The 137,472-nt window shown below is 36.4% G+C and overlaps 18 protein-coding genes, 4 non-coding genes and 2 pseudogenes across 35 annotated transcripts; 10 read left to right on the forward strand and 14 right to left on the reverse strand.

The window, feature by feature from the left end:
* Positions 1–9,481: 9,481 nt before the first annotated feature.
* Positions 9,482–11,618, reverse strand: LOC137713196 (NAC domain-containing protein 100-like). The gene is made up of 3 exons (XM_068452468.2): positions 10,961–11,618; positions 10,556–10,833; positions 9,482–10,301 (listed from the first exon to the last, which is right to left on the reverse strand). The coding sequence occupies exons 1-3, from the start codon at positions 11,148–11,150 to the stop codon at positions 9,684–9,686; spliced, it is 1,086 nt and encodes a 361-aa protein (XP_068308569.2). The 5' UTR covers positions 11,151–11,618; the 3' UTR covers positions 9,482–9,683.
* A 12,823-nt stretch (positions 11,619–24,441) lies between these two features.
* On the reverse strand, positions 24,442–26,390 carry LOC137712827 (2-hydroxy-palmitic acid dioxygenase MPO1-like). The gene is made up of 5 exons (XM_068451998.2): positions 26,259–26,390; positions 25,767–26,145; positions 24,962–25,024; positions 24,765–24,836; positions 24,442–24,680 (listed from the first exon to the last, which is right to left on the reverse strand). Exons 2-5 carry the CDS (start codon positions 26,091–26,093, stop codon positions 24,564–24,566), a joined length of 579 nt encoding a protein of 192 aa, XP_068308099.2. The 5' UTR covers positions 26,094–26,145; positions 26,259–26,390; the 3' UTR covers positions 24,442–24,563.
* A 91-nt stretch (positions 26,391–26,481) lies between these two features.
* On the forward strand, positions 26,482–28,306 carry LOC137711949 (photosynthetic NDH subunit of subcomplex B 4, chloroplastic-like). Its single transcript, XM_088684110.1, has 6 exons — positions 26,482–26,612; positions 26,805–26,849; positions 26,946–27,108; positions 27,217–27,272; positions 27,382–27,453; positions 28,084–28,306. Exons 1-6 carry the CDS (start codon positions 26,511–26,513, stop codon positions 28,210–28,212), a joined length of 567 nt encoding a protein of 188 aa, XP_088540236.1. The 5' UTR covers positions 26,482–26,510; the 3' UTR covers positions 28,213–28,306.
* A 6,058-nt stretch (positions 28,307–34,364) lies between these two features.
* On the reverse strand, positions 34,365–36,111 carry LOC137712825 (2-hydroxy-palmitic acid dioxygenase MPO1). The gene is made up of 4 exons (XM_068451997.2): positions 35,682–36,111; positions 34,891–34,953; positions 34,688–34,759; positions 34,365–34,603 (listed from the first exon to the last, which is right to left on the reverse strand). The coding sequence occupies exons 1-4, from the start codon at positions 36,006–36,008 to the stop codon at positions 34,487–34,489; spliced, it is 579 nt and encodes a 192-aa protein (XP_068308098.2). The 5' UTR covers positions 36,009–36,111; the 3' UTR covers positions 34,365–34,486.
* Positions 36,112–36,155: 44 nt separating this feature from the next.
* TRNAI-AAU (transfer RNA isoleucine (anticodon AAU)) lies at positions 36,156–36,229 on the reverse strand. Its single transcript has one exon. It is a non-coding gene; the product is annotated as a tRNA-Ile (tRNA).
* Positions 36,230–36,324: 95 nt separating this feature from the next.
* LOC137711935 (photosynthetic NDH subunit of subcomplex B 4, chloroplastic-like) lies at positions 36,325–39,785 on the forward strand (annotated as a pseudogene). Its single transcript, XR_015955697.1, has 6 exons — positions 36,325–36,520; positions 36,716–36,760; positions 36,854–37,014; positions 37,289–37,344; positions 37,454–37,525; positions 38,081–39,785. The product of XR_015955697.1 is annotated as a photosynthetic NDH subunit of subcomplex B 4, chloroplastic-like (transcript).
* Positions 39,786–40,776: 991 nt separating this feature from the next.
* On the forward strand, positions 40,777–42,714 carry LOC137713161 (thioredoxin-like 1-2, chloroplastic). Its single transcript, XM_068452427.2, has 4 exons — positions 40,777–41,484; positions 41,598–41,780; positions 41,962–42,126; positions 42,232–42,714. The coding sequence occupies exons 1-4, from the start codon at positions 41,233–41,235 to the stop codon at positions 42,484–42,486; spliced, it is 855 nt and encodes a 284-aa protein (XP_068308528.2). The 5' UTR covers positions 40,777–41,232; the 3' UTR covers positions 42,487–42,714.
* A 3,886-nt stretch (positions 42,715–46,600) lies between these two features.
* On the reverse strand, positions 46,601–46,686 carry LOC137714045 (small nucleolar RNA R44/J54/Z268 family). Its single transcript, XR_011065386.1, has one exon. It is a non-coding gene; the product is annotated as a small nucleolar RNA R44/J54/Z268 family (small nucleolar RNA).
* A 154-nt stretch (positions 46,687–46,840) lies between these two features.
* LOC137714044 (small nucleolar RNA R44/J54/Z268 family) lies at positions 46,841–46,927 on the reverse strand. The gene has a single exon (XR_011065385.1). It is a non-coding gene; the product is annotated as a small nucleolar RNA R44/J54/Z268 family (small nucleolar RNA).
* Positions 46,928–47,104: 177 nt separating this feature from the next.
* LOC137714043 (small nucleolar RNA Z267) lies at positions 47,105–47,177 on the reverse strand. The gene has a single exon (XR_011065384.1). It is a non-coding gene; the product is annotated as a small nucleolar RNA Z267 (small nucleolar RNA).
* Positions 47,178–57,626: 10,449 nt separating this feature from the next.
* On the forward strand, positions 57,627–59,836 carry LOC137712583 (expansin-A1). The gene is made up of 3 exons (XM_068451679.2): positions 57,627–57,866; positions 58,040–58,352; positions 59,108–59,836. Exons 1-3 carry the CDS (start codon positions 57,731–57,733, stop codon positions 59,409–59,411), a joined length of 753 nt encoding a protein of 250 aa, XP_068307780.1. The 5' UTR covers positions 57,627–57,730; the 3' UTR covers positions 59,412–59,836.
* A 2,162-nt stretch (positions 59,837–61,998) lies between these two features.
* LOC137713638 (chlorophyll a-b binding protein P4, chloroplastic) lies at positions 61,999–63,472 on the forward strand. The gene is made up of 3 exons (XM_068452964.2): positions 61,999–62,402; positions 62,601–63,016; positions 63,127–63,472. Exons 1-3 carry the CDS (start codon positions 62,194–62,196, stop codon positions 63,261–63,263), a joined length of 762 nt encoding a protein of 253 aa, XP_068309065.1. The 5' UTR covers positions 61,999–62,193; the 3' UTR covers positions 63,264–63,472.
* A 140-nt stretch (positions 63,473–63,612) lies between these two features.
* Positions 63,613–67,402, reverse strand: LOC137713637 (agamous-like MADS-box protein AGL65). 4 transcript variants are annotated; one of them, XM_088684296.1, is made up of 13 exons: positions 67,158–67,295; positions 66,692–66,792; positions 66,407–66,592; positions 66,196–66,255; positions 66,076–66,094; positions 65,879–65,943; positions 65,756–65,771; positions 65,598–65,659; positions 65,153–65,249; positions 64,815–64,862; positions 64,560–64,690; positions 64,031–64,454; positions 63,613–63,913 (listed from the first exon to the last, which is right to left on the reverse strand). In XM_088684296.1, the coding sequence occupies exons 3-13, from the start codon at positions 66,589–66,591 to the stop codon at positions 63,893–63,895; spliced, it is 1,128 nt and encodes a 375-aa protein (XP_088540422.1). In that variant the 5' UTR covers position 66,592; positions 66,692–66,792; positions 67,158–67,295; the 3' UTR covers positions 63,613–63,892. The 4 variants fall into 4 exon arrangements, with proteins under 4 accessions (XP_088540422.1, XP_068309064.1, XP_088540421.1 ...); XM_068452963.2 differs by lacking the exon at positions 66,692–66,792 and having other exon boundaries at positions 67,158–67,402; XM_088684295.1 differs by having other exon boundaries at positions 66,407–66,828; positions 67,158–67,396.
* Positions 67,403–68,303: 901 nt separating this feature from the next.
* Positions 68,304–70,711, reverse strand: LOC137713336 (uncharacterized). 4 transcript variants are annotated; one of them, XM_068452624.2, is made up of 5 exons: positions 70,363–70,710; positions 69,740–69,928; positions 69,241–69,479; positions 68,834–68,982; positions 68,304–68,691 (listed from the first exon to the last, which is right to left on the reverse strand). In XM_068452624.2, exons 2-5 carry the CDS (start codon positions 69,925–69,927, stop codon positions 68,443–68,445), a joined length of 825 nt encoding a protein of 274 aa, XP_068308725.2. In that variant the 5' UTR covers position 69,928; positions 70,363–70,710; the 3' UTR covers positions 68,304–68,442. The 4 variants fall into 4 exon arrangements, with proteins under 4 accessions (XP_068308725.2, XP_068308727.2, XP_068308726.2 ...); XM_068452626.2 differs by having other exon boundaries at positions 69,241–69,501; positions 69,740–70,711; XM_068452625.2 differs by having other exon boundaries at positions 69,241–69,510; positions 69,740–70,711.
* A 1,853-nt stretch (positions 70,712–72,564) lies between these two features.
* On the reverse strand, positions 72,565–73,538 carry LOC137711934 (putative calcium-binding protein CML47). Its single transcript, XM_068451089.2, has one exon. It carries the CDS (start codon positions 73,414–73,416, stop codon positions 72,778–72,780), a length of 639 nt encoding a protein of 212 aa, XP_068307190.1. The 5' UTR covers positions 73,417–73,538; the 3' UTR covers positions 72,565–72,777.
* Positions 73,539–79,549: 6,011 nt separating this feature from the next.
* LOC137711906 (uncharacterized) lies at positions 79,550–85,551 on the reverse strand. 7 transcript variants are annotated; one of them, XR_015955535.1, is made up of 10 exons: positions 85,275–85,551; positions 84,850–84,926; positions 84,365–84,418; positions 83,972–84,033; positions 83,637–83,689; positions 83,166–83,219; positions 82,629–82,771; positions 82,272–82,357; positions 81,317–81,374; positions 79,550–80,755 (listed from the first exon to the last, which is right to left on the reverse strand). XR_015955535.1 is itself a non-coding variant. In XM_088683801.1 (10 exons), the coding sequence occupies exons 1-3, from the start codon at positions 85,540–85,542 to the stop codon at positions 84,403–84,405; spliced, it is 345 nt and encodes a 114-aa protein (XP_088539927.1). In that variant the 5' UTR covers positions 85,543–85,551; the 3' UTR covers positions 79,550–80,758; positions 81,317–81,374; positions 82,272–82,357; positions 82,629–82,771; positions 83,166–83,219; positions 83,637–83,689; positions 83,972–84,033; positions 84,365–84,402. The 7 variants fall into 7 exon arrangements, 1 of the variants encoding a protein (XP_088539927.1); XR_015955530.1 differs by having other exon boundaries at positions 79,550–80,758; XR_015955531.1 differs by having other exon boundaries at positions 79,550–80,758; positions 82,566–82,771.
* Positions 85,552–85,728: 177 nt separating this feature from the next.
* On the forward strand, positions 85,729–88,438 carry LOC137713880 (uncharacterized). Its single transcript, XM_068453230.2, has 4 exons — positions 85,729–86,195; positions 87,361–87,399; positions 87,994–88,078; positions 88,176–88,438. The coding sequence occupies exons 1-4, from the start codon at positions 85,803–85,805 to the stop codon at positions 88,256–88,258; spliced, it is 600 nt and encodes a 199-aa protein (XP_068309331.1). The 5' UTR covers positions 85,729–85,802; the 3' UTR covers positions 88,259–88,438.
* A 5,453-nt stretch (positions 88,439–93,891) lies between these two features.
* On the reverse strand, positions 93,892–96,700 carry LOC137713025 (cyclic dof factor 1-like). The gene is made up of 2 exons (XM_068452253.2): positions 96,426–96,700; positions 93,892–95,418 (listed from the first exon to the last, which is right to left on the reverse strand). The coding sequence occupies exons 1-2, from the start codon at positions 96,585–96,587 to the stop codon at positions 94,180–94,182; spliced, it is 1,401 nt and encodes a 466-aa protein (XP_068308354.1). The 5' UTR covers positions 96,588–96,700; the 3' UTR covers positions 93,892–94,179.
* Positions 96,701–101,613: 4,913 nt separating this feature from the next.
* On the forward strand, positions 101,614–102,506 carry LOC148691086 (uncharacterized). Its single transcript, XM_088683641.1, has 3 exons — positions 101,614–101,820; positions 101,907–101,965; positions 102,150–102,506. The coding sequence occupies exons 1-3, from the start codon at positions 101,739–101,741 to the stop codon at positions 102,282–102,284; spliced, it is 276 nt and encodes a 91-aa protein (XP_088539767.1). The 5' UTR covers positions 101,614–101,738; the 3' UTR covers positions 102,285–102,506.
* A 410-nt stretch (positions 102,507–102,916) lies between these two features.
* Positions 102,917–104,245, forward strand: LOC137712389 (uncharacterized). Its single transcript, XM_068451477.2, has 6 exons — positions 102,917–102,947; positions 103,106–103,191; positions 103,292–103,339; positions 103,442–103,564; positions 103,694–103,814; positions 103,906–104,245. The coding sequence occupies exons 1-6, from the start codon at positions 102,917–102,919 to the stop codon at positions 104,097–104,099; spliced, it is 603 nt and encodes a 200-aa protein (XP_068307578.2). The 3' UTR covers positions 104,100–104,245.
* A 55-nt stretch (positions 104,246–104,300) lies between these two features.
* LOC137711873 (GDSL esterase/lipase At1g74460) lies at positions 104,301–106,080 on the reverse strand. Its single transcript, XM_068451030.2, has 5 exons — positions 105,706–106,080; positions 105,431–105,561; positions 105,101–105,340; positions 104,767–105,016; positions 104,301–104,680 (listed from the first exon to the last, which is right to left on the reverse strand). Exons 1-5 carry the CDS (start codon positions 105,944–105,946, stop codon positions 104,436–104,438), a joined length of 1,107 nt encoding a protein of 368 aa, XP_068307131.1. The 5' UTR covers positions 105,947–106,080; the 3' UTR covers positions 104,301–104,435.
* An 11,504-nt stretch (positions 106,081–117,584) lies between these two features.
* Positions 117,585–119,907, forward strand: LOC137712552 (geranylgeranyl diphosphate reductase, chloroplastic). The gene is made up of 2 exons (XM_068451633.2): positions 117,585–118,471; positions 119,037–119,907. The coding sequence occupies exons 1-2, from the start codon at positions 117,773–117,775 to the stop codon at positions 119,736–119,738; spliced, it is 1,401 nt and encodes a 466-aa protein (XP_068307734.1). The 5' UTR covers positions 117,585–117,772; the 3' UTR covers positions 119,739–119,907.
* Positions 119,908–121,309: 1,402 nt separating this feature from the next.
* On the forward strand, positions 121,310–123,437 carry LOC137712724 (malate dehydrogenase, chloroplastic). The gene is made up of 2 exons (XM_068451869.2): positions 121,310–121,502; positions 121,834–123,437. Exon 2 carries the CDS (start codon positions 121,844–121,846, stop codon positions 123,074–123,076), a length of 1,233 nt encoding a protein of 410 aa, XP_068307970.1. The 5' UTR covers positions 121,310–121,502; positions 121,834–121,843; the 3' UTR covers positions 123,077–123,437.
* Positions 123,438–123,554: 117 nt separating this feature from the next.
* On the reverse strand, positions 123,555–127,894 carry LOC137712387 (pentatricopeptide repeat-containing protein At3g47530-like; annotated as a pseudogene).
* Between the last annotated feature and the right edge of the window lie 9,578 nt (positions 127,895–137,472).

Below are 137,472 nucleotides of genomic sequence, written 5' to 3' on the forward strand. Positions count from 1 at the left end.
CCCAAGGGTGTTATGAAACTCAATTGTGATAAATTAAAATGGTGTTATTGAGATTGCTCATAATCTAGTGATCTAGTGCAACATGATCGTACAAAACATGTGAGATTGATCGACCTACCTATTGCCAATGAAAAACTAGATGCTGAAATTATTGCTTTTCTGTTTGTGGGATCTAAAGATCAACTCACTGACATGTTTACTAGGGTTGTGTCTATTAATGTGTTTCTCAACTCGCTTGACAAGTTGGACGTGCACGACATCTTTGCTCCAATTGAGGTAGAGTGTTTTAAGTTATATGTGTAAATATTAGTTAAGTGTAAATAGTAGTCTTTTGTCTAACATCGATGAAATGCACACGTAATACATATTGTAACCCCTATTTATACTCCACTTTGGAGATTAATGAATACACAAGAAATTAAAAATGCATGCATGCCGTTGTGGAACGAGGCCATCGATAGTGAAACAAATGGTGAGCGACTTGAGCCTGCAAGTTTGTATTAGTCTATTATAATATATGGTTTGGGCATTTTGACCATCTTTTACCCTTGGGTTAAAATCTAAAATTTTAACTCTAAATTTAAGTTTTAACCCATAAATAAATTTTCTTCTCCAACCCTTTTGGGTTCAATTTTATTCTCCAGGTCATCCAATCAAAATGAATCCGTTGCGATCACACATAAATGTCGGACAACACCATCAAGTTGGGCCCCATTTTTGCACAACAGTGTCCCATTTGTTTTGCTTTTGGCGCGTTGCTTTTTATTTGCTACCCTTTTTTCTGGCGCGTTCACGCGCAATGGGCCATGCCATTTACCTTGGCAGGTTCTTCGGCTTAAAATTTCCCTAAAAATCAATTCTAATCCAAAATTGATTTTAGTCTAAGGGTTGGAACAAGTTGGGGGAGATTTAGAACCTAAATTTTAGGTTTTAGCCCAAGAGTTTGAGTGGTCTTAAGAGAGGGCATAAAATTTGATGCTTAATTTGAAAGCTCCCTTTTCGTGGATTGCATCACATTTGCCTGCAGAGGGGATAACAAATTTTACAATCCTACGTACATTAAGAATACCTTTAGGTTCATGGACCATATGCATTACGGACCACCGTTTATACCGATGATTCACTTTGTTTCCTGTATTAATATGTTCACCAACTACCACCAAGTGGTCAGTACTCTACAGGCATATTTGATTGCGTAAGTTTTCAGGTTGTTGATTAAAATTTAAGATAATGAAAGAAAGACTCAATTTGCAAACTAAATAATGTGTCATCAATAAACCAATCATCAACTTTCACGTTTTTTAGTTTTTAAAATTTTATCTACAAATTTACTCTCCTTATATTACTCTAAAATTTATGATCAAGAAGCTGCCCTTGTCCTTTCTTTTTCATGAAACCCTTGTCCTTTCTTTTTTATGAAACCTTTGTCCTTACTCATTGCTGAAAAAAATCAAATAAAATCATGTTTATCCTTGTTATTTTTCAATGAATTATTTTAAATTTTTTATTTGAATTTGTATTGCCAGTCCAAGATATGCAATGGACATGCATGGACCAATAACTGGACCGGCCTTGCTAGTTACATGTCGTATAGTTTGGTCTTTTCTCTAGCTTTAGTGAATAGACGAAAACATCAAGCTTTGTTTTGTTTTTCAACGCTAATGTTTTACACTAAATTAATAAATTATGAAAAAAAAAATTTTAACTTGTTGCGCTAAAATAATACGATATTTTAACTAATTTGGCTAAATCTAAGTTTAGATAACAATGTCAATTTAAAAACTCGAGTTAGTATCTCATCTATCCCTCGTAAACGTAAATAGCATATCATATATCCAACAAAGATTGGATCAATCAATATTGTGTCCCTTTACAAAGATGTCAACGAATGAAATATTTTTATTAATCTTAGTTGAATAAGAGAATTGTTTCAATTGACCTCTATATGCTCATTGACCTAAACTAAATTTTCTAACTTTGTATTGTGAAAAAATTTGAAAAGAAACTCAACCTTTGTTCTTGAGGGGATTAGTGGTCAGTGATTAGGCTTAACTACTAATTAATGCCCGATCCATGTTGATGAAGTATATATGTAATATGTATATGGCTACCTGCCCATGCAATCCCAGTTGAAGAATTCATTAACGCAATATTTTGAGGTCGTTTGCTGCATTCTTTAATCGTGACATGCACGTAACATTCCCTTAACGGTTGATTTATCTTAATCCTCTAGAGGAATATGAAACAGAAAATGAAACGGGGTAGTTCCTTTAAATGGCCTTCTGTCAATACTAAAATATTGTGCTGAAATTCGATACGAATTTGCCTAGAATATGTATTTGTATTTAAAATAATTACTATATAAAAGATCAGGTGGTGATTGTAATATATATATATTTTAACAAATGATATTATCTACACTAAGGGGTGGGGGAGTGGACTAAGCATCACAATGAGCTAGCAATAATGTCATTGTGGTTAAAATTCGTCTTTAGCGAGAAACGAACCTAAGACCTCTTACTTACAAGTGAACAGAAATATCACTATACCGTATTCTTAAATGAAAATAAATACATATATTTAAATGATCTCATCTATACTTATTTAAATGATCACGAAAATAAGAATTATGAAACAAAATAAATCAAATAATGGGGTTGCGTTATGTTGTAATTATTTTTTGTTTTTTGGTTGATGTTTTGGTCTACGAAGATTGTTACTTATTTTGTGGAATTTCGCCATAAAATAAAATAATATTGAACCAAACGCCTCCAAAATTATGTTGACTTTTTAATCAATATAAAGCAACACTATCAAACATGCCAAACCCAACAAATATGTTGCACGTCTCTATTAGGGTTTTGGGTTGGCTCATGCAATTAAATTACCAAAATGTGGGCTATAATTTTGTAAGTAAATGCAAGAAAAACTATTGCAAACAATATGATGTGTTACTAATAAGAAATAAGCACGTTAATCACACTTAAGAAATAATCCAATCATCAACAACCACGTCATACAATTTACAAAATTTAATCTCCCTCTAACATTACCCTAATTTTGTATTTCAACTTAGGCCTTCTATTGTGAGCGTAAGAACAATTGTCAATCGCAATTTTAACTAAAACTGCAAATATTAAGGAAGTGAATTTCAAACAAAATAGAAAAGAATAATACTCTAAACCCATTCTTAAAAAGGAAACCAAATCATAAATAGTACTAAATTCTCCATCTTATCTCTATTTCTTGATCTAGCTTTGGAGCAAAACAATGGACTTTACATAAGAGGTTGATAAGGATAAGAATGACTCACATGATACCTTATCCGTACCAACCTAAAATCGTCTCCAAATTCATTTCCCCATTAACCACATCACAAACCGGTCGAGTTACTATTTTGAGAACTCAATAGGGCATAGTCTATGGGGTGCCCAATCTTTGTCCAACTAACAAAGCAATTGGTTACACGAGAATTTGACAATGTAACTGTGTGTGGACTAATTCAACTGTTTTTATTTATTTATTTATTTTTATTGAACAAGCGATAATATTTACAATAAGGAGCCGGGTAGTGAACTAAGTCTCACAATGGGTTAGCAATAATATGATTCAAATTCGCCTTTGTGAACAATCAAACCTAAGACCTTTCACTTACAAGTGAATAAGAATATCACTAAACCGTAATACTAAGTGGCAATTCAACTGTGATTATATCAAGAAAAATGCTAAGGAGACTCTCTCAAAAGTAAACTTTCTGTCACCTCATATTTTTGGTACAATATTTTTATAACGTTGACACGAGAATTGATATTAATCCTTGAGGTGACGGAGAGTTTATAGAGAATCTCATTTTGAGAGAGTCTCCTTAGCATTTCTTTTACATCAATGCACTACATAATTAATAGTAGAATTGTTATTGACATTGTAAAATTTTTATTTTTCATTCAAAATTTTTTATATTAAGAAAGAAAAATACATTTGTGAGAAGTGCAAAATGAAAATTTTGAAATGTTAATAACAATTCTCATTAATAATTTGATCAATACTAATTAATTAATTTAAGTCAAGTTTACATATTCGTGAATCAACTGTTTGATTCGAAGAACCCCTGATGTCATTAGAGATGTCCTTCCTCATGACTCTTAGCGAGTTTGTTATCAATAAAGCTATTGTTTTCATTCAAAATAAAATTTACAATATTATACAATTTCGTTTTGGGTGTGTGATAACATACTTTGCTTTTCTTTATCCATCTTTCTTTTAAACAAACTTTCGAACAAAGAAAAAATCCGCGTGAGAAATTAGTCAAGGAATGATGGGGGCTTGTCGCGAATTCACGATAGCACAGTTAGGCGGGCGCACAGCAACTGTGCCACGTGACGCGCTTCTGTTGCTGGAAACCGTTGTATTGGTGGGCCACCTGGTGACGGCAGCAAAACTGGAAGCATGTGTCGGATTAGCGCGGGGCACGTGTCGACCATTAAAAAGGCCTAAAACTGAATCTGGACCTCGCAACATTAACTCCGTCACGTAGCTTTTCTTAGGTTTTGTATTGACACAAATACCCCTCGTGTTCTTCAAGCGTTTATGAAGAGAAAACCACCATACCATACATGATGCACAAAATTGGAAAATAGTATCCAGGTGGCATGACACAATGCCTTTTTAAATTATTATAATAGTTGAAAACTTACTATGTTCTTTAATAATAATAACCTAAAAATATATGTATATATAAGAAGCTTTTAAGAAAAGGAATTTTTATTTTTTTTATAAAAATGCGATTAGTTGTGGAGCCCATTACACATCGAATGTAACGATTCAAACCGTATTCAAGTTGCACCTTATAGATCATCTTTGCAAAATATTATTCAAATCGAAAATATTTGAGACAGCTAGTTGAGTTCAAAAAAATTGACGAACCCTTTGTTCTCTAGAAAACATTGAAATTTCATCGTGACAATTAAATAGGCAAATGATTTTGTATTGAATTAATTTTTGCAATGATGATCTTTGTATCGAGATTGACAAAATAGACAGTTCGTATCATTGAAGTTCGATGTGGAGTGAGTCTCATAACTAATCCTTGTTTTTTTTTTTTAATGAAAATGGGATTCCTTCCCTTTAAGGATACACACACGTATTTGATCTAAAAAAATGAATTAACTATCATAAATATTTGACAAAAGAAAACATGAAAATATAGAAAATTTTCCCTTGATACACACTAACGAAAAGAAGAGATGCTAAGGTTCCATTTTTTCATTTAATATCATTCGAATTGGGTATAAGACTATTCTCTCTATATGCTTCTAGCAACTCAATTGTACAAAAATTTAAAAGATAATTATAATAATTAGGGGTTGGCTGCTTGAATAAGCTACATCTGACTCTATATTTAAAAGAGAAAGGCAAAGGAGAATCTCACAAAAGTGGGACTCTCTGTCACCTCATATTTTTTGTATAATGTTTTATAATGTTAACCCGGGAATTAACGTTAAATAATGAGGTGACAGAGAGTCTATGGAAAGTCCCACCTTGAGATAGACTCCTTAGCATTTTTCTATTATCTCCCATAGATTATTAATCCTTAGCTACGCTTAATACACCTCAATTTTTGACGCTAGATGCATGTCTTTAAAGAATTATATTTCTTTTTCTTTAATAATTGTAATTTAATTTTTCTTATTCTTTAATGAATTATATTTCTTACAGCTCAAATTCTTATGATCTGTATATATAAAATGGTTAGCCATATGAATGAAAATAATCCAATCCAATATTCCTACATTTGGATAATGAGTAATATATAAATTATATATGTTATGATACTTAACTCGGAAGTATAAGTTAATATAACATTTTGATGATGAAGGGGTAGCCTGAGAACATATTGTTGAGTACATGGGACCCTTGATTCTATTGGGTGAATTTTGGGGTCACGTTTGATTCTTTTAGAATAGAAATATTTATGTGCACCGTCCTTAAATGATAGTGATATCTATCATCCTATTTATTATCATTAGATTAGTTTAAATTTTAAAAATTTAAACTCATCCAACAGTAATAAATAGAGTGGTATGTGGGCAAAAATACACCCCTTTGAAATTGAAGGTTTATGAATTTGTTGTCAAGAAAAATTATTCTGCAGAAAACAAAAATGGCAATGGCTTTCATATATAAAATCTAATATTACTGATGCGAATTAAACATGTCGTGAAGGACTCAATTACATTCGTGGTTGGAGATTGATCATGCATGTGTCAAAAAATAAAACCCCACATGTTATAAAAATATTACTTAATAAATGAATCAGGTAAATATTCTTACATCAATTCATCAGGCTTTACAGCTTGAAAACGGATTGATTGCATCATAATTCATATGGAAAAGGGTCAGAAGACACAGTTGGATTTACAAATTGATCCAATACCAACGAATCTCCTTAGTTGAAAGACTCTATGAGAAAGACAGTGAATATATAAATATATATATATATATATATATTATATTAGACCTCGTTTTCCTGCAAATTAGGATAATAAGATTTTGTTACCAGAGAATATATTTGTGACAAGACTTTTCTGGATTTTTAAGAAGTCTTATCCTTTAGATGTGAACATGATGAATTTAGACGGTTGTTTTATTTTCCTACGGGCTACAGTTAATAGTTTTTCGAATGTCCATTTTCCACTAGACTTCCATGATTCTGAGATTCTCCACAGCGAATAAACTGTTCATCACCTTTAATGTGGGAGTGAGCTATCATTACATTACCTGCATTCGATGAATTATTATTTCAAGGCGTGGTAAATTGAATCTGATTCATCCAAGGATACATGTATAGGGTTAGTTTGAAGGCGCTTTTAAAATAAATGATTGCGCTTTTAGAGAAATATTTGTGGGTTTTAAAAACACTTGAATAACTGTCTACAAGAAACTCCGTTCATATGCTTCTTGCGAGAAGCGTTTTAAGTGCTCTTCCAAGATTCACTAGCATTGTGTTGAAAACTGAAATAGAAAGGAACGAAATTACCTGAAAAATGTAAAAGCCTTGAGTGGTGAATGATTCTTGGGATGAGTCGCGGACTAAGTCCCTTTCTTTAAGACGTTTCATGGCTCTGCCCAAAGTGTGCAAGCAGTTCACAAACACCACGTCGTCCCTAGGATAAAATAGCCCATAACCTTCTTCTGATAAGATTCTTCCTTGCACAGTGAAACAACCTTCAAACTCACACCCTTTCTATATGTTGCTTTATAACTCAATTTTAAGAAAAACACATACGCTATTGTTTTTTTCTTTCTCTATTATTTCTTCGAAAAGAATATAAAATATATGTTGCAAGTTTGACAAATTGAAGGGCTTGAAATCTTAAAGAATCAAAACTGAAGAAAACCAAAACGATCAAATCAAAACCGTAAATATTCAAACGGAACAAAAATATGTATAAGGACATAAGCTGACCTAATTTTCTTCTCTATTCAGAGAAGGGATCCCATCAATTAATGTGAGAAAGCTTTCTCGCGTTTCAAAAGTAGTGGAGGAGATTACTCCTCATCAAAAAGGAAGATTAAAGACAATTTAGGTTATATATATATATATATATATATTTAATGATTGTAATAAACCCAAATATAAAAACCACAACGGACAAAAACATAGCAATTAAAATATTTAAATAAAAGCATATTTACTCCAACACATTGTTAACTAAGAATTGATTTCAAAGATATTTTCACTAAAAACGCGTTTAGTCATTTTAAAAATACTTCCAAATAAGCTCAAAGTTGGTGACTTGGTGGTAACCCGCAACACTCACCATCAATTAGGGGCAGTGAGCAAGTTTGTTCTCTTGCAATATATGTCAACTCAATATTTCCATATTTCCTGCGGTTTGGTTCAAGCTCTTGAGCAAGGAAGTAAGAAATTTCCTTAGTCAAATAGTAATGGAAATAATAATTCTGCTAAACCATAGTTGTTTATCAACAATCATTTGGTTGAGCGAGTAATTATTTTTTTTGCTTGTTGTGGAAATCTTAAGTTTGGTTTACATAAACGCTTTGAAGATACTTCCGATGAATTAGACTCTCAGTTATTACTTTTTGAGGCTATCAACTATTTAGCAAAAACCGACTAATTAAGAGGACAATAGTTTCTCTATCAAACAATTTGACATAACTACCTAATCTTAAGGGGTACCTTTAAATTGATCCCAACCTAAATTAGGTTTACTTAAGTACGGAAAACTACTTAATCTTAAGGGGTATTTTTAAAGTGGCCCAACTTTTAAAAATATTTCAAACTACTTAACGTTTTGAAAATTAAACTTCCATTAGGTCACCAACATTAAGTGATGGCCTATACAAGTATTAAAGCGATTTTCATTCTCACGTAATCTATAGAGCTCTAAATTTCTAAAACGATTCCTTTTAACTAGACAAATTTGGTGCTTTTCTTCACTAAGAGGGGTCTATTTGGGGATTCAAAACTCCAAAAATGATGAGTTAGTGAAAATCAACTTCAATATTTTTCCAAGTCATCACTTAACATTAAGGACATAATCAATTACCGTTGGTGGCCTATTGAGTGTCCAATTTTCTAAACGTTAGGTAGTTATTTGTTTTAAAAAAGTTGAAACCAATTTGGAATCACCTCTAAAAATTGGGTAGTTATTCATACAGTTCTTAACCCTTCATCCTTTGATGTCACATTATCAACCTAAATTACTGATTAGAGGATTTTTTGTTTAAAATGTGTGTTTCAAATTACCAATTCAAGAATAATATATGTATAAACATCCTGCTCCAGTCAATAGTTAGGTGGAAAGTTAAAAAAATCTCAGGTTCTTCTAGACATGATAAGTTAGGATCTAAAATCAAGACGAAAAACGTAGTCAATAGACAAGAGGTAAATATTCCTATACTACCCTTTGTTGATCCCGAAAATTGGAGGATTAGGATTTTTTTTGGCATTGTCAGTTTCACAAATATATGAATACAAATTTCATAGCATGCAAGTCAAAGTTAATTAATGAAAAATGGTTAAAATTTATAAAATGACTAACTACATTTTCATTTTACCAATGCCACGGTTGTGTTTGAGTGTGACATGCACGTGTGTGTGATAGAGGGAAGGAGATAGGTTGAAAGAAAGTGAGAAAGTCAACAGCATACTGACCTGAGTTCCCACCATTAAACTGATAAAGTAACATAGAATAATAAAACTTATTAGGAATAACTCGACCTAGCAAAGTTAATTAGAAGAGGACGCTTATTTATCTGTATTCAAGTTCAAAACTTTCTTTCAAAGTTTAAATTAGATTTATAAAACCACTTGCTCGTTTGAGTGATGCAAGCATTCGTTAAAATCCAGAAAACTCCAAGAGAGAGTACAAACTTTTGATGAGTAAAATATGCAAATAAAATCATTATCACCAACTGATTCTCGTTCTCATATGTCGCCAATATTGTAAGAAATAAATAGAAAAACACCAATACATCATATAATTTCTTACATTACATTAATATATGCTTCACTTTCATTCAATTTTCAATTGAGGTTCAGAATATCTATAAATTATCTACTCACACAGGAATACTAGCTGAAGCTGTTTTTTTTACTTTTTTTTTTGTTTTAATATAATAAAACTATATATTAATCTTATTTTGCTGCTTTGAAATTATTAATAATTCCAAAAATTATCCAGGCCTGCTGCTTCAGCTGGAGGATCTTGATCACCATATGGCCTTGTTGCCATTTCAAGATTGGATATGACTGAAGAGATTTCAGCGTTCATATCGCTTGTGAGGCCGGTTTCTTGGGACACACTCACCATTTCCCTCTCTGTTTTGTAGCTCTGCTGCCTCATGTTTGCAGCATTGTTTTCTAACAAGGCCTTCAGAATGGACTGATCTTGCAGTATATCCGAACCGGGGAACTTGAAACTTGTCGAAATCGGAGCATTATGACCAGAGTAGAATGAATTGGGAAGTGGGATTCTTGGGAAAAAGTTGGAAGAGTTTGAAGAAACACCAAAGAGAGGATTGTTGTTCATGTAATCAACAATATTCCCTTGGTTTCTTTGAACATCAGTGGGATCAGGGTTGGAGAAGCAGGGCACGTAATGGGACTCAGAAGCAGGTCTGGCCTTGGCAGGGCTGTAGGGCGAAGAATCCATCAATGGTGGTAGGCCAGAAGGACCAATTTCATTTCCGAGAGAAGCCAAAGTCATAAATCCAGAAATATGGGTTTTCTTGCCACCAGAATTCTTTTCAAAAACTCTGCAAATCACCCATTCATTCTGCAAAGTGCAACACAAAAAAGGCACAAATAAAACTAGCATCAAAATAAATGAACAAATAAACATAGTAAAAACACGAGAAACTTACCTGCAACAGAGATGCTACTGCGGAGGTATCTCAATCCAATCACGAACCGCCACATGCTTCAATTTATTGTATAGCAGTGTATGTTCAGCCTGGGATACCGCCACAGTAACATCCCGTTGCAAGAAATTCCATATCCAAAAACATGAAAACAGGGGAAGAGCCATACCTTTGCAGTTTTGGGGAGGTTGTGAACAGAGAATTTACCATCCAATCTATATTCATGCATAACCCAGTTACTTTTTTCTCCTTTCGGGGCTCTTCCTTTGTAGAAAACCAAGGTTTTCTTCATCCCAACCAGAGATTTTGCTCTGTAGATCTCCTTATCTTTCCCTGTGGCCTTCCAGTATCCGGCTCCGGTCGCCCTGTTAGTCCTCAGACCAGTTGGGTACTTTCTGTCTCTCACACAGAAAAAGTACCACTCCTTTTCTCCCATTTTCGCTTTCACTTTTGCGAAAAACCGAAAACAACAAAGTAAATCAAATCGAAACAGACAAAACCCAAAACAATTTGATCAAAACAGATTGTGTTATAGAAAGAAAACAATTGGGAAATTTTGTTTTAGGAAGCTTACAAGGCAATTGCCAAGGCTCTGACTTGTTCAGGTCCACCTCCCCCATAGCTTTACAAGAGAAGCTGGTATCAATGACCTTCTTGTGCAAGTAGTGGGAAATAAGCTCTTCATCGGTTGGATGGAAGCGAAACCCCGGTGGCAAATCGATCTGATCATCCTCCTCAACAATCCCAGCTGGAACGTTTTCCATTTCTTCCTTGTATGATACTCCCAATGATTCTTGTCTAAAACCCTTGATTCGAAATCTTGGTTCCGATCGGAAAGTAGAGTATTTTCGCAATCCACCCTCAGTAGACTCCTCACAAACTCTCAAACGTCAATGGGTTCTCCTAACCAACAGCTTCAACTCCCCAAATCTTAAAACACCTTATAAAGAAAGCAGAACCAGAAAAGACTGATGCAAAAAGTGCTTTTCCAAGGAACAAAATAGAAATAAAGCTTAAGGAAAAGGAACAGGCAATTGGAAAAAGAGGAACGAAAGAAAAGAGGCCATAGAACAAATTGTATAAGCTGAAAGATGGATTCAGATTTTAAGAGAAAGAAAAGCACTCCGGGAAACAGAAGCATCTAAATACTGGTGTTTTTAGAGAGGAAGAAACGTGGAATGGAAGGCAACTTAGGTTGGTCGTTTTAGCTTTTCTTCAACTTTTTCTGTAATAATTCTACCCCATCTTAAAAATTTGACCATTTAGACAAAAAACCCATCCAAGTACTGTGCATGTAGCTTTGATTTATCAAGGTCATTAATATGCGCCTTATCCTCTTTTTGATCGGGTTAAAATTTTAAACAAAGTATTTATCAAGGTCATTAATATGCTTCCTATTCTCTTTTTTGTACTTATTCATTTTCATATCAATGAATATCGTACTGTTTTTATAAAATAAAAAAAATGTTTTTCAATACCATATGTTATGAAAATACGACCATACATGCTATGGTATATAACATGCACCGTATAATAAAAGGTCAAGATTTTCTTTATTTATTTTGTCAAAAGTTCAAAAATCTAACAGTTTAAAATTCTTGTGCATACCATATTCCGTTCACCAATTTAGTATGTTTCAATTTTGTGAATACATTATTTTGATTCTATTATAAAAGTTCAATTGATAAATCAAAAAGTTGATGACATTTTTTTTTATTTTACTACATCGATATTTTTATATTAAGGGGAGGGAGAGCTCAGCTAAGCCACATAATGAGCAGTCTAATTTAGTATCGAATTCATCATTTACGAGATTCGAACTTTAAACCTCTTACTTTTCAAGTGGAAGAACTTCAAATTCGGTGAGGAGGGCCACAAAGGTGCTTGATTTCCACTGTGACATAAGCCCTCGTCAAATTGGATATATTTTAAGTTCAGCCAATCATATTCATTGTGAGAGATCAGTGGATAGGACTCTGATGTTACTGGATATTTGTTTGTATTTGCATTCCTGAATCATCAGCACGCGTGACAAAGAGAGTGACAAAAAATAAAGAAAAATAGTTTGAAGCATTTAGAAGAAGATTGGAATATAATCTGTTTTTGATGAAAATAAAACTAGGGCATTCACGAAAATAAATATATATTTTATGCAAATATAGTGATACCAGCTGTGGAAGATTACAGAAGTTTTGCTGTGTCCAGCTCTCAAAATTAGTTAAAGCGCGCTTTATTCACTCGAAAATGACCTTTATGACCCTCTTATTTCTGAAGCATATACCAAAAAAACAGATGAAAATGGGGTTGAAGCAGACACTGCATGGACTTTCATGCAACTCTCACTGAAAAGTGACAACAATTAGGTCGAATCAAAAATATCAAAATTAAAATTTGCGCCACGTAGTCCGCGAATGATTTTTATCTGTCAGTTTCTTGAGAGAAATTGCATTATTTGTGCTCGAAATCCTAATTTGTTTACCAACTGACTCTTTGTCTCGCGGTAGTCGTGTTCTTAGAGTCGGACGACATTCTAAATTCATTTCGCCATTATTTACGAGATTGTGTAAAGGGTGGTGCTATTCACACACTTATTTTTACTTCTTACACATTTTTTTTTCAATTTTCAGCTGTTAGGTATAATGAATTGAAGAAAATTAATGGACAAAATTAATAAAGGTGTATAAAAGGTAAAAGTGAGTGTGTCAATAACACTATCCTTGCGTAAAATATGATCAATGTTAATTCACAAACTTCGTAATGAGCTAAAATTATGTTCTCTCTAAGCACCCTTAAATATTGACCACAATAATTAATCAAAGTTTAAACTTGTTGCAATTAAGGGTGATGCATGTAAAAGATGAAGTGATTAAAGCCATTAGTGGTTAGTGGTTAGGTGAAAGAAAGTTATGAATGAATTTGTTAATATATCTAAGCTAATTTGTCCTCTCTTTTAAGAAGACTAGTGCAATTTCAACTCTATGAACCTATATAACGTTTGTTGTTTTTTCCTTTATGGTTAAATCAAATGCAAGTTTCAAATGCTGCTTTTGGAATTCTGATTTGACTTTATTTCATAAAAATCTTGAATAATGCTTAATTTCTACAAGTGATATGCAATGTATGTTAATTTAATACGATCACATATTTCATAGTAATCACTGAATACTTGCAAAAAGTCTACAATTTCGAACAAATTTAGCTCCATTTTGACACAATTTAGAGGCTATTCAGTATTTCGCATTGACTTATTCGTTTCTTAACTATTAATCACCATATTTTAAGTTATGACTAAGTCAAATATTTTGGTCATTCTAAGGGTGAAATCAAATCAGCTAAAATCTCATGATATATATTTTTTCTTGTTGTCTACCCAAAACGAATTGGTTATTAATGGAGTTTGACTCTGGTGCGCACGTGTATAGTTCTTTGATCACTCATGTTGGGCGACTCTAAATTAACTCGCATTCTTTGTCAATTTAAAACTAAATCAACTTAAAAGGCTTAACTTGTTGCAGTTAAAATATAAGACAGGTATAATTGTGTAAATCCTAGTAGATTGAGTTTAGGAGTTTTATATAATCTAAAAGATCTTAAGCTTTTTTACTTGTTAGACAAGTAAGCCCATTATGTTTACTGTAAATAAAGGCATAAAGTAAGAAGAAATAAAACACAAAAAACTTTCTCACACACTCTCTCTCTCTCTCTCTCTCTCTCTCTCTCTCTCTCTCTCTCATTCAGATAATGGAGCTTGACTCTGGTGCGCACCTTGATCTCTGTAATTCTTTGATCATTCATGTTGGGGACTAAGTTAACTCGCATTCTTTGTCAATTCAAAAGTTAATCAACTTAAGTCACTTAGTACTGCGGTCTAGTAGTATTCCTCTTCACTTGTAAGTGAGAGGTCTTAGTCTCGATTCTTGTCAAAGGCGAATTTGAACCACATTATTGCTAGCCCATTGTTAGCCTTAGCCACTCTCCGACTCCCCTAGTGTAGAGAATATCGTTTTTTTGAAGAAAAAAAAATTAATCAACTCAAAAGGCATAAAGTGTTCTTTAGTTAGAATTATAACACATATGTGATTGTGTAAATCATAGTAGATAATTCTTATGTAATCTAGAAGATCTAGGCTTTCTTACTTGTAGGACAAGTAAGCTCGTTATATTTACTATAAATAAGGGCACAAGGTATGAGAAATATGACACAACCTCTCTTTTCTCTCTCCGCACCCTTCTCTTTCCTTCAGTTAAATTTAGGCCTACAACATAAATATTTTTGTTTTACTTTCTAAAGCTGGCTAATGAGACAGATCCAACATACTTAAGATTATTTAATTTAAAAATTATATGTTATTAAAACTTCAAAATAGTTATCTTGCGATTTTCTCTAGCGAACAAAATAAGTGAGAAATGATGGAAATATCACTATATTGAGGTTCAAGAACATTTCCCATTATTGGATCATTATTTTTTCAGTTAGTCTCTAAAGTATTAGTTTCCCCATAGGTTTTACTATTAATATTTTCTCTTCACAAAAAAGAAAAAAAGAAAAATCTCCATCTGCGTATGGAATGCGGATGCACGCCCTGAGTTTGCCCTCTCGCACAACTATAGCGAGACTGACCTCTCCTTTTAAGGAAACAATTCCAAACTTCCAACCACGACTGGACATATATGCCCTTAGCTTGTCTGAGTAGTTTCAATCATGTAGGTCACCTCAAAAAATGGACCAATCAACGGTGTCCACATCATGCCACGTATGTGCCAAGAATGAAATAGACAGACACTGCCGCACCTGATCACAAAGCCAACCACGAATTAGGTATATTCCCAAATGTCAAACCCTCTCTTTCGAAATTATTGCCCTAATTATGATCATGAAGAACAGCAATAATGAAACTGGTTCGTCTAAATCAATTAGCTGGGGTTTTGACTGTTTAAGTGGGTCCTGTTTCCTTTGTTGCAACATGTGGTAGTCATGGAAACATACATCTGGCAAGGACTGGTTGGTCAACAAGCCACGACAACCATGAGAAATAATGAGTTAGGCAAATGTCAAAAGAAGATGAAAATGAAGGTCTCCGTTAATATTACAAGAATTTTAACGAAAAATTTGTGGTATTGTTTATTTTAATGAAAAATTATATTTTTACACTAAAAAGTCAATCCTGGTACTATTCACTTTATTCTTTATTTTGTCTTTATCATTAAAATTCAAAGTTTTCAAATATTTTTCGTTAGTTTTCCTTAATATTAGTAGCCGTTTTATTTTGAAGCTGTGGATGATCTACATTTCATGGTTCGATCTGCCTAACTTGGGATGTGATTGCAGTGATCGACATGTATGTATGTATGTATGTATGTATGTGTGTGTGTGTGTGTGTATGCTTTTTTTTTTTTTTTCTGAATAAATTATGTAGATAAGGATTATGCGATATCAGCTCTTTGTCAACTATCGTGCGCGAGGCACCGATCCTCCCTCGAAAGAGAAAAGACCGTTTCTAGAAACCTTCCGCCCGTCTACTAGGTTTTATTAATAATATGAAAAGAAAGGAAAAGTAAAACAAGCAGAGGACTAGGCCAACGCCTGCCGAAAATAATTAACAAAAGTGATATGTTCTAGTTCATGAATACTCCAGCTTTATTCACTTGAAATTGTTTACATAATTTAGCTGTTCATATATATATATATGTGTGTGTGTGTGTGTGTGTGTGTGTGGGTGTGTGTGTAATTATATTCGTAAATGTATTGTACGTCGCTCCTTTGCAATCGTAATATACGTATTTTATTGTGGTTCAAAACATCCCATTTTGTTATCACTGGATTCTTCTAATTTTAAAAGCAATAATGGATTCAGATTCAGTAAGCAATCTTTGTTGGCTTACAATACAGCAGAAATTAAAGGAGTTATGGGTTGGTGGATAGAAATTTTGTTTTACATATAATGCACCTAAACGACGTGTTTGTTGTGAAGATGTGGAGATTTTTTTTTTTTTTTTTTTTTTTTTAAATTTCGGAAAGTTAAAAGATGTTGTAGGAGCTTATAATTTTTTGGGTGAAGTGCTGATTTAGTCTTAGAGCTATCACTTCAGTGTAAAATTAGGTCCTGAACTATTTTTTCGGTAAAATAAGTCCTTAAATTCATTAAAAATTGATAATCCATCCCTACTATTATATTCGAAGTTATTTTATCCAATTTTTCGTCAACTTAAGTCACTTGACACACTTTAGAGTGTAGTACCGTTCTTGTCTCGCCTACAAGCCCATAACATTTCATATAGATTGCGAATCTAATGTCTAATTTACCCTCCAAAGTAACTCCATACACTATTTCTTTGTGTAAAATTACCAATCTACCCTCCAATATGTATCACATGCAAGTAACGTGACTTAAATTGATGGAAAACTAAATATAGTAACTTCAAGTATAATATTAGGGATGTAATTGGTAGATTTTTATAATTCAATGATTGATTTTTATGGAAAAAAAATAGTTTAGGGACCTAATTGTCACTTAGTGATCATTTAGGGACTAAATTGACAGTTCATCCAAAATTTTTTAGTGTCAAGTTATCTTGAGTGCGATCGACCTCATGTATTTTTTATAGTATACTAGCATATGGGCACACACAAAGTGTGTGAGAAAATTTTTTATTTTTGTTTTTGAAATAGAATGAGAGAGGAAGAGAGTGATAGAGAATGCGCGAGTGGGAAGTTTTTTTTTTTTTTTTTTAATTTTTTTAATTTTTTTTTAATTAGAGATATGTTATTACATGTAGGTAAGGCTTTGAAAAAAAAAATAGTAAAATTTGGTTGTGTGAAATTACATTTCTGCCCCATATTTCTTATTCATGTTCTGTTTGAATTTGAGAGTTAAATTGGTAATTTCATAGGATTTTGGGTTGACAATGAGTGTTTTATTAATTAGTAGAGATGGATGTGCATGTTTGACCATGAGCTCAACGGCCATACATACTCCACGTCATTTTATATCAAGGCATTGCTCCCTACAACCACCGAAGCTTCCTTTACCCATGCTCGCCGACAAGCTAATGGAGTTGCTCATAGACTTGCTCGTTTTGGTCTTCAGCTTAATCATGACTGTACTTGGGATAATTCCCCCCGGGTTTAATCATGGACGCCCTCGTAGAGGATGTTCCTGGCCATGATTAGCCTTGTAATGGTTTTGGTTATGAATACATCATCTATCGTTTCATTAAAAAAAAAGTACAGTACGATATTTCGCCTTCATATAGATAATCCCATTGTCATTCCCTCGGTGAGATAAAAAAAGGTTGCAAAGAAACAAAAAATTGTAATATTTTGGAAATCATGACTCAGTGTAATGTAGATTTCTAAGATGATTTGGCGTAATCCATTTGGCCTAATCCTAACTCCTTTTATTAGGAGGAGATTATGATGATTGACAATTTTCTTTGACTCTCCACTCATTAATTGTAATGAACAAATCTACTTGAAGAAAATTAATTAAGCAGGAATTTAAACAGCCAGTTAGTTTAAGCCATCCTTAAATTAAGGGGTTTTGAAAGTTTAATTTACTGAAAGTCAAATAGAAGCAAAGCTAATAAAGTAATCAAGATAAGATCATTAAGTAAAACAATGTGTTGTTTTCACATTATATTCATCAGATTTTGATGACCAGAAAGCGAGACCCACAAGGATCTGATATGAAGTAAGCTATTGCAGACGTGTCTGTAGGCAAAAGTTGAACCAAATAAAGAAGAAGAATAAACATTCCACAAACTAAGATATTTTGTATGAAAGCCACAAATTAAATGGTATAATTAGGTTGCTAAACAGATGTTGTCTTAAAATATTATCATGTTGTAGTACTGGCAGCTCTTATTTAATTATGTTAAACATATTTAAGTAGCTAGGGGCTGGGAAAGTGGTTGAGAAAAAGAGGGAAAAAGACACATAGAAAAAGAAATAATTAAGGATCTAAAAAACCTGTGCATTTAACAAATGCTAATTGAAAAAAAATTTATATGAACAACTAATTTAAAAAAGAAAAAAGAAAAAAAAAGAAGAAGATCAGTTAGCAAATACCAACTACGTTTAACAGGATTCCGTCAACTTAAACGATTCATTCGTAATAATTCAAGCTTAATATTTTGACCATTTGGTTCAACTAATCGAGCGAATACATGATGATGAAGACCATGTATATTTCGATTAATCTGGTTAGGGTTTTAAGTAATTATTGTGTGAATAAAATATCTCAAATTGGTACAACCAATTCATGTATTATAGTACATAGATGGACGACGAGTTTACAGTTATAGTATAATATCAATATAGATTAATGTTAGGTAGATCAATTTTTTAGACGAAATATGCAAACCATGTGATGTGTGACCAGTAGAAAATAAACATGTTAATCAACATTTAAGTGATAATTCAATCATCAATAACCATGCACGTCATATAGTTTACAAAATATAATTTAAATAGATAGTTTGTCTAGCATTACCCATTAATATATATCCACAAATATTATAACTCGTATACTAATCGTGAAGATGTTCCATTATCCATCAATATTTAAAAATCTAAGTACCATAATAATTGCCTCAATTACATTCAAGAGATTGACAACAATCCCTAATAATTGCAATGGATGGGGTAGCATATAAATATATATTTCAAGGGTATACGGAGGCATGGTTGGACAAGGGTGACCAAAGAAATTGCGAATTGTGACAAATAAAGTAATGAAACAAAGCATATGAAGCCAACAATCACAGAATAATAAATTAGCTAACCTTGATGTCATGAAAGGTTTGATTGCCTAGGGTTTCAAGTCTATATTATTCCATGAGACAGGTTTGCATTTTAGAGACTAAGAAAATATACAATGGAGCAGTACATATATAATTTTAGCCAACAATCACACAATGGAGCAGTACATATATAATTTTAGTTTGATTAGAGAATAGAAAATTTAAACTTGGGATGTTTTCCAATAAAGCAAAGATACAGCTAGCTGGTTTTTGTTTATTTTTTCATCATCTCTTTAATTTTCATTTTCAATGCGTTAACAAATAAGTCTTAAATTATCATGATATAGACTTTATCAACCAACTAAACCTAGCTTTTTAATCCCAAAGATTAGACAGGTTGAGCTACGTCGAATTAGACTAAACTAAATGATTTTTTTAATTCCCAGTGTGTCTAAATGTGGCTTGGCTTCGAATGCATTTCATGCTTGAAGTAAAAGCTATTGCTTTTAGGCTCTAATTATGATTGATGAAGACATAAAGTGATCAATAATTCATCAAAGCCAAATCAATTATAGACGAATATCAGCTTCAATGAGCTCGAATTGTCTTGTACAGAATGCCATAAACGGAGGCCAATTTAGTCAAGTTAGCTAATATGTAGATACTAAAGTACTATTCTATAGATCTAGACGTAGCCAAATTAGATAGAGTAATGCGCTTCTCCTTTGTATATATCAAAGTTTGAATCTCTCTCCTGTAATTTAGTTTAGATCGCTCAAATGAAAAAACAGTTTGTTTTCTCTTCTTTTGCCCACTTAGCCACTAAGAAATTACACTCAACTCTAAGCAAGATAATTTCAATTAGTTGGTTTGGTTTTCAAGCATAAGGCCCATGTGCAAAACGGCCTAACACTACCATAACAAGGAATGAGTAATTAGAAAAGCACTTGTGAGCTTCTTCTACACACACCAACAGAGCTAAAAAGCTCTTTTGGGCATGTGAGTCGTAAAGCATTTTCCTTTTGCAATGTAACAACTGAAGCTCATAAATTTTAAGAAAGCCAAAGTAGAAATGTCCATTTGATTTGAGTTGTGGCTTCACTGGGTACACTTCTTTCTTCAAAAGTGCTTCTTGGTTTGCACCAGTCAACGTGTTTTTCCAGAGAAGCTATCGATTTTGTTTTTCCATGGCCTTATGGATGGCTCTCAAAGTCCCTAATAGTCTGTGTTTTTAAAAGTGCTTCTTGGATGAAAGTATTTATCTTTCCAAGCAGAGTCCCATGTGAACAAATAAATTCAGGACAGGAAAGATAGTTCAGAAATCGCAAAACCACTCATTGTTTTCATCTATGAAGGCAAACCACATAACAGGTTGAACTTTATTACATGCAAAATTAAACTTTTAAAGTCCAACCCAAAAGCATCCATCCAAACAAGGAAAAAGTAAATCCAAAGTATTCGTCTGAAAAAGGAAAAGGTAAACCACATTAGAGAATTGCACAGAAATCACAGACACATAACTGATGACACTAAGAGGTGTTGTGTATTAGTAAGCTATAATCTCTTTACAGTATGATAGTTGGGTGTAACTGAGGATATTCGCTATTAGTATATCTCTCTTCGCATGAAACGAGGTGGTGTTATGTGTTGATTAGAAACTGTGATCTCTTTATGAGGAGATTCTTTGAATGATCTCCTCTTTTTCGTAGACAACATTATTCTATTCGAGGGGGAAGATTAAGATAAGTCACAAAATGAGTTTGTTATAGTTAGGTATTGGACTCACCATGGACTCGAATAAGAGGATTCACATTTACCAATGAAGAGAAATATTGTTAGAATGTAGTGTTAGTAGCTTGTGTGTAATCTCTTCACCTGACATGAGGTGTTGTGTGTTATTTTTTGTTCGTTTCATCCTAAAATAATTTACTTAGAGATCCAAAACGGAGAAAAAGAACAAGGCCCATCAAAAGTTGAAGGCCTAATAACAGAAAGGCCTCAACCAAACTTCTGTTACCATTTCAAGTTTTCTGCAAATCTTGCTATTTGATGCAACGTTTGGTTGGATTTGTAACCTTGTTCTCACACGATGGCTTATCCAAGAAATACTCGTTGTTCGTTTATATATGACCGTTGTTTGGATTAATATTTGAACATTGGGTTTAAATAAAGAAAAGCCTAAGGATGCCAATTAAAAAAGACTTACCCGAAGCCCAGCATCGAGCCCAGAAGCAAATTGAAGCCTTCTCAGCCAAGATACAAGCCACGTGCTTACAATGAAAATGACAGGTGATGGAGACTAACCTACTACCAGTCAAAGAACATTTTCCAATGGCATTGCTAGTAAAAATTTGATGACTTACTACCCTTCAAGTACTTTCGGGCAAGAGCAAAAGCTATAGCAGTCGGGCCAAACTACCTATAAAAGTAAGAAGATGCCCTAGAGACAAGGACACTCAACCAATCAAACAAACAAACATACAAACTCTGCTCTCAAGCTGAATTGCATCCAAAAGCTGAAATCAACCCATATTCAGTCATTTTTAGTGATAGTTCTCTGCAAAGCTATCTCTTGTCTAGTATAAAAGCTATGCTATCTCCCTTAGTGTTGTAGTATCAATTCTCTCGAGTAAACTTGTTTACCATCCATCCTTTTTTAGCATATAAACCCTGTAAATTCAAAGAGAAGTGACTGCAAGTAGTTCAACCTTGCCAGACAAGGTGAAATCTTGCCCGAAGCTTTTTGTTTGTTTTCTAAATTAGTAGATCTATTACTTAATGCACTTTTCAGCATGTATTCAAATTATTCCCACCTGTTTCTCTATTTTAAAAGTCCCATTTGCGCATCTGGATTTGATTAGCTTAATGGATATGTTTTCGTTAAGAACAGTTTGGAATCAACAAATGACTTAAGGGGCTCTGGACTCCCTTCATTCAAACATACAGGACTATGAACTAAAAGTTCTTGTTTATATGGCAAGAAAAAGAACTTAATGTAGACTTAACTCATCCATGACAATCCTTTGATATCAAGAAGTTTAAGTAACTTGAGGCGCAAGTAATCAACTTAAAACACACTTATTCTACATCTACTATGCCGAGATAGCAGTGGCACGCCTAGCACTTAGTTAGTTTTGATTGCAAGCCTCAAGGCCTATACCTAAGGCCCCACAAACACACATTTCATAACTAACTTTGTTCTCTTCTTGTAGCACATTAACATGTAAGAGCCTGATTACATATCCAACATGCCAATCCCTTAGGGAGCTGTATTGAGGTCCGAGGAGCCTTCTTCAGAGAAATCTTTACCCGAACAACCGTTAACCACCTTTGGCACCTAAATTCAAAACCTTCATCGCCAAAGCTAAAGAAAGACATGTAAGAATAATCTGACCTTTAAAGACAATGAAGAAGATGAAGTCATAGCCGACTTCAATAGTAAACTTCTTCTCTCTTGCAAAAATAATATGCTTGACTTACAATAGGTCTAAGTCCAATAATCAGGCAGTTTTCTGTGAGAGCAGTGACCACTATTTATATATAGAAACAATCCATATGATTCTCCTATTAGAATCCTTATAGGAAACTAACATGGTCTCCCAGTTGTAATAAGCGAGTAATTTAGGATCAATTCCCAATTTCAATCGTATATAAACTAGGACATCCAAACCTCCTTCAATAAGACTTTTCTTAACCAATTTGCACTAAACTATCTAGCCAAAATACTCCTACACTAATGCTTATATTTTAACGTTCTCCCACTTAAGCATAAAGTAAAAGTGTTGCACAAATTTTTAAAATCATTTTAGAAGTGATCACTAAGTTTTAAACCAAAATAGTTTATCATCACACAAAAATTACCAATGCGTTTCAAAATATAGAATCAAAGAATCACTGCTACAAGTATAATGCATAATGGATTCCAAGATTACAGATATCCACTTTGCATGAATATTGTGTTCAACTGCAAAAGCAAACTCAATATCATTATTCCCACTTTAACAGCAATAATGTTAAGCTTTAGTTAACAACAAATGAATATATAAAGTAATAATTCAACTGATTGATGAATCAAACCACAATTTGATTCATAAGCATCAAAATGAATTATAACTTTATAAGAGACATGAACTAACTAGCAAAACAAAACCAAAATTGTTTTCTCCCACTTATCCATGCATGCCAAACTCAATATTAATAAATAATACTTTGTTCCAATAATCTCATTACTCAAGCGCAATGAATAACCTGATCACCATTCAATTAATTGCTTAAACAAAAATCTTAAAAAGATCTATAAGCAACACCATGAATGATTATACTACAATTCCACCAACTGCCTTATCAAATCAGAAACGATTTTAAAGCATCAAATAATTGGATAAGCACATCAGGCAAAGGTTCTCCAAAACGAGATTCTATGAAGCACATTTAAACTTTTTCTGATAAACATGATCAAGAATGTTTTTGGTTGTTAGAAAAGAGAGAGGATCCTCGCCGAATTCTTTTTGCGAGGGTTCTGGAAATCTTTCAATCATTTCTGTTCATCATATACCGTGTGATCAGTTTTTATTAGGTACTTTTTATTTTAAATTTTAAATAATAAAAAAATTTCCAATGAAGTTTTTTAAAAGTAGTTCCATACTGACCCATAAGTCAGTCAGTTTTCTAGGACCAATTAATGATAGTGTAACAGAATATCTGATTTTTGGCACAAGCGTTTGTGGCTGGCAAAAGCATGTTTAAAGCAGCTTTCCCGGGAAGTCTGTTCCGAGAACCGGTCTTGGACTCTTATTGTGGGAATGTAACGGGTAAAAAAGTACATACAGATGAAAAGAGAAATTTTACAAGGGTTTATAAGAAATTTTACTACTCATATTACTTACAATGGAATTTCAACTATATTTATGGTATCATAACAGGCTAACCACTTGTGAAGCCCAGGAGCTACACGTAATTCTCTTCACCCAATTTGTGATGTCCATATATTTAGTTTGAAAATTTACCACACATGAGGAGGCAAGTAAGGATGTGAAGATAAAAAGTCTCCTATCGATGAAAGAAGAATAAAAAATTCGTTAATTGTAAGCGAGTGGACCAAGATGCACTCTTCCCTTGCGATGCACACAAACATTATCCTTCAGTTTCTTACAACTATCAGCCACCATTGGCGCCTAAAATGAAAATTTTTCAGTAGCCAAAGACAAAGAAAGACAGGACTACGTTCTTCTAGCTAACATAGTAACATGTATGCAAGTTCGGGCCGGCAGAACAAAGTTATGAGAGCAAGAAAATCAATGAAGGACAGGGGAGTTGAAAAACCAGAGACTGGTTAAGTACGGATAGAGATTGCAGATTAATACATTAATCCCATTCTTTACAAACGGTTAAACAGTACTAGTTTAGTGATTACAGTCTGATATAGCCCATCTAAGCTAGGTGATTTTCTTTTGTTTCTTGTCCCTCCACTCCTTGATCCGAGCTTCTATCTTTTCTTCCACACTTGCATTGAACCCTTGATATGGTTCATAGCCGAATACCGATTGAAGACACTGCACGATGCAAGAACAAAATTGACTCACTCATCACTAACAAGAGAAACCATTTCCGGTTCGGAAAGGATTTAGATTCGTTACCTCAAGCAGCACAAAGAAAGGAGTCATTAGAAATGCTTGAACACGGTTGTCCAAAAAAGCTGGTGCTCGTTTCTGAAAAGAAATGTTATCGTGAGGTATATACATATTTTGCTGCTTTCGGTCAACAAAATGATTATCGTGAGATGCATACTGCATTAGGAACATGGAAGCAGTGCAAATTACAAAATCTCAGTTACCTCGAACACCCCGTGGCCTATGAACTGTCCAGTCCAACAGAACAACTGAGCAGCCAACACAACCTGGATAAGTGATTCCTCAAAGAATTAGGACTCGAGTTTTCGATACGTAACTCTTAGATTACATTGTTAATTTATCCACATGCTTAAGAAGGAAAGATTAATAATTTTCGTATTTTGGCCGACTTGAGATTTCATTCAAATACACTGCAAAACGTTGGAAACAGAAAAACAAGGCAAAGGAGACCAAACGGGAAATCAGGTAAGCTAAAGTCCAAGCAAACCTAAACAAATATGAATGTCCCCAAAATTAATAAGAGACGGCTACAATCGAAAGTTGATGAGTACAAAGAGCTTCTCTCTAATTAAAACCATGAATACAACTCTCACGCTTCTACTGTACATAAAGAAGATTAGATTTCCATCTTTTCTTCGCAAACAACTCAAATGAACTTGAACTTGAATGATGAATTATGTTTGAAATCATATATTTTTATTTGTAGTATCCATGGCATGTCGTATCTTAATTTTTAGAGATTGTTCGTAAGTGGGACAATTGGGTCCTATGATATCAATGCAAAAAACCCAGAGCAAAGCCAAGAGATTGCCAAGTTGAACTGGTCAACAAAACTATCAAAACTCCTAACCCATAAGTGCTTAACCCTAACCTAATTTCAGTAAAAAGACAGCAAATTTAATCAGATTAAAATGTTAGAAAACCATCATATCAAACCCAAAAACCAAATCCTTAGAACCATAAAATCATCACCGAAAAAAATCAAAAAAAGGAGAGAGGTTACTTCACCTTCCATGACAGAGAAAACCCAAGACGGCTAGCGAGCAGGGTGGATTGAACCCAGCAGAGAACACAGAGCAGAGCAGCAACAGACCCAGCTTTCTTATCCAAGCACACATAAAACCCAGCATAGATCACAGTGAAAGCAAACCCTAAATTCAAACAGAAACCATTCGGGAAATTGTAGAGAGAAGGTGTGAAGTAGAAGAGAACCAGAAAGGTGAAGAAAATCGGCCACACAAACAGTGTGTGGATCAAAATGTTAACTCGGTTGCTGTGGTAAGCGCCATGGAAGGCGAAGTGACTTTCCAGATCGAACAATCCAGTCCTCCCCATGAATTTTTCAGGGAAAATCGAATTGGGTTTCCGGGAAAATAGACGGATTTTCCTAGAAAATCGATTGGGAAGGAGAATGAAAATGTAATGAAGTAATAAAACAAGATAATAAACAAAATAATAAAGTAAAACAAGATAAATAAACAAAATAATAAGGTCCCGAACCTGCGACCTTCGCGTCGTTAGCTACCAGCTGAGGTAATAGGCCAGTTGACAATTTCTGTTAAAATATTTATTTAGTCTAATTTCTCAACTTTTCATATGCCTTAAGCTTCAATTTTTCAATTTTTCATATGCCTTAACCAGCTGAGCAAATGGTTCTCTTATCCACTTTCCCTCCAAACCAAAGAAAAACAAAAATTGTTACCTAAACTCCTACAATTGAATTTGGCAGTGCTGCTCAACTCATTGGAGACAATGGCAAAAGCTATCATGGCATTCACCATTACCACTCCACACATTCACAGCTCTTCTCTCCAAACAACAAAGTTGGACATCAGCAGCTCATCTACCATATTGGTAAACATCCAACCTTTTTCCTTATTTTAAATTTTCTTGCTATGTTTGAAACGGGACATGGGTGGATGTGGATTAGGCCAGTTGGCCAAAATAGTTTGCTCGTCCTTCAATGCGTAGATTAGAGTAGTTGAGTGTCTTGTCTAGTAAAAAATATGGTACATGGAAATGCTTTTGAGTACTTTTCTTTTGCAGCTTAGGCAGTCTTCTAGCTCTGAACTATTCAGCGGCTGCAAGCAGGTAATTAACCATATTGATAATTTCTTAGTCCTCAAAAAAATGAAATTTTTATGAATATGTCAAAACCATTTTCTGCATTAAATTTTGGTTTTATAGATTGAATCAGGGAAAAAGAGCAAAAGAGCCTCTTTCTGCAGAACAAATGCTTTCCCAGATTGGCCTTTGATGGCAGTTCTAGTTGAGCACATAGAAGGCCAGAGAGACCTCATAACCCACAAATCCATTGTGCATCTCAGTGATGAAAACATAAAGAATGTCTGTAAGTATTATATTTTCCTAATTACCTTTTTTTATATGTTTTTGTGTAGTTTGTGGTGGATTTCAATTGGGAATCCATGAAATTTGTGACAATTTTTTGTTTTTGTAGATACTTTTTACATCATGTTCACTTGTTGGGGATGCTTGTTCTTTGGTTCCATGAAGGTATTTAATTAGCTACTCTCACTTCACTCCTTTTTCTTTGGAAATTTAATTACGTTATATTATTTCATTATCTTAGGGATTATTTTGAAAGGTGGGTGAATGTTTTCAGGATCCGTACTACGATTCAAAGACGTATAGAGGAGATGGAGGTGATGGCACTGGGTTCTGGATTTATGAGAAGGTACTTAATTATCATTTAAATTACTTTATTTCCCATTTATGTATCTTATCTCCAAAAAATATTTCCACACTTTTGAATAATGTTGAGTTAGATCATAGATTAAGCAAAAGACCAATTGCTTCTCATAGTTTTATCAGGAAAAAAAAAGGCTTCTTCCCATTGAAAAGGAGAATAAGAAGGGCTTGCTATATTTTAAGGGCTCTTGCAAATAAGCTCCTCAAAACTCCATTTCTTATTAAGAAAACAAAAAACACTTGAATGACCGTTTGAAGAAGAAACTCCCCTAAACCCAACTGTTATTGCACCCGGTATAAGTGGTTGACAAGGGTTTTGTTTTTTGAGTGAATAATGACATTCATTGAATGAATGCAATGTACAAAGGAACAAGTGTAAAGAGTGATCCGGCTAAAACCTTGTCGAGACTTTCAACCAAATAACATTTTTTGTTTGTTTACTATGGTTTAGTGACCACTTTGTAAACTGATTTTTGGCTTGTTTTGGCAACCCTGTCCATGTGTGCTAGCCTCCTATATAAAGTGATATGAGCATCATAATTAATTGAAGATTCAATTATATATTTTGCTTGCCCTACAACTAAAAATTGTGCTATAACTGGTGATATTATTGCAGCAAGAAGACATAGAAGAATCAGCAAGAGCAGAATTGTGGAGGGAGGAGCTGATTGAGGAGATAGAACAGAAGGTTGGAAGTCTAAGAGAGTTGGAAGAGGCTGGAAAGAAGGAGGAGCTTGTCAAGTGAATCATCATGCATTGTTTAATATTCTTCCACAGTTTCACTTACACCAGTTCAAAGATCCAGACGTTATTTTATATATACAAAGCTTTGAATGTTTTATCTAAGAGATAATAAAACATAATATTATTCAACTAAAACCATGTTGAAGATAGTTAAGGTCTCATGAAAAGAAACACCAACTTTTGGAGAGTATGATGAAGTTGTTACAATTTCACTACCATGAACACAGCAGTCAGTCTGAGTGCCATGACCTTTGTCAAATGTCATTCCTTTGCATTGGAATCCGATGATTTTTTTTTAGATTGTGAGTATCCAATCTAATACTAATTGAGAATAAGGTAAAAGGCTTAAAATCTTTCAAGCTCTAAGCTATATAAATCTTCAACCTTCGATGTAGGATATGAATTTCAACGATCAGAAAATGACAATATTCTCATATCATGTGCTGTCAGGTATTTTACCTTGTCTATATAACATTTAATAATTGATCATGAGATACCGACACCTTCACGTCTCAATTGCATGCAAGTTCTTCTCATCCGATGAAACTAAACTCTGTCAATCCAAACAAAAATGAAAATAAGCATACCATAACTAAAAGAACAATAAATCAATTTGCCACTTGGCCTTGGACTGCTCAAGAAATATAAATAAATAAAACAGTAAAGTGGATTGATGGATAATTGGATTATTAGGGTTGTGGAGAACAAAACTGCACATTGATATGCCTCTTGTTTCTTTGCTTGGTGTAGACTCGTGTGGCACGGGGAAAAACAGTTCCAAAACTCGATGGACTTGTTCTAGAAGAACCTTTTCCCTTGGTTTTCTTGCGAACCAGTGTTCCAAATTCAAAACATATGGGCCACCCTAACTCTCAGCACACAAAAAATGCTCAAAATCTGTGGGCAAAGAGGTTCATGAACTGAAATAAACAGATCGCATGCACATGCAGATGTAGTGGAACTTTATCATCATCATCTCATCATCTAGAACTAAGATATATCTCAGGTGCTCTCATTGTCACGCAATTTTATCCAGAGGGAAAAATATCCGAGCCAACTCTCTTGCATGACACTCCCATAATCTATGTCGGTTTTTGGTCCTACTCCATTTTTGTATTTGCCTGCACCTGCAGTTATTGCTGCCTGCAGCCATTTGCCATTTAAAATGGAATTATTTTGGGGGATCCTCAGTTAGTTTGTAAACTCGGAGGAAGTACAATGAATACATATAATATATATGCGTGTATGTACAGAAATTCTATGTGCATGGCCATGTAAGAAGATGTCACATTTACGCAATTTCTTTAGTTTTGATCTTATTTATTGACATGATTAATGGCTTAGGATATGAAATAGAGTTTCAACTTCAAAGTTAAGTCCAAAATTAGATACTTAAATAAGCGATTAACCAATCAAAAAATAGAAAACTAAAGTCTAAGAGATGAGTCTGCGTCGTAAAACATTAATCACGTCAACAAAAAGATTGAAAGTGAATAAATTAAGTAACGATAAAGTCTTCGCAATGTCGCTCTTTTTTAATATTAAAATATTAAAATATTTATTCTTAATTAAGAGCTAGAAGATGAACCTAATTCAATTATGAATCACCTCCACGTTACATGACGTGATCATGTACTTAATTTAACCAAGTTATCTTTCAACTAATATAAAATCAATTATCTCTTAATCCAACAACTGACTTAATTATTTGAACAAAAAAAAAAACAAAAAACAAATAATAACTGACTTGCGTTCTAAAGAGACTTCGGTTGAGTAAAGTGCAGAGCTTCAAACTTCTTGGAAATATCAAAATTTAATTTAAATACAACTTGATTTTCTTTCTTTTTCCATTGATTAGGGATCGGATTAGCCTCTTGTACCATGACTCAGCACACATAATTATTAATGGGAAACAATCATCTGCATCTCAAACCCTAGTGTGTCTATCGTGTGTTTGCAGTAGATATTTTGTATTAATTTAGGGAATTGTTATTAGCACTCCAAAAATCTCATTCTACATTCCAAACTTTCTATATTTGGAAAGAAAAATACACTTGTGAGGAGTGTAGAATGAGATTTTTGGAGTGCTAATAACATTTCCCTTAATTTATTTATTTTTTTTTAAAGAAGATTAGTTGGTAATTTTGTTACGACATTCCATCATTTTTTGGTAAAAAAAACTCACAGTTGTATTTCAACCTCCACATGACCACTATCGTGGATTCACAGTAATTGAACCCAAATCATACCATGTAAAATACGCGTCTGAAATTTGTTCCTAACTACTAAATTATTTCGTGATGGTTGTATTAATTTATTGTTTAAGTCATAGTTTATGACCAAGATTTGCCATTATTGATTAAGCACTAAGCAGAAGACTGACCACAAAGTATCTCATTGTCATTTGTTTATTAAGTAAGATTAATAGGAAATTATAACAAGACAGAAAACATTAGCCCCGGTCATGAAGTTTATCCACCCTACACATATGAATAAATGTTAAAATTATTAAGGTTTGATGGTAATTAAACAAAACCCTTGTAATTCTAAAAATCTAAAATTACCTCTAATGAATTTTAAAATTATCTTCGCACGAATTTTCCGAATTTAGTCATTCATGAAAGCTAATTCAAGAGCTTTTTTTTTTTTTTTTTTGCTGACGAAAGAGGTGAAAGTTTGAACTTGGAATCTTTTTAAAGATACTATTAAACTAACAACTGGTGGTTAAGGGACACTGATTACAAAACATTTTGTGTGTTAAAATATTTGTTGACTACTAGCTACAATGGTTATAACGTGTGATAAATGCTAAGCAGACCGCGTTTTTGTAATAGGTGGAAAATTAAATTATGAGGAATTATATAAAAATATAATATGAAAGAATGATAATTTATCTATAAAAAGAAGATTTTGATGATATGCATCTCTTGACTTTTTTTAATAGAAAATAGTAAGAATTTCACAAAGAAATGGATTTTTACTAACCATAATAGCAACGTACACTATATTGTATGTACATCCACACACGATGATTATCGAAATTTGATACAAAACATTTCACGTGTTAAAATATTTGTTGACCACTTGGTACACCTGTTACGATAACGTGTGATAACGGCTAAGCAAACCGCGTCCTGCAATATTTAGAAAGAATTTTATGAGGAATTAAATAAAATCATTCAAGAAAGATAATTTATCTATAAAAAGAAGATTGATGACTCACTACCCTCGAAGTACTTTTGGGCAAGAGCAAAAGCTATAGCAGTCGGACCAAACTATCTATAAAAGGAAGAAGAGGTCCTAGAGATAAGGACACTCAACTAAACAAACAAATATACAAACTCTACTCTCAAGCCAGATTTGCATCCAAAAGCTGAAATCAACCCATATTCAGTCATTTTTAGTGATAGTTCTTTGAAAAAGCTATCTCTTGTCTAGTATAAAAGCTATGCTACCTCCCTTAGTGTTGTAGTATCGATTCTCTCGAGTAAACTTGTTTACCATCCATCCTTTTTTAGCATATAAACCCTGTAAATTCAAAGAGAAGTGACTGCAAGAAGTTCAACCTTGCCAGACAAGGTGAAATCTTGCCCGAAGCTCTTTGTTTGTTTTCTAAATTAGTAGATCTATTACTTAATGCACTTTTCAGCATGTATTCAAATTATTCCCACCTGTTTCTCTATTTTAAAAATCTCATTTGCATCTGGATCTAATTAGCTTAATGGATATGTTTTCGTTAAGAACAATTTGGAATCAACAAATGACTTAAGGGGCTCTGGACTCCCTTCATTCAAACATACAGGACAATGAACTAAAAGTCCTTATTTATAAGGCAAGAAAAAGAACTTAATGCAGACTTAACTCATCCATGACAATCTTTGATAGCAAAAAGTTTAAGTAACTTGGGGCGCAAGTAATCAACTTAAAACACACTTATTCTACATCTGCTATGCCGAAATAGCAGTGGCACGCCTAGCACTTAGTTAGTTTTGATTGCAAGCCTCAAGGCCTATACCTAAGGCCTCACAAACACACATTTCAGAACTAACTTTGTTCTCTTCTTGTAGCACATTAACAAGTAAGAACCTGATTACATATCCAACGTGCCAATCCCTTGGGGAGCTCTGCTGAGGTCCGAGGAGCCTTCTTCAGAAAAATCTTTACTCGAACAACCGTTAACCACCTTTGGCACCTAAATTCAAAACCTTCGTCGCCAAAGCTAAAGAAAGACATGTAAGAATAATCTGACCTTTAAAAACAATGAAGAAGATGAAGTCATAGCCGACTTCAATAGTAAACTTCTTCTCTCTTGCAAAAATAATATGCTTGACTTACAATATGTCTAAGTCCAATACTAAGGCATTTTTCTGTGAGAGCAGTGACCACTATTTATATATAGAAACAATCCATATGATTCTCCTATTAGAATCCTTATAGGAAACTAACATGGTCTCCCAGTTGTAATAAGCGAGTAATTTAGGATCAATTCCCAATTTCAATCGTATATAAACTATAGGACATCCAAACCTCCTTCAATAAGACTTTTCTAAACCAATTTGCCCTAAACTATCTAGCCAAAATACTCCTACACTTATGCTTATATTTTAACATTCTCCCACTTGAGCATAAAGTAAAAGTGTTGCACAGATTTTTAAAATCATTTTAGAAGTGATCACTAAGTTTTAAACCAAAATAGTTTATCATCACACAAAAATTACCAATGCATTTCAAAATATAGAATCAAAGAATCATTGCTACAATTATAATGCATAACGGATTCCAAGATTACAGATATCCAATTTGCATGAATATTGTTTTCAACTGTACAAGCAAACTCAATATCATTATTCCCACTTTAACGGCAATAATGTTAAGCTTTAGTTAACAACAAATGAGTATATAAAGTAATAATTCAATCGATTGATGAATCAAACCACAATTTGATTCATAAGCATCAAAATGAATTATAACTTTATAAGAGACATGAACTAACTAGCAAAATAAAACCAAAATCGTTTTCTCCCACTTATCCATGCATGCCAAACTCAATATTAATAAATAATACTTCGTTCCAATAATCTCATTACTCAAGCGTAATGAATAACATGATCATCATTCAACTAATTGCTTAAACAAAAATCTTAAAAAGATCTATAAGCAACACCATGAATGATTATATTACAATTCCAACAACTGCCTTATCAAATCAGAAACGATTTTAAAGCATCAAGTAATTGGATAAGCACATCTAGCATGAGGTTCTCCAAAACGAGTTTCTATGAAGCACATTTAAACTTTTCTGATAAACGTGATCAAGAATGTTTTTGGTTGTTAGAAAGGAGAGAGGATCCTCGCCGAATCCTTTTTACGAGGTTCCGGAAATCTTTCAATCATTTTCATTCATCGTATACCGTGCGATTAGTTTTTATCAGCTACTTTTTATTTTTATTTTTAAATAATAAAAAATTTCCAATGAAGTTTTTTAAAGGTAGTTCCATACTGACCCATAAGTTAGTCAGTTTTCTAGGACCAATTAATGATAGTGTAACAGAATATCTGATTTTTGGCACAAGCCTTTGTGGCTGGCAAGAGCATGTTTAAAGCAGCTTTCCCGGGAAGTCTGTTCCTAGAACCGGTCTTGGACTCTTGTCGTGGTAAAACAGTCACACATAGATAAAAAAAGAAATTTTTCAAGGGTTTATAAGAGATTATATTACTCCTCATATTACTTACAATGAAATCTCAACTTTCTTCATGGTATCAGAACAAGCTGACCACTTGTGAAGTCCAGCGGCTACACGTAATTCTCTTCATCCAATTCGTGTTGTCCATATATTTGGTTTGAAAATTTACCACACGTGAGGAAACAAGTAAGGATGTGGAGATAAAAAATCTCCTATCGATGAAGGAAGAATAAAAAATTCATTAATTGTAAGCGAGTGGACCAAGATGCACTCTTCTCTTGCGATGCACACAAACATTATCCTTCAGTTTGTTACAACTATCAGCCACCATTGGCGCCTAAAATGAAAAAAATTTCAGTAGCCGAAGACAAAGAAAGACAGGACTACGTTCTTCTAGCTAACATGCATGCAAGTTCGGGCCGGCAGAACAAAGTTATGAGAGTAAGAAAATCACCGAAGGAGAGGGGAGTTGAAAAACCAGAGACTGGTTAAGTACGGATAGAGATTACAGATTAATACATTAATCTCATTCTTTACAGACGGTTAAACAGTACTAGTTTAGTGATTACAGTCTGATATAGCCTATCTAAGCTAAGTGATTTTCTTTTGTTTCTTGTCCCTCCACTCCTTGATCTGAGCTTCTATCTTTTCTTCCACACTTGCATGAAACCCTTGATATGGTTCATAGCCGAATACCGATTGAAGACACTGCACGATGCAAGAACAAAATTGACTCACTCATCACCAACAAGAGAAACCATTTCTGGTTCGGAAAGGATTTAGATTCGTTACCTCAAGCAGCACAAAGAAGGGAGCCATTAGAAATGCTTGAACAAGGTTGTCCAAAAGAGCTGGTGCTCGTTTCTGAAAAGAAATACATATTCTCGTGAGATGTATATACATATTTTGCTGCTTTCGGTCAAGAAAATGATTATCGTGAGATGTATACTGCATTAGGAACATGGGAGCAGTGCAAATTACAAAATCTCAGTTACCTCGAACACCCCGTGGCCTATGAACTGTCCAGTCCAACAGAACAACTGAGCAGCCAACACAACCTGGATAAGTGATTCCTCAAAGAATTAGGACTCGAGTTTTCGATACGTAACTCTTAGATTACATTGTTAATTTATCTATATGCTTAAGAAGGAAAGATTAATAATTTTCGTATTTTGGCCGACTTGAGATTTCATTCAAATACACTGCAAAACGTTGGAAACAGAAAAACAAGGCAAAGGAGACCAAACGGGAAATCAGGTAAGCTAAAGTCCAAGCAAACCTAAACAAACATGAATGTCCCCAAAATTAACAAGAGACAGCTACAATCGAAAGTTGATGAGTACAAAGAGCTTCTCTCTAATTAAAATCATGAATACAACTCTCACGCTTCTACTGTACATAAAGAAGATTAGATTTCCATCTTTTCTTCACAAACAACTCATTGAATGATGAATTATGTTTTAAATTGTATAATTTTATTTGTAGTATCCATGGCGTATCGTATCTTAATTTTTAGAGATTGTTCGTAACTGGGACAATTGGGTACTACGATATCAATGCAAAAATCCCAGAGCAAAGCCAAGAGCTTGCCAAGTTGAACTGGTCAACAAAACTATCAAAACTCCTAACCGATAAGTGCTTAACCCTAACCTAAATTCAGGAAAAAGACAGCAAATTTAATCAGATTAAAATGTTAGAAAACCATCATATCAAACCCAAAAACCAAATCCTTAGAACCATAAAATCATCACCCAAAAAATCACAATAAGGAGAAAGCTTGCTTTACCTTCCATGACAGAGAAAACCCAAGACGGCTAGCAAGCAGGGTGGACTGAACCCAGCAGAGAACACAGAGCATAGCAGCAACAGACCCAGCTTTCTTATCCAAGCACACATAAAACCCAGCATAGATCACAGTGAAAGCAAACCCTAAATTCAAACAGAAACCACTCGGGAAATTGTAGAGAGAAGGTGTGAAGTAGAAGAGAACCAGAGAGGTGAAGAAAATCGGCCACACAAACAGTGTGTGGATCAAAATATTTACTCGGTTGCTGTGGTAAGCGCCATAGAAGGCGAAGTGACTTTCCAGATCGAACAATCCAGTCCTCCCCATGAATTTTTCCGGGAAAATCGAATTGGGTTTCCGGGAAAATAGACGGATTTTCCTAGAAAATCGATTGGGAAGGAGAATGAAAATGTAATGAAGTAATAAAACAAGATAAATAAACAAAATAATAAAGTAAAACAGGAAAAAATTGGATGGCCCATGCAGGTCTCGAACCTGCGACCTTCGCGTTATTAGCACGACGCTCTAACCAGCTGAGCTAATAGGCCAGTTGATAATTTCTGTTAAAATACTTTATTTATTCTAATTTCTCAATTTTTATATGGCTTAAATTTTTGTAGAAGGGTGGTTGCAAATGGTTCTCTTATCCACTTTCCCTCCAAACCAATGAAAAACAAAAATTGCAACCTAAACTCCTACAATTCAATTTGGCAGAGCTGCTCAACTCATTGGAGACAATGGCAAAAGCTATCATGGGATTCACCATTACCACTCCACACATTCACAGCTCTTCTCTCCAAACAACAAAGTTGGACATCAGCAGCTCATCTACGAGATTGGTAAACATTTAGCCTGTTTCCTTATCTCAAATTTTCTTGTTATGTTTGAAACAATACATGGGTGGACGTGGATTAGGCCAGTTGGCCAAAACAATTTGAATGTCTTTCAAACGTGTAGATTAGAGTAGTTTAGTGTATTGTCTCTTGTAAACAATATGGTACATGGAAATGCTTTTGAGTACTTTTCTTTTGCAGCTTGGGCAGTCTTCAAACTCTGAACTATTCAGCGGCTGCAAGCAGGTAATTAACCATATTGATAATTTCTTAGTCCCCAAAAAATGAAATTTTTATGAATATGTCAAAACCATTTTCTGCATTAATTTGGTTTTATAGATTGAATTAGGGAAAAAGAGCAAAAGAGCCTCTTTCTGCAGAATAAATGCTTTCCCAGATTGGCCTTTGATGGCAGTTCTAATCGAGCACATAGAAGGCCAGAGAGACCTCATAACCCACAAATCCATTGTGCATCAGTGATGAAATCATAAAGAATGTCTGTAAGTATTATATTTCCTAATTATCTTTTTTTTACGGGAGTTTTAACAAAACACTTCTAGTAATATTCACTTTTAATGAAAAACCACATTTTTACCTTTCACTGATACTATTCATTATACCTTTATTTGTCATTTTTCATTAAAACTAAAGTTTTTTTTTTACTTTTCATTAGTTTGTTTGTTTGTTTGTTTTTTTTTTTAATTTGTTTTTGTGTAGTTTGCGGTGGATTTCAATTGGGAATGCATGAAAATTGTGACAACTTTTGTTTTGTAGATACTTTTTACATCATGTTCACTTGTTGGGGATGCTTGTTCTTTGGTCCCATGAAGGTAGTTAATTAGCTGCTCTCACTTCACTCTTTTTTCTTGGGAAATTTAATTACGTTATATTATTTCATTAGCTTAGAGATTTTTTTGAAGGGTGGGTGAATGTTTTCAGGATCCGTGCTACGATTCAGAGACGTATAGAGGAGATGGAGGTGATGGCACTGGGTTCTGGATTTATGAGAAGGTACTTAATTATCATTTAAATTACTTTAATTTCCCATTTATGTATCTTATCTCCAAAAAATATTTCCACACTTTTGAATAATGTTGAGTTAGATCATAGATTAAGCAAAAGACCAATTGCTTCTCATAGTTTTATCAGGAAAAAAAAAAGGCTTCTTCCCATTGAAAAGGAGAATAAAAAGGGCTTGCTATATTTTAAGGGCTCTTGCAAATAAGCTCCTCAAATGACAATATTCTCATATCATGCACTGTCATGTATTTTACCTTGTCTGTATAACATTTAATAATTGATTATGAGATACCGATACCTCCACGTCTCAATTGCATGCAAGTTCTTCTCATTCAATGGAACTAAACTCTATCAATCCAGACAAAAAAGAAAAAAAAGCATACCATAGCTAAAAGAACAAGAAACCAATTTGCCACTTGGCCTTGGACTGCTCAAGAAATATAAATAAATAAAACAGTAAAGTGGATTGATGGATAATTGGATTATAAGGGTTGTGGAGAACAAAACTGTACATTGATATGCCTCTTGTTGCTTTGCTTGGTGTAGACTCTTGTGGCACGATAAGATACAGTTCCAAAACTCGATGGACTTATTCTAGAAGAACCTTTTCCCTTGGTTTTCTTGCCAACCAATGTTCCAAATTCAAAACTTATGGGCCACCCTAACTTTCAGCACACAAAAAATGCTCAAAATCTGTGGGCAAAGAGATTCATGAACTGAAATAAACAGATCGCATGCACATGGAGATGTAGTGGAACTTTATCATCATCATCATCTCATCATCCAGAACTAATATATATCTCAGGTGCTCTCATTGTCACGCAATTTTATAAAAATATCCGAGCCAACTCTCTTGCATGACACTCCCATAATCTATGTGGGTTTTTGGTCCTACTCCATTTTTGTATTTGCCTGAACCTGCAGTTATTGCTGCCTGCAGCCGTTTGCCATTTAAAATGGAATTATTTTGGGGGATCCTCAGTTAGTTTGTAAACTTGGAGGAAGTAAAATGAATATAATATATATATATATATGCGTGTATGTACAGAAATTCTATGTGCATGGCCATGTAAGAAGATGTCACATTTACGCAATTTCTTTAGTTTTGATCTTATTTATTAACATGATTAATAGCTTAGGATATGAAATAGAGTTTCAACTTCATAGTTAAGTCCAAAATTGTATCAAAAAATAGAAAACTAAAGTCTAAGAGATGAGTATGCGTCGTAAAACATTAATCACATCAACGGAAAAATTGAAAGTGAAGAAATTAAGTAGGAATAAAATCTTCACAACGTCGCTTTTTTTTTAATATTAAAATATTAAAATATTTAATCTTAAGATATCACCTCCACGTTACGCGATGTGATCATGTACTTAATTTAATCGTGTTATCTTTGAACTAATATAAAATCAATTATCTCTTAATCCAACAACTAACTTAATTATTTGAACAAAAAACAAATAATAACTGACTTGCGTTCTAAAGAGACTTCGGTTGAGTAAAGTGCAGAGCTTCAAACTTCTTGGAAATATCAAAATTTAGTTTAAATACAACTTGATTTTCTTTCTTTTTCCCTTGATTAGGGATCGGATTAGGCCTCTTGTACCATGACTCAGCACACATAATTATTAATGGGAAACTATCATCTGCATCTCAAACCCTAGTATGTCTATCGTGTGTTTGCAGTAGATATTTTGTATTAATTTATTGTTTTTTTTTAAAGAATATTAGCTGGTGATTTCGTTACGACATTTCATCATTTTTTGGTAAAAAAAAACTTACAGTTGTATTTCAGCCTCCACATGGTCACTATCGTAGATTTACAATAATCGAACCCAAATCATACTGTGTAAAATACGTGTCTAAAATTCGTTCCTAACTACTAAGTTATTCCGTAGTGGTTGTATTAATTTATTGTTTAAGTCATAGTTTATGACCAAGATTTGCCATTATTGATTAGGCACTCAGCAGAAGACTGACCACAAAGTATCTCATTGTCATTTGTTTATTAAGTAAGATTAATAGGAAATTATAAGAAGACAGAAAACATTAGCCCTGGTCACGTGTTATGCCTTGTGAGGATCCCTTGTTTTCATATGATCAAGTGATTGGTTATGAAGTTAATCCACCCTACACATATGAATAAATGTTAAAACTATTAAGGTTTGACGGTAATTAAACAAAACCCTTGTAATTCTAAAAATCTAAAATTACCTCTAATGAATTTTAAAATTATCTTCGCACGAATTTAGTCATTCATGAAAGCTAATTCAAGAGCTTTTTTTTTTTTGCCGACGAAAAAGGTGAAAGTTTGAACTTGGAATCTTTTTTAAGATACTATTAAACTAACAACTGGTGGTTAAGGGACACCGATTACAAAACATTTCGCGTGTTAAAATATTTGTTGACTACTAGCTACAATGGTTATAACGTGTGATAAATGCTAAGCAAACCGCATTTTTGTAATAGATGGAAAATTAAATTATGAGGAATTACATAAAAATATGAAAGAAGGATAATTTATCTATAAAAAGAAGAATTTGATGATATGCATCTTTTGACTTTTTTTTTTTATCAAAAAATAGTAAGAATTTCACAAAGAAATGGATTTTTACTAACCATAATAGCAGCCTATACTGTATTTCACACACAATGATTATCGAAACTTGATACAAAACATTTCACGTGTTAAAATATTTGTTGACCACTTGGTACACCTGTTACGATAACGTGTGATAACGACTAAGCAAATCGCGTTCCTGCAATATTTAGAAAGAATTTTATGAGGAATTAAATAAAATCATTTAAGAAAGATAATTTATCTATATAAAGAAGAATTTGACGATACGAATCTCTTGATAAAAAAATGAACTTTTTTTATCAGAAAATTGTACGAATTTCACAAAGGTAAAGATTTTACTACCCAAAATAGCATTTACCATAAAGAAAAAGTCAAAAACCAAGAAACAATTTTACTAGCAAGTAAAAAGAGAGATAAAAAGATAATCATCTTTCTAAATTTTGATGACGCAGACACAATCCGGCTATCAGCTGCCAAATTTATCCGCTTTCATAATTTATTGGATAAATATCCTAATTAATATTTACACAAAACTAGAAGTTTTGACTGCCAAACATTTTCCTGAAATATAGCAAATTGTTTAAAAACTTGCCAACTCAAATCCGAAAACAATTCCCAAAAATACAACATATATAAATAATCAAGACACAGCTATAATTCTGTGTCATTTATCCAAAAAATAATAAAAATAGAAATAAAATTTTTGGATAAGAATCCCAGATTTTGACCTAAAAAATAGTTTTTGGATAAGAGTAAAAATCCGTATCAGAAAGACCCCACCTAACCTTTTTCGTTTTTTTTTTCCCTAAATACCCACTTCTTCCTCCTCGTCCTCCTCCCTCCCTCCCTATCTCTCTCTCACACGGCCAAGGTTTTAAAGAACCGGCACAACTCTTGTCAATTAGATTTTTAGTTTAAAAGGAGGCAGCTTTTTTTGCAAAGCTTTGAACTTTTTGTTTAAAGAACGAGTTTTGTTGGACTTTTGATTGCAAGGGTTTAATTTTGATCCATTTTTCGCCGTTTCGATTCGAAAAAGTGGTTTTTTAGGCAGAGGATCAGGTGGGTTTTCTTGTTTTCGTTGTGAAATCTCGGAAAAAGGGCGTTTGATTCGACATGGCCAAGGCATTTGCATCCCAGAGTGGTTTCTGCATTTCTTCTGGGTTGGATGAAATTGCAGTTGGCTCCAAATCCCCCAAAGGGGAATTCAGGGTTTCTCCCTCCTTCAGTACCTCACAATTTAAGGATGCAAATTCAAGAGCTTTTCCTTCATTGAGTGTTGATTTCTTGGGAAAACCCATGACTCTCTCCGATCACAAGGGTTTTAAGAATTGGAGGGTCAGAAAACCTAGCAATTTTTCTGTGCATGTATGTAAAGCTCTCTCCTTTCTCCCTTTTGACTTTTGGCTTTTGTAGATTGCTGTGTTTTCCCATTGCATTTTTTGTTATCTTTTTTTAGTTGGGAATTTATGGTTTTTCAGGCTCAAGCATCTGTCTGTGTAAGCAGAGCTATGAGGTGGTGGGAAAAGACCCTTCACCCCAACATGGTGGAGATCCATTCCGCTCAAGAACTTGTTGATTCCCTGAAAAATGCTGGGGACAGATTGGTTGTAGTTGACTTTTACTCACCTGGCTGTGGAGGCTGCAGAGCTCTCCATCCCAAGGTATATATATATATATATATATATGATTTTTAGTTTATGTTCTAGCAACCTTTCAGAGAGACGGACCAACGGCGCACTAATCCGCCTCGGAATCATGGCTGCTTGATTGATTTATTTGTTAGAGCTTTAATCTGAAACTTTATGTGACATTTGTTGACCGAGAGTTAGTCCATTTTATCAGATCTGTCAGCTGGCTGAATCGAACCCGAATGCGATTTTCCTCAAAGTTAACTATGAACAGCACAAGACTATGTGTCATGCTCTCAACATTCATGTGCTGCCGTTCTTTAGATTCTTTAGAGGCGCAGATGGTCGCGTGTGCAGCTTTAGCTGCACCAATGCAACTGTGAGTATTTCCCGCAATCATTATCTTGTTCATCGAGTTTTAATTGCAATGAATTAGTGGATTGTTTGTGGATCAAGAAACTGAGTCAGAATTCTTATTTAACAGATTAAGAAATTCAAAGATGCATTGGCGAAACACGGGTCCGATCGTTGTAATCTTGGGCCGGCGAAAGGGTTGGATGAATCTGAGATACTAAAGTTAGCTTCAATAGGTGAAATATCAACAACAACATCATCACCTTCCACGAAGGAAGAAAGATTGGAGGATCTGCTCACGAAAAGCGTAGATTTTTCGGGTGTTTGGAGCAATGCAGGCCATAGCATAGAACTCGAGGAAGAAAATTCCATGGTGCAAGTTTAAAAGCAGCTTCTCTAGGGCAGTTTCCTACATGGTGTGGTTGTACATAGCTTTTAGCTTTTGGGTTTCCCATAAGCAGGGGGCTCTGGCTTTTTTTACATTGAGCCCTGCCTAGTTTGGTTAAATCTGTTATTTAGATTGGATGTTATGATTTGATTAATGATTTTTAATCAGATCTAAAGCTTGTTGGCTTCAAATTTGCCTCTTCTATTAGAATATGGTGTTTCTGGATTTGGTACCTAGAACTGCTTTTCTTGGAAGTGCTTTTTGTCAAACTTCTTGAATTCTTTCGAATGCGTATGGCAATCTTAACTGGGTCCTAGCGATGTCTCTCTTGTAGGCCCCAAACTTATTTTGTCAATGATTCCAGCCGGTAAATTTAAACAATTCCCTCTTTAATTTTTTAAAACTTGTTCATTTGCATCTGACTGTCAAATTTTCCGTCAAAATTAGGAGTTTATTTCCTTCCGCTCGCGTTTGCAAAACTATCATAAGTGTGCATTTTAAGATTTACGGAGACTCGTAACCAAATTAAAAGTTAAGAGGGTAAATCGGAATTCTACAAGATTAAGTAGATTTTTTTTCTGTTAGTGTTTGTATTATTTGGAGAGTAAGTTCTATCTCCCTTGCTAATATAAATAAAATCACAAGGTATGAGGAATATTACACACGTAGAACTTATTTGGAAGTTCTTTAAGATAACTAAAAGCACTTTTTTGGGAAAAAAAAAATGTGTTTAGGTTTCAAAGCACTTGAAGTGCTTCTTGTAAGAAGCAACAGTCACCTAAAACACTTTTAATCATTTTAAAAACACTTCCAAACAAGATCGTAATTCTTCATGCCTCTCTCTCTCTCTGTCAATTTTCCTTTCTCCCCTCTCTAAATTTATGCCACAGGTGTAACTTCATGTGGATTTTTTTTATCAATTTGTGGCCACCCTTGAATATTGACAATGGAAATATGAAGCAATGGTGTTGGAAACCGGCCAAACTTTGTCGGCTTTGCATCTTGGATTTGGATTATGATTTGGCTTTTGTTAGAGAAGAAAGGAATCATGGGATATATTTGAACTTTTGGGATTTTGTCTGTCGTTTTGGAATCATTGTGGCAGTTGGAGAGCCAAAGTTTGTATTGTTTTCAACATCCACTTCCCCTCAAAGTTATGTGAGTTCAATAAAACGTTTCACGTGAAACACATCATCCACTTTTTTAATGGCCTGTCAATTTGGTGGCATGTGGTGAGCCAAATGTGGTGTGTAAAATAAGTTAGGTCATATTAATTAATCGGAGAGATTTTTTTAATGTGACGTGAATACAATCTGAAATATCAAGTGTTATAATATAAAATGTTAGAAGTTATTTTTCAAGTATCCAACTACTTGTATTACAACATTTAATGTATCGAGTTGGGTTTCCAACACATTAAAAAATTTCTCTACTAATATGATCCGAGAAGAACTTACATGCACTCATAACACCATAATCACAATGTTCTAAGTCAATTAAGCGATGAAACTTTACATGCACTCATAACACCATAATCAGTGTTCTAAGTCAATTAAGTGATGAAACTCAACAGTGATAGGCTATAAAGTATGGTGATGCTATCAAAACACCCATTTTTGTCTTTCGTGATCAAATGAATTTATGAGGATTAAAGAACAAAATTCACAAAAAGTTTGTAAGAAGTAAAAATGTATGTGTGGATAGCACTGCCCTTAAAATATCACTACTTTGGCATCTATGACATGAATTTCTCCTAAACCAAATACATTAAGTCCGTTCTGATATGAACATTGCCAAAAATAGATGAAACTCATTAGTCGATGAGTTTTAAAACAAATTCATATTTACATATCTCAAAAACGTAAAGTGAGATGTAAATGTAATTTATGCATCTTAAATTTGTGTCCTTTTATTGAAGATGCTCTAATGACCGGAAAAAAACAATGAGTTAATTTGATTACGAGTAGTTTAAAAAAAATGTTCATTGCACACTTCTTCAAAGTTAACCTAAGCAATGAACACATAAGTGCCCTACACATTCTGGAAAATGATTTTAAACAAAAAAAATAAATAAGCAAAAAGGAGGCCAACTAGTTTTGATTGGTCAACTAACGTGGAACTGACGCGGATGAGCCCAGAATCCTACTCAGCGTGGGTCCCAGGGAGGAAAATAATGGAAAAAAAGTATGGGCAAGTGGGGATGAACCAGAGAGTTGGATTCTCTTCGGACAATGCCTTGGGATCCTACTGATCGGACAACATAGACCGTTTGATCAAAATTCAACGGTTATAATTATTATAATTTTAGAAAGACCTTATGTTTATAATCGTTTGATTAAAATCTAACAGTCCATGTTGTCTGGTCAATGAGATCCCAAGGCGTTGCCTCGGAGAGGATCCAATTCCATGAACCAGCATTCCTTTGCTGGCTGTATATTTGATAAAAAAAAAACGTGCAGAATCCATGCAAATCCAGAACAATCTGCAGTTTTTATTTTCCACTTCCATGTTAGTGGATAAAATTTTTTATTTTTATTTTTATTTTCTTGAAGATTTGGATAAATTATTGGATAAGGTGTGAGTTGTGAACATTTTGATAATTTAGTAACGGAAAATTTTATTTGAACCCAATAAATTTATTTCTACATTCGTTAGATTTTGTTCAATTATATATTTCAATTATGTCCTAAAAAAGGGGTGTAGAGAGATATTATCAACTGGCGAATGGTTGGTCAAAATGGCTGTGAGAGCCACAATTGGCATGTGGGTGGGTTGCCGGAAATCGAAAAAAGGGATTGGCGGAGGTAGAGAAGAACGGTAAAAAGATAGTGGAGGGGGGTTGTGGTCTTTGACGACATTGGGAGAACGTGTCACCTAAGCTAGGTTGGGTTCGTTGGAGAAATATAGGGGTTGTGATGGTGAGATCGACTACTCTCTCTCTCAATTTTTGGTGTCTCATCAATACCGTCTTCACTCAGTCTCAAATGACTAAAAGCCTTGTCATCCTTCATCCTTAATTCCAAGAATTGTAAGATCCTGAATTAAATTCCTAACGCTAATGAATTATATGATGGTAATCGTGGCAGGCTAAAACGCTTCTATAATTTTGAGCTACAATTTGCTGATTTTTTTTTTCAAATTAGTTCATGAAGGTTTAAGAAAATAGTAGTCATACAAAAATCCAGCCCCATGCGATTTTGGGAACGAAAAATTGAACATCGACGAGAAAGAGCAGGTCGGCGACGACAATTTTGGGAATGACGACCGGAACCGAGTCCGATTGCTGTCACGGTAGGTGGTTTATGTGTTTGTGTTCTTGTTTTTGTCAAGTTTGTAAATTTTGCATTTGAGGGTAACATGGTAGATTTGTAGAACAAAGTTTTTAAGTTGGTTTCTTTTCTTTTTAGATAAACTAATGAAAAGAATTTGAAAACTTTAAGTTTTAACAATAAAATAAAAAAACAAAATGTAAAGTGAATAGTACCAGAATTAATTTTTTTAGTGTAAAAATATGATTTTTCATTAAAATGTATAGTACTGAAAACTTTTCGTTAAAGTTCTCAATTTTCTTTTCAACGATTTTAAGTTGGTTTCGGAAAGAGTATTATTGGGTTTGGATAAAATTTTCCTTTGTTACTAAATAAAATTTGGGAATGTCGGCCTCGGCCCAAAGACTTGGTAGTTGGTACATTGTGGGCTTTGTAAAAGGAAAGACAAAAACTTTGGATTAGGAGAAGTAAATTAAAAGTCGGATGCCAATGACATACAGAAATCACAAGAAACTTATTGCCGAGCAAAGGAGGGAAACGAGATGTAAAATTTGTGAGAAGGCCTTCATATACTATCCAGCGTGAACGATTATTTCATAAGGTGCTTTTGGAGCCCGACACAATGTCGAGCTTCCACAAAAGCAACCCTTCAAATCTCCGTTCTTTTGTTCAATCATCAGGCTTTCGCAAACAAATTCATACACGAAAAGCTAATGGCATTCAAACTTTGTAAACATACATTCAAATCATCTTCCCCGTAAAAGGTAGAAGAACAGAGAGACGCTATTTGAGAAAATAAAAATACGCGCATTTGAAATGCATCATTGGCAAAACATTAAGTAAGGGCATCAGAGAGATTCCCATCGACAATTCACCATCCTCCGGAAGGAGTTCTGATGTCCCTGTCTGTTTTATCGTCATTTGCACAACACTCCATCATAAAACACATCAAATGCAATTACACAGTAATTCAGAAACTCCGCGGCGGCTCGTGTTCTCGGCACACATAAAAAATACATTCATGCTTATAACTCAAAAGAAAACTAATGAAAAGAATTTGAAAACTTCGAATTTTAATTAAAAATGCATCAGAGAGATTCCCATTTAGACTAGTCATCAATCTCCAATGGAGTGCAGATGTCCCTGTCTGTTTTATCATCACTTGCAACTCCAAATACCACAATTTTTCCTTCTAATTACCTTAAAAACTAAACTTTCTTGGAAATTAAGAAACATTAAGTGAGAATTAAGCATAATTTCAAAACTTTCAATCGTAACCAAGTAGAACCTCATGCCTCGGATGTAAAAAAAAATAAAGCAGTAAAATTGATAAAGAATTGTAGAACCTCATGCCTCAGATGTAAATTTGTTTCATGGAATTTACTCTCAAAGTATATTTAACGCCATCATAGGCATGGGCATACCCGAAAAAAAAGAAAAGAAAAAACAGTGAAGAATAACATAAGTAAAAGGAAACAGTTCAAAGACCAAAGTAAATCCTGGGATTTGACTATGAATTTCAGATTCAAAAACCCAGTTGAGATAGGGCGGAGACGAAGAGGGAGGCCTTAGAGGAAGAGGCTAGAGAGGGTTAGAACCTAGGGTTCTGCGGAAACTAGGGTTTGACTGAGTGTGTGAATATATAGAGGGTTTTGCAGGCAGAAAGGACTCACTTTGATCAGGACCGTTGATTTGGGACATAGAGATGTGTCAACGTATTGGGCTAAAAAGCCCAAACGTAGCCTAGTACAAATGGACCTTTCAAGCCTGGTAACCCAAAATATTACAATAGGCCCCAATAATCCAATGGGGCCTCCAAAGTTATTATCCAAGGTCCAGAGTCGGCCCATACTTTGGTTGGGTAGTAGATGGGTGTTTTTTTAATTTTTTTAATTTTTAGGGTTTAGGGTTTTGGAGTTGAGAGTTCTATTCAGAATGAAGGATAAGGATTGTCTATCCTCCCGTGCCCTCTTATTTTGTATGGTCACGGTTAAGTTACGTCAATATTTTATATTGTTTTTCTTTTTTACAGAGACAATAAGACAAAAATGAATACTAATATAAAATGTTGACGTGGCTTAACCGTGACCACACAAACAGGAGGGCATGGGAGGACACCGGAAGTGGGAGCGCAAAAACTCCTTGTCCCAAAATCAAACAAGTAGTAGTCTAACCTCTTCTGATAAAGGAGAGGCTATGCTTACTAGATGTTAGGCTTTAACTCTCTTAAGTTTCGATCATCAAACCGAATGAATTAAGAAAAACAAATGACAAGAGATTAATATGCTATATGTAGAATGTAAAAAGGAGCGTATGAATAAAAACACAGTTTAGAGTATTCAAAAAACTTAAATTTGAATCTTGTATTGTCGTTATGAATTTGGAATCAATGAACCTGGTCTACATCACCTCTGTGCCTTGTGGGTTCTTCTCAGTTTAATCTGCATAATTAGCGGCCTTATCAATTTGGAGTCAAAGTTAATGTACAATTAAGAAGGAAAAAAAAGTGAAAAAAAATCAGTGAATGAAGTCTAGTTTTAGCTTCACGCGACCATTTCCTCTAGCGGCATCTAGTTTTATCTTGTTGGAGAAGATTCTAAATTCAAATCTCATGAACGACAATCCTTATGCAAATCCTGTTGCGTCATAAGTCGTAATAGTTTACTGGTTACACTTTTGCGTAAGTGAGTAGTAAACATTGATTTTGACATTGTGATAAGGTTAGATACATAACAGATATGAAACAACAACTGAATCAAACAAACGAGCAAGATTGGAAGCTTGAGCATTCATAGAAGTTAACTAAGAATATCAAAATTGTGAAAGAAAATGCAAAAATAAGTAGATAAAGATTTAGTCTGGTTCTCAAAAATAGCACATCAATGATCTATATGATTCATGAAATGTTGCAATCTCTTTATACAGTGTCCAGACACTGATGAATCCGGACAGGAGCTAGTGAATGCAATTGGCCCACTACTATTGCTACACATGAAGAAATTTATGTTTATTTGATATTCTCCTTGAGCATGACTACAAGTCTACAATGGGTGCAAAATTTTTAACAAAATACCTTGAAAAAATATATGAGGAAAAGTGGATAGCCAAAGTAGTGTACTACCTTCATCTTGATTTTTTTTTTATATTAGGTGTTTTAAAAGTTCCCGCCTAACGCTACCTAGACCCTTTATTCACTAGATGGCTAATTACGGCTACAATTAATTCCTAGGCGTTTAAAAACCAATAAAGGGCACTTAGACCTGCTTATGCGCCCGCCTATACCGCCTAGACCCTCCACCTAGACTGGTTGGGTCGCGATCTCACTTAGACAGAAAATAGATAACTTCCATTTTGCATTTTGTTTTTTCAAAAAATTGTAAGAGATTTGTTAGATAATTGGATGAATACTCATTATATGTTTGTTCTTCATGTTTTAAATATGTTTTAGTACTTTATAATTTATTTGTCATTTTATTTTGCAGTTTATGTACCCTAATATAATTATATATTTTTTTAAATACAAGTAAACATTTATTTATATATTATATAATAATTAAAATTAAAAAATCGACTAGACCCTGTCTAGACGCCTAGGCGCTAGATCCTTCTCTACCGTCCGACTAGCACCTAGCGCTTTTTAAAACTTTTTATATTGTATTGTGAAGGAAGAAAGCATGTTTTTACAACTGAAATGAGTTGTACTTATCTAAATTTAAGAATATATTCCGTGCGATTTTGTAATACAAGTCCCAAAACATGCACCGTGATGCTTACCTATCTGGCTAATTGGTATCTCTTCCCACCAAAGCTGCTTTATCATTAGCAAAGGAGCCGAAAAGATTAAAAAGATGTCTCCACATTGAAGTTGTTGATTCTCTTTAATCGTGGGTTCATGATTTTGACAAACTTAATCTACTTTTCCATATGTATTTTTTCAAGGAAGAACATTCTTTCACGCCTCTTGCCCGTTTTCTCCATGAATTCCGGCCGTTTGTTTAAGCTTTGGATGTTTATAACAAATAGTTACTGATGTAGGCATAAAGCATAGGATAATACTTGAATCTCTTCTTTGTGTATTATGTATGAGCTCATTCTCTCACTTGCAAATGACATATTTTCATTGTTAGAATTTCATAATTGAACTGTTCAATCTATTAATCTTCATTTAAAATCATTCGAATCGGAGATCGTTAAGTCATCCGAATGAATCAAAATAAATCAATGGTGTAAGTACCAAGTAGCATATCCATAATGAACCGTTATTTGGATGACTAAATGATTTCCAATTCGAATAATTTTTTGTAAGGATAATCTCCAAATGAAGATAAAAGATTGAATAGTTCCGAGAGTAAAATTTTTACGATGAAGATGAGTTATTTGCTAGCGTGGAATGAGCTCATCTCCCCAAAAGAAGCAATGCAAGCATTATCTGAAAGTATGACGTTACAAACACTTATCAATTTCCAATAATATAAAAAGAAATCAAACTGAATCACACCATTAACCAACCATAATTAGATATGAAACTCGTTACCTAAGTAAGTTGAATATGAAACATTCCCCCAAGTCACAAGAACATCACTAAATTATAACGAAATGAGTACAATTTTAACATTGAAACATCGTATCATTCTTCAGATCGCAACTTACAACGTGAGATTCTCAAACTGTATTCACCAACAAGGTATCAAGTTTTTGGACATTAATTTGTTTTCGTATAGTAAAGGTCATGAACTTAAAAGCAAAGGAGACAAACACTCGATTTAATTACCACGTCGATCATGGTACTGTCCTCTTGTAATCGTAATCACAAAATAAGCATCGTGCTCCAAACTTCGAAGTTCAAATCAATGTTCAACCATGCATGCCTCTGAAAAGTAATGTCTCCATGGGTTATATTATCTTAATTACTTAGTTAGGTCAACATAGATAATCGTCGACAACTTATTGTCATAAAATCTTCATGTAATCTTGACATCTTGCCTGCGGTATAGGACAGTCCGCATTTTTGTTGTTGTCTTCTTTATTAAAAAGAGCAAATATTGTATGATCAAATACATTGGATTTGGATGGTTAGCGTCTTTTTCCTTACTTCTTACTTCTTTTATCTAAAGTTCATTCCTATATTTTATAAAATATTAATTTCGTATGATTTATTTATTTGCACCAAATACATTGGAATTGGCAGATAACACTTTATTGCAATAGCTGAAAACAATCAAACATATGCACTCTAATGCAGATCCCTTCATTGTAACAACTAATAATTTATCATTTGTAAAATAAATAAATAAATAAATAAATAAAATAAAGAAACAAACAAACCTTGGATTTGAATCTTCTTTCTTTATTTTTATTTATTTATATTAGAATGGTTTACTCTAAACTACGAGAAGAGTAATTCAAACTTGAGTGCCGAAAATAAAGCACATTACTCTAGCCAGCTTCACGTCCAAGTTTGCTGAAATTGCTTTTATATATGCAGATTAATAACTATCTTTTTTTTTTTTTGGTCTAAATAACGTTCTTGTTACTGGTTACTAAAAAAATTCCAAGTGAGTCGATAGCATTCATAACATATTGAGAGCGAAGCAGGATTTATTTAATAGAGGGCTATAATTTATTAGAAAATTTGACAAGCTATAAAATATCTTGCAACTTGCAAACAATAATCTTGTTATCATGTTAATTCCGTTTCGCCACATATAAATTCAGTTACTTATTTACGATTTTTCTGACATTTCTGGGCAATATTATTTTGTTATATATTTCCTTCTCCATCTCTGCTGTGCCATTTATATTGACTTATTGATCTCGTACTCGGTTTTTCTCCTCTACAATCTGAACGTACGGCAGGATTTCAGATTCTGTTCATTAATTCTAACTTATCCAGGGACTGCACTTCGGCACATCCCTTGAAAAATAGTAGCCGTGTGTGACTAAAATATATGTTTTGCTGTTTTATGCATAACAACTCCCGCCAGAATCTGAAATTAAACTACAGGTTAAGATGTGAAACGAATATCCAGTTAAAAATCCAGATTATTAATCTTATATTTGATCACAAACTTGAAGGAAAATCAAACAAAAATCAGACGGTGCGGTTGTAATTTACTCAAAAATATCAAGGGAGGTAGAGAAAGACGCTTGAAAAGTGGCTTTGCATGATTCATTCACACGTATGCATGGGTCAATTTGCATGATAGATTTGTAAAGTAGTGTTGGTGGCTTCTTGGTTGTTTTCCAGATTTAGGACTCGACTAGACGGTCAGTAGATTTCGGTTCTAAAGAAAGAATCCATGAGGGATAAGGAAATTACAGAAGAGAAAAAAGACAAAGCCTAATTATAAAGCTACGTGTGCAGCTAAAAAAATGACGACTGTATGACCTAAAAATGGAGCCAAACTAGTGCGGTACGTATGTGTTCGATCCCTTATTATAACCCTTCACGTTGTTTTCCCCGAGAGCTAAGCTAGCTGGCTAATCTAACATGTGGCACAATTCCACAACAACATCTCACTTTCAACTCTCTTTCTCTTGTTTTGTTGAAGAATGTAATTCCACATCGGAAATTTCATATAATTTATTACTATTTATAAAAATAAATGGTACCATTATTAATAACATTGAGACATTTTATGATAAAATTCAATAGTTGCTAAGCTGTGTATGCTGGTGAGTTGATTCCACTTTCGCTAGCTTGTTTTCATGGCGTTGATTCTCTATTCGATCGATATGGTGTTTTCTATGCCTTACACGCTCAAATCTGGTGGCGGTGCTAGTGTGTTGGTGGCTTTTTTTGTTTTTTTTTAGGTTTTATGGTAGTCGTATTGGGGTTTACTTAATTGTGCAAATTCACTTCATATCAATTTTTTTATCAAACCCAATTGGTACTATCTGTATTTATTTATGATGTTGAATGAAATACCTCTCTTATCGCTTATAAAAAAAAAAAAAAAAAATACCAATCGAGTGTTGTTGACTACATGAATAGATTTTCTTCAGGTCTATTTTCACGGAATACAAGTTGATGTTCGTTGTAATGAATCAGAAGATAAGATAGGAATACATACTATACGTTCATCACACCAACTGAATCATGCATGTTATCGGAGCAGTAATGATGTTCTTACCATGTTTTTATACCATATTTACATACCACCTTATGTTGTATCTGAATTTAAATAGCTACATCATTTAAATTAATCAAAATTTAATTTAAAATAAAAAACATTTAATAAGCCAATAATTTAAATAAAAAAAAGATGGAATTAAATAGTAATTGTGGCATACGAGGAGTCTTCTCCTTCTTTCTCCGTTCAATCCTAATTCTTTTCCTGTTTCTTCTTCCACGCCTGTTCTTTCATGCCATTTTTTTTTTCCAGCCGCCTCACCATTGATGGAAGTAGATGAAGTAACGGAGCTATACGATTCTTTCTGGTTCGAGCTCCGGATCTTCAAGAAACAATCGGTTTCATCGAACCCATCAAATTTCGAAGAACACCCAGATCATGGAATCGAAGAAAACCCAAAAAACCCATCAAAGTCAGAGTTTTAATGGATTCCAACCAGGCACACCAGGTCCATGAGCGACGAGTTGAGCTCCAATACGAGCACTCTCTTGCCAGACTCTATCCTCCACACTAACATGAAAAAAACTGGGGTGGAAAAAAATAGCGAGAAAGAAGTGGCGTGGAAGAAGAAACGGGAGAAGAAGCAGGATTGAAAAGGAAGGGAAGGAGAAGACTCCTCTTACACCACAATTACCATTTAGTTCCAACAATTTTTTTATTTATTATTGGTTCATTAAATAGTTTTTAATTTAAATTAAGTTCTGAATAATTTAAATGATGTGATTGTCAACATCAAATACCACATAAGGTGGTATATAAATGTAGTATAAAAATATGGTAAGAATAGTATTATTGTTATCGGAGTTCGTGCATGACCCCTCCATGTCTTAACAGCAATTATACATGTACATGTTTTCAAGGATGTGGTCAATTGTTCAAATAATTAAAGTTTTTTATTAATCCACTATACTTGTATTTGAATTCTCCCACCTTCTTAGTAAAATTTAATTAGATGGGTAATATTAGGTAAACTAAAATTTTAAAATAAATTTGTAAATTAAATGATGTGTCATCAATAGGAAATAAGCACGTTTCAACACTTAAGTAATAATCCAATCATCAATAACCATATCATTTAGTTTACAAAATTTAGTCTTTGTAATATTACCCAATTTAAATTAGAATTATAGCTAGTACATACACACACACATATACACTTTCTATTTATGTATTATGTACAAACCATTTCTTTATATACATGTATAGCTACATGCATGCATCCTTATGATTGCAATTTTCAATTTATTCACGGAACTGCACATGCATGCAACTTTGAGAGACGGGTGTGTTTGCAGCTTATGCAGAACTGGTTGGCAACAAAATTAATGAAATATAATAAATAGGATTGAGTTGTTGGTGTGCTTTCTTATCAGATGGTCCTACTTTCCTCTCCCTCTCCGTCATCAGCTCCCTCTGTTCTATGATCGATCGTAATGTAACAGCCTGATGAGCCATGCTCATCAACATTACGAACATTTCATCATCCACGTTATAAATAAGAAAAATAGAAAGATAAAGAATCATTTTCTCATCATCCATGTGCTCTCCAAGCGTCTACAACCAAATTGTCAAACCGATAACATTGAATGAGATTTCTGCATTTGAGATATCCCAAGCACAATAATTGGGTCAAACTTTCTCATTAATTTTATTAAGTTTGTTCACAACATGAAAATGTATATTGGTCATGGAGTCAACACTCAACAGCCATAACATGTTTTATTTCTCCATTTGTCGGTCTGATCATTATCAAATTTTTCCAAATTAAAATTTACCCATTTCCATGCATATTACCAAAAGTTCAATCCCGTTGTTAATATCCGAGCTAAATGCTCATGGAATAGATGAAAAAATTTGACTCCTTAATTTGATATGGGCTTGCTTGGAAATGTCCTTTTAAAATGTACTTGTGTTTACGTCGAAGTTTTTAATAAAAATACAAGTAAGTGTTGAAAAGCATTCAAAAGTACTTTTTAATTTTGTTTTGTCAAACATCGTTAAAAACGCTTTTGGTTAACTACATACGTTTTTTTTTTTTGTTATTTTAAAAGTACTTTCAAACATATATGTTAAAAAAAAAGCCATTTGTTTTTTATTTCTAATAAGTCACTTTAGTATATGTCTAATTTTTAAGTTTACAGATTATGAAAAATAATCCATTAACTATAAAGAGTCAAACAATGTTCTAACGGTGGTGTGAGTGGATTCTTCCACATTCAACAGCCATGCATATCTATTATATATAAAGAGAGAAGAAAAGGTGAATAGTGTTTTGGTGTCACCAAGTTTCAATAAAAATAATTAGACAAAAATGCCCTCAAAACAAAAATCTTCAAAGGCATCCCAAAATAATGCATCGAATAAGGTAGGAGCATTTTCGTCATTTTAATAATATTTTTTTTAATAATTAAATTATTTAGTGGGTTTTTTTTTTTTTTTTTAATTAGAACCTCGTAATAGGCTAGCAATAATTTGATTCAATTTATCTATTTCTAAACACATTCAAAACATCTTAAAAGACGTGTAATGCCAGTTATAAAAAAGATCTTTCACACACGGATAGTAATGTGATTAAATTAGTTGCCAAATGATTTTTTTTTAAATTTTTTGTAACAAACGATATTATCTATATTAAGGGGGAATGGGGTGGTTTTAGTCTCATAATGAGCTAGTAATAATGTGATTCAATCAGTTGTTTATTAAATATTATTTTCTCTATTTTAAACATGGTCAAAACATCTTAAGAGGCGTGTAATGCCGGTTATAAAAAAAAGTCATTCGCACGCAGATAATAATGTGATTAAATTAGTTGTTAAAAGATTGAATTTTTTTTTTAACAAACAATATTATCTACCCTAAGGGGGAGGGGGTGGGCTTAGCCTCACAATGAGCTAGCAATAATGTGATTCAATCAATTGTTTATTAAATATTATTTTCTCTATTCTTAATGTAAATTTTATAGAGACCGATTTTAATTATTATGTGAATTCAGTTGCTTTAATTGGTTTATGAGGGGTTTCTTCTAGTATGATCTAAGATTATTCATTTACTTCAAATATTTGACTTTCTTTTTGTCAATTTACACATATATACATTTAAAACGTGTAAGTCGCGCATAGTACATCATGATTCAAAAAATCACGCGCGTGCATGAAGGCTAGTATATGGACTATAAGTAAAATATACTTTAATGGTAGTTAATTTCCACATGCATTTTCGTTTGGACATGGACTGAAAGACGGTTAGAAATTTGGGAAATCAAACTACTAGTTACTTAGAACATCTCCAACTTTTGGGTTAAAATTTAAAAATTTTAGCCCAGAAAATTGATGTTTTAACCCATAAACAGGTTTTTTGCTCCAACCTTTATAGGTTAAAATTTTAGCCCCAGATTATTAAAGAATGAATTTAGGCTAATTTTTTTTTCTTAGTAACTTTTTTAAAAGAAAAATTATGTAGATTGTCCTAATTTAATTTTATAAACATTTTAACCTAAAATTATCTAGATTTTGACAAATATTGAAATATCACTAACTGACATCATGAGACTTGTGAAACACTATGAAAGAATATGAAACACATAAAAGATTTTTTTTAATTACTTCAACCGATGGTTTTAAATTTAGACCGTTAGATTTTTTTTTTTTTTTTTTACCGTTGGATTTCATCAAATGAGATCTTAACTGTTGGATTCAATAAATTTATAAATATAAAACTAAAAAAATATAGTGGGCTAGCCTCACTAACTTAGCGAGAATCCTGAGCTAAATTTGGCCTTAAAATGAGTTTTGAGTTTTAATTTATATTTGCCCCAAAGGTTGGAGCAAGTTGGGGTAAGTTTAGAACTTAAAATTTGAGGTTGGAGTAAGTCTTATCTTAACTTCATAGATATTTCAAAGTTCATAAATCCACTTTAGCCGTATTAGTCCTTCTTCTGTACCTTTTTAGACCGGACATTAACGGCACGGGACCATCTGAATGCATCTGCGTTTTCCTCTTGGCTAAAGAGGCTGAAGCTGCTGTTTAAAGAAAACAGAGGAAAAGACAAATTGCAACTAAAAGACTCAGTTTGGTGCAACTGTAGTAAATGATAGATACAATGAATGGTCGTTACAACTCCAGATGTAAAACACTTGGTTATTTATTTAGTACCGAATTTTAAGTTGGTAACATTTATCTAAATCATGTCGTTTAAACGTCTAGAAGGACTTGTGTACCTAGCTACACCGTTCACGATGCCTCTGTGTCATCTCAGACCTAAAGTATGATACTGGTTTGGACATTGTCACTTTCTCTATCATATTTCAGGTACATTCATTTCCTTTTATGCATGTCATAACACTTAAATTATTAAGAGTGCTTCATGCAGTCTAGTGGGAATGCAATTTCTGTAACTAGACATCTACCTTCAGTGCAAATTGCCAAAACCACTTTGGGGTCGTGAACCCTAGTTGAGTCTTTTAATCTATATGAATTTTAACGCACCAACACCAGCACAACAGAAATGTGAACGGCTCCAAACCACGTGGTTTGGAGAAAAGTGTGCTTTGGTTCCACAGGAACATGCATAAAACCGCTTGCACTTGGCGGTTCAAGGGCCCCAAACATCAAAATTTAGTGTCAGTTAGTTGGTGTGATGTTGCCCTTTGCCAAGAAAAAAAAAAAAAAAAAACCTCTCTCCCTCCAACTCCAAGCATCTATTTATCCCCCACCTCACCCCCTCCACTTCTCCTCACAACTCACAAACACAAAGCCTCTTTTGCTCTCTATTTATCTCACTACCAAAAGTTGTGTTTCTGCTTCAAAAACAAGTACAAACCTTGTTGTGCAGGAAAAAACATGGCAATTCTTGGTTTTCTCTTGGTGCTTCTTCTTTCTTTGAGCTCTTTTGCTTGTGGGTATGGAGGAGGTGGCGGTGGTTGGGTTGATGCACATGCCACTTTCTACGGCGGAGGTGATGCGTCCGGTACAATGGGTAAGTAAACATATATAAATTATCTCTACAGAGCGTTAAAAACATACATGCATTGTTATTGTGAAAAATGAATCTATAACGTGTCGATACATTTTGTTAGCGCATATATATTCAACGGTCCGTTTATTAATACCTGCCACGTCTTAATTTTTTTTAATGTATCTAAATTGCAGGTGGGGCTTGTGGCTATGGAAATCTGTATAGCCAAGGCTATGGAACTAACACTGCAGCTCTAAGCACAGCACTGTTCAACAATGGGTTGAGCTGTGGGGCTTGTTTTGAGATTAGGTGTGTGAGTGACCCCAAATGGTGTCGTCCGGGATCTATTATGGTCACGGCCACCAATTTCTGCCCGCCAAACAACGCTCTAACCAACAATGCCGGAGGCTGGTGCAACCCGCCGCAGCACCACTTTGATCTCGCCCAGCCCGTCTTCCAGCGGATTGCTCAGTACCGAGCTGGAATCGTGCCTGTGTCTTACAGAAGGTATGCAATTTCAGGCTTGGCCTGCTTTATGTTTCTTGAGAAACTCCACTTTCGGCAGGGGCTGTTTGCCAACTTAATAAAAATGAATTTACAAGGGAAAATTGCACATATACCCCTTAAATTCTTAGGGGTGTGCACAGACACCTCACAACAATTTTCAAGGGCATTTTTCGTCATTTCATAATTTATAAACAATGTTTGGGTAAGAATCGCGTTTACTGAAGCTCGTGAGCACAACAGAAGCCATATAAAGTCATGGCAATTCTGTTGAGCTGACAACTTCCGGAAAAACACAATTCTTACCCAAAGTTGTCGAATGATCATGACTGTTTAATCTTTGTTAGCATCTCACGCCTTTAATAGTTTAGGGAGTGTTTAGTGAAAAATTTCCAATTGATATTATGTATAGATTCGGCGCATTTATAAAGGTTGAAACATGTGTCCACAAGAAGCCTGCTCTAAAATCGCTTACCTTATATCATCAGCTGTAGCCCTTTCTGTTTTGCCGACCAAAGCACTTACAAGAACCAACCAATTTACCTAACGTCATCTTTTCCAATTTTCTGCAATTTCCAAAAGTACCCTATCCTATCGTCATGTGATTATAGCAATTTGTTCATATTATCGTATATTAATTAAGTTGTCAACTTATATTGTAAACGTATAGTTAAACGTATGTAATAATGTGATTGTCACACTCAAAAAACTTTATCGACGGCGAAGACTCATGATTTGTTGTTTATGAATTTTTGCAGGGTGCCTTGCTTAAAGAAGGGAGGCATCAGATTCACAATCAACGGTCATTCATACTTCAATTTAGTGCTGATCACAAACGTTGGAGGTGCTGGTGATGTTCATGCAGTTTCCATCAAGGGGTCAAGAACTGGCTGGCAACCCATGTCAAGGAACTGGGGCCAAAACTGGCAGAGCAACTCTTTCCTCAACGGCCAGAGCCTCTCCTTCACGGTCACAACCAGCGACAGCCGCACGATTGTCTCCAACAACGTTGTTCCTGCCGGCTGGTCCTTTGGCCAAACATTCAGCGGCCTACAGTTCTAAACACCAAACATTAAATTAAACAAATTATAGTTACATGTTTGTTTAGGGTCTAGCTACAGTTATTGAAACCTAGTACTGTTGAGAGTCAAAAAATGAGAAGGGCTTATATTAGGGGGGCTCTTTATCATTTGGAATTAAATTATGAGGTCATTGTGCTTCTTTACTCTGCTCTCTTTTGGAAAAAGGCAGACAGAGATTTCGGCAGCGGTGGGTGTAAAACCACCCGCCTGGTTTTGTTAGGTTACTTAGTTGTCCGTCTGGTTTGGTTTGGTTCAATTACGTTGTAATGCGTTTTATCTTGTAAGGTTTCGGAGAATAAAGTTTCTCTCTTCATGAGGATGAAACTAGCTACTTGAAGTTTGAATTCATTCTATCTATGAGCGGAAAGGTTTTGATCACCATTCCTGCTTGACCTCAAAGTGAAATTCCTGCGTACACTTTCTTAATAGAATGATGTTCTAAACTATTTTAGTCAACTGGGAATATGAATCTTCACCGTGTAATGAAACGTTGCCGTGATTGAGCATCTTGGGCCAAAAATCTATAACCCTTCTCTTCGTTAACCATCGGACTTCGGCCACAGCCCAAGAAGTGGGCTACTATCTCTTTTAATTGTAGACAACTTGTTCCTCCGTATATGGTAGTGATGCTGGATCACCCACGATATGATGTGTCGAGGAGTTGGAGTATCCATGAAGCATGGATCATTGGGAATGTGTCAAGGAGTTTAAGAAGGGTCATGGAGATGCAGTGCCACATATTGTGTTTTCGAAATTGATCACCCGAAGCCGGCTCAGAGGCAAAGGCGGAGAAGGCATGCAACTTGTATACTTCACTTGCCTCTTTAATGTGAACTTGATCGGTACTATTTTCTCATTCCTCAAAGCTACTTAATTGCAGCAGTGAGTTTGCTTTTGCAGCAAGAAAAGCGCAAGCAAGCATGGCGAATCACGTAGATATAAGCCCCTATCTGCCAGCGCTCGAATAGATAGGGTGAGTGAAAGCATGATAGTCTCGTTCTTTCTACTATACTAACTTCCTTCATGTCACTAAAGCCGCACAACACACTGTGTTTATTGTTGGATTGAAAAATCAGATGACAAGCAACACAAAATGATCATTAATCTGCTAACGGAACTAGTATGCGTACTAAACACGGGATTTGATGAATATCTTTAATAACAGTCATGACTCATGAGGCAACAAGCTGCTACTGCAAGAGCCCAACTGCTCCCTCCCTCGTCACTTGAGCTAATCCTAAGGTTTAGGATAGTCAAATCTTTAACGATATGCCATCCTGTCACTTTTCCAACTTTTTACTGTTTCATCAAAATGTACCATAACTCTTGTCAAATGGAAATGGTTTACATACGCGTAACTGGGAAAGCTTACTTACTTGCCGATGAGCCATTGTAATCATCTTTGGCTGCATTTGTCACATCCCGGACCGGGACGGAACCACTTCCTAGGCCCGACTCCACCGTAGCACGATATTGTCCGCTTTGGGCTCCCAACACACCCTCACGGTTTTGTTTTTGGGAACTCACACGAGAACTTCCCGATGGGTCACCCATCCTGAGAATGCTCTCGCACGCTACTCGCTTAACTTCGGAGTTCCCATGGAACCCGAAACCATTGAGCTCCCAAAAGGCCTCGTGCTAGGTAAGGATGAGAATATACATATAAGGATCACTCCCCTAGGCGATATGGGATGTCACAATCCACCCCCCCCCTTAGGGGCCCGACGTCCTCGTCGGCACACATGCGACCAGAGTTAGGCTCTGATACCAAATTGTCACATCCCAGCCCGAGACGGAACCACTTCCTGGGCCCGACTCCACCGTAGCACGATATTGTCCGCTTTGGGCCCCCAACACACCCTCACGGTTTTGTTTTTGGGAACTCACACGAGAACTTCCCGATGGGTCACCCATCCTGGCAATGCTCTCGCACGCTACTCGCTTAACTTCGGAGTTCCCATGAAACCCGAAGCCATTGAGCTCCCAAAAGGCCTCGTGCTAGGTAAGGATGGGAATATACATATAAGGATCACTCCCCTGGACGATGTTGGATGTCACAGCATTTGTCTGTCTCATGGTTAAGCGGTGTGGAAGAAGTTCTCCCCTCCAGAAGCAAGAAGATGAATAGTTGCCTGACCTTTCATCATTCTATCTGTTATCACATTCTAACTCAACGTCACGTAGAGTTAAAATCGAGGCATTGTCCATGGCTTTTGAGCTTTGGTTATAATTTGATATTATAATGAAAAAGAAAATATGCACGAATATCTGTTACATAAAGACGCATATAAGAGGTAAACTAGTTTGAGCCAGCCATTTGTCATGCAACTATAGGCTCCCTTAGATTCCACGTGGAAGGAGATCCTAATCATCATATCCATATCCTGTTAAAAAAAAACTTCATGCGTGGCCACAAAGTAGACCCCCACAGTCCCATTTCAGCCAACAGCATCACTGGTATAGATTTGTGGATACAACCCTAAAGATAAAAAGATAAGGTCCAAGACTTCCCATTGGCTCATCTCAAACCATAAACAAATCTCCATCGTTGGGATCACAAAAATCTTGCAAACCAACGGTCAAATTCCATCAAAGAACAACCTCCACAAGATCCGCATTGACAAGTTGGCATCAAATATACAAAGCCATGGACTCACATTGCACAATTTACGTTTTCGTTTAGCTCCATACCTTCTATTCCTCTACACCACTAATCCCCCATCCCTACCTGAAAATCCGACCATAATTCAGGTGGGAAAACAATGGCTACGGTCACAACTCAAGCCTCGGCGGCCGTTTTCCGGCCGTGTGTCAACTCGAAATCAAGGTTCCTTTCAGGGTCTTCGAGTAAATTAAATAGGGAAGTGGCTTTTAGGCCTATGGCTTCTCCTTCTGCTTCTTCATTTAAAGTTGAGGCCAAGAAGGGTGAGTGGTTACCCGGTTTGGCTTCACCGGACTACCTCACCGGAAGGTATGTTTAAAATTTCTCGTTTAAACTAATCGATCTATCATTACAGTATAAATTAACCGTTATATACTTCTCCAATTACAATTTAATTTAAAAAAAAAACAGTGCACGATGACTTTTTTGGATGACCGATAAAAATGCCTGTAAATATTTCGATTGAGGAAAAACCATTGATTGAATAAGATATGTTTTTGTGGGCAGTCTTCCTGGTGACAATGGATTTGATCCTCTCGCACTTGCTGAGGACCCAGAGAACTTGAGGTGGTTTGTCCAAGCTGAGCTTGTCAATGGCAGATGGGCAATGTTGGGTGTTGCTGGGATGCTATTGCCTGAAGTGTTCACCAGCTTGGGGATCCTTAACGTCCCCAAATGGTATGATGCCGGAAAGGGCGAGTACTTCGCCTCTTCGTCCACCCTCTTTGTGATTGAGTTCATCCTGTTCCACTACGTCGAGATCAGACGGTGGCAAGACATCAAGAACCCAGGAAGTGTGAACCAAGACCCCATCTTCAAGCAATACAGCTTGCCCCCAGGTGAGGTGGGTTACCCAGGCGGCATCTTCAACCCCCTCAACTTCGCACCGACTCTCGAGGCCAAGGAGAAGGAAATTGCCAATGGTAAGCGTTTGATCTTGTGTCCAACATTGCCACGACCAACTAGCCTAACTCGCATCTGCTTTTCTGTTTAAAATGAGGTCTAATATGTTGTTTTGAAATGTGTTATGCAGGGAGACTGGCAATGTTGGCATTCCTAGGGTTTGTGGTTCAACACAATGTGACCGGAAAAGGACCGTTCGACAACCTGTTGCAGCACCTCTCAGACCCATGGCATAACACCATTATCCAAACCCTAAGAGGCTTCTAGATCCATTGCAACACAAGCAAAGTGGGGGAAGAAAATATGGAAATTCTGTTCTTATTTATTTTGTAACAATGAATTAATGGTTTTTGAGTGAGTGTGAGATGGTGAGCATCAATGTAGACAAAATGTTTTACCAGTGTACAGGAACCATGGGGCATTTAATATTATCATTCTCATTACATCTACTAATATAATATTGATTATTGAGCGTATGGGCATCGTCAAGTTGGCTAGTGCAGAGCTCCCCATCTACGTCCAAACTCGAATTCCCTTCCCCGTAAATTACACTAGATTAGAAATCGCTCAGTTACAAAAAAGCTGTGGGCGAATATAATATAAATCACAAAGTAGCTCAAGCAATCCATCATGTTTGCTTTCATTTTCTATGAGTAATAGTTTACAAAAGTGGTGGATGCTCTGAATTAAGGAACCCAACGATATCAGTATACAGATGAACTATAATTCTATATGTCTTGTACAATACACACACACACACACACACACAGAGATTTAGTTTAATCCCCCAAGTAGCCTGTTAGCATCAATACATATCTTGGATTACTCTTTAGATTTCTAACTCATATCATTTGCTCGGTATGTGGCTCCCGTAAATCCTTTCAATATTTTGTCAGCTACAATCTCACGTTTGGTTGCTACAAGAGGCGAGCCGCAAGTCACCAATGGAACGATAAAATACATAGACCAATACTTTATCCATTATTTCATAAGCTTGCCGAAACAGAACGAAAAATATCGATGGAAGGACTCACCGGTTGGTAGGTATTCTCCTTGTACACAGCAATGCCGCTAGGCCCAGATGAAGAAAGCCAAGCATGCTGATCAGTTTCATACAAAGATGTTGGCAGTTCAAAGTTGCTACTTAGTTGATAGTCCACCGGATTTGCTGGTACGTTCTTTTCCATTTCATGCTTCAATTTCTGATCGTCTGGCACGTAAGAACTACAATATGATGGATAAGCATAATGCTTACCAGGTTCCGTACTTAAACAAGCATTAATGTCAAACTCATTTAAGCCACCGCCTCCTTCCATATTAGAAATTTGTCCCATAGTATCTAGTTGTACTGGATCACCGGCCTCAGATTGTTTGCTGGTGCTAGGGCTAGTGCTCGTCCCAGTGCCAAAGTAACTAGTATAATGTGGAACAGTGGCATTTGTAGAGCACTCCACACCTCTAGAGAGAGACACAGAGAGCATCATAGCATCGGTAATTTATCAGAAAGAAAGTTCTCAGGCATTAGGCTCTGTACTGGTGGATGCATAACAGCAATAGACTAACCTATGTGGAAGATAGTTCGGCTCATTCGGGAATATCATATGTTGATTGTTGCTATTGAAAAGCCAAGTTATAGGTTGAGCTTCTTGCATACCACCACCAACTAATAAGGACGAAGGCATTCCATTTTGAAACTTTGATACACAAAAATCAAGCTTCAAATTAGATAATATTAGAGAGAGAGAGAGAGAGAGAGAGAGAGAGAAAGAGTGAGAGAAAGAGAGAGAGCATTGTTTCATCAGCTAAAGTATTTATTACCTGGTTTGTGCAATCTAGTGATGTTAGTTGATGTTTTCCCAAATTTTCCTAACAAGTTTAGTTATCCAATATGTTAGCATCAATTCAATAGCCACCCGCGCATAAAGCAGGTAGAAAAAGTAGCAACTCAGGCGGATCAGGTAAGTCATGGCTACTTCAACTCACCATGACACCAAAACCAACCAAAGCCGTTTATCGATGATATATCACTGTTCATACTTCATCTTTTCTTTTCAGTTGTTTGGTAAACAAAACTGTAAACCCTTGTTGTTTTTCTTTCACATCGCAAGCCTTAGAATTTAGTATGCAATACTGTAACATGAAATACAAAATTATACCTTGCGTAGACAGGTTCGGTTGATTGATTCCTTAAGCATGTCTTCCATCTGCCTAAGCTGTTCAAGATTGTCAACCTTATCTGGGTCGCTCCAAAAGCTGAAAAAGTGGCAAGAGCTAGAATATCACATGGATTCTTTATATGCATATACCTTACTGATCAATGCATAGTTTAATATGCAATGGATCGCGATCATTTGTAGATTTAATGAAAAATTGAATAGAAAACTCGTCAAAATATATGTAATATAATCAAGAACACACAAGACAATTCAAACAGAAAGAGTTTTTATACAATTTCTTAGGGCCTGTACGAAAGTTATCCTTCTGCAGGTATATAGAAACTGAAGCACAAACATTTTCGAAACATACGGCACAACCCAAATTGACCATCATGACCAAAAAGACAAGGCAATACTTTAACAACTAAAAGCTCCAAAGGTGCACCTCAGTTTCTTATGGAGTTCTGTAAGTTGGGTTTGCAATACCGTTACTTGATGAGTCAGATCCTGCCAATAGCAATTTATCACAAGACATTAGTTGTCGTAGGTAAATTAAGAAATCGAAAAGCATTTATAATTCTATTGGTGGTAAAGAATATATACCTGAACTGTCTGAGAGCTGCAAGAAACAGAAGAGAAAAAGAACGTTACGAAACGGGCTGCATCAGATATTCCCATAGATTTCACTCAAAGGAAATGACAAATGTGATAAAAACAATCACATACCTTGAACTCATGAAATCTTGTACGTTAACGTCATGATCCAACTTCTTAAAAGTTTTTTTCAGTACCTATATCCACAAAAAGAACACCAAAACACAAGTATATAATGAATCAAGTGGCATAAGTTAGTTTTCGTTTAATACAACAAACGCAAGAGAAACAAATGTTCCCGTTTGAAATGCTATTTGCGAAAGTCTTACTTCGAGGCTCTCCAATTTCCTGTCAAAGACAAATGGACAAGTAGTTAGCTGTAATGCCATCCAAAATCAATCGAGCTAGAAAATGAGAAAATCCAAATCTTGTTGCAAGTATTGTAGTACCTCTTTGCCCTCTCCTGCGGAGTTAACTGCGCAAACTTTGAAACAATCCCTTCAAAATTACTGAGAATTTCATGAAAGCAAAGAAGCTATATTAACATATGATATAGAAAGTTCATTCGCTCCCTCTTTTAGTCTCATTCTAGTTATCTTATGCTAGTTTGTCTGCAAAATTGTGATCAAAGAACGAATGTAAACTTTCTGCTTACGATACCTGCGGTCCCCTTGGAAAATCGTAGGCCTTCCAGTGGGCGAAAACATGAGAAGGACAATATCTACATCACATAAGATTGACAACTCCTTAGCTTTCTTCAAGATTCCATTTCTCCGTTTTGAAAATGTAACCTGCCGGTTACCACTGCTCTCTAATTTCTTTATCTTTAACTTAACCCTTCCCATCCTGCAATCCAACAAGCAAACCCCTCGAAAGTCTTACGAAATGCCAACTGCGAAAACTTCTCGACACCCTTGTTTATTGTTGGAATGTACATCGACTCACTTTAGTTACACAACAACAATGCACTTCTCCAAATGCAGCTTTCATCCCAGGCACCAGAACTTGATAACCATTTATTCGAAAAGAACAATTCCACCCCAAATCTGATAAAATTAATTGTTTTTGCAGAAAAACAGAGCCTGCTTATCATATAAGCAGACAATCTCGTGAAATCAGAATGAAACCTTAAAATCCCAGAAAGAAAACGACCACCTAATGACAAATACAAATAAATTTCTGCAATCACAGACGCTGATAATTCACGAAATCATCAACAAAGAATTGATATAATCCACAAAAAGTGTGGACTTAGATGAGAAATATCATCAATCAATGGGAAAAGGTAACATTTTTATGAATATGGTAAAAAGGCAATTCAAAAAAAAATATACAGGGGAAGCCAGACAAAGCAATAACAGAGTAACATGGAGGGAAAGCAAGAAATGGGGTATTAAGATTGAAAGCTTACGAATTTGCACACGACAGGTCAAGCTGTGATTTCGGTCGTTAGAATGTGCAGAGCCACCACCAGAAATTTACTGCGGCAGAGAGAGAAACAGAGTGTGGAGAGAGAGAGAGAGAGGTGCAATGAACGGTGCGCTTTGTGAGTTTGCAGTGGCACCGAGAACGAAGAGGGGAAAAGAACAAAAATCTTGGGTTGGGAAGGTGAAGAGCTTCTCCACCAAGAAAGCCTACATGGCTGTCTTTGCGGTTAACATGGTAGGCGGGCCGAGTCGAGAAATTTGAGCTTTGTTCCAAGCCAATCACGTACTGTTACGCATTTTATATTGAAATATATGATTATGTTGAGATACCATATGGTAAAACGTGATTAGTTTGTAATAATGACAATGAGAAATACTAAGGAGACTTTTTAAAAGTGTAACTCTCCATAGATTTTTTGTCACCTCATATTTTCTGCATAATGTTTTATAATGTTGGAATAAAAATTGACGTTAAAGTATGAAGCAGCAAAAAATCTATAGAAAGTCTCATTTTAAAAGTGTCTTATTAGCATTTCTCAACGAAAATACTATTTCAAGTATATGAAAATCCTTCTCCGATGGTCGTGCATTTAATAACCTGCATTGCAAATTTCCAAAAAACTGGACTAACGTATATTTGTGTCCAAAAAGGTATTTAACATTTGTTTGATCAGTGTTTTGAAAAATGAGCCTTAAGGCATGTGTAGGCGGCCTTCGAGGTGGGGCGATGAGAAAAACACTTCTAATTAGAGAAAGTAAGCTTAAATTCGCTTAGGCATGGTCGAGGCGTGTCTAGGCACCTGAGGTATTAGTTGGGTTTTTTTTTACGATTAGACTTTCTCACTTATTGTGAAGAAATTGTTGATTATTCTTCTATAATGTTTGATTTCAACTCTATTATTGATTGAAAAATGCTAATCACACACTTATTTTTACCTTTCACACCCTTGTTAATTTTTGGTCATTGATCTTCTTTATTACGTTCGATTTGACGATTAAAATTTTGAGAGAGATGTGTGAGAAGTAAAAATTAGTTTATGGATTATATTATTTGTATATAATCGTATATAATATATATTAATAATTTTAGGTCCCGTGAGGCAAACCTCAAGTTTTGCGTAGACGGGCTATTCTTGAAACGCCTTAACTTCGTTTTCGCCTTTTAAAACATTAGTGTAGATTGAAAAAAATAGGTTACATTTATTAAAAAATTGAAGGGTGGTACTATGGGAATACCACCCTCACCGAATACTCAATTTCACACTTTCATTACAATGACAATGATTGAGAGAGATTTCTTTCAGCCTGAGAGTCAAAAGCTGCTGCTTCCTCTAATTCCTGCCTTGTCAACAGCCTAGTTGAGGGTACAAACTTTGTACTCGAGGTAGCTTCAATGGTGTCCGACCGTTCCGGTCTCACCGAGAATTGGGATCCGAGTGCCTCGACTGTTTTCTCAAGAAAAACTGATCTTGGGATGTAGTCTTTCATGCGGCATATGAATTCTAAATGATCTCTTGCCTGCAAAGGGAATAGATAGCATATCGGCATATTTAAGGTGTGGAAATTCACAGGCTTTTCTTCGGCTACGTGGGAAATACATGTTGAACCACAAAATTTAAAGGAACCACAGAAAAATAGATGCGACAACTTAATCACATACCAATCGATATTCAGGAACCCGTTTTGGATGCTTCAGGTATGCCATGTTCCTAACATCATAGTCCCATAGAAAGGAAGTGTGGTGGATCCACCGGTTTTTACTAATAGACTGAGCGTTCCCACCAAACTTGCGGTTTCCAAATACATAATCTGCAATCGGATGGGACCAAATATTTTGTCAGGGAAAAGTCGAAACACAAAACTAACATTTGATACCACACAGAAAGATCAGATAAAGAACCTCAAATCACATCCAGAAATTTCAAATCAAAATAGCAAGAAACAATAGGATTAACAGAAGAGGTAAGAAAAGGATACTAATCAGTCTAATAAACATTACAAACACATAATCTTACAAGCATAAAGCACCCTAGTAGACAGTAGCGTTAGAAAGGTTCGTTAAGTTACCATTTTCACGAAGTTGAAAATCAGCAAGTCCTTCAAACACTTTGCTGTAAACTAGGCTACTCCAGGATATTATAGGTCGAGGATATGGTTGCAAGCCAGGAACCGCATCCTTGTTGCATATGAAAGTGACAAATAGTGTATTTTGATCAACAGTAACAGTGCCACCTCCGGTAAACCTTCTAATGACAGGAATCTGGTCTCGTAACACCAAATCAATTTCAAGAAGCTCTGCAGGTTTTCTATGCAGAACATACACGGATCCTTTACAATCTCCAATACAAAAAACATACATAAATAAATAATAAAACTACAAACCTAAGAGAATGAACAGAGCCAGAATCATGTAATTCGGAAAATAAGTCTGCGATTGACCAAGCAATGACACTCTTACATTGGACAGTCCACGACAATATCATCCTACTTGATCGGAGATAGTATTCTAATACAGAGAACATACCAACTTAATCAATAGTGACAATGAGTAAGAAGCTCATCTTACCCCGAAACACCCATGACAATAGCGGGATCATTAGTTCCATCGTTTACAATGCACCAATTATGGGACGAGGTCCTAAGAAGTTGCTCCTCTAAATGAAGCTGTTGGAGAATGGGAATTCCTTTTAATTTGATAAGGTTCATGAGTGGAAGCCCAATGCTTCTTGCTTGAGGAGTAGTCATTGAAACCATCCTATCCATCAAATACACCCAACGAAAAGAACAAATCATCACAGAGAAATTGAAACTATACATTTTTCAACTGATTAAATTGTAAAAAATTCATCAAAAAGCTTCCATCTTGGAATTCTGATGTAAATTGGGTAACAGCATGCAACTGGGTTCTGCTTATTTCTCCTCTGACCAAGTTATAAATATATATACATACATATATATATATATATGTATACACACACATTTGCAGTATATTTCCGAAATAATTATCATAGAAACGAAAATCAAAATATGAACTTGTGTTTTCTTCTTTAGCCACACAATCTGACAATCAAAAGCAGATCAGAATACAATCGGACCATGGAAAATAGGCGGATCAAATTTCAATTGGGAAGGAAAAACCAACATACAATTAATAATATGGAAATCAAAGGTCAAAGATCTTATCTTTACCGGGACGAAAACAGGGCAACGAGACCGGGGAGCTGCCTCCGGTGGCCGAGAGAGACAGAGAGAGAGTTGATGACTTCTTGTATCTTCTTGTATTGCTGCTGCTGAAAGTCGCAGAGAGGGGTGTATCGCGGGAACGAAGAAACCTGGGCCAAAGAACTTCAGCCCAATTCTCTAGCTTTTTCCACTCAGCAACAAAGTGGACAGTGTTCCATTTGCTTGTTGGTCTGACTGAGGATGGTGGCTCATTATACTGAGGTTCGATAGGTGTCCGTGTGGACTCTATTTCACTTCGTTGTAGTTGTACATTATGCTCGAACACGATATGAAGGTTCTAAAAAATATTAAGCGCCAATCAAACAGCGAGTTAGGTAGGGGCCTAAGTAGAGTAGATGGATTTAATTTAATTCATTTTATAACATATAAATATGTGACTACTTACTTTATAAAAGAAACCGTACTTGTATTGAGAATTTTAAAAAGTTCAAGTTTAAGCAATTAAGGCTCTACATCATGAGAGACTAATGTAGCACAAATAAGAAAAACTCAAAACCAAATTAAAAAAATTCAATAATTCATAATCTAAAATTGACATCATCTTTCATCACAGATTAATCAAGATTCAATGAATCAACATATGTAAATGGGATCGTGCATCTAGAATTCAACGCTATTCAATTGCAGTATGAAGAAAATTAAAGATTAAAAGCTAAAAATAACCAAATAATGAGCCCAGACGATGGTGCGCAAGAGTTTAGTCGACGACAATTGCAAGAGACAGTGCAAGCAAAGTCAGAATCGACTTGAGCGAATGCAAGAGAGAGAGAGAACGCGCCTGTGTGGAGAGACAAGGAGAACCGAAACACGAAACAGCAATCGAAATAATGTGGGCTTTTTTTGGGTAGGTTATCCAGAAAATCCTTTTAACTTAATTAAAAAAATAAAATAAAATAATGGAACCCTAACCCAGGAACCACCTACCCACTGCTTAGGCCGCCTAGTTCGCCTAAGCGACCGCCTAGCGCCTACTCGATTTTCCTCTACGTTTTGGCCTAAATAGCATCCATCCTTCACCGCCCAACGCCTAGGCAGCCGCCTTACCCGATTTTTAGAACAGTGATGATAACTATTCTAACTAGCAACCATAGTTAGTAAATTCGCCATAACATTATACATATACTTACATTTTTTTTTTTTTCAAAAATACTTCTATTTTCCGTACACGTTTTAATGATTTTAATTATTTTTTTTTTAATTGCAAAGTATAATATATTTACGTACATATGTTTCATTTTTAATACACATTATTTTCACACATTATTAATAATACAAATAAAATTCACATATTTCAAACGTATTTTAAACATCTAAAACTACATTAACGAAACCCTCTTTGTCAATCAAAAGAAGGTGAAAAGACATCTTTGTCTTATATCACAACAAAAAAAATTAAGGACAGTAACGCAATTTCACAAAATAAAATTTCGCTGTTTTTTTTAAACCTCACTTACATGTAAGTTTATCATCTCTAATTTAAAAAATCAAAAATTAAAAATTAAAAACAACCTCTCTCCCACTCTCCTCACTCCCACGTTCTCTCTCACACTCTTCATTTCTCCTTCAATTTTAGTAAAATATTTCACACGCTTTGTGTGTGGGCATATACTAGTATTTTTTAAAGAAAATAAATAATTAATTAAAGTAAATAAATATTAAAATTTTACAAATTCCCGAATTTTTCTAATGTGGGCCTATAGATGTAATTACATTTCAGGTATTATATTCGTTTTGTATTTTACAAACCATGCTAACAATGCCTTTTCCACACGGTAGAATTTATACATCACACTACAATACGATAACTACTCTCACTACTCCTTTTCACATGGTCAAAGTTGTACATTATTCTCCAACATGATAATTACTCTCACTAGAAGTGCCTTTTCACATCATCGAAGTTGTAAAACACTAGAACCTTGAGCCTTAAATTGGACACGACAACTTTGAGCACCAACGTTTACACTGGACACTACCACTTTACGCACAAAGATTGTTACTTTTGCAAAGTTAGTGTAATACTACGAGAATGTGGAGTATTGTCTCACGTCGGAAAGTTAAAAAAGATTACTGACCATTCATTTTCTTCATTACAGATTATCGAGCTTTGATTGTCTTAGTATTACTTCATGGTACTAGTGCAAATGGTTTGCTGCGCAATCTTATTTATTTTTCCAATTTCATCGGTTTTCATATATTTACAAGTTCATAAAAACAGCAGTCTAGTTGATTTCGAAACATCAAAAGCAGAAGAGGGGGGAGGGGGGGGGGGAGAGAGAGGGAGAGAGAGAGAGAGAGAGAGAGAGAGAACGGAGAAAGGTGTGAGTGGCCTAGAATTTGAGAGCATTTTATGTTGTGAACTCAGCAGAAGCTGTTTTCCATGAGTTTAACAAACTCATCGAAATCTATGCGTCCATCTCCGTCAACATCAAATGCCTTGATCATCCGTTTGCATTCCACTTCCGAAGCTTCAACGAAACCCAATACAGAGAGAACCTTCATTAGCTCACCTGCATCAATGAAGCCGTCCTCGTTCTCATCAAACACGCGAAAAGCTTCTTTTACTTCCTCCAAGCTCGGGTCATCCTCAAACAAATCAGCAATCTCCTTCGACCCGAGTCTCCCCTCACTTAATGTTCCTAGTGTCTCCATCACTAGTCCTAGTTCTCCTACACACAGATTCTTCTCGCCATCTGCAACATTTTCGTGAATGTAACTAATCTCCGCGGCCTGAACTGGAGGGACTTGATCAGGACTTGTAGTTATAGAGTTGGTTTCAACTCCTTCGGATGGTTTGTGATAACATACGTTCTCGTCAGTGCAACTTCTTTGGATCACGGGCTTAATCTGCATAACATCGCAAAGGAAGCATAAAAACAAGTAGCGTAAATTCGAGTTGAAGTGCAGTACAAGGAGCCAGTTAAGAATGATTAGGACTAAGAGAAGTGCAAGAAGCGAAGCGGGGCTGCATCCGAGCCCATCGCTCATCGCCTTGTCCATGACCGGTGGATAAAATCTAGAGAGTCAAAAGAGAGAGTGCTTAATTAGGCCGCTAGTCGCTTAACTGCGATTCGAAAGTCTTGAGAGACTTGAAAGTTGAGTGTGGAAACCAGAACTGAGTTTGATTTATAATATATAGAGCTAAAGAATTTACTTAATTAATTTCCAAGAAATTGTGTGAAAGGAAAGGAAGTTTCAACCAAATTAATAGCATCCATAGTCACATCGTAAACTAAGGGGAGTTGTTGTACTCTACTTCTTTGTTAATTTATTAGGCATTAGGGTCGTCATCTCGTGGAAATTTCCAGGTATTTGCATGCTTGTTATTTGCATGCAGGAGCGGCCGCAATTGCACAGAAATGTCGAGTGTGAAAAGGAAATAAGTAGTTAAATTATTCTCTCAAAGTCTTCGTCTACGGAAGACTTTTGAGTATATGATATTAGTCTCGATACTTATTGATACGTGTTTTATATAAGATTTAATCGTTATATATAATTATTAAATTTTTATTTACAAAATTTGATTGTTAATTTTTTGGATCACTCAATTGTACCATTTAAAAAGAATTACACAATATATAGGTCATCAGAGATTAATTTAATTACTTTTTTAGTCAATTTATTAAAACAAAGAGAATAAAAAATTATAAAAAAAAGGTATATGTCATGTGGTTCACGTGCCTGTCACGTGTTTGTGGTTTTTTTATTTGGACAACTCTGTCGTGACTTGGTTGTCCACGTTTCTGCTGTTGAGGAGACACAGCTAGAGAGAATGGGCATTTGAGGAAGAAGGAAGGAAGGAAATGGGGTCAATTGGTAATAAATTCCACTACAAGACAAACGACAATGGGGTCAATTAACAAATAAGAAGAATTGATAATGGTCCTTTCTACCCTCCCAGATTACAAAGAGCCCTTTAGAGGCAAAAGAGGCGGGAACCGCCCTTCATCTCCACTCAGAGCAGTTTCACCGTGGGCAATAGCCTGATGGATTGGCTCTCAAACAGGGCTAGATAGCCCGAGCAATGAGGTCCAGTGTGTGCTGGCAATTGAGCCCTAGCGAGCCTGAGGGAGAGGCCTGACACGAGTAGCTAGCCCGAAGGTCACGTGACGCAAGGCTGACGTTTGGGTGATGTCATCCACGTTTTATATATTTTTTGCGTCAGGCACATGTCGTCCGACAAGGTTTCAAACTTAGGGCCCGCGGAGCGTTTCAGAAATGTTACCGTTGGGGAGGTCACGTTGCTTCCCCACGTCCGTTGGATTTCAACGACAACAATTTATGGACCGTTGGATTTCCAACGGTAAAAAAAATTTAAAAACCTTTTTTAATTTAAGCCGTTGGATATGAGATCAATGGTCCACGTTATTCGGCTTTATAAATTAAAAAAAACAGTTTAAAATTTTGAAATGTTACCGTTGTGCCACATGGCACAATCTGAAGTGTTGAAATTCAAATTTTTTTTTAATCCAACGACTGAGATTAATTATGTGAATAAAAAATTAAAAAATTAATAAAAATCTGAAAATAAAAATTGAGAAATAAAAAAAAAAAATGATTTTACTTTTCTATAAATACCTTCTCATTATCTTCTACCTTATACCACAATTTCATATTTTGTCAACTAGTTTTTAACTACATTCCTATCTTTCTCTCAAAGTTTCAATCCAATTTTTTTCCAACAAAATGACTAATGATGAAGATACGAATTGGACGCTTATTGAAGATGTTACGTTGAGTTATAGCTGGGTTGAAGTTACTCATGATTTGATTACAGGTAATGAGATGAAGTTCCAAGAAATGCGGAGTCTTATTCATGTCAATTATCTTGAGAAAATTAGTGGGAAAAGAACTAAAGAATCGATGTCCAATCGTTGAAGAATACTCAACTAATCATTTAGTATGTGGAGGCTAATCATTTAGTATGTGGAGAGACGCATTGGCACAAGCTAGTAGTAATCTTCGAAGTGGGGAAAATTTAGCAGATTAGGTAACAATATATTATTAAAAATCTTATCCGAAATTACAAATAATATTATTTTGTAAATAAAAAAAATACTATTATTTTATTGCTTATTAACAGGACTACTTAGTGTAGAGGTGGAGATGTAAAAGGCAATTACTGTTCATTAAGGGCAGTTACTGTTTATTGGGTGGATTAAATAGTGAATAGCCCTAGAGGGCCTTAGCAACGGTGGAGTTGCTCTCAAGGACCAAACCGCGCCACCACCCCGACCCCCCGGCAGTTTCGAGTAGCGGGGAAGCTCACCGCCGAAACCTCTCGCCTCCACTCTTATCAATATAGACCTCGTCGTCATCGACGTGACTGCCATTGCCTGTTTCGAAAAAGAGCTCACGGTTCCTTCTTCTTTTAATAATTACAACCCGTGAAGTTTTTTGTACAGCGTGAAGCAGTGCTGGGAAAAGGCAGAGAAGATCAAGGGCGGAATTAGAAATTTATTAATGGGTAGGTAGCTAAAGTTATTAGCTAAGTATCTTTAAAAGAGATGTCAAAAGGTCCATATGAGCAGTTAATAAAAATAACAAAAATATTTTTAACCGAACCAAAATTGACGTGGCATGATATAGATTGGCAACCATCTTCCTTGCTGCCAAAATTGATGGTTTAAAAAAAAAAAAAAGTTAATTATTAAACATTTTAAACATTTTATAATTTTTCTTATATTAAAACATATATTATGATAGTTTAATGTAACAAGGGTGCCACTTAGTACTACGGTCTAGTGGTATTCCTCTTCACTTGTAAGTGAGAGGTCTTAGGTTCAATTCTAGTCAAAGGCGAATTTGAACCACATTATTACTAACCCATTGTAAGGCTAAGCCCACCATCTCTCCCTTAGTGTAGATAATATCGATTGTTCGGAAAAAAAATATATAACATATCGGGTGGTAGGGATGGCAACGATTCAGTTTGGGGATGAAAATTATATCCATCCCTATAACTATGAAAATTAACTATATCCATAACCGCAAATTAACCATAATCATACCCACCGGATAACAGATTCCTCATCGGTTAACGGTTATATCCATCTTTGTCAATATAAAAAATATATTTGTTCAATTAATGTCACATCCCCGCCCGAGGTCCACCACATCCCGAGCCCGCTCCATCATCGTAGCACAAAATTGTCCGCTTTGAGCCCCAATCACGCCCTCACGGTTTTGTTTCTGGGAACTCACACGAAAACTTCCCAGTGGGTCACCCATCATGGGATTGCTCTCGCGCGCTACTCGCTTAACTCCGGAGTTCCGATGGAACCCGAAACTAGTGGCCTCCCAAAAGGCCTCGTGTTAGGTAGAGATGAAAATATACATATAAATATCACTCTCATGGGCGATGTGGGATCTTACAATTAACGCATGATAATTTAGTAAATATTAATTTCGTCATTAAATATTTGATATATAAAATGATTTAATGAATGGATCTAACATTGATAATGTTGCCTAATCTTTAATATCTCTCATAAGTAGCATTGAATTTTCATATATTTTGATTCATATAAAACTTATGAACTTTCCCACAAAATGCAACTCACATAATGCAATTTTTATATTTACACTCAAAGTAAGGGATTTGACAAATAGTGAATATACATGTGTGTGTGTGTGTGTGTGTGTATTAATACTTTAATATTATGAATAATTATATTATATATTATTCAGTTCGGATTCGGGGACGAATACGGATTTGGGACCCCTATAACCATAACCGAATAATATTCACGGTTTTTCCCCATAACCAAAATATACCTCAATTGTAACATCCCACATCGTCCAGGGGAGTGATCCTTGTATGTATATTCTCATTCCTACCTTGGACGAGGCCTTTTGGGAGCTCACTGGATTCGGGTTTCGTAGGAACTCCGAAGTTAAGCGAGAAGGGGGCTTGAGCAATCTCATGATGGGTGACCCACTGAGAAGTTGCTCGTGAGTTCCCAAAAACAAAACCGTGAGGGAATGGTAAGCCCAAAACGGACAATATCTTGCTACGGTGGTGGAGCGGGCCCGGGAAGTAATTCGTCCCCGGGCCGGGATGTGATAATTTGGTATCAGAGCCTAACCTTGGTCGTGGTGTGCCGACGAGGACATCGGGCCCCTAAGGGGGGTAGATTGTGACATCCCACATCGCCTAGAGGAGTGATCCTTGTATTTATATTCCCATCCCTACCTTGGACGAGGCATTTTAGGAACTCACTGGCTTCGGGTTCCGTAGGAACTTCGAAGTTAAGCGAGAAGAGGGTTAGAGCAATCCCATAATGGATGACCCATTGAGAAGTTGCTCGTGAGTTCCCAAAAACAAAACCGTGAGGGAATGGTAAGCCTAAAGCGGATAATATCGTGCTACGGTGGTGGAACGGGCTCGGGAAGTGATCCGCCCCGGGCCGGGATGTGACACCAATTTTTATATTTAAATCCAATCCATTCGGACGGTTATCCACGGTTATCAAGTTTAATGGTTAAAATTGTCATCTCCATTGGGTGGTGATCAAAATTTTAAGATATTTTATGTTGAAAATTTAGATCTCTTTTGCAAATGATCAATATTTTTGTAGGGAAAGAGGAAAAGGAAGAGAAAAATACTTGACAAATAATGAATTTCATTTAAAAAAGGGTTTTATCATAATAGTCCCTCAAAATTGACTTAACATTTGATTTTCAACCTTAAATTTGAAAATTGATCAATGGCGTCTCTAAAATTTGATGTCATAAATTAATTTGGTTCTTCTATTAGAATTTCGTCAAAAATTGTGTTAGGACACTAATGAGACCCACAAATCCGATACTAGCAATAGACACATGTACAATCAAGATGATACGACTTGGCATCACATCATAATCTTGTGACAGAAAAGTCACAAGGCTAACCTAGTAACGAGGGTGCACTAAGTCTGCATGTCACTGCATTGTGTGAGTTGAGACTTGGGAGGTAAGAAAATGAAAAAAACATGAAATGTGGCCGATTTGCAGGGCCAAGCCTGGCCCAATGTGTGCAGGGCGATTGTCCAGGGTCTAAAAAAATTGGAGGCATAAAAAATATTAGGATATATATGTTTTCAGAAGAGTACAAATTTGTAAAATTTGGCTTAACGACCAAGAAGTTTGACAAAGCAATGGTTTTTGCTCCTTGAAATTAAGGAGGTTGTCGTAGGTTTGAAACCTAATATATGTTTTTTTTTTTTCCCAATTTTATGAATTCCTTTCCATAAGAGTATAAATTTATAAAATTTGGTCATATGATCAAGAAGTTTAATCATAATTGGTGGTTTCCACTATTTAAAATTAAGGGGGAGGTTTGGGTTCGAAATGATATGAGTGTTTTTTTTTTTTTTCATTTCAGTTTTGTTGTTAATTTTTTTTACATCCTGTTCGATTTATAATTATTAGTTAGTAGCTATGTGAGGTGCAATTTTTAGATGTTCATTCCAATTCAAGTCTAACCATTAAGAAAAAGTAATGCAATGTAGACCAAATTGTTAGACTAAATTTGCAAACCATATGATGTGTTGCTAATAGAAAATAAACACATTAATCAATATTTAAGTAATAATCTAATCACCAACAAACACATCATATGGTTTATAAAATTTGATTTAAAATTTTGGACTTTCTAGCGTTAGCTTTATGCATGTCTTTACCAATACTAGCATAGTAAGTTTAAATTGGTACTATTCATTGCTTTTATATATATATATATATATATATATATATATATATCAATTAAAGACTCGAAAATATAATTAATTTTTTTAGTCTCATGTTTACAAAGTTAGTATATAAGATAAAATACCTTGCGATTTAGATAAGGGGGAAATTAAACCCATCATCTATCTACTTGTACGGTGAGGATTGTTTTGTTTTTTTCTCTCAATACAAAATAAATTGGTGTTTCTGTGTTTTTAAATTATTGAGCTTAAAATGCTGTTCTAAGTATAATTTTATAATTTGCTCAAAAAAATATATAATTTTATCAAAATCTTGTGTGCGAAAACAACTTTTCTTAGATGAAACGAGAAAATATGCCCGCGCGTTGCCGCGGGACTTGAATGTATTAGGCGCAATAGGCATGAATAGTTTCTACAAAAAGCAACTAAAAAGACATAGCACCTAAGAATCAATGAACAATTGGGACATCTTACTCATATGTGAGTCTCAATCCCTAGTGAACAAAAGTACTATTTCTTCTTCAAATTGAATCAAAATCATTGATCAAGCAATTAAACATTCCTACTGGCAAATAATTGACCCCCAAGAGTTGAGCAGATATATAGTGACTGGAAAAATACAAAGTGAGCACCAATGATACTGCACCAGTACAAAGAGCATCACTCATCAGCTAATCTAGCTTGAAATGATGGGGAAAGAACCTTGACTAAGATGTTCAATCACTGAGACAGCCCAAATGAATAGAGAAAAACACAAATAATAAACACGGGGACAAAGAACCTGAGAAGCAGAAACAAACTTCTATGCACAAAAAATTTGTGCAAGTAAACAAACATCCAGTTGTACTGAGACTTTAATGATCCATGTTTAATAATATAACTTAAACCCAACCATGAATTTACAAAAAATTTAGGTAGAATTATTAACATAACTCAGAAAAAAAAAGACTCAACTTTGCAATTAAATTTCTTACATAACTTAAACCCGACAAATTTAACTAATTAGATTCATCCACAAAATAGATTTTAACATAACCTCAAAGAGTTTCTTCTAACCAAGTAAACCATTACTCAACAAAAAACATGTAGACAAAGCTCTTATCAAAATCATAATATTGTAATGAACAGGAACTTCGCTACACACTTTTCCAAAACGAAGGAAAAATCTACTTTGTAACTTAACTTAATATACGAAACCACCAATTTAGTCACCTAAAATTCATAACCAACAAAGAAAACAACTCCAAATCCTCAGGTTTACACATGTATGAGCCAAAGGTCAAGTTTTTACAAAATAATCATCCCACAATATGAAAAAGCAGATCGAAAAATTTAATTTTTGAACAGAAATAAGCCAAAGGTTCAATTTTTACAGACACGGATCATTTTATACACAATAAGCATACATAAAAACATAAAACTTGACAAATTTTCATTAACTTATCAACCAATACAAAGAACTTAGTGGGTCCTGATGAATGAAAAATAATTCAGAATTGTTTTTACATTTTTATTATATTCTAAGTTTTTCACGGAGCCAAATTAAACCAACATGCTTAAAAGAAAAAATTGATACCAGTAAGGCTGGAGACTGCTTTCAAGGCCTTTTTATTTTCTCTGTCGTTATGTAAATCCAATTTCACTACCACCTTCTGCAGAAAGAAAACAATTTTCAATTAACAAATTGTTTTGGGAGAGAAATGGAAATTCATTAATACAAATACCAATACCAATTTCTGGGATTTTAGGGTTCTGTTACCCTTGCAACTGAAAGCCTAAAAATCCCAGAAAAATGCCAAGAAGCTTAAGCAGAAAAAATCATATTTTCAACAACCAAAACCCAACGTCGATTTAATCATAAACGAAAGAAGAAATTAAAATCTAAACAAAGTCACAAATTAACGAATTGAAAACCCACAAAAAAAAAAACATAAAATAAAAATAAGCAACTGACCTTAAAACAAAGAATAAATACACAGAACAGAGAAGAATACCCAAAATGAGAGAAAATGAAACAAATATATAGAGAGACAACCATCCCCAAAAACCTGACCTAACTGTACTAAGATATATGGCCAATTAATTGTTCAACCGGTAATGGATTGCTGGATATTCTTAGCTGCCCTTGTAGTTCTTGTTTGTCATATTCGAACACAACACAGGAAAAATAAATATAAACACAAAGAGGGAAGAAGATATAAGACAATTACCTATTTAGTGAGTTCTTGGACCTATTTAAAGAGTCACTGGAATGAAATGAAGCCAACTCTGCAACAGAGAAGCAAACTAAAAGTCAAAATCCAGAAATTCAAGTTTAACTCAAATCAAATATAATAACCAATTAAGTGAAACTTTGCTTGCTATATATGGATATGCATGCTATAAGAAACCATTCATTTGTAGATCATATAGCATCATCAGTATTATACTCATTGTTTCATGTAATCAGCCTACTACATGGGGAAAACACAGAAAAAGGAAAGTAGAAAAGTAGAAGACATAATACTTGAGTATTTAGCAGAAATAGTAAGCTTTTGAAAAAAATTGCTAAACCGTGTTACAAATTCAATCGTTAGAGTTGTTAAAATTCACTTTCATCTGTACAATTCAAACTTCCACACATGTATTCGTATAGTTTACCAATTGGCACACACTGCTAATTGCCAATATAGCAAGATAATGAATTCCGTTAACGAAAAAAAGGATATGCAACTTAACTTACCATGCCAAAGAAGCTCCATAATAGTTCAAAAATAATACTCACTTAAAACAATGAGTACATTCTAATCCAACAAATACTAAAACAGAATAGTGCCAGCATAACGACTTGGCACGTTAACCTTTAGGACATCTAAATTATCATATAATTTCCAATAGGTCACTATAGATTTTAGGGGCTCATAAACAATTAGCCTAATCTTTTTCTTTCATCTTGGCCTATAAATATTAAAATGCAACCAAATCTTCAACGTCAAAAATGAGAAGATGACTTTGACTTCTTTATAAGAAAAATCAATAACCTTCCAATTGGCCGATGCTTATCCAATAATCCAAATATATTTGTATTGAATTATGATATGACACCGTAAGTTTCAAGCATTTAAATTAAATTTGTAGTAAAAAGCGTAGGCAAATGAAGAATAATGTTCTCTTCCATATCTCAACCTTATGCTTGCAATGTATCCTTTGCTTCTTTTTTGTCTTCAGCATCTACGGTTCTTTAAGGCAGGTTTTGCAGCGTCTGCATTCACCTATATAGGGTTTAAAATTTTTTAGTCAGAGAGTAAGGAGAAACAAAATCAAATGCTCCAAGGGGTAAACCCCAGCAAGCAATAAGAGTATATTTTGAATGCAAAATGGCAATTAGGAGTCATAAGTACCTTAAAAAAATACTTCTAAAGCGCAAACAGTCCCATATAAGGGTAAGAAAATTAATAGAGCAGAGAACAAAGTACTCACTATAAAACATTTTAGTTCTTTAAGAAAAATAAAGCAGGGTTCAAAAAGGATAATGAAGCATACCAGTAGGTTCCCAATATCAGATAATGATTTCTTTCTTGGCCCAAGATTTTCATTTGATTCTGCTGGCTTCTGAACTAAAGCATTCTGAAGTAGCATTGCACCTTAGGAAGCCACTGAGCTATCCTTCTCCACTTCAGTTGTATCTAAGCAGTTCAAAATGCCATCAGCCGTCTCTGATTGTGACAACTCATTCAACTTAATTTGGTTATCATTTATAGCCTAAATCAAACTACAACTTTATCCCGTGAAATTAAGGAAAACTACCTGTGTCCAATTTCATGTCAATACCTCAATTTATATCGCATCCAATTAAACTACTACAACAACATACTGACAAAGTGAACATGGAAATTCATATACCATTTGACAATACCAAATCAAGCAATTTCTAAAGACCATAAATAGATCCTACAAAGCAGAAACCCTATCTCATATGCATTAAAGCGATTAATAAACTCTCGGTGAATCATCATAAAATTAACCCAATTTCTCAATTCCAAAAACAGGAAAGATTAAGAAAGGGTTCTGAGTTCTCACCATAACCAAAATAATCATATTGTTTCAGTTTGAACTCGGGTCAATTTCCGTCATCTGCATTAACAAAAACAATAACTTATGTCAGTGCATTCCACCATAAATCAATTCCTAAAATCAACTGCATATCACAAAGTTACCCAAAAGACACAAAATACCTGAAAATTACTATATTAGCACTCCCTCCCCCCCAAAATCAGAAATCTAGAAAATATAACTTGATAACATTGTACGTAGAAAGCAAGGTATCAATAATTTAGGTGGTTTCCCAGGACAATAATGAGCTTGCAGAGATCATATTCATACATGGATGCACAAACACACAGAGACACTACAGAGACCATTTGATGAAAAAAAAAAAAAAATAGAGATGCTCAGAGACTCAACACACACTATTCATAGATCCATGACTTAGAAATTCTCAGATCTGGTTAAAATTAATAAAATAAAAAAAAATTAAGGGATGTGAAATACCTCTTATAGTCTGGGCTCTGTTACCCTGATTCCTTCACCGGCTTGAGGCAAACCTGAGGAGATCGGCGATTAAAGGATAAGAAAACTGGCGGCCATGTTTTAGTTTTGTGATAGAGAGAGTTCAAGAGAAAAAAGAAGAAGGGGATACCCCTTCCCTTCTGAGATCATCTATAACATCTGAATTACTTAACACCCATACACTATATTTACACAACTACACTAATCAATACTCATAACACATCAATGGTCCAACAATTATGGAGCTCGAAATTTCTATGAGGGCCAATCAAATCATAAATTAAAATGAAAACATGTAAGTAATTAAGAATTATTACTTGCTCAGTCAGCTCATTCTTGTCACTTCAAGGATTATTCAATTCAACCTGATTCGATCAAACTGCATCACTCAACAAAACAAACAAAAAATAAATTAAAAAAGAAAATCAGGGGAGCTAAATAAATATACACTGACCTACTTTTTGGCTAGAAAACCCAAAAAGAGCAATTAAACAGCAGTGCATAATGACGGAATTTCTATGAAAAAATATGAATGAGTTTTCAATTAATAATTGAGCCCGAAATAAAGAAGGCCTTTCTCATCTTGATGCAGAGCAGATAACAAAGACATTATGTATGGATTAATGTATAATATTTGAGATCCTATCTGTTTTTTATTGACTGATGTTTCAACACCAATCAGCTAATTCATATCACACATCCATACATACCTGAGAACGCTTATTCCCACCACCATAATGTTGTTGCTTTAGTATGTTTTTTCACTGAGAAGAAAAGGAAAGAGCATCATGAAAAATTTAGTTCCAATATACTTGAGAACAATTCACATGTTATTACCTTAAACAGGAGTTAAAATTACTCACCCTTTTTCTTTTTCATCACACCAAGACAAAACTAAAGGAAGACTTCTAATCCTATAAATTAGCAAATACTCTACTATCCTAAATTCCTAATCCCACGTGACTTCGCTGCCCCACGCCTTTGTCCCCTGTCTCCCATTAACTAAAAACACTCCCAAATCACATCAGCCAGCCATACAACAAAGCCACTGGCCACATCAAATATTAGGCACGATTTAGGTAACCAAATTCAACGAATAGAGTTCGGATAACGAAATGCAAAGAACACGATACATAATTGTAAAATTCAAGAACATGATTCAGAGGATTTGAACTATATTGTGTTGAAAACTTACTGAAGAGCGACGATTCCAGGTCGGTAGCGGTCAGGCTTCTTGACTCCTCCAGTTGTGGGTGCTGATTTTATTGAAGCCTCAAAATTAAAACAATTAGCAACTTAGATCCAATAATCTGATTGTTTCTCGGAAAAAATAGCTTGCAATTATTGACCCAACACAGATTTTGCAGCATTAATTAAGAGAGAATTATAGTTTTATTTACTTGTGACTAAATCTTTCTTGTTTTGTGGTAATTTTTGTAGCAATATATATAATTATTCAAACAGATTAAGACTCGTAATCAAATCAAATCGTTTCAGGTGCAGCTGCTGAACAATGAAGAGCCGAAGCGACTCCTGCTTTTGAGTGACAGAAAACTCTGCAGTGACTCGAATAGAGAAATTGAACTAATAATAACAAAGAGTTGGGATCACGATACTCACCAAGACCAGATCGAAACGAAGCACAGCCTCTCTCCCCCTTGAAATCTGAAATCCCCACCCAAAAAACCACGCATGGGCCTCCATGACGCAAACGATGGAGTAAGACGACATAGGCGAGGGAAGGCAGACGGCGGTGAGAGGAGGATAGGATGGACGCGAGACCATCTGTGTCGTTCTCGTCGGGTCTGTGAGACGGAAGAGGCAAGGAGGGTTTGAGAAGGAAACGAAAAAGACCGCCTTTACCATCGTTCTTCCTTCCCACGATCATCAACACGTATGCATCAAGACTAACGGCAGAGAGCCCAGTGGTAGTCTTGTAAATAAACTGAAATGTCTTACAAAACACTGTTCATTTCTACAGTGCAATTTTGCCAGCTTCTTTAGACTAAAGTAATTAGTGCATATTTTTTGGCATTGCATTCGACAACGGTGTCAATTTGCAAATACGAATAATAATAGATAACCTAGTTTCAATCTTGCTATTTTAAAATACCAAGGGGTAGTATCGTCTTTTCATGTTGAGAAAAGATGAAGCCCAGCAAGGAGCCAAAGGGGCGGAGCCGCCCTTCTTCTCCGCTCAGGGACCGAACCACCGCTCCCTCCCCCCGTTTCGAACGACGGAGTAGCTCACCGCCCAAGCCTCGTGCCTCTGTGCTTCTCAAGCGGGACCTCGTCATCACCGACGTCACTGCCACTACTCGCTTCGAAGAAGAGCTCGCGACTTCTTCGTCTTTTAATAACAACCCGCGAAGCTTTCCGTACACCGTGAAGCAGCAGTGCTGGGACAAGGCGGAGAAGATCAAAGGTCGGGACCCGGACCGGTGGCGCCGTGACCCTCTCGGAAACACCATTTTCCGGAAGCTTGTGGGTTGCCCCGGTTGCATCTGTCACGATTACGACCACATTGTGCCATACTCTAAGGTCAGATTCCTCTCTCTCCCTCTCTCTAGATTTCACGTTTTTATGGATTTTTGAGTGTTTCTGTTTCTGGGCGTTGCTTTTTTAGTTTCTGATTGGATTTTTGTGTGGTGGGTTCCTTTTGAATTTGGCAATTGATGTTCTGTTTTGGGGATGCATTTGATTCTACAAATTCAAAGTTCTTTGCTTTTTTTTTGGTTTGGTGGCTCTTTCCCATGGAACATTATTATTTATTTGGGTGCAATTTTGAGCATTTTGTGTGAAGGAAGATGCAATTTGGAAATGCTTGTGTTACTGAATTTCATACATTTAGTAATGCTGTAAAAGTTGAGCTCTTTTTTAGCTATGTAGTATGCCCTTGCTTATTATACACGCGATTCGTGAACATGGTTGTATGAAAACGATAGTTGTTTTGGGAACATGGTTATATACGCGAACAAGTAATTGTCTTATTGTAATTATACATGCGCAAATAAGGTAATCTGGAGTTTTGTTATGGCGGTTGATTGAGCAGAATGACTACGAGGTCGCAATTCCAATATTCCATATTAGATTGCAACCGTAGACATAGAGAGTGGCAGCTTGGCATGACTGGTGTTGTGGGTTTATGTGAATTTGAAGTAGACTGTGACTGAGAGATTGTGATAGAATATGGCCAATCATGGTGAGACGTATTTAGTTGAAGGTGTAATACAGGCTTGATTCACTGGTGAATTTTTTTACCAACTTGGCTCCAAATGATTAGGATTTAGTTGATTGACAGTGCACGAGAAGATAATTCAGTAATGAATATACACTGGCTGAGGCATTTGTTTTGACAGAGAAGCGGCTTAGCAAGTTTCAAGAAGAAGCTCGTTCTGCAATCTGTTTCTTGCAGATTGAAAAGTTATGGCAAACTCATAATTCTACTGGTCTTGGCGTGGCAAATTTGAAACAAAGTCTGGAAACCAACATTGAAGATGTTTCGTTGTGTGTCCGTTTATGCTGATTTTGGTTGGAAAGGCATATTAGAGGAAACAAGGAGTTCAGGAAATGGGTTGCTTTGTCATCCCAACTTAATATGATAATCTTGATAGCTGAACAAATGTTTCTTTATTTTGTTTCCCCCAGCCCTCTGATCCCTGAGACTAATTTTGGAGGATTAATTTTTTTTATTTTCACATTTCAGGGAGGACAAAGTACGCTCGAAAATTGTCAGATCTTACAGGTATGGACTTCATTCCCCTTTGGAACCTTGAACTTTTACATGATTTTTGTATCTTTATTTTGGGTGGTATGTCCATTCCATAGAAACCCTTCACCAGTAGATGTTAGCACACCGTAGTTTCCTACTATATATTGCTGACCTTCAAAGGGATGCCAAAATACCTACACTACTTGAGCTATCTTAGGATTCTTAACAATCAGCAAACCGTACAGTTGCGGTATGATAATGGAAGAGATTCTACTGTAGGATGATAATGCGAGGGCAGAGTCCAATATGTTTTGTGGAATCCTAGTTCAAAGTGGATAGTTGATCCAGAGATTCTAAAGGCGATGGCTACCCTTTGCTGTGGCTTAAACCATTCAAGAAATCAGAATCATGTGTCTCTTCTCTCTTTCCCTACTGTTAAACCATCTTCTAAAACTTTAGAATCAATTTTAAGATCTCCACAAAGTCTCGGCACAGGTTGCACATTTTCATTTCATTTCTTACCGCTCTGCACTCATATTCAAATGATTATTGAAACTGATGTTTGCCTTGAATTTAATAACTTACACCTTACGCTTTAGTAAAATCATTTTCTCTTGCATATTGTAGGCAACAGTCAATCGATCAAAAGGAAATCGAACTGAGTTTTCTAGAGCCGAGCTCATCCAGAAGAGTTCTTACTGTCAGGTTTCAGGTAATCTCAAGAAACCCGAAATTCTTGTGGAAGTTTTCCAGGGATGAATTCAACTAGTTTAGGAGAGCAAGTGACAGCGTATTGCTTTGAAATGCAGGTAGTGACATGGATCTTCTCGAACTGTCAGCCTATGGCAATGTCCGTCGGGGACAAGATTCAGGGGGATGTAGAATCCAATGACAATTTACGACGTTGTGTAACTTCTTGTAGAATTCATCCTAGCATTGAAGGGGAAACTGGAAACTAGTATTGCTACATGTTCTCCCAGTTGGACAGGAAATATTTGTATCAAGCTGCACTGCACAGAATGTCATCCCTTGCCTTTTAATATATGAGAAATTTGGCTCAGCATTTTCTTCATTCTTCTTCCCATTGATAAATATGGGTTGCATAAGACAAATGGACAGTCCGTATTTTGTTTAGCAAAGTCCATGCTCCTATGCTTTGGAATAATCTTTAATTGCAATTGATAATATCTCGATTCATAATGTGAGGAGAAATTTTTCTTTCATTCTGTCAAAGACAATAATTTTTCGATCTCTCTCATCATGCAACTTAAATTTTAGATTGAGTACATTTCTCTAACCAAGTGAAACATCACATCCGCACTTTCTTCTTTAGTGCTTGAAAAATGTTGACGAGACTTTTTTCAAAGTTAGACTTTTGATCAACTCTCTATCACTTTACAGTTAACGTTAATTTTCACGTCAATATTATAAAACGATGTGCAAAAAACTTGAAGTTGTAGAGAGTTATACTTTTGAAAGCATTTTCTTCTTTTTTGCACTAGGTCTTTTTGTTTTTACAAACGATGATGTGAATGAGTTAAATTATTGGTTGTTAAGTAAAAGAAAAATTAACGAAAATTGAATCCACATTTAAACGTATAAACATGAATGCATTTTCCTAATGCGGTAAAATGTCATATGCTTTCTGCACTAAGCATTTAAATTTAAAATGTCAGAATCAGTTGGGAGAAAGGGGAGGCACACGCTTTGATTTTTTTTTCTCTCTATTATTCTCATTTGGACCTTCACTTTAGTGCCCCTACACGTGTCCTAACTCCCAATTGATCTCATACAGTGTATTTGAAAAGGAAAATGTTATTGATACTTCAAAAATCTCATTTTACACTTCTCACAAGAGCATTTTTTTTCTTTTCTAATATAGATAGTTTAGAATGTAGAATGAAATTTTTGAAACGCTAATAACAATTCGTTTCGAAAATATAATAAATAAACAATGGTCGTGCGTTTCCTTTGGATGAAAGTAAAGGCACAGCGCACCATCATAAGCATACATTGTACACTGATGTTTTGCTTTTTGACTTCTTTCCAACTTTTTAGGCTTAAAAAGCTTCAACTCCAAGATTGAAGATTCAAACTCTTGTGGATAACGGATTTGGATTTTATCCGGATTTAAATTGTAGAGATTCTAGAAATCTTTATATTCTATTTGTTTATTATACATTGTGCAGTTATAACTTATTTTGAATTTTTTATTTAAAATTAAACACAAATAGTACCTGACAAAAACTGGCTGCACGAAATACAATGTACGGTTAGAATGTGAGGATCCTCACAAAGAGGATCCAGAGAGGATTCTCATCCGTGAATAACTAAGAGTAAAAGATATAATTACTATAAGTAAAGTTCGGCGCATAGTATACATTGGTTGAGAACGGGTCATTCACATTTCATTTGATGATCAAATATGAATTGAAAGTTAAGCAGTGGTATTCTAAGAATTCGAACAACATTTGCAAATAATATAATATTTCACTAATAGAAAAAGGTACATTAATCAACACTTGTGGATAACTCGAAAACTAATAGTTGTTTACACACACATAATGATTAATAGTAATTAGGCTTACATTGCTGAAACTTAGGCTTACATTGCTAAAACTTATCCTAAAAGTTTGGCTAGCTTGTATGTTAGAAGTGATTAATAAAGACAAAACCTCTATAGCAATCTTCTGCAATGAAGGATTGCCGAAACTTAGGCTTAGATTGCGGAAATTTATCTTATGAATAGTTAGTGTTTGTTGTTGCTGTTTTGGTGTAGCATTGTTGATAGTTATTTTCTGTTTTTTATTTATTTTAAATATATTTATTTACCAAAAAAATAGTAATTAATTTAAGTGAATTCAACATTTCTTTCAATAATAATAGTTCTCCGTCCCTAACACGTAGGTACATTTTCCCCCTCAATTTCTAAACGACTTGGATGACTTTGAATGATATTATAAAAGAGAACTAAAATAGAGGATAAGTGAGAGCGGGGGCTTTGACTATCACTCCCAACATGCCAAAACGTACTTTTCTAAGTCAATATCAGCTTTAGTTTTAGGGCTAAATACATTTCACACTTGTTATATTTTGAGTGGTTTTCAAAATAGGCTACGAGGTTTTAATTGAATGAGGATTTTTTTTGGATTTTTTTGTGAGGATTCTAAGAATCTTCATATCGTGTCATTTATCGTATATCATGATATCAAAAATTATTTTAAATATTTTTATTTAAAATTAAACACAAATAGTACCTGATGAAAACTGACCGCACGATATACGATGAATAGACACGATATGAGGATTCGGAGAGGATCCTCATTCATTTTAATTTTCTCACATTGCTGTTTTATTTTTCTCATATTGCTCTCTAACATTTTGAAATTGTATTAATTTATTCTTTTTGTCTCATAAATTGTTTGAATAATTCATTAAATTGATGACATGGGGAGGATAAAACCATAATTGCGAGACAAGTTGTAAACAACATTTGCACCACATTGAATAAAAAAAATCATCAATTAAACGAATATTTAGGTGTTCAAATATTTAAAAGTTGTTAACTTATACAATTTCAAAATCTTAGAAAGTAATGCGAGACAACTAATATCTCACAATACATTTTAAAAATCACCTCAATTCTTAAGTGTGTAAAGTGTTATTAGCATTTATTTTTATCATGGAAAAAGTGGAAATATAGAGGTTAAAATCCCTGACCAAACTCTTTTCTACTGCAAATTTTTAATCCATGTAAACTGAGCCAAATGGGAGATGGTAAAACCGCAGATAATTTGGTGCTGTAATAATTAAACATGCAGAAGATTGGGTTTGGTTTGTTAAGGATCCACCATGTTTAAAAAATAATGAACAAATAAAATAAGTGGTTCTCTACCTAGCCTCATATTATATTAAGAACAAAGCTTGACTGCTTAAAAAAAAAAAGCAAGAGCTCCTTCTCTCATCCAATAATAACTTAACAAGTATCTAAAAAATTGAAAAAAAATAAAACAAAACTTGAACTAATAACACACATTTGTCAAGTTGTTATTGAGTGAGAGTATGAGCTCCTATTTTTTTTCAAGTAGCCAAGCTTTGTTCTTATATTAATCAATTACTAAATGATAATTTGTTGCTTAATCTGCCCTGTTAAGTTGATTGAGTACTTAAATGAATTGCTTCGACGAGTGGCATGAGCATTCTAGGTGAGAGGATTAGTGATGGGATTAGACTAGATTTATTTGTTTTTGGTAACTAGGGGATTGATGTTTCTTTGTGTTTCTCTTCACAGGTTTAGTCTTCGTCTTCCACTTGTATTCTTTTATTTTTACTTTTCTTTATTTGATAAATCTTTGAGATAGGGAACGAGGGGGTTGTTCTATTAGGAAGTTAGCTCTTTCTAATCGCTTTAAAGTGAGAAGGAAGTAGCTTACTTGTAGTTGGTGGCTAATCCCACGGTCTTGTTCTTTCTATTGCCTTGTGTTGGTTTAGAGAGTAAGGCTTATACTATTGTAATCTGACAATCAGTCTTATATATAGTTCGACTCGCCTACCCATTATCATCATTTCATTCTTATTATCTTATAAGAACATTATAATACTCAAACTAGGAGAGATATTTTCGAATCTAGGTGGGTTGGAAGTTGTAGGACGCCCCAGCCAGGCATGCTTCCGTTCCTGCTCGGTGTGTTTAGGTTCGTTATGCCTTTTTGTTCTTTCCCTTGTAAAATGAAGGTTTTTGAGAAAAATGGGAGAGCTCCATGTTAGTCTGTTGGAGCAGTAAAATGACATGACATGACTTAAGCAAACCCTTTCTCCTCCTTTTTCATTTCTCTACAGAGAGACCTTTTAGGGTTGTTAGCTAGAAGGAAGGCTCAATTCTTCATATTTGGAAACACACCATTTAGCAACACCACCAAATTTGCCACTAGAATTTTGAGCACAATATGTCATTTTTATCTTCTTTGGTCTCCCACACAAAGCTTTAAAATTAGGTATGTGGATGAGAATAGAGGGGCAATTGCTTTCGTATAGGATGAAGGAAAAGAGCAAAAAAGGAAGAAACGAACAGAAAAAGGTGAAGGCGAGAGAGGATAAGAACTTATGTAGGACAAGTTCATTGTTGTTATAACATTTTGATTCAATAACACAAAGTTATATTTAAATTTTACTCTGCATACTATTAGATTATCGGATCAAGATGATGCATATCGGTGAATTTATTTTGTGTAAGTTGATTTTCAGATAAGAGAGAGAGATAGTGCCAAATGATTCATGGCATTATGTGTGGAATTAGGGTCCCATTTAACAACTCATCTTTACAGAAAATGTGGCCTGCATTTGCCTGTTGCAGCAAAATATCTGTGTTTTTAAATGGTGATTGATTTGAGACACACATACATCACTGATGTTGATGCGTCAAACCATATGCTTTGCAAAGAAAATTAGGTAAATATGTATTTCACCAAGTAATCCTAATACCCCTAGTTTCTTATCAAAGGAGAAGCAGTCCTACTTTCTGTCACGGGCTAGTTAGAGGGAGATGAGTTTGGATTTAATTCGTGCACTTTTGACGGCTCAAATTAATAGGTTATCTGTCTGAAATGACTCGTTTGAACGAGTAGTCGTTCATAGCTGAACGAAGGGTCGAATATAGGGGTATTAAGGTTACCAATGAGTCATGAATCGTAGCATCACAATCTCTCATGATGTGTTTATAAAATTCAGTTTCTTTAGCATCAATTTATATATGATTTTTGCTAGAAAAACCATGGATGCGTAATTGAGGACTGATGCTACGATCTAAGACTCTTTGATGGAATACCATACTGTACCGTAGTTTCAAAATTTTCTTCTCATGTAGGTTGGCAATTTATGGCTTCAACAATTGTGGGCTCGTTTTGAAGTATTTTTTCAAGATTCATTTACATTTATGTTAAAGATTGGTATCAAAAATATTTTTACTAAAAACATTTTTAGTCATTTTAAAAACACTTTTTAGCGAGGCATGTATTGGTTGAACCCAAAAAAGCAAACACCAGTTGTGTTGGTTTATTCTTTCTTAGGCTTGAACTTACTTGTTTTGTAAGCGTAATTACTAAAAATGAGAAGAAAACAGTGAGAAAAAGGAGGGTAGGATAATATCGGACAGTCTGCAACCAAACTTTTGTGCAAGTTGTTCAGATCCTTTGGTGGTGAAAGGGAAAGGCAATTTGGCACTTGTTAGGAATAAAGAACAATTTTGTTGGTTTGTCGCCATCTCCATTTTAGCCCCACAAGAGTGGCTGCTAAGATATGAATGGTGCAAACAACTTAACTGTTAACGATATCTCGAACCAATTAAACAGTATTACCCATAAAAGTTAAACACAACACTACTTGATCAGTTGAAATATTGCTACAATAGCGTCCCAATTGCAGGTCCTTGGCCCACAAGAAAAGATACTTGGATTGGATCTCATCATAGAGAAGATACTTGTTTATGCAGTTTAGAACTTTAGATGAAGGAGAATGATAGAAAAAAGAGAACAAAAAGATCTTTGAATTTCAAATATATAGAGATATAGACATGTACATGAACACAAACTCAGGAAAACTAAGTACATCAGAGCTTTATCCTGTGCATTACTAGGAGGCAAAAATAGTTGCCACTAGAGCTTTATCCTACATTAGTTCCCCTATCATACTGAGGAACCCTAGAGAGTAGAGACAGCCACTCCCATTCCGCATCCCGGATTCGACCGGCTCAACCAAAATGGCCTTAGCTGGATGGGGTTCTGTCAAAACTCATGGCTACTTGGCTAGCTAGCTACTTCATGAGCTCTCATGAAAGTTAAGGGATCTAGACAATGCAGCTGGATTTGCTCGCAAAGCGGGAGAGGATTCAGAGACGGTTTTCTTTTTGTCACTCTTTGATTGGAAAGCCTTAAACAACCCTCCGCCGCTGATGGAGTCGTTCTTGATTCCGAGCGTTGCCCATATTGAACTCTTTGCAGCTTCACTCGGATCATCAATCCTCAATGTTTTTGGAACCAAAACACATCCATTTTTCTGTCTTGATGGCTCTTCTTTCTCCAAAATTTCTGGTTTTAGAACGTCTTCGTCCCTTGAGTGCTTCCCCAATGTTGGAGAATTTGAACCAGAGCGGGGAGACTTTTGGTTTGGAGAAGCGGGTTGTGGACCAAACCAAGGAACGTTCCAAGCGCCGGGCACACCACAGTTCCAATAAGGTGCAGGACAAAATGATAGAGGAAATCCTGGAGGACAAAAAGCCGGTTGGGGAACTGCTGCATTCCATGGATAAGGCCAGGGAACACCGGGAAGACAAGGAATTTGCGAAGAGAAGCCATTGACATTCTGCACATGTGGTTTTGAAACATTTACAGAAGTTGCACTGGAGCTATCATCGCCATTGTCCCTAGCTTTGCAAGGAGATGGAAATACCTGTTCTTCGCTTTTATGTAAACCATTTCGAGTACCATTCGGAACCTTTTTATCTGCAGGATTTAGAGAAGAAGCCATGGAATCACAAATAGGTGCATCCACTCCGAAGCTGAGGACTCTACCATTGCTTTTTAATGCAGGGTGGTGAACTCCATTTGGAGCATCAATCCGAGCTGCTTCAAGAGCCTCGCTAATGGTCATGTGGCGATAGTGTGAGGCAGAGTTCTTGTTTTTGCGACGTCCAGCTCCCACAGGCACATTCCTCATGGTACCGCCTGCTGTCCAGTATCTTTGACAGGCTTTACAGAAATGGCGTGGTTGATTGACGTTGTAATTGTTGTAGTAACAAAATTTAGTGTCCATGCTATTGCAGCGGGGGCATGGAAGTATCTTGTCAGGCTTCTTTAGGGTTTTCTCTTCCGAGTTTTCAGTACTCTGTTCTTTCTCCATCTGAGCAGTTTTTGTTTGTGCACTTTCTTCATCTATAGAGGGTGTCTTCGGGTTCACAACAGAACCTGGTAATGTTTCCAGATTTGTAGGGTCTTCAGATTTTGGTTGAGGACCATCATCTTGTTCTATGCTCTCAGTCGATTTTTGTGAAGGCGAATCCTGAAAATTTTAAATATACACTTTAGGAACAAGTATCGCAAAATAAACTTGAAACAAAATGGAATCGATCAATTTGACCTACAAGAAATTAGTACTCTAAATTTATGTGTTTACAAGGAGTTTTCTTCTTTTTTTCAACAGAAAAGTGATCATCTTTTGCCTTTTTATCCTTTTTGTTGCAAGTTTGGTTGTACTATAGTTTCATTCACACAATCAAATCTACTGAAACTTCTAGAAATTGGAGAATCCAAATTACTCTGTTACATAAATCCAAGAAGTCTAGAAAATTAATGAAAACAACAGTTCAGAAAATCAAGACAACCCTTCCAATATTCCTTTCATATTGATAAAAAAAAAAAAAAATTATACGAAGGCAACAAGGCCAGAAATACTTTATACACGGAAGGTTGGACGGTTAAGTATCAACACGTGTAAAAAGAAAAAAATGTGCGGAGATAAAAATGCCTCGTTGAATGTGTGGCATACGAGAAAGAATAAGACTAAGAACGAGGATCTTGAGAGGATAATTCAGAGTTTTTAATCTGCAATCACTTATAAAATAAAAAAATAAAAAAAATCTAATTAGCTAGTGGCATATGTAAATTGAACTTAACTAACCAAAACAAATAAACATCGAAGTAACAAAATGAATCAATTTTATATTTTTTCCAAAAGCTAGATCGAAATTCATTGATTGAAAATCTTTCATTAATAACAAAACTGAATCAAACAATCAAAAGGCAACAAATTTTCCATTCCAATTCCCAAATGGCCAAAAAAGGATCAGAATTTCCATTTCCTTTCCCTGATTCTTTCATCTTCTAGACTTTAAAAGTTAATTAAACAGGATTAAAAAAAAAAAGAATCAAACAAAAAAAGAAGAAAAATGAAAACGAATAAAAAAAAAAGGAGCTCGACCCATCAAAGCTCCCATCAATTTAACAAAAGGGTCGAATCCAAACAAACAATTTAAATAAGAACTTTCTCTCTGAGTTACAAACTGTTACCTGCTCAGTCTCTGCATCTTCTTCTTCCTCTTCGCACTCCTCTTCCAATTCTACTTCCACTTCTTTCTCTACAGGGCGAGCAAAACCCAGTTTCTCGATGTCGGCGGGGAGGGAAATCTTCTTCCCGAAGAGCTTGATCGCGGGGTCCTTAGTTTCCAGCATTTTCTCGGCAGCCAAACAGTGGAAAAAGAGGCGCGATCGTCGGAGGTGTTTTCCTTCTCTTTTCTTCTGTGGGGGGAGAGTGGTGGTGGCATTGGGCGTGGTAAAACCTCGTCTACGATTTTGATCCGTTTAAAAATAGTTGGAGGTGGTGCCACGTCAGCATATGGGTTTGATTGTCAGCCACATGTTCTTGTGGCCTCAAGATTCTCCTTGTCAATTTTCTTTTGGATTCTCCGATGCATGGAATTTCTGTGCTACATGTATCTAATTCTTGATTTCTGGATTTTTTTGGTATGTACCAGTATTTTTCACAGTTTTAACGTTGAATTTATTGATGGATTTTTAGTTGTATTCAAATAAGATTCCGAGGGATTTTAATTCTTTTATGAATATAGAAGTATTCAATTAGAATTTTAAGTGATCTTTGAAATTTAAAATGTATTTAATAAGGATTGTAAGATAGTGAATTAAAATCCTTAGAAATCTAAAGATATTCAATTAGAATTTTAAAGCAGTTTATAACATTTCGAATTAGGAATTGATTTTAAAGAGATTTCGTAGTATATTTTAAGCATCTACAAATCTTACATCTCCTCATAAGATTTCGAAGGAATTTAATCAAAATTTTACATAAAATCTCTACAAATCAATTATACTCCATGAAATTCTATGGATTTATAAATCCATTTAAATCTTTCAAATTCTCAATTGAATACATCCTCCCAAGAGTTTATTCCTCATATGCTATACATACATCGAAGTATAACAAATTCATTATCACCTCAAATTAGATCACACGAAACACGATTTTCAACCTCGGGTCAGTGTCTAAAATGCCTCATGCCCTCAATAAGTGAATAGCAAATGCCAAACCACAAGAAATTTTCAAATTCTTTTTTAAAAACATAAAAATTAAAATAAAAAAAAGTTTGGTTGCACCTACCTACATGTTACATGATTATTGGAAATGGTTGTATTTATGAGTATGTATTTGGGATATTTTAGTTTTGGTATTGAATTTTTCTTTTGGTAATACTAAGGAGATCAAATTTATAAACTAAATTTTGTTAACTACATGGTATGGTTGTTAATGATTAAATTATTACTTAAGTGTTGATTCGTACTTATTTCGTATTGTTGACATATCATTTAATTTGTAAACTTAATTTTAAATTTTAATCTACCTATCGTTACCCTTTTTATTTTTAGTAACCCCACAAAACAATTCACATGTGTACAAATATACGAGACACTAGTGGCCACATCCTTTAATAAGAGGAGAAGTGTTGTATACAAACTTTCATTCCTAGAACTTCATGTCTGCTACATGTTTAAGCAATTTGAAACCAATTGAAGACTACATGTGGACCAAAAAAAAAAAAATTGAAGATCATACGTGGCCTAATATCTTAATGAATAAAGTGTTAGTTTTAACCATGCGTTTCGCATTCAAAACACGTCACCTAAATTATTGTATTAGTTTCAAACTATCCCGGTCTTCTGTTTCTCTCATCTTCTTGTGTGCAACTCTGTTGTGCACACCAAATATTCGATGAAATGCCTTAATTGACAGATCTTAACAGTTTTCAACATTACTCCATAATTTTCTATAGTCACCATCGACAAGCCTTTACAGACAATAGTAGTTGTTGGCATAATAAGCCTTCAGGAAATGTTGTCAAGAATTGACAAGTTTCTATTAGTGCTCGATAAAATTGTCCAATGAAGTTTTCTATTGTAAAAATCATAATTCTATTATTTGAAAATTCTTGACTCTACCACTAAAAATATCCATTAATGGAGTTTGAGAAAATTACTTAACTGACTCGTATGTAGGTCCACAATGTACGTAATACAAGAGACATAAAATAAAATTCAATTCCATAGCATTGGCCGTACGTTTGAATTTTGGTTGCATGACTCTCATTTACGAAATGTATTGATACAACTATATTTACCATGTATCATGTGTTACAATACACATCTTATAAATAACCGAAAACGTTTTTTTATAAAATTATTTTTAGAATCAATCATTTGTAAAAATGTAAGTAAATTTTAGAAAGACATTTAAAGTGCTTTTTGGAAGAATGACATAACTGATGCTTACAAAAAATATTTTAAGTGCTTTTGAAACTTAAAATTATTCTTTATAAACGCTTGCAGTCATTTTAATAACATTTTTAAATGAATTTAAATATTTAATTTCAGATCAGGACAACGTTTGTTGCCCTATCAGCTGCAGAAACAATTCAATGGGGTCCACCCAAAAAGCTCAAAGTTGAAAAGCCATCGTAGTTTTTCCACAAGCTCCCTTAGATAAGCAACACGTGTCCTAGTGCATGACACGCGTAGTCCATCTACCATTTTGTATGTAAGCAGAGCTCTCAAAGGATGACACCAAATCCCCGGTGGAGGAATATTAAGAAGTATAAAAGTAAAAAATATGACTTTAGTACAATCTACACGGAGGGATAAAAAGTTCCCAGCATAAGGCTTGGTCTTTCGGTGTAAAAGGTCAAATGGTTTTGATTAATTTAATCACATATTTATTAGTTGATTTTTCAATGTGTCTGGAACGCAATCCAGTATACGAAGTATCATCACATAGCTAGTTAATTTTTTTTATATTTTATTTTAAAGTTTCTAACCAATTCTATTATCGACACTTGATGTATTGAGCCATATTCTCGACACATTGAAGAACCACTTGTGGAGATAGTGATTGTATTATATACACGTTGTCAAATCTTAAATGTTAAAACATTGATAAACAAGTCTAATTAGGTAGTTAAAGTTGATTTGTTTAATGTCGGATTGGGCCAGTGGGCGGTTAAGGATTTTGTTATCTAGTTTTTCAATTAGGAGGCTTATGCCAGACATTTGACTTGGACAGTATAAACAAATAAAGTTGATTAAGATGAGATTAGGATGAAAGTTGGAAAGAAATTTCCCTTAATTATGATTAAAGTAAGTTGCTTTGTCAGTGTCAATGAGGTTGAAAGTAATTGTAATATGGCCCAGTGAAAACTTTGCCAGTGGGCACAGAGTGAGGTCCATTTGAGCTCCCAAATAGTGTAAGGTGTCCCAAAAAACCCAAAAGCTCTTATCAAGGTGGCCCAAAAAATTTGACATGGCCCAAAATCAAAATCGAAAAGTCTCATCGATCATCGCTCACATTCGCAAGAAAACTTGCCTATCTACGTGAATATTTCATGTAAGTTGCTAAGCACATGAGCTCAATGTGAATTGTGTGACAAATTGATCCTTAATGGCATGAAAGGATTGACTAAATTGGGTGAGATCAAGCAAGCATCATCAACGGACAGCATCCCATCTGAAAGGGTTGACTAAAGTTTGAGTAAAAAGTAGAATGATAAATATTGAACCATGCAAAAGCAGCAGAAAGTATAGTATGATTATTCTGAAATGATCATTTAGCTTTTTCTTGCTTTATCTTTTTTACTTTTTCAGCCCCATTTCGGATAATTAGGCTTTTAGCTTCACATTATAATTAGTTAATTGATTTTGTTAATTAATTTTTGGAATTGGCTAATTGACGCAACATAAAGCTAAAAGGATTACAAGCATAATTCTTTGAAGTACAAAATTCTGGAATCCATCAGTTTTGAGATAAATTCCAAAAGGTTTGTTTGATTAATGATTGGAAGATGATCACAGCAGGAGTCAGCCAATAGCTTAAATAACCCGATCACAGCACCCTAGGGTAACTCAAGGGCCTTAGGAAATTAAATGAAAATCAATTGGACGACAATAAAATGTTCGATTTTTATTACAAAATTTAAAATGTAGTTCTGGAGGTCTAAATAGCTTCACATAGCCAAAAATGTATCATAACGAACCGGAGTGTTTGAACTGTTGCGTTGTTCTCTTTCTGGAAATATATCATAGCCCTAATCAGAGCTCGGACGCCAAATATACAAACTCTCACTACGTTCTTTAAACTTTCATCAGTCCATCTCCTCTTCAATCTACTCAGCCATTTATTCTACGTCACTAATACATCAGCCAACTTGTTTGTTTCATTGTCAATGACTACTTTAACCCTGTAAGTGCGGTGACACACGAAACACACACTGGAGCAATGTGAAGCTTAATTGGTGATTTATAAAGTCAAACAGTTTAAAGTAAAAGCATGACAACTTGATCCCAATATGTCTACTGAAGTCAATACAAAGTTGAATGGTTAAATTGATTGTGTTACCATCCAACTGTAATTATGTTATGCACGTATCATCCAACCAGATCATTGTGTCTTCTTTTTGTAAAAAAAGAATCGTAACAAGAGGAGGTCATGAATAGGAAAAGTAAAAAATAAGGAAGATAAGGAAAGGAAATGAAACCAGCTACTACACTAATCAATCTAATTGCTGGTGTTTTTAGTTTTCAGTTATGAATCCTAACGTAAGAGTCAAATTTTTTTGAGTCCGTACATGTCACGATGTTAGTAAATGCATGTCAAATAATTTATCATACTAACTGTAATATCCATGCATCAGTAAATACAGAAAAATTAGGAATCGAAAAATCTAAATACTTGTACTAACTTCTTCCATGTAAACATGTCATTCTCTTCTACAATTTTTTTCAAACAAGTGATAATTGTAATGCATAACTACATGCTATCACATTTGGTGGTTGTTGTTTGTTTTCCCTACCCCTTAGTTGACATGCCACTAAAAAGGAATCCCAAAAGTCTAAGTCCATATGCCTTTGCTTTTTTAGTGAGTTTCTTCTTCCAATTCAATTTGCTTTTTTAGTGAGTTTCTTCTTCGAATTCATTGAATATCCTTGTGCTGCAATGATGATGACTCCCACTAAACCTTAACCTACAATTTCGTGCATGAGGCCTTGAGCTCAAATTTTGCCACAAAATCATCCTTTGTGTCACCTCCACTACCATATTTACTTAAATATCATTTCCCCCACTCAACAATTTCCCCGCAATCTCACTGCAATTTTGGGTAAATTCCACCTCTGCGGTTCACACTTCTCTTCTCTTTCACCTTATTGACTTTTGCCAAATCCCAACAACCCAAAAAACGGTGATCTACAAAAGCAGCTTTTGTGAGTTGTATAAATTGAGTAGTGATAGCTTTAAGACAATTAACATTCAACTTCATAGAGAAAATGGCAAGCAGTCTCCTTCATGTGCTTGTGATCTTGCTAGGGTTTTCTCACCTTGTCTTCTTGAATGCCATCCCAGCTACAAGTAAACTTTTAACAACTTTCTGCTTCTGCATCTTCTTCTTCTTATTCTTTTCCTTATTGTTCTCATTTGCTTTTTACAACATGCAGGAATTGGAAGCCTAAATCATGGACCTCAACTTCATCAAATTGCAGGAAGTAACAAACTGGTATTACTCCATATTTTCGATATTATAGTTCTCCACAACTCGCGAGGATCCTCTAAGGATCTTAATATACATTTAGTCATAGTACATGTGTCATGTAACACAACTCGCGAGAAGCACTTCTAGGAAAATATATATGTGTTGAGTTACTAGCCTTCCATTACTTAATTTTCATTTTTCAAAACAGGTAACCACAGAGAAGAGTTATAAAGAGCAAGCTATCACTGAAAGAATGGATGTGGAGCTTCACGACTACCCGGGTTCAGGCGCCAACAACCGCCACACCCCGAGGCCGCAGTCTGAAAGATGCTCCGATTGCTAGTTTTCTGTTGGAACTATTGGTTTTAAGGTTTACATTGAACTGTTATGTATGGAAGTATTGTAAACGATATTTTTGTTGCTAGATCAGTCATTTAAGTTTATTGTTTGGGGTTAGACGGAGTAGGAATGTAGGAACTAATGCATGACGTGAAATGTAATCATGGATTAATGCAAATTTATATGTACAACGGTTATGATGTAGTATTAATTTGATCAAGCAGAATGAATGTGTGAGCTTTTGATGCTGTTGATAATCTCATTAACTATGTGCTTAAGCTTTGACTTTCGTTAATTCATGTAATTAAGCAGATTATTTCACAATATAGAAGATTATTGGCCTCTTGTTATATGAGTGAAAAAAAATCATATGTAAGTCGGAAATTTCATGGCCATTTGATAATCTATGTAAGGCAATAATGCCGAGAGTGAAATTTTTAGGGCAAAACCTCCAAGAGTCAGAAACACAAATTTGAATTCGCAAACCATAATTCTAGTTGTATATAAAAATCTTCTTAAATCTTGATCATCACTAAGAAGTAGTTGTTAGAGAGCATTTCATTTCTCTAGTGTAGGAGCAATCACTTATTGTCACAAAAGAAAATTAAAACACTTAAATAATGCTTAATTGACTTAATGGTGAAGATCTACCGGAAGCACATTACAAGCGTTTTTAAATTTTTATTTCAAATGTAGTTAGAAGCATTTTTAGTTGTCAGAAAACGCTTTTAGTGCTTCTGGAACCAAATCCCAAACGGGACCTGAGAATTCTTGGACTTCTTGTAAGATTATGCTTTGCCTAAAAATATTAACTGAGATTTATAGTATGGATACCAGCTGAGAAGAAAAAGTATAAGATTGGGGATCAAACCGATGGCTTTGCTAAAGTCTCAATTCAAAGTTTACATGAGGTACAAGATTGCTTCTTCCTTTTTCCCCTGGTAGTTTAATCTTTGATTTGGCCTTAAAAATTAAGTTGGTGTGATTTGTTTGATCTGAATATGTTGTCAGGAAAACATGAAGATCATCCAACTTGTTTCCGAAACCAGAAATGCAAATGTTGTTGCTTTATCAATCTGGTTTGGCTAATCTAATTGGTTTTTGATGATTTTTTTGGTTGAATTTCTCTTTGATGTTATTATATTCTGAATGTGTTTACAGAACACCGAGATATTGCTTAAAACTCTTGGAAGACAGGACGTATCCTTTCGCTTCGTGGAAAACCTTGTGGAGTTGGAAAAAATCAGAGAGGCAAGCAAGGCGCTTGTTAAGGAGGACGACAGGGTAAGTTCAACTCATGGTGTCACAACACAGATTGATTGTTTAACATGGATTAACCGGTTGTGTATGTGTACGTATTGTAAGATTATTAAACTGGACGTTGTTTGACGTGTACATCTGTTCATTCAACAGGATGTGAAGAAGAAGAAGCCGGGAATTCAGAAGCGGGATGTGAAGAGGAAGAGGCCTGCTGAGAAGAAGCAAGAACTTCAGAAGAAGGATGGGAGAGAGGAAGCTTGCTCCTCTAGACCTGGTAATTGACTCGACATCTCGCGTGTTTGAGATTTTGTCATCTCTGTACTACTGCACCCACATTCTTTTTGACATTTCGTAAATTCCTGCAGCTTTGCGGCCTTGTGGTGATGAAATAGTCCGAGCCAGAGAGGAGGCACACAAGAAGATACTCCCCTGCCCTCGTTGCGATAGCAGGAACACAACATTTGACAAGTTCAGTCGTAACAATCCCAGTAAACCAGTTCGTGCATGCAAAGATTGCAAAAGAAGCTGGGTTGCACGCGGGAACTTGGGAAGGGGCTAGTGTTTACAACTCTGTAAAGCTAGGGTTAGTGCCTATGTAAATGGAGTAGGACTCCAGGATATGTACGTACCAACGAGGAGGTGTGAAGGTCTTACTAAATATGTAGAAACTATGTTTTATGGTTGATAATTATATGGGAGTCGAAAGTTCATGGCAGATTGATGCTAAATATGTATAACTTTATAGGCAAAATCCCCAAGATTCAGAAACAAATATATTTGAATTAACAAAACCAAACAATAGTTGTAAGCGAAAAGCTATTCAATAATCACTATGAAGTTGCTTTAGGAAAGCAATTGTAATCAGCAGAGACTGCTCGCTTGATTGTACCACAAGTTATCCCTCTGGTGATTGAACAATGGCAGGTGCAGGGGAAGGACCATCTGTTTCACCAACGCGCGAGAAACCGAATTTCTTTATGAGTTCCGTGGCAATAAGCTTGTTTGCGCTGTCCGATGGATGGTACTCGTCCCAAAACACATATTTGCTTCTGTCTTTGCACAGTACTGATGCAGGGACGCACGTCAAAGCCGGTCGAATTCTTCCAAATGAGCAGCATGGTGAGTCCGCATTGCTGAATCCTGCCATGGTCCGAATTTGAATGAAGAAACTGTCAGTAGAGAAACGAGGAGATATATGAAATGTTTTTGGTTCTGTCTCAACATACCGTATTTGTTTGGATCGCTGATCACATTGTTGACAACATCATACGCGTCACCAAATCGATAGCTCGCGTTAGGAAGCTGGCTGGACAAATCTTCCATAAGCTTGCTACCAGCTTTGTTGAAGCTGAGAGCTAGTTTGTTTGTTCTATCTTGGCAAGCCGAAGATGTACTTAGCACCCTTTGGAGTGGAATACAACCCATCGGTCCTAGCCCGAACACCATCAGCTGCCTCGCCCCTAGGCTGTGCAACAGCTGCTCGAAAGCACGTAAACCCCAAGTCAGGAAAATAACGACGATCAACTGGTAGAAATTAAGATAAACTATGATAATTCCAACCTTAAGTTGCTTCTCTAGCGTTCCCATTAAGTATTCCATGAAAGTTTGATCGTTGTAACTCCACGAATCGCTGTAAACAGGCATCAAATAGTTGTTAATGAAGTCGTTGCTGCCTAAAGCAACCACATAACGAGCGTCTTGGAAGAACTTCTCCGCTGCTTGTTCACCGATTTTGCTTCTGATAAGTGTTTGTGTTCCTTGAAAAAGCTCGATCTGCTTGTAGAGCGAAAGCCTCTGAATCTGCAAACACATTTTTTATCAAATCGCGCACAATCTTAATTGAAAGCTCAATTTTTATGTGTTTTTGTTACATTTAAGGCTGCAACTTACAAAGTAGCCACCGGTTTCATTCAAAATCCCACCACCTCCAGAGGCGTAGTTCACTCCGTTTTCGAGTATCATGTCTTCATTTAAAGATGGATCGAGAAAGGCCGGTGGCCGTGGGAGCCCCATGTTATCACCTAAACAAACAAACAAGTTTAGCAGAAAAATAAACGCGACAACAAATTCTATGTTTGAGTAACCGAGGTTTTACCAACATGTCATATCTTTAAAAAAAGACAGGACGTCCTTCACAGAATCGAAACCGCTACAACATACGTTACCTATTATATCAGCAACGGTACGGCCATTAGAGAACCTTCCATTAGGCAGTCCATTGCCCATATCAATGCCATACCAAGGCAGGTTTGCTTGGGCGATACTCTTGCTCAAGTACATGTTGTTTCCGACGTCGGAGAGGGAGTCCCCGAATATAAACTGCACGATTTTGCAGTCGTGGCCATCGATGAGGAGGCCGAAGACGGCCACGGCCACCATCATTGCTGCCAACGTTGTGAACTTCATGGCTGAAAAAACTCGAGAAATGCAGGTGTTTTTAGACCTTCCGATGTGAAATCGAAGACCTGGGTTTTGGATTTAAACACAACGTTGGGAGAATATATAAGTAGAAGGGTTAATGGGAATTAAGATTTCGTGTGAAATTTGAGTTGGGGAAATTGGGAGGAAGGACTAGAAACTGTGTGGTGCATTTGTGAAAAACAGAGAGGGTAGCTTAGCTAGCTTGTCTGATGAACTAACTGTTACTCAGTCGTACCTAAATGCAACTAACCGTGATTTGTCTTTTGTTACAAGTTATATTTATATACAAGTTTACAACAGTATGAGTCCCTAAAGTCCCAATTATTTAGTATTTTGATGCGTGTCGACGTTCTGAATACTTTCGTATTTTTATAGAAAAATAATTTTCGTACTCTCTTTTTATCTTAAGAGAAATCCAAAAAAATTTAAGAAAATAAATTATAAGTCAAGATGATTTTGCATTTGTGAAAATGTTTTAAGGAAGTGTGGGTTCACCTACCAATCAATTTGGCCTTCTCTTTCAACATGTTGGCAAACTATATAGGCTCGTTTCCTAAGTTTCTTCATTGGAATGAAGTTCAACAATCTTTAATTCCTTATCTTCTCCCCTAATTCCCTATTTTAACAAGAACTTTTTTAAAGGGGACGAGTGTGTGGTTTCGTCGTAGCAGTCCATCTTTTAGGGGACCAGGAAGACTCACAGAGATATTTCAACTTTCCTCTGACCACCATCATATGATTCACCAGCCACATTAGTCAAACTCAAAACGTACTGTGTTTCACACGAACTTAAAATTCGTTCTTAACCACTAGACCACCCTGTATTAGTTCTTTAACAAGATTTCTAACTTTCCGCGAGGGAACTAGCCAGGTGAAAACATTTACCAAATATTTTCCCTTTGATTTTCCTTTGACTCAACAACCACTACAAGAATACTTGGCTTTTACAATATTATTTAGTTGATTAAATATTGAATTATTGATGTTGATATTTCATATATATTAGTTAACAAAACATAATGGTGATAGCTGTTATAAATAGGTCAAAGTTTGAGAGATAACCTTTTTAATGGTAGGTGCGAGGTAGATGTAAAATGTCACACTAAAATATAGCACAAGAGGATAACAAAAAAAAAACAGAGGAATAGATGATGTTACTGATATTTTTCTCTCGTTCTCTTCTTCTTATCTTTTCTATAACTTGAAAACATACGGAGTGCTCTATTTATAGAGCAACTCCAAACTGATGCATTAACTGCATATTGAAATTTACGACATTTCGTTTGACAATACAATCTCTATGTATTCAACTTTTACTTTGCATGGGCATTGAAAACTTCTGCCCATGTTGAAGACTTTTGCTAACATACTGTGTGGGCATTCAATACCCACCAGACTTTTCAACACTCCCCCTTAGATGCCCACATATCAACATGAGTTGTCTCGTTAAAACCTTGCTTGGAAAAATCCAGTGGGAAAAAACCATAGCGAAGGAAAAAGAGTACAACTTTTCCTGGATCGTTGATATAGTGTCAAGTATGCTTATGTTGCCTTGTTAAAACCTTGATAGGAAAAAACCAGTGGGAAAAATCCTAATCGAAGGAAAAAGAGTACAACAAGTATGTATCATGGATACTCCCCCTGATATGTTTCTTCCCCTGATTTCGCATTCTCCAAATTTAGCTGTTTGTTAAGTCGACGTAATCCGATGCCTTGCACTAACTTCTGAAATGTGCACTTTGGTAGAGATTTGGTGAACAAGTCTGCCAGATTTTCATTTGAACGGATTTGTCTGACTTCAATAACTTTAGCCTTCTGAAGCTCATGAGCACTGAAAAACTTTAGAGATATGTGTTTAGTCTTATCGCCCTTGATGAATCCTTTCTTCATTTGGGCAACACAGGCTGCATTATCTTCATGGATGACAGTTGGGTTGTCTGTCTTCGAAGTTAAACCACATGAATTCCGGATATGATGGATCATTGATCTTAACCAAGAACATTCACGACTTGCTTCATGTAAAGCAAGTATTTCTGAATGATTTGAAGATGTAGCAACTAATGTTTGCTTGGTTGAGCGCCATGAGATTGTTGTATCTCCATTCTTAAACACATATCCAGTTTGTGAGCGGGCTTTATGCGGATCAGAAAGGAAACCAGCATCTGCATATCCAACAAGGACCTGGTCATTTGTGGAGTTCTTTGAGTAGAAAAGACCCATGTCTGTTGTTCCACGAAGGTATCGCAATACATCTTTGATACCCTTCCAATGGCGAATTGTTGGAGTAGAGCTATACCTTGCTAACAAGTTAACTGAAAAAGCTATATCTGGTCCAGTACATTGTGCTAAATACAACAAAGCACCTACTGTACTCAGATATGGTACTTCTGGACCAAGGACCAGTTCATCATCTTCTTTTGGACGGAATGGATCTTTCTTAATGTCCAAAGAACGAACGACCATTGGCGTGCTTAGTGGATAAACCTTGTCCATACCGAATCGCTTCAGAATTTTTTCAGTAAGCTGATTGGTAGACCAAAATTCCACTAGCACAATGCTCGATCTGCAGGCCGAGACAATTGTTTTTCCAAGGTCTTTCATTTCAAATTCGCTTTTCAGATATTCAACAGTTTTATTGAGCTTTTCAGGAGTCCCAACTAGATTCATATCATCAACATATACTGTCACTGTAGCGAATCCAGAATTGGATTTCTTAATGAACACACAAACGCAAATAACATTGTTGATATACCCTTCTTTGATCAAATACTCACTGAGACGATTATACCACATTTGTCCAGATTGTTTCAGACCATACAATGATCGCCTTAATTTGATTGAGAGCATACCTCGTGGTTTATTACTTGTTTCAGGTAACTTAAGTCCTTCTAGGACTTTCATATAGATGTCAGTATCTAATTCTCTATATAGATACGCAGTGATGACATCCATAAATCGCATGTCAAGTCTTTCTGAAACCACTAAACTTATTAAGTAACAGAACGTAATTGCGTCCATTACAGGAGAGTATGTCTCCTCATAATCAATTCCAAGTCTTTGAGAAAAACCTTGTGCAACGAGTCGTGCTTTGTATCTTGCGATCTCGTTTTTCTCATTTGTAACCCACGGGGTTTACACTAGGCGGGGTTTGGACTACTGGTCCAAAAACATTCCGCTTTTCCAAGGAATTTAATTCTGCCTGGATTGCATCTTTCCACTTAGGCCAATCCTGTCTCTGTTTGCATTCATCAACAGAGCGGGGCTCAATATCATCACTCAAGATGATTTCAGTGGCTACTGCGAATGCAAATATATCATCGATGATTATTTCATTCTGATCCTACAATTCATTTGTACATGCATAGTTTATGGAGATTTCTTTGCTTTCATGTACTTCTGTCTCTTCAGGGACATATGTCTCATCAAGGACATTTTCTTTTTCTGGAAGTCCAGAATCATGAATTGTGGATGTATTATTCATTTTCTCTTCCTGAATGATTTCATTTGGATTCAGTTGTGCCCTCGACTTTCTCTTTCGAGGGGCAGAATCTTTTGAACCTTGGGGTCTACCACGCTTCAGGCATGCACCAAATGAATCATTCGCTGCCACTTTATTTTGTCCAACAGAGACATCAATTCTTGCAGGTGCATTTGCAGCTAAGACATGTGATTTTGTCACTTTCATAGCATCATTAAATGTATCTGGCATTTGATTGGCAATACTTTGAAGATGAACGATCATTCTCACTTCATTTTCACATCGAATGCTGCGAGGATCAAAATGAGACAAGGTGGGAACAACCCATGTCAACTCTTTCCGTTCTTCTGGAACAGTCTTTTCTCCCCCTAACGACGGGAAAATTGTCTCATCAAAGTGACAATCAGCAAAACGAGCTGTAAACATATCATCTGTCAAGGGTTCCAAATATCTAATAATAGATGGTAAATCAAAACCCACGTAAATTCCCAGTCTATGCTGAGGTCCCATTTTAGTGCGTTGCAGCGGTGCAATAGGCACATAAACAACACAACCAAAAACTCGTAAATGGGAAATGTTTGGCTGATATCCAAACACGAATTGTACTGAAGAGTATTGATGGTTGGCTATAGGTCTCAATCGAACCAATGATGCAACATGTAAGATGGCATGTCCCCATGCAGAGACTGGTAATTTGGTTTTCATAAGCAGAGTGCGAGCTATTAACTGAAGCCGCTTGATCAATGGTTCTGCTAAACCATTTTGAGTATGGACATGAGGAACAGAGTGTTCAACATCAATGCCCAATGTCATGCAATAATCATCAAAGGTTTGAGACGTAAATTCACCAGCATTATCAAGTCAGATTGACTTAATGGGATAATCTGGGAACTGTGCTCGTAACTTAATTATCTGAGCAAGAAGTCTCGCAAAGGCTACATTCCGAGTAGACAAGAGACAAACATGTAACCATCGGGTAGATGCATCAACCAAAACCATAAAATATCGAAATGGTCCATATGATGGTTGAATAGGCCCACAAATATCCCCTTGAATTCTTTGCAGAAATGATGGGGATTCAGCATCAACCTTTAGTTGAGATGGTCTAATTACCAATTTCCCTTGAGAACAAGCTTTGCAAGGGTTATCATTTGAGGCAGCAATGTGTCTGCTCACTAATGGATGTCCATTAGAGTTGGTAATGATCCTACGCATCATGGTAGATCCTGGATGACCCAGACGGTCATGCCAAAGCATGTAAACCTTTGAATCAATGAACTTCTGGTTCATGACAGTATGTGATTCAATTGTCCTTATGTATGTATAATATAATCCACTCGACATATCACGCAACTTCTCCAATATACGCTTCTGGGTATCATTGGAGGTAATGCATAAATACTCCACATTTTCTGCACTTTTTGTTTCAATGTGGTATCCATTTAAACGTATGTCTTTGAAACTCAACAAATTTCGAGTAGATCGAGTAGCATACAATGCATTCTGTATGGACAATATTGTTCCATTTGGTAACATAATCTGGGTTTTCCCTGAACCTTGAATTACATATGAAGGTTCTGATATTGTTGTTACCTCTACTCTTGTAGGTATTAAGCTTGAAAAATACTTTCGATCACGAAGTATTGTATGTGTGGTTGCACTGTCTGCAAGACAAATATCTCCGCCATTTCTCATGTTCTGAGAATAACCACAGTTTTTATCCATGCTCTCTGAGTAAGAGAATCAGAGTTAAAAACAAGTTATAACAAGAAATTTACATGCCACTTTTATTGAATCTGACATACTACAAGTTTAGCATAATAAAAGTACATTAATGATTCAATCGGACCGGTATACTTCATTTCCCCTTTCCTCAATAAAGTCTGGAACATCTAGATGAGTTGTGTTCAACTGCCCTGATAAGTCAAACACTGGATCAAGTATATCCATTAGTCTAGCCTGGTCGAGAAAGTTGGTCTCGACACCCTTCTCCTTGAGGGAGACTTGATACAGATCCACTGGATGTTTTGGGGTACGACAAGCACGCGCCCAATGCCCATTGCCATCACATCTATGACAGGCTCCTTCAGAGTTTCTAGGAGCATTGTTCTTAGGAGCTTTGCCTTTGTGGCGATTCGCATTTTTGAAGCTCGGACCTGAATTATGCCTCGGAACCTGGTTGTGAAACTGAACTCCATGGTTCTTGTCTTTCCTATTCCATCGACCTCGCTTGTGGCCACATTTTCATTTATGATTATCACCACCAAAGGAAGAGGCGTTCATTTTGAGGGCAGCAGCATTCACTTTTGGGAATGGTGCAGATCCAGTAGGTCGAGAATGATGGTTTTTCATCAGGAGCTCATTATTCTATTCAGCTACTAAGAGCACAGATATCAGCTGATTGTACTCAGTGTAGCCTCGCGCTCTATACTGCTGCTGCAGGAGCACGTTGGAGGCATGAAATGTGCTGAGAGTCTTTTCCAGCATATGTTCCTCAGTAATAATGTCCCCACAGAGCTTCATCTGAGAGGTAATTCTGAACAATGTAGAATTGTACTCTGCCACTGACTTGAAGTCTTGGATCCTCAGATGAGTCCACTCATAGCGGGCCCTTGGAAGAATCACCGTTGTCTGGTGATTGTATCTATTTCTCAAGGCATTCCAGAGAGCTAACGGATTTTCAACCGTTAAGTACTCGCTCTTTAGCGCCTTATCAAGGTGGCGGTGAATGAAAATTATGGCCTTTGCCCAATCTTGAGAGGATGAGTTGCTCTCTTCCCTGATGGTATCTCCAAGATTCCTTGCTTCCAGATGGATCTTGGTATCTAGTACCCAGGTCAGGTAATTCTTCCCGGTAATATCCAGGGCAGCAAATTCAAGCTTCGCCAAGTTCGCCATTTTCTTTTCTGAAAGAAAATGAGATGTGTAAGAACTTACAATAATATGTATTCCTGGAGGAATATGATGTTAGAACTTCTGGTTCTTACAAATTTTTCATTTTGATCTTCAGGCCAAAATGATAAGCACTCGAAACTTCTGGCTCGAGATTTTCAGGGTGAATGAGGAGGGTGATTGTACCGCATCATTCTCATTGAAATAATGTAATATAGAATGGGCGATTATTCCGCACCACTGAAGTAACAGGAAAATTAAATATGCAGAGTAGCGTGGGTGATAATACCACACCACATAAAATTGCAATGAAATTAAACAGCAAGTAAATTCAAATGTGTAGGGTAGGGTGGAGCGGTATAAGGGCGATTATACCGCTCCACCTAAAATTTGCAGTAAAATTAAATCTGCAGTCCAAGATAGGCGATGATACCGCACCATCTTGGATTGCAGTAAAATTAACATAAATAAATACTGGGTTAGTAATCAATCTCTACACCAAACAAGTAATCAAAGATGTATGTAACCGTTAGATTGAGAACTAAGAGTAGACATGGAGCAAACAGTTCGTCGAGAGGGTATATTGCGCAATTGAGGCAGAGGAAGAAGATGAACAGTAAAAACCTTAAAGGAAACATTTTTCTTTATTTCGTTTGTTCGGCAAAGAGAGATGAGAGAATAATTATATTTAGAGACTCGTGCTGATAACGTGTTATAAATAGGTTAAAGTTTGAGAGATAACCTTTTTAATGGTAGGTGCGAGGTAGATGTAAAATGTCACACTAAAATATAGCACAAGAGGATAACAAAAAAAAAAAAAAAAAAAACAGAGGAATAGATGATGTTACTGATATTTTTCTTTCGTTCTCTTCTTCTTATCTTTTCTGTAACTTGAAAACATACGGAGTGCTCTATTTATAGAGCAACTCCAAACTAATGCATTAACTGCATATTGAAATTTACGACATTTCGTCTGACAATACAATCTCTATGTATTCAACTTTTACTTTGCATGGGCATTGAAAACTTCTGCCCGTGCTGAAGACTTTTGCTAACATACTGTGTGGGCATTCAATACCCACCAGACTTTTCAACAATAACTCATATATTTCATACATTTATACCATTCATTCCTACTCCCTTTGTGATATTTTTAAGTTAAACTAGTTGCAATTTACCCTCTTTTGTATTAGTGTGCAGCTAATCGTATTTTGGAGCTCAGTTGAAGATAAATAAGGCAAAATGGTGGTAAAATGGAGAATTGAATAATGATGCTGATGTAGACAAAGAATTAAAAGTAGAAACTGAATATGGTGATGAATATAGCTCTTTATAAGACCAATAACAGCAAAAAAACATGGGAATTAAATGCCCAATTACTGGGATGCAATGACAATCTGTAACAGCGTCTTTAACCTTATAAAACTAAGAGTTTCAGCCACTTTTACAAAAAGCTTCCCCTTGGGAACACCCATAGCTCTCTCTCTTCTCTTTCTTTGGCCTTTCTTCCAGAAACAAAATCCTTTCTTCATTCACCATCTGCAGCCACCAAAGAAACCACGCAGCCGCGCTGTTCTTGGAGAAGTTCAACATCAGAATTACTTCAAGGGGGTTTCTTCTATGAACTTTAATTTCACTCATGTTGTTCTTGATATTTATATATTTTGTAATCATGTTGTGTAATTAAGTTCATAGTTGGGGAATTCGATGTAGCCTTGCAAACCTACTCTATGTTATTAAGTTAAAGTGTTCAAATTACCAATATGTGTTCTTGTTTTAGTCATTGATGTTATAGTATAATTTGTTTGTTAATCTTAATGTTTGATCATCATTAGGGCTGCTTACAGATTATTTGATCAAGGTTATAGTACACATCATACTTAATCTTGCTAGACATATGAATGAATGAAGAAACTGCTATGCATACATCATGTCATGTGATTTCTTTGGTTCTTTGAAGTTTTCTTGTTCTTAATGGATTCTTATTTGGTAATCTAAGTTGAACATCACAACTAGGTTGCAGATTAGGAGTACTTGATCACAACCACACATCAAATGGATGATCATAAATGAGTAAAACGAACCCTAGTTGCATATTGGAGAGTTGAATGTGTTTTGACTTAATTTTCATGGAATTGGCTTGTAATGGTGAAATCGGTATCCCTAATTCTATTTCCATTGTTTCTGAATCATTCTATTATTCATATTTACATTCTCTTGCATTTTAAGTTACTTTACTTCTCAAAACAAAAAAAATCTAAATTCAGTTTTCATTTTCATTGCGTAGTTAGGGTTCACATAAAGCTAGTAATTTGTAGAGTTCTAATCAGTCCCTTTGGTTCGACACCCTTACTTGTTCCATTATACTATCTTTATATTTGCACTTGAAAGGAACACAACAAATGACACATCTAGTAGTATTCATCTTCATTTATAAGTGAGAAATTTTAGGTTCAATTCTCCTTAGATAACGACACGTCTAATTAGTATTACGATCCTACTTAGATGCTTTAGCCTTTAGAGGAACAATTTAAAGAAGATATTTGCCAAGTCACTTTCGAGAAGTTGAAAACATAATTTGCGAAAAAATAATGTTAGAGAGACCATTTATTTCAATTATATTTTATAAATCATATAACGTGATTATTGATTATTTGAATTGACATGTTAATTTCTTTATGATGACACTATCATTTTTGGGTCAAGAATCTATTTAAACTTAATGACAATGGTGACTTGACTTTTTATAGAGCTTCAGATGTACACATAGCTAGTAATCGCTGGTCAGTCATACGTCGGTAGTGCCCATCCAACTATGTAATATTTATTCTCCAAAAAAAAAAAAAAAAAAAAAAAAAGCTATGTAATATTTATTGCACCGAAAAATCAGTGCCAAACATAGAGGTCCCAGTTTACTGACGTGGCAATTCACCATTGGTTGCATGTAAAAGATGTCTGACATGTCTACCACCATTATATGATTTACCAGCCGCATTAGTCGAACTTAGAACGTACCGAGTGGCACACGAACTTAAAATTCGTTCTTAACTACTAAATCATCTTGTAGTGGTTCTTCATTTGTAAGTGAGAGATTTTAAGTTCAATTCTTCTCAAAGGCGAAATTGAACCACATTATTACTAACATTTTGTGAGCTTAAGCCAACCTCCTATCTCTTAATATAAATAATATCGTTTGTTTCAAAACAAAAAAATAAAACATAACGGCATGTCTAATTAGTATTATGATCCTACTTAGATGCTTTAGCCTCTAGAGGAACAATTTAAAGAAGATATTTTCCACACTTTCGAGAAGTTGAAAACATATTTTGAGAAAAAAATAATATTAGAGAAACCATTTATTTAAATCATATAACGTGATTATTGATGATGATTTGAATTGACATGTTAATTTCTTTATGATGACACTATCATTTTTTTCATTTTTGGGTCAAGTGTATTGATGATGATTTGAATTGACATGTTAATTTCTTTATGATGACACTATCATTTTTTTCATTTTTGGGTCAAGTGTCACATCTCGACCCAGGCCCCCACCACATCCCGGGCCTGCTCTACCACCGTAATACGATATTGTCCGCTTTGGGCCCCAACTACGCTTTCACGGTTTTGTTTTTGGGAACTCACACGAAAACTTCCCAGTGGGTCACCCATTATGAGAGTGCTCTCGCGCGCTACTCGCTTAACTTCGGAGTTCCCATGGAACTCGAAGCCAGTGAGCTCCTAAAAGACCACATGCTAGGTAAGAATGAGATATATATATATATATATATATATATATATATATATATATATATAAGGATCACTTCCCTGGACGATGTGGGATCTAACATCAAGTATCTATTAAAACTTAATGACAATGGTGACTTGACTTTTTAGAGAGCTTCAGATGTACACGTTGCTAGTAATCGCTGGTTAGTTATACGTCGGTAGCGCCTGTCAAACTATGTAATATTTTTATTCTCCAAAAAAAAAAAAAAAAAAAAAAAAAAAAGCTATGTAATATTTATTGCACCGAAAAATCAGTGCCAAACATAGAGGTCCCAGTTTACTGACGTGGCAATTCACCATTGGTTGCATGTAAAAGATGTCTGACATGTCTACCACCATCATATGATTTACCAGCCGCATTAGTCAAACTTAGAACGTACCTAGTGGCACACTAACTTAAAATTTGTTCTTAACCACTAAACCATCTTGTAGTGGTTCTTCATTTGTAAGTGAGAGATTTTAAGTTCAATTCTTCTCAAAGGCGAAATTGAACCACATTATTACTAACATGTTGTGAGCTTAAGCCAACCTCCTATCTCTTAATATAAATAATATCGTTTGTTTCAAAACAAAAAAATAAAACATAACGGCATGTCTAATTAGTATTATGATCCTACTTAGATGATTTAGCCTCTAGAGGAACAATTTCAAGAAGATATTTTCCAAGTCACTTTCGAGAAGTTGAAAACATATTTTGCGAAAAAAATAATATTAAAGAGACAATTTATTTAAATCATATAACGTGATTATTGATGATGATTTGAATTGACATGTTAATTTCTTTATGATGACACTATCATTTTTTTCATTTTTGGGTCAAGTGTCACATCTCGACCCAGGCCCCACCACATCCCGGCCCTGCTCTACCACCGTAATACGATATTGTCCGCTTTGGGCCCCAACTACGCTTTCACGGTTTTGTTTCTGGGAACTCACACGAGAACTTCCCAGTGGGTCACCCATTATGAGAGTGCTCTCGAGCGCTACTCGCTTAACTTCGGAGTTCCCATGGAACTCGAAGCTAGTGAGCTCCTAAAAGACCTCATGCTAGGTAGGGATGAGAATATACGTATAAGGATCACTTCCCTGGACGATGTGAGATCTAACATCAAGTATCTATTAAAACTTAATGACAACGGTGACTTGACTTTTTAGAGAGCTTCAGATGTACACGTCGCTAGTAATCGCTGGTTAGTTATACGTCGGTAGCGCCTGTCAAACTATGTAATATTTTTATTCTCCAAAAAAAAAAAAAAAAAAAAAAAAAAAACTATGTAATATTTATTGCACCGAAAAATCAGCGCCACACATAGAGGTCCCAGTTTACTGACGTGGCAATCCAGAATCTACACAACCAGACAAATCCTCTACAAAAACAGACAACGTGGCATTATGTCATCCCCTCCCATTTCCAAACCCAAAACAAAATTCAAGCCAAACCTCCCCCTCCCTAAATCAGTCAAAATCCAAAAAATCCAACTCATTATCCACAAAAAATCTCAGCCCTCCATTTCCCCAATCCAACGGCCACTTCCCCCACTCATATCCCAAACCATATCCCCCAAATACATAAAAATAAGAAATTAAATCACACTCTTGCCACTCTCACCCTCCTCTCCACCTCCTCTGCTTCAGCTGCTCCGACCAAGAAAATGGCCTCCATCGCCCTGAAATCCTTCATCGGCCTCCGCCAAACCGCCACGGAGAAAACCCATTTCACAATGCAAGCAAAACCCGTTTCTCCGAAACCCTCAAACCACCGAACCCTCCAAGTCAAAGCCGCCAAGACCAGCCCAAAAGTCACCGGTCGAAACCTCCGCGTCGCCGTCATAGGAGGCGGACCCGCCGGCGGCGCGGCCGCAGAAACTCTAGCCAAGGGCGGCGTCGAGACGTTCCTCATCGAGCGGAAGATGGACAACTGCAAGCCCTGCGGCGGGGCCATCCCGCTCTGCATGGTGGGCGAGTTCGACCTCCCGCTGGACATCATTGACCGCCGCGTCACGAAGATGAAGATGATATCGCCGTCGAACGTGGCGGTGGACATCGGGCAGACCCTGAAGCCGCACGAGTACATTGGGATGGTGAGGCGGGAGGTGCTGGACCAGTACCTGAGGAACAGGGCGAGTGAGAACGGCGCGACGGTGATAAATGGGTTGTTTTTGAAGATGGATAAGCCGGGAGATGGGGAGGCGCCGTACGTCCTGCATTACACGGAGTACGACGGGAAGGCCGGCGGCGCCGGCGTGAAGAAGACGATGGAGGTTGATGCGGTGATTGGAGCTGATGGGGCAAATTCCAGAGTGGCCAAGAGCATTGATGCTGGTGATTATGAGTATGCTATTGCCTTCCAGGTAATTAATATGTACTTGCTTTGTTTCTCTTTTTAGGAAATTGCGATATTCTAAACTACTCTAATCTCGAATTCGGTTGAAGGGGAACTAAAACTAGTGCAATGGGCCTGACAAACTGATCTAACTCACATCTGCGTTGAAAATTGCTACTTAATTATTTGCAGTCAATTGTTGTGCTTTGTGTTTGAAATCTCGATCAATTTGCAGAATTTGGTGTTTTGTCAATGGACTAGGCTCAGTGCATGTGATTTGAAGTTGTTAATTAACATTATGTCAGTAATTTTGATGAACAGTAAGAGAATTATGAATGAATTACTCGAAATCGAGATATAATTTTCAGGTATGCATTGGTCATCAGTCGTGAAAATGTGGCTACCATAGAAAATTTTGTGCTAATAACACGCGAACCGCTTTAAAACCTGAAATTTTCTCGAATTTTATGACCGTGCTCTTGTGTATGTTGTTATATGATTACCAAATTCAAAGTTTATGGAGTAACATTAGATGTTGATTTGGTTCAATGTTTGGTTCGTTCTTATTAAATTCTTGGTTTCGGCCTTTTCAGGAGAGAATCAAAATCCCCGATGACAAGATGGTGTACTATGAAAACCTCGCTGAGATGTATGTCGGCGATGATGTCTCGCCAGACTTTTACGGGTGGGTGTTCCCGAAATGTGACCATGTAGCAGTTGGTACCGGCACTGTGACTCACAAAGGAGACATCAAGAAATTCCAACTAGCAACAAGAAACAGAGCCAATGACAAGATTCTAGGCGGCAAAATTCTCCGGGTGGAGGCACATCCAATTCCAGAACACCCCCGGCCACGAAGGTTGGCAGGCAGAGTAGCACTCGTTGGTGATGCAGCTGGGTATGTAACAAAGTGTTCTGGTGAAGGCATATACTTTGCGGCAAAGAGTGGCAGGATGTGTGCCGAGGCAATAGTTGAGGGTTCGGAGAATGGGAAGAGGATGGTGAATGAGGCGGACTTGAGGACGTACTTGGAGAAGTGGGACAAGACCTATTGGCCTACTTACAAGGTGTTGGATGTGTTGCAGAAGGTGTTCTATCGATCGAACCCCGCGAGGGAAGCGTTCGTGGAGATGTGTGCGGATGAGTACGTGCAGAAGATGACGTTCGATAGCTACTTGTACAAGAGGGTGGTGCCGGGGAATCCGTGGGAGGATTTGAAGTTGGCTGTGAATACCATTGGGAGCTTGGTTAGGGCTAATGCACTTAGGAGGGAGATGGAGAAAATTAATGTATGAAAGGAGGAAGCCTTGTTGGTTGTGTAATTTTATGTTATTTTTTGTATTTTTTTTTTCCTTATGTAATGAGGAATAAACTCTTTGAATCCAACAGATTTGAGTGGGAATTCCATATTTGTGTAATAAGGTACAATATCAGTGTTAACTTAAAAGGCCTTGTTCTGATTTACCCTTTGAACTTTCAATTTAGTTATGAGCCCGTCTAGTATTTTAAAACGTGCTAATTCGGCAGGTCTATAACAAAATTATGAAATGACCATGCCAACCGGAAGGAGGTCATGAGTTCTAGGGCAAGGGCGGAGCTAGGCTCCCATGGGCTATAGCCTAGTGCAATTCTTGGAAAAATTAGAAATTACTATTGAGATTTAGCCTATATAAATTTCTAGGTCTGCCCTTGTTTTAGGGTTGTTGCCGAATTTTTCCTTTAAAATATCACAGTGACAGTATCTCAAATTAATAATACATTGTCAAGTGTTGAGCGTTTCACATGTAGAAATATGTTAATGATGCCACTTAGTACTACAGTCTAGTGGTATTCATCTTCACTTATGAGCGAGAGTCTTAGGTTCGATTCTCGCCAGAGGCGAGTTTGAATCACATTATTGTTAGTCCATTGGGAGGCTAGGACCACCCTCTTCCCCTTAATGTAGATTATATCATTTGTTTTTAAAAAAAATGTTAATAATTTGAGTTATTGCCAAAGTGACGTTTTCGAGTATAACTGATCCTTCCTCTTATCACAAAGAGCGCATTTTTTTTTAAGTAAAATAAGGGGGTGGATCACCCCAAAAACTAGCTCAAAGAGTTATTACATATAATTCATGTCCTAGAGATTTCCATCATATCATCAAATAATTGAGTTCCAATTCAATCAGGAGGATTCTCAAAATAATGGTACTCAAGATCCATATTATAATTCCAATCGGCAATATCATCTGTCACCATGTTCTTTTCTCGATAAATATGCACTAACTCGCATTCAGCTATATGTGTCATAAGTTGTCTACACTGATCAATGATGTTGGCAAGAAGATGAAAGCTGGTATTGATCATATTAATGATTAAATTCACCACAATAGTAGAATCCATCTCCACACATAATCTTGAAATACTTTTGTCAAGTGCATTCAATCCAAAATATAGCCCCCCAAAATTTAACATCAACTACATGAGCTTTGCCCAAGTTGATAGAGAACCCTCCAAGCCAATCATCGATGTTGTCTCTAAGAACTCCTCTTGCACCTATAGGTGAATGCCAAGCCAGAGACACTTGCATCTTAGGAACATTAGAACATACACACTTAGAGGCATCACACCATCATTTGCAGCCTTAAACATGATAATTTGGGAGATTGCGGTATTGTGAAGTTGTCTTCTAAAAGTTGTTTGTTCCTCCATTTCCATACGTACTTGGTTGAGTATTTCCCATTTTATTCTAATAATCGCATCCGTTGGAAGGAATCAGAGATTAACGGCAGGATGAAGCGAACAAAATAGGGGAGATTCGATGTGCACTGGCCCATTGTATGGTCAAACACACATAAAAAATTTTAAAAAAGTGTTTGGAACGTGGATTCATCCGAGGCCCATTGGCGGAGCTTCTCACGAACTCAATAAGCCAAAATCCCCAAAAGGTCCAAAAACCCACTCTCTCCCTCTGTCTCTCTCTCGCTCCTCTTATATTCTCTCTCTAAATCCCTCCCTTTGCCATTTCACGTCTCCGTAGCTCTCTGGTCGTTGGACTTGGCGTTCATCTTCCACAAGGTATGAACTTTTCAACTCTATTTCTGAAGATTTAATGTTTTTTTTTTTTTGTTTATTTCGTACGCCCAAGGATCTACGAGCAATAGTTTCAGATCTAATGGGTTTTTTTCGAGTTTTCCCAGCTGTGTGGTTCTTCACTTCTTTTGCTTCTGAATTGAACAATGGATTGAAATCTTTTTTTTATTTTATTGTTTAGACATAACCCATAATTTATTTTTTCATTTGGTGAATTGGGTTGCAGTTCAACGGAATTCAGATGTCAAATTTTTATGCTTTTTATGTGTTTTGAATTCGAGTTTTTGAGTTCGATTTGGATTTCTGTGTGCTACAGAGCGTGAGAGATGGCAGCAGCTACCTTTTCCCTCGGAACCAATTGTTCCCTCGGCCACAAAGCGGCGGCGTTTCAGCAGTCAAAGCCTTGTGCTTTGAGGTTCAACTCCCAAAACCCTCTGAAGAGCTCTTTCAATGGGCTCAAGGCAACCCCATCTTTCAATTGTGAAACCGAGACCTCGTTCTCCGGCAAAGAAACCGCGGTGGCTCTTCGAGCTTCTTTTGCTCGAAAAGCCCACAAGGAAGCGCAAGTGGTTCAGTCTCAGTTCCAGCCCCAGGCCTCATATAAAGTAGCTGTTCTTGGAGCTGCCGGTGGGATCGGTCAGCCACTGGCTCTTCTGATCAAGATGTCGCCTTTGGTCTCCTCCCTGCATCTTTACGATATTGCTAATGTCAAGGGTGTTGCTGCTGACTTGAGTCACTGCAACACTCCTTCTGAAGTTATTGATTTCACCGGAGCTGCCGAGTTGCCCAATTCCTTGAAAGGTGTGGATGTGGTGGTCATTCCTGCCGGAGTTCCAAGAAAGCCCGGTATGACCCGCGATGACCTCTTCAACATCAATGCCGGCATTGTGAAGAACTTGATCGAGGCTGTGGCAGATAACTGCCCTGATGCATTCATTCATATTATCAGTAATCCGGTGAACTCCACGGTGCCAATTGCTGCCGAAGTTCTGAAGCAGAAGGGTGTTTATAACCCAAAGAAGCTCTTTGGTGTTTCTACCTTGGATGTTGTGAGGGCGAACACATTTGTTGCTCAGAAGAAGAATCTGAAACTGATTGATGTTGATGTCCCAGTTGTCGGAGGACATGCTGGGATAACTATTCTGCCCCTGCTATCCAAGACAAAACCCTCTGTTAGCCTCACTGACGAAGAAGTTGAACAGCTAACTGTTAGGATCCAAAATGCTGGAACCGAGGTTGTAGAGGCAAAGGCAGGTGCTGGGTCCGCGACATTGTCAATGGCATATGCAGCAGCCAGATTTGTTGAGTCATCTCTGCGTGCACTGGACGGAGATGGGGATGTCTATGAGTGCTCATATGTAGCATCTGATCTGACCGAGCTTCCATTCTTTGCATCAAGGGTTAAGCTTGGAAGGAATGGAATTGAAGCTTTCATACCGTCTGACCTCCAAGGTTTGACAGAATATGAGGTAAAAGCTTTGGAAGCACTCAAGCCAGAACTGAAAGCCAGCATTGAGAAGGGTATTGCTTTTGCCAACAAGCAGACCGTGACTGCTTAGGTCACTATTATCGGAAGCTTCTATTACCTCATTATAATGAATGCTTTACAGATATTTTTGAGCAGATTTAGCAATGCATCAGTACTTTCAGTTTTGTAGAATGAAGTCGGTATCCCTTCAGCGTTCTATGTTGAAGCTATTTTCGGAAGAAATATAGAGTTGCTTCTATTGTTATAGATTGAGGAATATAAGCCTTCTCTTGCGGGCCGAAACTTGTAGTGACAGTTTTGAAATAACTTGGCTTGTCGATCATATGAGTTTTTAGGAAATATCATGTATTTCTATCTTGCGTGTATGGAAGGGCTAGCTTCTGATGCGAAAATAAATTCGAAGAATGTGAATTCATACTTTTCAATTGCAATGCTTGTTTTCCTCTTCTACATGCTTTCTTATGTTCGATATTTGAATCAGTAGAAAATTGTTCACAAATGCAGAAAATTGTTCCCAAATGCTCATCTTCTGTAAATCTTCAGTTTTCCTACCAATAGCCATTGCAGGAGCAGCGTCCCTCTCGGAAATGATGAAACCGGGCGCGGTCTCTGATAATTACCTCTCTGTTGTAAACCCCTGAGAGAGCCATTGCGAAATTGTGGCAATCAACACAAATGCGAAGATTCTTGGACACTCTGATTGGCGTGCCGGGAGTAGTTGACAGGACACCGAAAGCAATAGCCCATTTCTCGCTGTGATAAGAGGGGACGAGCCCCTTGTCTTCTGCTCCCAAGTTGTGCAATTCAGATGTTACATCTGCAACGTAACCAGCAATCTTCAACTGGCTATTAATCTCATCCAGCATTTTGTAGATTTCATCTTTCCGCGGATGTGAAACATCATCCACAACATAATCCCTTGCCTCTTGAGCCTTGAGTTCAATCAAATGGCCTACCACTCGTTCTGCAAGGGAATTATTGCCGTGAATTCTGCAAGCCCTGAGTAAGGTCCTCCATATGTCGGATCTGGTTTGATATTCATCGATTTTAGAAGCTGATAGGCCTGATCAAGTCGACCAGTACGACCCAAAAGATCAACTATGCACCCATAGTGATGGATATTAGGCACTACCCCAAACTCTTTGCTCATACGATCGAAAATCATCATCCCTTCATCAACCAAACCGCTATGGCTGCAAGCACAAAGTCTTAAATTTCAGGTAGACGAGCCATGGGCCCACCCCAACAACACCGATACTGTTCCCACTTGGCCACCTGCTCAATCCATCAGGTGTGGGGTTTTATCACAAAATGTCTCGGTGTTAATTAGAGTGGAGTAATTCTATATAAATTGCTTGTTCTCAAGCCTTCTGGCCGATGTTGGACAGAGGAATTCTAACACAAAGAACCCCAGTAAAAGTCTGATCATCAGGTAAAACACCCATTTTCTGCATCTCTCCAAACGCTTCAATAGCTTCTCTACCATAACCATTCACCGCCAACCCAGAAATCATCGCACTCCACAAAACCACATTCTTATATCGCATTCCCTTAAACACCCCATACGCCTATCCAAACTCCCACACCGTGAATACATCGATACAAGAGAGTTGTACAAATTTGAAGCACCACCATAACCATGTTCTTCGATGTACTTATGAACCCGTTCGCCAAACTCCAACGCGTTCAAGCTGGCACAAGCTTGGAGCACAAGTAAACACGTAACGTCATCAGGCTCACACATATGAACCTCACTCTGCATAATCTCAAATAAACCCAAAGCCACAGTATCTTTCTTCAGCATTTATCAAACACTTTACACGCTTCATCATACTTACCACAAGTCGAATTCAAGCCCATCAATGCGGTGAGCAAAAGACTATCTGATCGATGCCCATCTCTCAAAATCCTAGCATGCAGCTAAATCCCACCCACCAACGACGAAACTCTAATGCAAGACTTGATGACGAAAGCCGACGCCATAGAGTCAGCGAAAAGGCCGCGCCGCCGCAAATATCTGAACAGATAAAATCCCTCCGCCGGCAAGTCGCTCTTGGAGTAAGCTCTTATCATTTTGTTGTAGCGAAAAGCCGTCGGCTTTGGTATTTGGTCGAAGAATTGGCGGGAATATGTGATGCTTTTTGATGGGGAAAGAGCGATGGCGAGGGACAAGAACCGGAAGGAAATGGTGGGTTCCTGTTCCAGAACAAGCGATGTTCGGAGGATGTGGGCGTGGACTTGGTGGAGGTGGGATTTGGTGGTGCATGATTTGATGAGGGACAGCAAACGGGTTGACGAAGATGACACGCCCCGACCCCGATATTCTCAGAATACCAGGATAGGCACGTGCTGGCTTTCGTCACCCTCAGATGTCGGCCAGCACGTGCCTATCCTGGTATTCGGGGAATATCGGGACACGCCCACCCATTCTGGGAATGCTCTCGCGTGAGTTCCCAGAAACAAAACCGTGAGGGCGTGGTCGGGGCCCAAAGCGGACAATATCGTGCTACGGTGGTGGAGCGGGCCCGAGAAGTGATCTGCCCCTGACCGGGATGTGACAGAAGAGGTTTGAAATAGTTGGTGGTACGAGGTTTGAGCTTTGGTTGGGACTGAGAGTGCTGTCATTTTTCACTCTCTCGCTTTTTCTAGCAAAGATGTCAACTTTTTTGAAGTTCAGTGTCAATTTTCAAAGAGAATGAGTGTTGTTTGGAATTTGACACATAGAAAACACTTTTACTCGTAAACATTTTTATTCGCTGCAGCACGAAGGAAGAGCTCCTTGATCTGGGCATATACTTCCGGCTAGAGCTAAATGTTTTTATTAGAAACACGTTAAACTTTTATTATAAACAAGTTAAACATTTTATTGAAAAGCTTTTGCCAAATTCTTGAAAATGCTTCCTCAAGAAGAATTTTTCCTTCAAAAAGTGCTTCTATGACCTTCTTCAAATTATTCTTTCAAACACAATACAAAGTGCCAAGTATAAGTGTTCGTATCACGAATGAGAGGATATTTCGCCTAATCACTTGACCATATGTCATGTTCGACTAACTTTGCAAAAGCATGAGATTACTTGGATGTTAATAACATCTTGCCCACGTTATTATTACCCTTCTGAGAGACCTACACCATGCAAATTTTTTCTCTTGAATAGAACCACATCGGTAGAAAGTTGGAAGTAACTTGTATCACTAATTTCTGATCGTTGATGCTTGTGGACTCTATTGTGAGATCCACACATGTATTTACATTTTATGGTAAAAATGCAATTAGAATTTTCGTATATCATGATGTAAAAATGCCATAATCACATTCAATTTATTGAGGAAAAATTCAAAATTAAATAACTTGTGCCAAAGTGGAATTTTTCTTTTTGTGAAAATTAAGTATTAAAACAGAATATAACATAAATTTGGATTTGGACCAACTGTATTCAATTCAGAGCCCCATTGCTCATGAAGTTAAACACTCATAATATATCACTAAAATTAAAATTGAAAAACATGAAGTCTAATGAGGAAAATTAAAAACAAAAACATGAAAAATAAATTAAAATTAAAAAAGAAAATCCAACTGATTAAAATTTAAAATAGAGTGATGCATGTATTGTTATTCGAGGAAAAAGAGTCAGACAATAGAGACTTGATTTCTTCGTCTTCCTCGTTAGCATCCATCGAACTTGTTGGATACTGAATGTGGCTGCAACTAAAAGATGATTGTGATTTTTCCATAACCTTCGTCCCCATGATCTTCCTCTTCTTGTAATTTGCTTTGAAGCATGCCTGCCTTAGACGCTTCGTATTGTCCTCAAGCTGCATATCAGGCGCTTCCTCCAGCAGCTTCCTCTCCATCTCCAGCAACGCGATCGCGTTTCGAAGCTTCTCTTCGCCCTCCTCTCCTTCCTTTCCTAACTCCTGCATGCATAAAAACGATATAATCGGTACACATTCATTTTTTTCGAATCAGACACGAACACGTACAAATATGTAACGCCTATTAACCTGAATGTTTCGGATTAGGGTTTGAAGGCTGGTCAACTTCCGATGAGGCCAACGACGAATGCCCAACTCTCGACACCTTTTCTTCAGAAGAGTTAGCCCTACGTTGAGTTCCTTGGCAGCCTGAGTGATTGGCATGTAGAAGTACTGGGAAATGGTCTGTCTTGACAACATTTTGGAGGAAGAGAGGGAAGAGCTTGATGATCTATGTCTATTAGAAGAGTGTGGCCTCTCACTAATCGCCTTATCCCTCTCTTCCAGGGAATCGTTCATGTCCGTAATGCCATTTTCATCGTTCTTGCAAGTCAGAAGCAATGGAGGTTGCTGCTGTTGTTGAAATTGCTGATGATGATTGTGATTAATCTCAGTTAACCCACCACATAAATCATTAGAATTAACTCCAAACAACGCGTATCCATTTCCGAAGAAAATTTCATCATCTGCTTAATTTTTTATTCATTAGATTAACTTCAACTGTACATCAAAGACGTCAAAAGTACTAACCATAATACTGAAACACACCTTGCAATACAGTTCGGATTGGTGGAATGTCAAGTGAGGAGTAAATGGGATCAATATTCACACAGCTCTCGATTGAAGGAAGAGGATCAAGAAGTCTATGATCTTGTACTATTGGCAAATCAAATTGCCAATCGCATGCATACCCCCTAATATAATTTAACATCCACAAGAAATTAAAAAAAAAAAAAAAAAACACTTTAAAAATATAACACGATGAAATATGTGTGTGTGTGTGTGTATGCAAAAGTCCATATATAATATTCACACACCGGAAATCATGTACAGAGGGAAATGCAGGTTGATGTGGGAAGAAAAATGGGTCTTCACCAAGATCCTTGACGACGTCGTACTTGGCCAGCCAACCCATTTGATGTGAGAGAGAGAGAGAGAGAGAGAGAGAGGGAGAGAATGTACAGGAGGAGGAAGAAGGGGAAGAGACGAGTAGTGGGTATATATATCGCATGGATAAAAATCCCATGCATGAATATGGAGTGTTTAGGAGTGTTATTCATTCATTGTTCACTGTGCGTGCCTAATTATTACCTAGTGAGAGTTACAAGATGTATTAATGGAGGATATTATCTCCTCCTAAACACATAATTATTTGTTTTAATTGATTATTAGGAGGGCTTCGTAATGATCATTAGCCTACATGAACGTGCGCCGCCACGCCTCCCACCACCTCACCAGTTAATTAATTTGATTATTCTTCCTTTTTCTATTAATTTCTTTCTTGATTTTGCTAATTAACCATACTCTACTCAACTGAAATCATTCTTTTCTTTGTAATTTGTTTGGCTGCAATATAATTACTTAAGGACTTAGAAGTGTGCTGCATGATTGCCACGTGTCATCGATTTTACTTCTGCAGAAGCTACCTACATATTTGCTTGGAGTATTAGTAATCTTGGAACCATAATCTGGGCAGTAGTAGCCGTATCTATATGTTTATGATTATCATTTCCAGTCACGTTTGTTCACCTTTTGGAATTATTACGTCTCTCCTTCGTCATTTGGATCAAATTATTTTTCAAAATCCTAATGATTTTCTGGATCATCACCCTTTCATCTGTACAAGTTGCAGGATATATAAGCACAGTAATAAATAAATAAAAGTATTGTGTATATACAGGTTGAAATTTCCAACAAAGTTCTTATAGAAGTCTCATATTATTTTTCTTCGTCAACGAATATTATATGGCATTAAATTGATTCACCCTATCCATTTTAATTTTGAAAAATAAGATTATGCTCTATAATTTTTGGAGGTTTTTTTGTTCATTTTTCAAATTGTGAAAAATAACTTTGCTCAGATTAATTACACTACATTGTGGATTGGGTTTTAATATGGATGCATGTAACGTAGCAATAATCATGTACAAATTAATGGCTTATTCATTAAATTTATTAGGATAGAAGGGAACTTATGAAGTTATGATTAGTGGGAAGAGAGGGAGATACTATATCATGTAGAATTTATTTTCTGTCATCAGTTAGGAATAGTTTGATTAACAAACGGTATTATCTACTTTAAGGGGAGGGGGTGGGCTTAACCTCACAATGGGCTAACAATAATATGGTTCAAACTCGCATTTACAAGAATCAAATCTAAGACCTCTCAGGTACAAGTAAAGAGGAATACCACTAGACCGAAGTACTAAGTGACCTTGTCATTTTTCTGATTATTGCATATGAGTGGAGGCCAATTAGAACTTAGAAGAGTTAGGCCATCTCCAGTCATGGGTCATAGGCTATATATAGCTTTAAATTTGACAAAACCATTCTCAAACCAAATGGCTAAAAGAATCAGGCTAAGTTCTTTTTTTTCTTTTTTTTTTTGAACAAACAATATTATCTAAACTAAAGTGGAGATGTGTGGTGTAACAACCCGTCCTTAATTTTACGATTTTATTAATTTTAAAAGTGTGAATTGACAAAAATGCCCCTAGAGGCGAGATTGTTGACTTTCGTTGACCGTCCTTTCGCAACGCGTACAAACTACTATTACTGTATTCTCGAAGTACTCGACGCATAGGCGCAAGCTGAATCGAAATCAGAGTTACAGTTAAAATTTTATACGAATTCGAAAGATTATTTATGAAGAAATTACTATTTAATTATTCTATATTACTATATTATTTTAATATTTTCTTATTGGATATTTTTAATTATTTTATTAATATTTCTAGTTGTGGGGCCCACACCATGCTCAAACTCTCTTTCATCTCTCTCCCTTCTTCTTCGGCAAGCACCGAGATGGTGCAACACCGAACTCCACCATCGCCACTCTTCTCCGGTGAGCCTCTCCACCATCACCCCCACGTCGTCCCATCTTTCTTCCCGAGCCCAGAAACTTATACGACCTTCGAACTCGCACTCAAATCGAAGAAACAAGAAATGGAGAACTCCGGTGAGTTCTCAGATTTTCCGACCAAGGTGAGGGTTTGGACACTCAATCTGCCTTCCTTGTTTCATTTTAATGGTGATGGACTCATTATACACATGTTTTGGCGGCATTTTGATGTAGAAATACCTTGGGGCAACTTTCCTAGTTTTTTGGCAAGAAATCCGGCGACTTTCCAGCCGTTTTCCGGCCAAATCTGGCCACGGCTGAGGAAACCAATGGTATATTCCGATTCTTTATTCTCTGAACTTCGATTTGATATATTGGAAGGCTAGGTTTAGTGAAGTTTTTTTGTTGGTGAGAGCTGGCAATTGGCTGAAGAAGAAGAAAAAAAAAAAAGATTCAGAAACCCAAATCCAAATCCAGTTCCGAACCTGGGATCTGGAATATTCCTAGAGTTGACTTTTACGAAATTTTCTCAGAAACCCTCCTAGGTTAATTTCGATGTCTCGAGTCTATTTTTGACATCCATTTAGTGAAATTTTGAAGTTTTAACATAACTGACCACCGGGGCGTCTCGATTGACTTCTTAGAGTTGATCGTTGACTTTTTTGTTGACTTTTTACAAAAATTTTCCCATGACCCCTCTTAGCATATTTCAATGCTTTGATTCTAAATTCGCGCTCTATTTTCCTAAATTTAATCGTCTTAGTTGAGTTTTATTGACGGAACCCAATATTATGCTTAGGTGCGATTACTATCAGAGACTCCGACTTTCCTAGTTCGAGTGACTGCGATCTTGCAAGTATTAGTGAGTGGGTCTTTACTTTTAAATACTATATATTTATTTGGTTTCCACATATTTATTTAACAAACAATTTACTATGTATACCTAGATTAGATTAAGGTTTATAAGACTTGTCGGCTGAGTCCAACGGATGCGCCTGTGGCAGGTCGACTTCAGCCAAAAAGTTCGGGATTTGTGGCTGGGTCTGGATGTGGTTCTTTAACCTGCGACGAATCCCTTTTTTTAATGCGACGGAACAACAGAATTTACGAAAGTATGCTAAATCTTACGAGATGCACAAGTATGCGTACTACAAGAGGATTTTATATACGACCATGATCAATATTTTATTTGGATAATATGTTGTTGACTAGATTTCTTGAATCAATGACATATGACTATATTTACGTTATCTACTCATCGTGTACTACACTGGTGTTTGTACTCGACAGGCCAAGATCAGGTTTCATGTGTATGTTCACATCGCACCGTACGCTCATTTTGGATCCATTGTAGGTGTCAATCTTGTCCTAGATTGCTATCGGAAATTAAGACTCGAATGTGATGCGCATAGCGCCAGTCTTCACATGATTCTAGTACTAAAGCGTAAATCATTATTACACCTAGTCATGTTCTTGTTAGAATGTCTCTGCATGAACTCGTGTGTCAGCATATGTCTACGAGCACTTGTTATGACATTTATATTTCTGCGAGATATTTTGATTACTGGAAGTTATATACTTAATTTCAAATTATATTGAAGTATTGCATTTGTGAGGTTTTGCTGGCTACTGTAAGTACTTTCACACTATACGTAGTATGTTATATTTGGAAACTATACTTATTTTACAGCGAGGGGTTATTATGTTTTTGAAAAGGTTTTTATAAAGCTTTATTTTTAGGCCTACTCACCCTTATTTTTCATCCCTCCAAGTTTTAGTAGCAGAGCTTTTGTATCGACAAGGATTTTTGGCAAATTTTGGTATTGGAGATTACCTTCGATGGTATAATTCTCATTCTACTTTTACTGTACTTTACCTATGCTCTAACATTACGTGTGAAATAGGTTCATTTTCGCTCACGTGCACACTATTATATTTAGGCACTTTTATGTTTAAATTTATTCACATTTTACACATGTACTACACTTTATGGCTTCTTCACCTTCCTGGTGTCGGCCAACACAACTCAATTTGGAGTCCAGGTAGACATTCTGGGTCGGGGTGTGTCAAATGGATTTAGCTTCACAATGGGCAAGCAATAAGGTGGTTCAAATTCACCTTTGGTGAAAATCGAACCTAAGACTTCTCACTTACAAAGTGAAAATGAATATGACTATACCCTAGTACTAAGTAACAACAATCAGGCTAAGTTTGGCTTCAAGATAGGCAACATGTAGTCCCAGGGCAAGCTAAATTTGACCCAAAAAGTAATAAAATTTGAAAGGGAATAAATATAGCCATAGATGAATGGAGATGGAAAAATTTAGCCTACAATAGTCTTTAAAGTAATAATTTTAAAAGGGCTAAAACATAACTAAGACCATCTCCAAAGAAGATGCTAAATCTTAGGTGGAATTCCAACTAATCACTTTTGACAGCAAATATTGCTACAACTGAACAATCTTTTAGCTGACCTGGAATGGCAGTCAGGCCTCAGGTGTCAATTTTGACGCTGCCTTCATTTCTACTTTATTTTTTTTTAATTTATGGGGCCCATAATCCACTACAAGATAAAGCTTTAAAAATTATTTTTATTTTGTTTATTTTATTTTAAAGAAGGCCTGATAGTAAAATAATAAGTAACATACCGGTTGGAATATAAAGAAATTTGACATCATACTTCAAAATGTCACATCAGCCATCAATTAAGAATTTGATAGAAAAATTTGACATACCCATTGAAGATGCTCTATAGCTACATTTAATCTTCCATGACTGGAGATGGTCTTATAGTAGCAATGAGTAGGGGTGATAGTTCTGTTGTGACATCCCGTCCCGGGATTTTTAAAAACGTACTAGTGAAATGACATTTTAGCCCCTAGTTCATTTCGTTATTTGGTTTAGGTTGTTTTGTGTGGTGTTGGCAAGCTGAGGGCCACACACACACACTGTCTCACTGTCTCCCTCTGTCTCTCTCTCTCTCTGTGAGTTCCCCGAGCCCCATTCCCTTTCCTCCTCTTCGAAAACGTACGGACAAACCCACAACCACCCTAAACACTAACAGATCGAGGGAACCAAGGACATATTTAAGCTCGTGAGGTCGAGGGGAACACAACCGTAGCAATTTCAGGTGAGAAACCTTTAGTTTTCACGTCGTTTCAACAATGGCCGAATTGAGTACTGTTCATGCAAAATTTATACATTGAGTTTTTGGACTTTTGAAGCTTGTAGATGTGTTGGTGAGGTTCCCAGGAGCGTCGGAGTAGCTCGTTGGACGAATTTGGACGTCGGGAAGGCCTGGTTCGAAGTTGGCCGGTTTTTGAGTTTTGAGACAGGTATGATCGCGTAACTTTTAGCCTTTAAAAGTGGTCCAACGTGATTCTACTAGTTTAGGGCTTTCTTTTGGTCCAAGAATCTTAGGAATTGGTTGAGAAACGAGGGAGATTAGTGAGTTTAAACTTTTCCCAGTTTTCCGGCGACCGGAGTCCGGCGAGAGTCGATCGGAGAAGAAAGAGGAATATTCCGTTAGGTTTAACGGAATATTCCTAACGGCAGTGACGGCATCCGGTTAGATTTAACGGAATATTCCGTCAGTTTGACGGAATATTCCTGACGGCGTCTGTTGACACCGTCAGTGTGCCTGGCACGTGGCCGCGCGTGGGGGCGCGTAGGTCCGTGCCTGTGCTGGCGCGTGGGGGCGCGTGCGGGGTCCAAAATTTTTTCTAAAAATATGGTTGTGATCCTGAGGTTGTGTAGAGCACATGGGTATATTCATTTGTCCATTTTGAGCAATGTATGAGAAGTTATTACGAGAAACGGGTTATGTGCTTTAAAGTTAACGTTTTTATAGTTGTTTCGCATCTAGGTGACACGTACCCAGAGGACGAGCGTGCACACGCGAGACAGGGGGGCTACGACCCTTCTACATACCAGTGAGTGGGCTTTTGTTTTCCGTATATACCTATATACATTTATATTCCCAGAAATTGAATTAAAAAGGGTTATTTGCCTTATGCCATGCACTTTATTATTTATCGTTTATGCATCTTTGCATGCATTATTTGTGGCATACATATACATATGCATATGTCATATATATTTATGTGTGGGTGCTGTGGAGGCATAGGTAAGTGCCAGGTAAGCGTTAATTAACGATTGCACTACATAGTGTTTAGAGATGCTTAGAGAGCTCATAACCTGCACCCCCGGTGTTAGTGCTCCCGCCCAGAGTAGCGCACAGTCCTTCACGTGTTGTTCACCTCCCGCACCATACGCTCAGCTTGGATCCAAGCTAGGTGCATAGGCCTGTCGTACAGACCACTTTAGGTGGTTCCGACTCGTAGGTGACCCACGATTATTCGCACAGCCTTCACGTGATCGTAGCACTAGAGCGTATATATGTATTACACCCAGGCCTGTCGTACAGACCACATAGAGTGGTTCCGACTCGTGGGCAGGTTCAGTTGTTGAGTTTGAGATTGAGCTCTATATGCAGCCGTACAGGTCACGTTAGGTGACTCCGGCTGCCAGATGTTATGTTATTGATATGATTCATACCTGAGCACATACATTTCATTACGAGGTTTTGACATGGCATATCTTGAGCATGATTGGCATACCCTTGAGCATGTTGGGCATATCTATACATACGTACATATGGTTATTTTCTGGGAAGTATACAGGTTTTACGGTGAGGGGTTAGAATGTATTTTATGAAATGGTTTTCAAAGAGCTTTGTTTTTGCCCACTCACGCTTTTGTTTTGCGCCCCTCCAGGTTCTAGTTGCTTAGCCGTTGCGGTGGTTTCCCTTAAGAGCTTTCCGGCGTTCTGACAGACACTCCACATTGTAGGGTCGCCTTCGGGCGTACTACTGTTGTCGTTTTATTTGGACTGCTATAGACCTGCTCTGAATTTGTATCGCACTAACTAGCACTTATTTTAGTACTTGTATGCTAGTTTTGTTTTAATTATTCGTGCCTTTTTATTACTACTTACTAGCTTCCGCACGTGCACATGGCTACGTCACCTTTGAGTGACGGCCAGCACGCTCCGATCTCGGTCGGGGTGTGTCAGTTTGGTATCAGAGCCTAGGTTTGGCAGTCCTGTGTCCTTGTGAGTATTCTAATAATTTTGGTGTCTTCTGTCAGAACTATGCCACCTCGTCGGGAACCCCGTCGCTCTTCTGAGCCTATGTTCCCCGATATTACTCAGTTGGGGGAAGCTTTTGCTACAGCCCTTCAGGCAGTGATGCGCCCTCCCCAGAGGACTCCTCTGGAGACTATGTACAACTTGAAGCTGGATAAGTTTAAGGGCAGTGAGGGACCCGAGAGCGCAGAGCGCTGGCTAGAACACATAGAGAAGACTTTCCGGGTGCTACATAATCAGGGGAACTTGCCTATGGAGAGGTGGGTCGAGACGACCGCTTGGTTTCTGGATACGGAGTCGGCAGCTTGGTGGGAGCAGGAGCTTCGTAGGTTGACTCCGGATCAGAGGATTGATTGGAACGTGTTCACGGGGTTGTTTAGGAGAAGGTATGTCCCCCCTGAGTACATCGACCGTAAGAAACAGGAGTTTTCCGAACTGAAACAGCGGAAGATGTCAGCGAATGAGTACTACCGTAAGTTTACGGACTTGTCCCGTTATCACCCTGATGTCGCTGGTAATCCGGCGGAGATGCTCCGTCTTTTCCGTCTGGGCACCAGGAAGAAGTGGCGTTCTATGGCGTCTACGGTCCACAGCGAGACTTATCGGGACTTCTATGAGATACTGTTGAGGATCGAGGACTCCGAGAATATGTCGAGCGATACGGATGAAGAGAAGGACGGCAACCAGAAGAAAGATGACAAAGGCAAAGGTCAGGCATCGCTCGGGCCCCGACAGACTCAGAACTTCAAGAGAGGTGGAGCTAGTTCTAGTTCTTCGAGTGGTGGCTTCAGTGCCACTGGGCAGGGTCGTGGAGGTAGATTCTCTGGTGGCGCTAGAGGCCAGAGGCAGGGCGATGGTGGGCGAGGCAGAGCCCCTATTTGCCGCAGGTGTAACAACCGACATTTCGGTGAGTGTAGACGTGGTAGCAGCGGGTGCTTCACATGTGGACAGGTGGGACATAGAGCGGCGAATTGTCCCCAGGGTCAGCAGCAGCAGAAACCACAGCAGACCTTTATGCCACCGCCTGCACCACTCCAGCAGATCCAGGGTCCTAGTAGTTACGGCCAGACGGGTCGAGATGGTGCTTACCACTATCAGGGTGATGCTGTCCCTTATGCTCCGGGGCAGTATCAGTACCCTCAGGATCCCTATTCCCAGGGTGGCTATCCCCAGTATTCGGGCGACTATATGCCGTATCCTCCAGCCTCAGCGGGTGGTTCACAGTGGTATCAGGGAGGACAGTATCAGCAGGGGGAGATTGCCACTAGCAGTGCAGGATCTTCGAGACAGTCAGGCCAGCCCAGTCAGGGGCGTGGTGCTCAGGGACGCGGTGTTCAGGCGAGCAGAGGCCGCGGTGGGCGTCAGCAGGGACAGGGGCGTCTTCACAATATTTCTCTGCAGGACGCTCAGAACAACCCAGACTTGATTATGGGTACGTTGAACATTCTTGGTTGTTTTGCTAGAGTCTTAGTTGATTGTGGAGCTACACATTCCGTAATTTCTCATACGTTTGCTCAAGCGACGCAACCTCGCCCCACACCTCTAGGGTATGATTTAGAGTTTGTTATGCCTAGAGGAGAGAGTTGTGTCGTAGATTGTGTGTACCCAGGATGTCCAGTGATCGTAGAGGGAGTTGCTTTGTCAGCCGATCTTATCCCGTTAGATATTGTGGACTTTGACGTGATTCTGGGCACGGATTGGTTACACTTCTATCGTGCCAACATTGACTGTTACGGGAAGGTGGTTACGTTTCACCGACCTGGACTACCTGTGGTTACTTTTGTGGGTGAACAGAGTGGGGTGAGATATGGCGTTATTTCGGCGCTTCGAGCGAAAAAGTTGTTAGCTAAGGGTTGTCAGGGGTATCTGGCTCATGTGATGCTGGAGGAGGCTGTTACTAGCAGAGTGGAGGATGTGAGAGTGGTCAGACACTTCCCTGATGTATTCCCCGAGGATTTACCTGGTTTACCCCCAAATCGAGACGTAGAGTTCACCATTGAGTTGCTTCCAGGTACTAATCCTATTTCTTTAACTCCTTATCGTATGGCTCCCGCGGAGTTAAGGGAATTGAAAGTTCAGCTGCAGGAGTTAGTAGATAAGGGATTTATCCAGCCTGGTACTTCGCCTTGGGGCGCTCCAGTGTTGTTTGTGAGGAAGAAGGATGGAACTTTGAGGCTATGCATCGACTACAGGCAACTCAATCGGGTGACGATTAAAAACCGTTATCCATTGCCTCGTATCGATGATTTGTTCGATCAGCTGAGAGGTGCTTGTGTGTTCTCTAAAATAGACTTGAGGTCTGGTTACTATCAGCTGAAGATCAGTAGGGATGATGTCCCTAAGACGGCGTTCAGGACTCGTTATGGTCATTACGAGTTTCTGGTTATGCCATTTGGGTTGACGAATGCACCAGCCGCCTTTATGGATTTGATGAACCGAGTATTCCAGCCTTACTTGGATAGATTCGTCATTGTCTTCATTGACGATATTCTGGTGTATTCTAAGTC

Source organism: Pyrus communis, chromosome 14, assembly GCF_041283825.1.
Source record: "Pyrus communis isolate YQ-2024b chromosome 14, ASM4128382v1, whole genome shotgun sequence".
Taxonomy (NCBI): Eukaryota; Viridiplantae; Streptophyta; class Magnoliopsida; order Rosales; family Rosaceae; genus Pyrus; species Pyrus communis.

What these genes read in the sequence shown, in the direction of transcription:
- LOC137713196 (XM_068452468.2), bottom strand. Translation starts at nt 11,150, where the DNA reads ATGGAAAACGTTCCAGCTGGGATTGTTGAGGAGGATGATCAGATCGAT. An exon ending in AGAGCCTTGGCAATTGCCTT is followed by an intron (nt 10,834 to 10,960) that starts GTAAGCTTCCTA and finishes TTTTCGCAAAAG; the next exon opens with TGAAAGCGAAAATGGGAGAA. An exon ending in ACCTCCCCAAAACTGCAAAG is followed by an intron (nt 10,302 to 10,555) that starts GTATGGCTCTTC and finishes TGCACTTTGCAG; the next exon opens with AATGAATGGGTGATTTGCAG.
- LOC137712827 (XM_068451998.2), bottom strand. Translation starts at nt 26,093, where the DNA reads ATGGGGAGGACTGGATTGTTCGATCTGGAAAGTCACTTCGCCTTCCAT. An exon ending in GGTTTTCTCTGTCATGGAAG is followed by an intron (nt 25,025 to 25,766) that starts GTGAAGTAACCT and finishes TCACTTATCCAG; the next exon opens with GTTGTGTTGGCTGCTCAGTT. An exon ending in TAGGCCACGGGGTGTTCGAG is followed by an intron (nt 24,837 to 24,961) that starts GTAACTGAGATT and finishes ATTTCTTTTCAG; the next exon opens with AAACGAGCACCAGCTTTTTT.
- LOC137711949 (XM_088684110.1), top strand. Translation starts at nt 26,511, where the DNA reads ATGGCAAAAGCTATCATGGCATTCACCATTACCACTCCACACATTCAC. An exon ending in TGAAAACATAAAGAATGTCT is followed by an intron (nt 27,109 to 27,216) that starts GTAAGTATTATA and finishes TTGTTTTTGTAG; the next exon opens with ATACTTTTTACATCATGTTC. An exon ending in TGTTCTTTGGTTCCATGAAG is followed by an intron (nt 27,273 to 27,381) that starts GTATTTAATTAG and finishes GAATGTTTTCAG; the next exon opens with GATCCGTACTACGATTCAAA.
- LOC137712825 (XM_068451997.2), bottom strand. Translation starts at nt 36,008, where the DNA reads ATGGGGAGGACTGGATTGTTCGATCTGGAAAGTCACTTCGCCTTCTAT. An exon ending in GGTTTTCTCTGTCATGGAAG is followed by an intron (nt 34,954 to 35,681) that starts GTAAAGCAAGCT and finishes TCACTTATCCAG; the next exon opens with GTTGTGTTGGCTGCTCAGTT. An exon ending in TAGGCCACGGGGTGTTCGAG is followed by an intron (nt 34,760 to 34,890) that starts GTAACTGAGATT and finishes ATTTCTTTTCAG; the next exon opens with AAACGAGCACCAGCTCTTTT.
- LOC137713161 (XM_068452427.2), top strand. Translation starts at nt 41,233, where the DNA reads ATGGCCAAGGCATTTGCATCCCAGAGTGGTTTCTGCATTTCTTCTGGG. An exon ending in CTAGCAATTTTTCTGTGCAT is followed by an intron (nt 41,485 to 41,597) that starts GTATGTAAAGCT and finishes ATGGTTTTTCAG; the next exon opens with GCTCAAGCATCTGTCTGTGT. An exon ending in TTAGCTGCACCAATGCAACT is followed by an intron (nt 42,127 to 42,231) that starts GTGAGTATTTCC and finishes CTTATTTAACAG; the next exon opens with ATTAAGAAATTCAAAGATGC.
- LOC137712583 (XM_068451679.2), top strand. Translation starts at nt 57,731, where the DNA reads ATGGCAATTCTTGGTTTTCTCTTGGTGCTTCTTCTTTCTTTGAGCTCT. An exon ending in TGATGCGTCCGGTACAATGG is followed by an intron (nt 57,867 to 58,039) that starts GTAAGTAAACAT and finishes TCTAAATTGCAG; the next exon opens with GTGGGGCTTGTGGCTATGGA. An exon ending in GTGCCTGTGTCTTACAGAAG is followed by an intron (nt 58,353 to 59,107) that starts GTATGCAATTTC and finishes GAATTTTTGCAG; the next exon opens with GGTGCCTTGCTTAAAGAAGG.
- LOC137713638 (XM_068452964.2), top strand. Translation starts at nt 62,194, where the DNA reads ATGGCTACGGTCACAACTCAAGCCTCGGCGGCCGTTTTCCGGCCGTGT. An exon ending in CCGGACTACCTCACCGGAAG is followed by an intron (nt 62,403 to 62,600) that starts GTATGTTTAAAA and finishes TTTTGTGGGCAG; the next exon opens with TCTTCCTGGTGACAATGGAT. An exon ending in GGAGAAGGAAATTGCCAATG is followed by an intron (nt 63,017 to 63,126) that starts GTAAGCGTTTGA and finishes TGTGTTATGCAG; the next exon opens with GGAGACTGGCAATGTTGGCA.
- LOC137713637 (XM_068452963.2), bottom strand. Translation starts at nt 66,591, where the DNA reads ATGGGAAGGGTTAAGTTAAAGATAAAGAAATTAGAGAGCAGTGGTAAC. An exon ending in ACCGAACCTGTCTACGCAAG is followed by an intron (nt 64,863 to 65,152) that starts GTATAATTTTGT and finishes TAAACTTGTTAG; the next exon opens with GAAAATTTGGGAAAACATCA. An exon ending in AGGAGAATACCTACCAACCG is followed by an intron (nt 63,914 to 64,030) that starts GTGAGTCCTTCC and finishes CGCCTCTTGTAG; the next exon opens with CAACCAAACGTGAGATTGTA.
- LOC137713336 (XM_068452623.2), bottom strand. Translation starts at nt 69,990, where the DNA reads ATGTATAGTTTCAATTTCTCTGTGATGATTTGTTCTTTTCGTTGGGTG. An exon ending in TTTTCAACTTCGTGAAAATG is followed by an intron (nt 68,983 to 69,240) that starts GTAACTTAACGA and finishes ATCCGATTGCAG; the next exon opens with ATTATGTATTTGGAAACCGC. An exon ending in GGGTTCCTGAATATCGATTG is followed by an intron (nt 68,692 to 68,833) that starts GTATGTGATTAA and finishes TTCCCTTTGCAG; the next exon opens with GCAAGAGATCATTTAGAATT.
- LOC137711934 (XM_068451089.2), bottom strand. Translation starts at nt 73,416, where the DNA reads ATGGACAAGGCGATGAGCGATGGGCTCGGATGCAGCCCCGCTTCGCTT.
- LOC137711906 (XM_088683801.1), bottom strand. Translation starts at nt 85,542, where the DNA reads ATGATCGTGGGAAGGAAGAACGATGGTAAAGGCGGTCTTTTTCGTTTC. An exon ending in TTCGTTTCGATCTGGTCTTG is followed by an intron (nt 84,911 to 85,274) that starts GTGAGTATCGTG and finishes CAATAAAATCAG; the next exon opens with CACCCACAACTGGAGGAGTC.
- LOC137713880 (XM_068453230.2), top strand. Translation starts at nt 85,803, where the DNA reads ATGAAGCCCAGCAAGGAGCCAAAGGGGCGGAGCCGCCCTTCTTCTCCG. An exon ending in ACATTGTGCCATACTCTAAG is followed by an intron (nt 86,196 to 87,360) that starts GTCAGATTCCTC and finishes TTCACATTTCAG; the next exon opens with GGAGGACAAAGTACGCTCGA. An exon ending in TTCTTACTGTCAGGTTTCAG is followed by an intron (nt 88,079 to 88,175) that starts GTAATCTCAAGA and finishes TTTGAAATGCAG; the next exon opens with GTAGTGACATGGATCTTCTC.
- LOC137713025 (XM_068452253.2), bottom strand. Translation starts at nt 96,587, where the DNA reads ATGCTGGAAACTAAGGACCCCGCGATCAAGCTCTTCGGGAAGAAGATT. An exon ending in AAGATGCAGAGACTGAGCAG is followed by an intron (nt 95,419 to 96,425) that starts GTAACAGTTTGT and finishes TAAAATTTTCAG; the next exon opens with GATTCGCCTTCACAAAAATC.
- LOC148691086 (XM_088683641.1), top strand. Translation starts at nt 101,739, where the DNA reads ATGGCAAGCAGTCTCCTTCATGTGCTTGTGATCTTGCTAGGGTTTTCT. An exon ending in GAATGCCATCCCAGCTACAA is followed by an intron (nt 101,821 to 101,906) that starts GTAAACTTTTAA and finishes TACAACATGCAG; the next exon opens with GAATTGGAAGCCTAAATCAT. An exon ending in TTGCAGGAAGTAACAAACTG is followed by an intron (nt 101,966 to 102,149) that starts GTATTACTCCAT and finishes TTTTCAAAACAG; the next exon opens with GTAACCACAGAGAAGAGTTA.
- LOC137712389 (XM_068451477.2), top strand. Translation starts at nt 102,917, where the DNA reads ATGGTGAAGATCTACCGGAAGCACATTACAA. An exon ending in TTGTTAAGGAGGACGACAGG is followed by an intron (nt 103,565 to 103,693) that starts GTAAGTTCAACT and finishes TTCATTCAACAG; the next exon opens with GATGTGAAGAAGAAGAAGCC. An exon ending in AGCTTGCTCCTCTAGACCTG is followed by an intron (nt 103,815 to 103,905) that starts GTAATTGACTCG and finishes AAATTCCTGCAG; the next exon opens with CTTTGCGGCCTTGTGGTGAT.
- LOC137711873 (XM_068451030.2), bottom strand. Translation starts at nt 105,946, where the DNA reads ATGAAGTTCACAACGTTGGCAGCAATGATGGTGGCCGTGGCCGTCTTC. An exon ending in TACCGTTGCTGATATAATAG is followed by an intron (nt 105,562 to 105,705) that starts GTAACGTATGTT and finishes TTGTTTGTTTAG; the next exon opens with GTGATAACATGGGGCTCCCA. An exon ending in CAGCGATCCAAACAAATACG is followed by an intron (nt 104,681 to 104,766) that starts GTATGTTGAGAC and finishes GGACCATGGCAG; the next exon opens with GATTCAGCAATGCGGACTCA.
- LOC137712552 (XM_068451633.2), top strand. Translation starts at nt 117,773, where the DNA reads ATGGCCTCCATCGCCCTGAAATCCTTCATCGGCCTCCGCCAAACCGCC. An exon ending in AGTATGCTATTGCCTTCCAG is followed by an intron (nt 118,472 to 119,036) that starts GTAATTAATATG and finishes CGGCCTTTTCAG; the next exon opens with GAGAGAATCAAAATCCCCGA.
- LOC137712724 (XM_068451869.2), top strand. Translation starts at nt 121,844, where the DNA reads ATGGCAGCAGCTACCTTTTCCCTCGGAACCAATTGTTCCCTCGGCCAC.